The sequence below is a fragment of the Cyprinodon tularosa genome, unplaced genomic scaffold (assembly GCF_016077235.1).
Source record: "Cyprinodon tularosa strain WSP-4 unplaced genomic scaffold, ASM1607723v1 ctg7, whole genome shotgun sequence".
In the NCBI taxonomy this organism is placed as follows: Eukaryota; Metazoa; Chordata; class Actinopteri; order Cyprinodontiformes; family Cyprinodontidae; genus Cyprinodon; species Cyprinodon tularosa.
In genome coordinates this window covers 3,710,446-3,854,624 of record NW_024039451.1, presented here as the reverse complement: position 1 = coordinate 3,854,624, position 144,179 = coordinate 3,710,446, and the positions used below count along the sequence as shown (strand labels likewise).

Sequence of the window (144,179 nt, the reverse complement as noted above, 5' to 3'; positions counted from 1 at the left end):
GCTTCCCAGTGGCTGTGTCATAGGTGAGAAAAACCAGTTAGAAATGTGGACGGATTGATGGTGACCAGTGGGCAGAGATCTACGACAACACTTTTTGCATACCATCACTCGGTTGCCTGGATGCTCCGAAACTGTTGGAGGACCACTACATAGCAGAGTCCCTGGTCTTTAAAGCTCTGGGCTGTTAACTAATGGAAACACCCCGAACCTGGGACTCTAACTCTGACACCCTACAAACCTACTATTATGATACATATCATTTTCACTAAAGGAGGCAGAGGATTAACTGAAAATTTGACACAGAGAGCAGTAAAGAGGAAATGGAGATTTAGAAAGGGTAAGGGGAGACAGAGAAATAACCCATAGCAGTGCTAAGGTAATACTAGCCTAGGCTAGCTATCCCTTACTACCAGAAATTAAAACTGTATTAAGTTCCCAGTGGTGCTTCTGGAAAGTTAGGGTAACTTAGAGATATCACATAAAAGAGAACTTAAGTCAAACAGAGAGCCTGAACAGCACCACAGATGGTAAATGAGCAGTCAAAAGAGGAGGTGAATTCAACATCTGTCAAATCCTCAGTCTCCATGATTGATTATGTAATTTATATAACATGTACACATAAAAAGGGGGGAAAAAAAATGTCATATAATTAAAATTTCTAAGGCACTACATATTGGGTTTTCATTATTTGTTAAGGTATAAGGGGGGATGGTGACCTAGTGGTTAGGGCATTGCACTTGGGATCCAGACGTCCTGGGTTCAAGCACCACCCCCACAGACTGCTACTTTGGGTCCTGAGCAAGACCCTTAATCACACTCTACTCCCTGGGCACAGCACAATGGCAGCCCACTGCTCCCCAAGGGGATGGGTTAAATGCAAAAAACAAATTTATTTCACTTTTTTAAAAGCACTGGTATGCTTAAAAAGTCAGCAACTATAAATGTAGATTAAAAAAAAGAAAAGTAATCACTGACTTTCTCATACCGCATCCAAAATAGTTGCCCTGGGCTGTGTTCTACATTTCTGCGGCTATATGATTACGCTGCTGGAGGACATAGGGACCATTTTTCATCATTCTGGTTTACTCCATATCTTATTTTCCTATTCTGTAGTATTTGTTAGTACCACACATAACTATTTTCTCTTTTTTCTTTTCATAGTACCCTCATGTGGTCTGCTCCTGTTTGACTGTGACCCCATTCTGGATTGTTTACAGAACGTGGGCTTTTATTTTCAGTATATTCCTGTTTCTACAGCTGTGATTAACTGTATGTGTTCTTATCCTTTGACATGGGAAACTGGCTCGGAGTTCATCTGTGTCTTTCCTGGACGGGGGCTACCTGAGGAGCTAGTTAACTCCTTGAAGCCTATCTGACCCTGGTTCTGCTCGAGGTTTCTTCCTATTAAATATTTTTTCCCCTCCAGTGATGCTGCATGCATGCCCTATGTGAAGGGTTGTTGAAGAGTCGATGACAAAAGACAAAGATGACCAAGATAGGAAGGTCAAAATTTAATTATTGATATCCAACATCTTAATGACACCAAGAACCATGAATTTACTTTAAAGGTAAAAGTCTTACTCAGAAAAGTTAAAATATTCCATACTTTTGTTCCTTTTTCAGGCAGTTCTTTCCTTTCAAAACTGCTAAATATGTTGTCTTTTACCACCTACCAGTACTCATATTTACATTTAAGTATTATTCAACAGTAGGTGCATTTGCACATTCCACACTTTAAACGTGCTTACAAAGATAAACAGCTGAGAATCATTTTAGGGTGTTGACATGTGGGCTTTGTTCCCAACAGGTCTAAATCTGGCTGTAAAGAGGGGGGTAGGTCTCTGTTAAGAAGTTTGACTTAACCATGATTAACAAATGGTTGCAGTGTTTATTGCATATAAGACATGGGATGTACAAGTGTATACAGAGAAAACTGTCAACCGCTTGCCATATTAGTACCAATTAAACTAATTGCAAGGGGGATAATAAATTTTAAATTTACCACATAATGAGAAACATTGCTTTGTCACTAATTTACTTCTGTTCTTTCCATTCAAATATTTTACATTGGACCAATATGTTTGCTCTCTTATCAGTATTTGCCAACTTTAAATTCTGTGGCGGTTCTGTGAAATGGACACCGGTTTTAAAAGAGGCAAGATAAAGCATGATTGAAGCGTGAACCACAAATGACCAGCCGAATCATGCGACTTCCAGCCTGGCAATGTCCCAATGAACTCATTTCAAATGGGGTCAAATGATTCTCTGAGACCTTATTTGACTAAGAGGTGCACACTATTGAACCAGCAGCAGCTCAGTCCTAAGAAGGGAAGCTCATTTTGGGCTTGGGAGACTTCCAAGTGTGAAATTATTAAAATTGATCTGATTTGAGACTGAAAATATGACAAGTCCTCTGAAATGCTGTTTTTGAACTATTTAGTTGCAAAGCCTTTTGTTTTAAATTATTGTGCATGATTTCATAATTAGACTTCATTAGCAGAACAAAACTAAATTGGGTTGCCAAACTTGAGCAAATTTACACAGCAGTCATTTGTACACATTTAAACATACCTAGCTCCAAAACTTTAAGCCCTACAAACTTCTCTTTGGTGAACTGTAGTATTCAACTCAAAAAAAAAAAAAAAAAAAGCACTTTCCACATCCCAAACATGGCCTATGGCTTGCAGCAGTTGAGGTGAAAGCTGGCATGAAAAAGCTTGTTATTGCCTCTCCTCTTCATAAGCCTACTCAGAGCCAGCTGGACTCAAAATCAGGACAGCCACACCACTTTGTTTGTGCAATATTAGATTCTTTGTGCATCCCCTCTGAATGTTTGGTCTTACACAAGTCCATTTAAACATTGCTTAACCATGTTCTAAAATGCCAACTCAAGTAAGCACTTGTGCATACTACTGGAGATTTGAGGGGAAAAGTAAACCAATCATTACCAAACAATATATTAAAACCACAGAATAGTTTTAATAGGAAAGAAGCTAAATCAGTGCCAATTTCATTGAAATTGGCCATTGATAAATCACTGATAAATATTGAAAATTAAGACATTCAAAAATCCTCCTTGGAAGAATAGAAGTCAAAAGTAAAGAATTTTAGGTGCAGCATTTTTTTCCCCCCCTAAGTGATAGGATTTTGGTGTTACTGCAGTTCCTTCAGCTACAATGTTACTACAAACTGGCATGGTTTTCACATGGAGGGGGGGGGGTAAAGTAATTGACTCTTCAGTCTTTTACTGATTTAGCTCCATTAGCTTACAAACAGGTAAATGAAGAAAGGTAACAGGAAAATGGAAGGACGATAAAGGAGCCTTCAGTTTTGCCCTGTCGATGCAAAAACAGTGCCATCTTGTAGTGACATAGTAACTGAAGGAACTCTGCGACAAAAATAATCCCCGATTAGAAAAATGCTGCAGCTAAAAATGACAGCAAGTTATACATTTTGACTTTTTAGAAGGAATTTTAAAATTTTAGCGTTGGATTTTCAATGCCAAATCTCATTTTCTATGTCATTACAAGCCATCACATGGGGTAAACAATACATTTGCATCACAAATATAACATGAAACAAAAACTTTGAAAAGATTAGTTTATTTAATATCACATATATATATATATATATATATATATATTTTAAGACAAGGTCAAATGTAACAAAAACCTTTAAGTTGTAATGACTCCTTCCTTTATACAACTTTTAAAAGGCACACCTATAGAACATTGGGATCGCTATGCATGCACATGATCCCATCACATAAAAGCAGTTGCAACTCTACAGTTCAGTGGATAACATACCTGATATAACACCTGTAACAGCAAAACAAGTATTGCTTTAATTATTGCTGTAGTGAAAGTGAACTATGTGCATAATTTTATAGAAAGTATTCAAGCAGCATGTAGAAAGCATACTGAAGCTAGACACTTGCAAGATATGTTAAAGTACAGTTTGCATAATTGTAGATATTGTCAGATCCAAAAATACTTTTAAATACCTTTTGTTTCAGACAAAAACTGTTATTGTACATGATTTTAAAACAAGTCATTTGAGACGGGTGTTTAGAGAAGTTTGTCTTAACACCTATGGGCTAAATATGGTCGATCTGTGTATAAGAAACAGTGTTGCGCTAGAAAAAAAATTACTTAAGTGTCAAACAATGTTAACTTGGTCACATCTATAATTTTCCCAATAGTGGAACTAATGTGGTTTCATAAAATTCTAATTATTCGAAAACCTCCAAACTTGTGTGCATAAATGACATGGCCCTAGAAATCCACCTAGTTAACCTGAAATAATTCTTACAAGCAATCTAGGGATAATGTTTCAACCAGATCTGGCCCAATGAATTAAAAGACAGTGGATGAAATTAATTTACCTGTTCTAATCCAGAAGTTTCTTCTAGTCTGTTTATTCCTTTAGTCATTGCCTGAATGCTTTACTTGAAACCCCAGAATTTTTGAACAAGCAGGTTCTCTCTGTTGCCTGTATCCAAGAGCCGATTACCACACTCCTCCCAGCGACACACTTCTCCCCTGTCCACTACTATAAACTTCCACTCCACATGACTCTCTGCAGGCAAGCTGACCACAGTGGCCCAAAGCCCATCTTTGGCCTTTTCCAGGGGAATAAAATCCTTCCAGTTACCTAGCTCTTGATTGTTTCCTGTCACAGCCACCTTCTGGAATGGAGTGCACGTGACATAATGGGTCTGGAAGGTCACGTTGACATTTTGGGGCATGGGGTGGACCGTCAGGACCCTTTTGCCAGATTCTACGAGTTTGTCAGTTGGGGAAAATGTGTTGGATTCTTTTGCCTCACTGACAAGGGGTACAGTAGTATTTGTACCAGCAGCATCTGAAGAAAAGCTTAGGATGTTTTCTACAGACTCGGGATCTGTTTGGGGAACAGAAGGCTTCATCCAGGGTAGGACTTGATCAGTACCATCTGTAATCCACTCATTGTTGTCCATAGTGGCCTCCATAATATTAATTTCAGTAGTTTTTTCCTCTTCCTCTCCATCCTGTTTACCTTCTATAACAATCTTTGCTTTCATCTTTTCCAGATCTTCACTTACACAGACAGTGGGTATATCTATGGAGAGTTTGTTTACTTCACTTTTGAGACTTTCCATCTCATGACACTCATTGATTGTACAAGGGTCATCATTGGCTTCTGTGCAATAGATGCCTGTCTGTAAATCATTCGAACAGTCAGGTACCACATGTGCTGCCTGGCCTTCGGACTGTGAACGATCACCTATATCCAGCTGCAAGCTCTCAGAGGTCAAGGGACACTCGTTATCAGGCAAGTCAGGGCTGATTGTCATGCTTGAAACCCCACTCTCATCTCCATCATCAGGAGAGGACAAACTTAACTTCATTTGCTCTTCGTCCAACAGCTGATTTTTACCAGTTTGGGGTTCTATGCTCTCAGCCATGACTGTGGTGGGAGTAGTGGGAACCTCAAGATCTTCGTTTCTCAGTTGTTCAGTTTCTTCTTTAAAGGATGAATCAGGACAAGACATTTCTGTAGAGACAGATTCAGCAGTACTGACCTCAACTGCATCAGGCTGTCCATTGGCCAAAGACTGAGCTTCAGCATTTTCTTTAATAATCAGAATTTCATTCACCATTTCACATTCCCTTTGAGGACTCATGCTAGCAAGAGTAAGGTTGGAATTGTTTGTAGCAGCCAACTCGGGATTAACTTCATCTTTAGTTTTATCTACTGGTTGTTGATCATCTAGGGGCAGGGTCTGATCTCCATCCTGAGGAATTTCAGGCTCAACTGACAAATATGGTAGATTAGTACCGAGCACCAGAGATGAGGTTTCCTTTGTTTCACTACAAGAAAACTGCTTGACATCTGTAATGTTCTCCTTACTGCAGTTGGACAAGTCCTGTTCAAGCCGTTTTTCGCTAATCAGCAAAGTATCATTACCTGATAACTCTCCAAGCTGGGGAAGATTGTTTTCAGCCACTTCTATTATAGGAACCTGTTCAGCATCTGCATCAGTAGGGAGGGGCATTGTTAGACTTTTATGCTGTTCCATGTTCTCAGACAAGTTGTTTGCAGGCTGTGAATTAATAAGGATGTCAGTAACTGGTATATTATCATTGTTGGTAGGCAGAGGAGACTCATGCATGTCAATCGTTTGTTCCTTAAGGTAATCATCTGTGCTGATGGATTCTGAGATGGCTTTGTTTCCTTTTTCATCCCCTTCATTCAGATTCCTAGCATTTTCTTCACAGCATACTGGGTTGTTCTCAGCATATTGATTTTCTTCTCCCTGACAAGGCATCTCCTTTAACTTATCCTCTGTAGCGGACTCCATATTACAGTCCTTTACTTTACAGGTGTCATCTTGCAAACTCTTAGTGGCTTCATTTTCTAGAGGAACAGTGGGTTTCTCCTCCACACGTGAAGCACTGGACAGTTTATCTGGTTTCACTTCTCTTTCAGGTAAACCAGACTGAAGATTGTTCTCTGCTGCAACACGACGATTCCTCAGATTAGCCATATTTAGATTTACATCTGGGTCCTTGGTGATCAAGTCCTCTTCACAGAAATCTAAAAAGACAACAAATTTCACATTCAATAGAACTACAAAAATTTAGAATACATTCCTCACACAGTGCAACGCAAAATATTTTGATAATTTCAAACCATGTTTAACTAGCTTCAAATTACGAATTTGTCAGTTTTTGATTTCAGTTGTCAATTACACAGAGACTTAATTAAAACTTAGAAAATTAGATCGAATTTAAAGCTTCAATCAAAATTCTTAATTTGCTACAAAAAAAGGCAACCAAACCATTGTAGTCAAAAAAGCTGATTTTGCAGATGTGGTATAATTTGGATACCTTTAATTGAATATAAGGATAATCAGTCATTTTCTAAACACTTTGAAGCAGGATAATGCTAAATGTTATATAAAATGAGTTATTAAAAAACCTGGATAGCCTATTGAGCTATAGCTAAAGCCTCTGCCAATATGCTCAGTTTGGAATGGTTGTCCTGGGCTTTAATTGTTTTCATATGTATACATATACAAATATGCATTGGTTTCAATACATTACGAACATTCTACATACTCTAGCTGTTATCAGTAGATTGCAAAAAGTTCAGGTAAAAGTTGACATTTTAAATACAAATAGTAGCACATTTTTATAGTAGTGTAAAAATACAGCAGCTGGTGGAAATAAATAACTTTTTCCAATTTGACATTAAAGAGGGAAAAAAAGGGGGGGGGGTTTATAATAACTGAACTTTATTGATCTAACATTGGAGAAATTTACCTTTGAATTTAACCCATCCCTTTGGGGAGCAGGGGGGCTGCCATGGTAAGGCACCCAGGGAGCATTTAGGGGTTAAGGGTCTTGCTCAGAGACCAAGAGTGGCAGTCTGTGGGAGTGGGTTTCGAAATCACAATCTCAGGATTCCAAGCTCTATGCTCTAACCACTAGGCCGCCAACTAAAAAGTTCTCAAAACATGGCAAATAGCCACACAATGAGAATGTGTCAATTTGCCATACTTAAATCTAGGTTGCCGCAAGGTCATAAAAATTATGTGCAATTTCCTGGAAAAAAATTAAGTTAAAACTAAGATCACTGGAGGTGGCTAAAGTCATTGGCTTAAAACGCTATTCAATCACAAAATTAGCAATTTAACAAAATTTTTATTGTATTAAAAAAAAATTTGAACAGCGTCTGGACTGTTAGGGAAAAATAAGATGTTTCATTCAAATAGTTGTAAAATAAGCTTCCTGTGAAATAGTTTTAAACAGTAACTTAAAGAGGGCTTGGAATGTGCAAACTTTGACTGGTATCAACTCAACAGAACAACACTTTCTGTAGTTTTAAGACTTGTAATAGAATGTTTTACTAGTCAATTAAATTTAGCTTTAAGGAGTAAATTAATACTTTATTCACAACTTCTAAATTACATCCAAGTTAGAAGATTTGAAACCAGCATTCTAACTTTAATATGCATCATAAGTTTAAAAGCAAATCTTCAGACTTCATAGATCATTACGCATGTGCGTAATGACTTAAACCGTTTTAAAACCTCCAAGAAGCAACAGTTTTCCCTTGACATGGAGCCTTACCTGTTGATTCCACCAGCTCATGCGCCTCATCCCCGGTACTCGGCTCTTTCTCTGGCTGCAGCAGCGACGTGTCCCTCACCGCTCCGGGGCTGCAGCTGCCAGGGTCTCCCGGTCCAGCCTCGGCCTTCCTCCGTTTCCCCTTTACGGTCCGATAAATGATCAAACCTGCCACCACGGATACCATGGCAATCACCGCTACAGCCACGGCGGGACCGTGATGTCCGATCATGCAGAAGAGCGAGGCCAGATCCGTGCGTTTCTCCATCGCTACTGGGTTGTTGTTTTTCAGCTGCATCACAGGATTTAACCAACCAAAGCTGAACCACAATTAAACGTGTCAGTGCTGATGAATTCCCTCTGCTGCACACTACCGCGGACCGTGACTCCTGTCTACCCCAGCCGTCAGTAACTGGAGACTCCTAATTGCTCCTAAAGAGCTGTGAGTGGCTGCAGGTGCGAGCTGCTGATTGGCTGAAATTAGTCACGGGGCACTGATTTCATTGATGAAATGAGGAGAGAACGTGTGCTTAGAAATTCACCACTGTTTGATGTGATCAATGCATATTGTCTTTCATTGATTATATTGAGTTTTATCGAAAACAATAGTTTTAGAGTTGGATAAACATGTTATTCAGATGTTTCCAGTTCGCAATTAATTAAACTACTTTAGTCTACTTGAGCTTTTATTGGATTTATTAGACAAAAAACAAACAAACAAAAAAAACATTCTTAAAGTGAGTCAGTGCAGGTAAAAATAGCAGGTTGTATTAACTTTGAAGGCAGCACACACTTTATTTATTATTAGAATCTTTGAAATATACCTTTGACAAAATTATGAACGGATTATTCTGAAATTTCGTTTCTCCCTTGAATATAAACTGTGTGGGAGATTAACATAATACTGCCTGTTAAATAGCTCCACCCAGTGTAAATGTGTGGTAATTACCAGAAATATCCTGAAGACTGGGGGCTCTTTTAGAGGACACAAGAAACACAAAGGAAAAAAATCACCTAAAGAAAGTTTATCTAAACAAGAAAGATGCTGTTATCATGCATTCCAACCCTCAATCTATTCACTTCTACAGGTCTGTGTGCAGTCTGTGGCCAAAGGTCAGTCCTTTTTTCCACCTGCAGGATATAGACAGGTTGATCAGGTTTGATTATTTTTATTTATTAATATGTACATTCAAATTTAAAAATCTATTTTGAAAAAAATACATTTTTACAGGTAAAACAGGATTAAAAGTAAAGGGAAGAGAAATTTAAATAGGTGTGTTAAATGAAATACTAAGTCTGTTTTTGTGTGTGTATGTGTGTGTGTTAAAGAGGCACTATATATTCTTCAAATGATACTGCAATCTATGGCCAAATCACAGATATTCAATATTCTTCTGCTATCTGATAGGTTGTGTCATACTTAAGAATTTTTATTATTATTTTTTTTTGGGTGCTGGTTGCTTCTTTGTATACACAAAATCCATCTTGAAATTAATGCTTCGATTCTTTGCCAGGTTTGATCCATTTAACGATGAACTACTAAGGTGTCAATCTGCGCATCAAACAATGTTTTAGTCATAAAAATCTAGTGTTAAAAATTACAAAATGTATCTTTATTGCTATGCAAGATTAAAATGAATTAGTTGGAATTATGGTAATAATATTCAAGTGCATGACACCAGATCAATAGCATAAATAATAACAATACCTATATGAGTCCAAGAGTATTAGCAATTAGATAAACATTTTATGCAAGGACGATAGTGTAAGAGCTTATTTTAAAGACCAAGATTACACAAACAAGAAAAGATAAAAAAAAAAAAAAAAAAAAAACAACCATCCACAAAGTGTACTAACAAAAAAAAAAAAAAAATGTACAAAGAATGTGAGAAAGCATATGTGCACAGCAGAAACATGCATAATCAATGCATAAGTACTATTCCCTGACCTTGTAGTTGCAGAGCAAGAGTGTTCACATTGTAGCTCCGGCAAAAATAGTTGGATTGAAAATACAAAACACAAGTCTATTTGTATAAGAGTCCTGTATAAATGCATTTTTGCAGTTTTTTCAAAAGATGTAAAAGGTTTGCAAAATGACATGGTTCAGCTAAATTGTTGGCTTGTGCAGCCATACTCAATACACTTAAATATGATTGATTTTCAAAAATGTCCTAATTCACTAAGTGAAACATAATATATAAAATAAAATACATCTCTCTTTTACGTTCTTATGTCTGCTTAACATGTTCTTTTCTGCTTAAAGCTATAGAAAAAAATAGTATTTAAATAATACAACACATCATTAAAATATGATGTTTTTCTAATATAAGTTTGTGATGTTAGAAAATGTATATTCAGTATATACTCCAACTTTTGTATTTTCAAAAGGTTCCCTTGAACTGACAAATAATGCATTATCATATTTTTCAGGATTAAAAACAAGGGGCCCTAAACATAATGTTAGCTGGATTAAGTTCTGGTGTTCAGCCACAAGATGGCAGCAACAAACAGTCAGTGTTGGAAGAGAAAGACCCCATCCACATTGACCATAGGGCACCAAGGGTTTGTCTAATTAAGACAGAACTTGGGACAGGGGAATAAAAGAACATGACTAAATCCCAATAGAAGGGACAGTTGCTAAGCTTTTGATTGTCAGCCATTACAGAAAGTCAAACTGAGAAGGTAAAAATATAACTGACCACGATAGATGTGTTTGTTACGAGTTGTGTTAAGGCTATAATTTACAAATCTGATAATTATGGTATATCTGCGGAAAAAAAACAAAAAGATACAATTAATAAAAAGCCAAGAAGAGAAAAAGTACAACTGAACCCAGAGTTTGTCAGATCCATCCTAAATTTAATTAAAAATAGACAAAAAAAAATTAATAACAACCCAAAAAATAAAATGAATCTGCTAGCTTAGATGCAAACCCCAGGCTTCTGTTTGTGTGCCGAAGGCATTCTGCGGCTACAATATAGATCACCAAAACACTAGTATGTGATGCTAAGATATGTCACAGCACACATGCCTCTTCAGTGTCCAAAAGTACGGAGTCCAAGGCCCTTAACTAGGGGCCCTCCTTTCAACGTACAAGCGAAACAAGTGTTTGGATCCATATTGCCAGCAATAAATTGGAGCTATCCCCAGTGCATGTTGGACCAAGCAGGGTCCAACTATGTCACCGGTCTTGTTCATAACTTTCTTCGACAGGATTCCTAGACATAGTCAAGGGCCAGAAGGGGTCCAATTTAGGAACCATAGGATTTTGTCCCAGCTTTTTGCGAATTACGTTACTCTTCTGGCCTCTTTCTGCCAAGACCTACAGCATGCACTGGAGCAGTTAAGAGCTGAGTGTAAAGTGGTCGGGATGAGGATGCGGCCATGGTTGTCAACCAGCAAAAGGTGGCTTTCCCCTAACAGGTTGGAGGGGAGTTGGAGGAGACAATGGAGCGGGAGATAAATAGACAGATCACTATGGCTGCTGAGAGTTGCCTTCGACTGTGCTGTTAAACCATTATTACCTCTGCCAAAGGATAAACTGTGCATGAAGCAGCTGATGTTACCAACTGTTGTGGGAGTACTAGAAAACCTCATTGTTGGTTTTCCAGATTTGAAATATTATTTAAAAAAGAACAAAACACAAAAAAATCTACTGATTAGAATCATAGAGGATAGATTCCAGGCTTTTACTTGCCAGTTTATTTAAACAGTGTTTAGTACAGGGTGAAAAATAAACTTAAGCCTATTTAATTTCCAGAGCTAGAGTCATGGTACATTTTTAAAAACCTCGAGATCTTCACCTCAAAATAAGACAAAATTATGTGTGATTTTACAAACAAAAAAGTAAACCTGTTATTTTAAATTCTGGATGTAGCACACATATCATGAATGCCCTTGGCTAAATGCAAATTAGTGATCTTAATCTAGATTAATCTAGAACAAGATTACAGTGAGATTAAGCTAAATTAAAAAAAAAATCTATGCCCACCACTGTTTTTTATATAATCTTTCTGAATACTCTCAGTCTTGTGTGAAAGCTATTTATTCTTTGAAGCTTATTTGTATGACATGTGGCTTTGAGCATCAAACTGGACTTGAATATCAATTGTTTGAATAAATGCTGCCTTGTTTTACAAGTAATATGCCACCTGTGACACCTGTGAAATAGTGCCCATGCTCCATAAAAACATAAATATGAATTAAAAGGGAAACTAATGGGAAAGCAAAATTCTGGGGTTATTAAGCATGCTCCCATTTCACCATCTGGTAGGTATTCTGATAAAAGGGCCTCAGCTGTTATCTCTACTTCTCTGGGGGAAATGTTAATTCTCCAACCCTTCCCAGTCAAGATTCCAAAACTGCAGAGTCTTGCTATTGCAAATCTAACACATACATTTCTCCATTGAACATTTTCTTTTTTGGTAAGAATCATATTTAAGAAAAATGTTGAATCTTTTTTTCTTTTAAAGGTTGAATAATTGATTTAATTGCATTGTTAACAAGAGAGAGGGAGAAGTTGAGGTTCCCTTTGATAAACTGGAAGTTGCAAAATTCTGTTGCGAAGCTTTTGGCTTCATGCAACTCCTTGCATTACTCACTGAATTCTCTTGTAGTAATTTTCTGTTTATTACAGAATATTGTTTATATATTATAGAACCACTGGACTGCAAATCGGGCAATACTGGCAGTTGCCCAATAAGCCGACAGTGATTACTTTATATATATATACATATAGGGATACAATGACTTTTGTGATGGAAATAAATAATATACCCATGTTGTAATCTCAGCGTGTTTCCACAACGTGTTTCCATTCAAGGTAACTGACTTAATTTGTCAAACTATGGTATACACAATTAATTATTCAATAAAAGCTATTAGGGATGTCCCGATACAACTTTTTGAATTCCATTACGATACCAATTTTACAGCTTTGAGAATTGACCAATACAGATATTGACCTTAAACGATATTAGACTGAATCATACCTGCTTTTATTACTTATTTTTTACTGTAGAGTGTTATAAAAGGCTTGATCTAGTAATATCACTAAAACAGAAAACAAAAGCCAACAAAAAATCATATGAAAATAACTGACACATGTAAAATTGACCAGTAAGTTATATAAAGTTTTAACAGAATCAGAGTGGATTTTTTTTTTTTTTATGAGTATGATAGTATCAGAGATTTTAGATGCTGGGCAATATAATCTGATATCCGTTTTTTGGCTAAACTTGGACAGATATCCGATATTAATGTGGGATCTGGACATCCCTAAAAAGTATTTTTAATGTTGGTAGTAACTCTTGACAACGGTAATTTCAGTCTTTCATAAACGCTATATTTCTTATAGTTAAAAATAGTCTGAAGTTTTTACTTTTTATGGATATGTCTGGGCTATAGACTATTCTGTACATTACTTTTTAAATGTGGCAGCGGGTATATTTCATTAAAGGTAAAACCAAATGGGAAAATAAATGTTAGCACTGATTTTCTGACATTTAGAATGATTTGTTCCTTTCAATGGTTGTTCTGACAAGCTAAGATATGTTGTAAATATTTCATTTTGACTCAAGGAGATATTTAGTTATTACTGCACTCATTCAGCTTGGACTTCCAGGTCCTCAACTTTGATTTGACTTGAGAATTAAATAAAAAATACTTTAGGCTTAGAAAACATTGATATGTTCCCACTTCTGGTCTCTACCAGCCGTCTGAATATGTACTAAGAAATGTGTTTAACTTGCAACATTTTTCATAGTTGAAAAATGATCTGGTGTATTGATACTTTTTTTCAAGACACGGCATCCATGGCCACAACAATTCTCCAGGGGTCTTGGCCATAAAACAGCTTTTGTCATCAGCAACCTAAGCAGCAGTATTTTAGACTGACATTTGTTTACTAAAGAGGAATCACTCCCAATTACATCACATCATAATGTTTTTTCATAATTTCTTTCTTTCTTTCTTTCTTTCTTTCTTTCTTTCTTTCTTTCTTTCTTTCTTTCTTTCTTTCTTTCTTTCTTTCTTTCTTTCTTTCTTTCTTTCTTTCTTTCTTTCTTTCTTTCTTTCTTTCTTTCTTTCTTTCTTTCTTTCTTTCTTTCTTTCGTTTTATTTCATATCCCTAAGCAAAACAGGAAAATGAAAAGAGATGAGCATAGGATAAAGCAGACATTGCGGCATTGGTAAGATTGGGTACTGAGTGGAAAAAAAAAATACATTAAGCTAATGGATGATGTCAATGGACTACTCTTCAGCCCCCACAGTCTCCAAACTCTATTTCCAACCTCTGCACACTAATGCATCAACCTTCCAAGGCATGCTGGACAATTGCTAACCTTCCTTTGAGATTACAGTATACAGGATGCTTTTATGGATGCAATTTGGAAGAGTATCCTCTCCTGCACAAGTATGAGATCTGAGAGGTTTATGCTATGCAATGGATACTTTTTCAAATGTTAGTACAACTAAGTTTATTACAACTATTTTTAGATACGTATGCTAAACAGAAACCACTTTGTTGTATCTCTTTCATTGACGTTTTCTTCTTAATGTTCAAGTTACCGCAGCCCATCTAATGTCAGTTTTATATTTTCTGCACCTGACAACAAATACGTTTTAAAATAAAATTCTGATCCTGACAGTTAAATAGTAAAGCTTTATTTTCGGTGCCTATTTAAATATGAACTTTCTGAAGGCTCAAATGTATCTATATGTCTGAAAAGTAGTGCAGCTGTGAACAGGACAGCAATCATATTCATACATTACATCATCGTTTTTTACTAACAGATTTGATCTTTAGCAAAAAATTGAAGATATGCTGTGGTGGAGAAGTCTTTACCCTTGGTCCTGTCCACAATGTTTAAGATGTGGGTCTATTTCAGTGAACCTGAATCAAATAATTTTATTTCCTTCTTAGCACCCTCAAAGGGCCGAATAGGTTAATCACCCATTTGTTTAAGTCAGTAATGTGCAGGTAGAGGAACACCTAAAACATGCTTGTCATTGGGTCATGATGGACAGGGTTTAAGACATCTGCTGTAGTGGATCCTCATCTGATCTTTGTTATAATTGCATAAAACATTAAGCTTAATATACTTACAACTTCATAAAACGATTTCCAGTTATCTTCATTTACCAGCATAATAGGTAAATATTTACCAACATAATAGGAAAACCCACTCACTGCCAATTTTGTGTTGGCATTTCACACTTTCTTAGCTAAAAAATTGAATTTCAGACACATATTTGATTTGCATTAGTCATCTTCAGTCAAGTAAATAGTGGTAAAAGGCTATGGATACATTTATGACGTCCAGATTAAAATCTGGAATCAGTGTCAGTGTGAAATGCAAAGAAGGTTCTACTGTGTGGCAGGCATGGCCTCAGTAAATTGTTCTTCAAATGGTTTTTACTGAAACTGAAATCTCGATTACAATGCAAATTGTAGTCGTAAATAAAGAATTTGATTGATTGATTGATTTATTATAATTTATAATTTTTCTGCAAAATTCATTTTATGAAAATTGGTCAAAAATAGTTTACTGTCCTGCATTGTTGTCGTTCTGTTTTTCACAGTTTCCTAAATTTAACCAGGAGTCAGAGAGCAAGAAAAAAAAAGTATTCATCCGCAACAAACTGTTTCTCTGGGGGGAAAACAGCTTTTAATTTAGCTACATAAAACCTTTTCTCTGAGACAAGACAAGGACAAAAGCTGTATCCTGAGATTTTACTCTGCCACTAAACTGACAGCAGATGTCTGATGGGACTCTGACTGTCAGCCAACTAATTGATCTGTGGTTAGGTCATTTAAGCTATATAGTTTCACATTGGGTACCAGTGGTATCACACAAAATGTAAAAACAAGTCTGTAATTTGCAGGGGGGTTTGGGGTGTTATGACCTTCACAAAAAAACTGATCCATTCCATGTAACCCCCATAGGAGACTGCAGACACACTGAATGTCACTGCATGTGTTTTGGCTAACTCAAAGGCACAGTTGTATAGATCTGTCGCTGCCCACTCCACCAGACATAACAATGTGTCAAAATACTGGAAAAAAGAAAATGGTTATTTTTTTTGACAGCTGTTCAGTCCAAAAGTGTTAGCGTGCTGATGAAGGTTCTCAGTCATCCAGGTCATAGTCATTCCGTAAAAATTCAAAAAATATCCACTGGACCTCTCCAGGAAGCTTTCTCAATTCAAATGTGAATTGAATGCTTTGAATTGCTTTGAGTGCTTTGAATTGAGAAAGCTTCCTGGAGAGGTGGCGTCTTCAAATCTTGAAAACCAAGTCCAGTGGATATTTTTTGAATTTTTACGGAACAAAAGTGTTAGCCTTTCATTATTCACAAAGTCACAATGCGTACCTAGAACAGGGGAGACTGTTCATAAAAACAGCTGCAGAGTCAGTGGGGACTCAACAACTACACAGATATAACTAGAGTTAAAACATACAAACCATATATTTTTTTAGTTATTAATAACTGTTATACTTACTGTATAACAGGGTATAGAAAAATGAGAGAAAAAGAAATGTTCAGAAACATTTATTAAAAAAACAACTTTTCTGCTGAATAAAAAAATTAAAATAATAGCAGTAAAGATATAGTTTTGCTCGGAGAAGAATCAGGTGTTCTAATATATTTTATTCCTTTACTTGGTCTGAAATCGACAATTTCAGATCTTCTCATTTCAGGATAATTGCTGAAAAATGGTTTTAGTCCACTCTTGTTTAATACCTGATGGCTATAATTGTTGAAATATGTGTTTTTTAATGTTTCCGACCAAATAAAAGTGCACAATTCTAACACGTACACCTGGGAAATTGGGCATTTCAGGATGTTGGGTTATATGTGGGCTTATATGTGAGTGTTGCACTGATTTGAAACATAAAAGTGTCCAAGTAAAAACGGGAAAGTATATTACAATACAAGCATTACCTCTATTTTGAATACAGGACTGTTGAAATTAGTGTCTGTAAGACTGTAAGTTTTGTATGTTTTATTTAATTTCTAACATCTATTTTGCCTGAGTAGTAACTGTTGCAGGAATCACAACAGTAGAGAATGTTTGACTACTTTTTCAGTTTTAAAAAGTTGAAAGTTCCAAATTAATATTTGGTCACAAGCACAGGGAAGTTAGAAAACAATGCTTTCACTACTTTCCATATCCATATCAGGTCCAGTAGTAAATTAGTCTTTATCCAGAACTGATTTTGACAACATTATCAACAAATAAACTTCAAAGAATCTTTCACCAACTAAGTTATTCATCCTGCTGTCTCCATGTTTTACCCACAGCTTTCCCAAAGACACTTCCGCCTGTCACAAAATCTGGTTTAACCCAAATAATGAATATTTCCCCCTTTTCATGTCTTTTCAGAGAGCAGCTTGGATAAGCTGCTATAAAGAACTACAGGCCATTCTCCCACCTCTCCTTCAGACTATTTGGTTTAGGATTATTGAAAAAAATGTGTTTTAGCAGCTAATCATCTTTTTAACAATGACCAGCAGCTTTAATGTATCCCAGTCAGCATTCCACACTACAGAAGTGAGACAGACTGCAATGACATCCCTATTAAAGTAGACTATAGAAGAATAGTGTTGAGTTCAAGGCTATATACAGAATACCCAACAAGTTCTTGTTTTTGTTTAGAAAACATGCAAATTGAAACGGTCGAAGGGGTCCACCCCTTAGAATGTGGGTTGTTTGGCTTCTTTTGTTAGCCTGCAAAGCCTCATACCTGCCTATGTCTCTGAAAGGGGTGTTGTTAAAGGGAATTGTTGGCCTGGCTGAATAGGTGAGGTCTTTTTTTACCTATTAAAGGGATTGGGGTTGCGATTATAGCAGAAAGGGATCACTTCAATTGCTTCATTGTAGATTTTTGAAACGTTGAAGTCTAAGTCCACCCCTCTGCTTAAGAAAAACCTAGCTCAGAGATGCAAAATTAATCTTCTGTGGTACACTGCAAAAACGATCGAGAAATAAGTAAATATTTCTTAAATTAAGTGTATTTCTCCTTATTTTAAGTAGGTAAATGAGATAGTTTGCCAATGGAATTAGTATTTTTACTCTTAAAATAAGATAATTAGATAAAATGCACTTGAAATAAGATAATGCAATTGTGTTTACTTATTTTAAATGTATATTGTCTTGTTCCATTGGCAAAATGTCTCCTTTACCTCCTCAATTCAAGAACAAATGCACTTATTTAAAGAAAAAATTACTTATCTAGATTTCGATTTGCTCCAGTGTATGTAATGATATTCTGACTTATTTCTTGTACTTGTTGTAGTGCAGATTTTTCCAATGTGTTTGTTTTTTGGCTTTTTTTTTTTTTTGTACAAGAGAAATACATGGTGATTATGTCAGTGCTTTGTTAAACGAATTGAAAGTAACATACCAGTGCAGTTCTGGATGTATGTTTATGGTTATTTTTTATTATGGAAGGTGAACAGCCCCTCTGAAAAGAAATTAATTTCAACAGTATTTTGCCGATACCACCATGTCTTCCAAGAAGGAACAATATGCAGTGTTCATCACACAGCAAAAATGAAAACCTTCTTCTATCCTTAATATCTACCACTCTTTGAAGTTGCTATGGACTCGATAGAGGCCTCTCCGCCTCTTAAGACTCTTCAAATCAAATCAAACTTAATTTATAAAGCGCCTTTCATAAAGTTAATTTAATATAAAGTGCTTTCCTGTGTTAAAAAACATGACCCAATTACCATGCGACATCGAATATTACAAGTATACACACTCCCACTCTATCATAACACAAAAACACACACACACAGCACACAAAATGGCTAACATGAGGATATTAACAGACCAAAGAAAAGCTCACAATAAAAGCCTGAGTGCAGATGAGCCGAGTGAAGAAACCCCATCCAATTGAACTGTTTGCACGGGGGCAGCAGATCAACCACAGCCACCATAGTGGCAAACCAAAAGCCTAGGGGACGCAGAGATCTCCACGTCACCCAGGGCCCAGAGATCAGCACCCAGACAGCTGCAGCCAACCAGTGCCCTGGATACAGAGAGCTCCTTCAGAAGAAACACTGAGTAACAACAAAGGTTTCATTAAATAAAAGAAAATGAAAGAACAGTAATAAAGAATCTCAATGAGATCAGCAAATCAAACTAAGAAATACTGTAAGACCCCCATAAATAGTGATAGCATTGTATAAACAGGTACAGATAAAATACTCATATGGACAGACAGACAGACAGACAGACAGACAGACAGACAGACAGACAGACAGACAGACAGACAGACAGACAGACAGACAGACAGACAGATGTATTGACTGAGAACCTTTAGGTGAAAATTAAAAAGAGGAATATCCGCCATGGTCCTTCAACCATAAAAACACAACATTTCAAAAATACATTTACAATCACTTTTGTTCAGTTATATACTTTACTGTTTCCTAACGGAAATTAACTGTTGTCAAAACATTTTCTAGGTAAAAAAGTTGTATCTCTAGGTAAACATTCTCTGTCTGTTTGAGTTATAGCCTAATTCAGAACTTGGATGTTGTGGTAAAAATATTAATGTTTTGAAGCTTGTACATGGTAATGTATTGTAAAATTTTCTAAATGTACTGAAATCAATATGGCATTTATCTGTAGGACTTCCTCTGAGTCATCTGCAATGTGGAGCTCTACCCAACCTCAAAAGTAAAATGAACACATATTTTTAGCCCAGCTGAACACTAAAAGGCTTCTTGGATGCCTCTGAAAATGTACCATGGCTTTCCCGAGGGAGTCACAAGAATTGCTTGAATAGGTCACACATTTTTAGTGGCTTAGTTACAAATTAGACCAAATATTTCTACATTTTATGGAATACGGCAATAATACATTTCAGGTTGAATGCTTGTATGAATATTGTGAATAAAGCAGATGGCAGGCTATTTTTAAATTTTTTTAATCACAACCTTTATATGTAATGCTGGTCTTATAATTAAAAGAACACATCTAATTGACTTCTGCAGTTGTGTCAATTCCAGCAAGTTAAAGCTACAGTGTGTAATTTTCAGCGACATCTAACGTCCAGAATGCAGACCGCAGCAACATGAACATCGCCCCCCCACCGCTTCTCCCCCCCAACAGTACGGCGAGCGTTACGGGACAAAATGTCTTCCACGACGTCCGCATCACCTACCTTCTCAAGTGATGAGGTTTGTTTACATAGATAATTTTACAGATAGTATTTCATTAGTCGGTGTAGGGTATAGATTTCATGTAGACTTAAGATAATAAATATACCCGTTATTTTTTCTACATCGTTGTGACGTTTTGGTGAGCTGCTTTGCATGGTGATATAAAAAGACGATGTAATTGTAGTCATTAGTTTAACAGCGAGATTGTGTTCGCTGGAAGAATATATATTCCCCGATTACAGAGTCCAAGTCTTGTTTGTGGAACGGGGGTTACAAGGCGAGGAAGAGGGCGAGGAAGAGGGCGAGGAAGAGGGCAGAGAGGCCGGGGTGGGCGTGCAGCCAGGGCCAGGCGAGGGAGAGGTGCCAGCGGGGTGACTAGAGCAGAGGAGGAAAGGCTTGAAGATCTCCAAAGGAGCCGGAGAGAAGTCACCGAGGTATATATCCAGAATATTATTTTACAGAAAATTACTGAATCATTACCTGTGAAACGTCAGGGACGTTGCTGAATAAATATACTGGAGAGTAACAGCATCATCACGCAGCATGTTATTGTAATGGGCGATCTAGCAATCGTTAGTTTGTTGGCTCTGCACTGCCGTAGCGCAAAGATGTCTGCCTCCATTGCTGCGAGACACGCTCCTATGTAATTATAAATAACGAATTCTAAGGCAACGCCAATATTAAGGTTAAGAGGTTGAGCTCGTAGATGATGATAAATAACATAGTTATGTATAATATATTACATTTCTGACTATATATCCCTGTAATTATTACACACTGTAGCTTTAATACAAACCTGTAGCTTTGACTATAAGTGGAATCTAATGTTCATAATCAGCTAAAAAGATAATCCTTCAAGAAGATATAAACTCAGTAGAAGTGTGGCTATAGTCTTGAAGGAAATCCAAGGATGAAAAATTGTGTATTTTTCATCCTTGTATAGATTGGATGTAGAAACCCCATGGAGACTGCAAAAATTGACGGTTATTTTAGACATGAATTACAGAAAAAAAAAGTTTTATGATTATGTCAAAAATAAGATATAGTATATACCAAAAATAAGGTATAGATTGGATGTAGAAACCCCATGGAGACTGCAAAAATTGACGGTTATTTTAGACATGAATTACAGAAAAAAAAAGTTTTATGATTATGTCAAAAATACAGGGGTAACATATGTTAATCTTAAGGCAAGTATAGAACTTATAAAAGGTGCATCTTTTGTTCATACTAAGATAAGAGGTGCCCTAAAGTAACCCCCTGTTTAGTATTTGATAGTGGATTAGAAAAAGTTTGGAGAATTATTGCTAAAAAGTTTTCAAATAAAGTTAGTAAACCCCTAATATGAAAAAAGAAAAGCCAAATATTTGCAGGACGTATTTTTTTTCTAAACTGTTTTTCGGCAAAGCCATACATTAGAGTTAAATGTTAAAGTCCTTCAGGAACTTCAATCTAAGTACTCTAATCTAAGGAACGGTCAATACGTGATTTTTATTCCTATTTTAATGAAATGAAATATTTCCATTAATGTCTACAACAACTTGATTTAGATGCAAAATACTACAAGTTGGATCTTTGAAATGTCAAAATCTTTGAAAGCAGGCACAAACTTAACAGAGCAAGCAGCTAATGTTTAATGAATAATGTAATTATTGTAAAGATATGCAGAATATACGCCAAGGATCAGAACATGCTATATACTACACAAATTATTCCAAATGTCATTGCTCACTGTCTGGTCTGGGGTTTATAAACCCTGAAATCAATTGCGATGCAGTCTTTGTCAACCGTACATATATTTAGCATGTTTGAAATGGATTGGCACAATGACAGATGACTGTAATAAAATCAATATGTTAGGATTGTCAGAAATTAAAACAGTGAAGGCGCTTTTATGGGGCAATAAATCCCATAATAATTAACTTTTTCCTTTAAAACTCACAGCAGAGTTTTATATCTAGGTTTTTGCCTCTTATACTAAAAACAAAAGGTAATTTAAATAGAAAATGCGTAGCTTGTGTTAAATATGTATAACCATATATATATATATATATATATATATACAGTGGGGCAAAAAAGTATTTAGTCAGCCACCAGTAGTGCAAGTTCTCCCACTTACAAAGATGAGAGAGGCCGGTAATTTTCATCATAGATATACCTCAACTATGAGAGACATAATGAGGAAAAAAAATCCAGAAAATCACATTGTCTGATTTTTTAAGAATTTATTTGCAAAATATGGTGGAAAATAAGTATTTGGTCAATAACAAAAGTTCATCTCAATACTTTGTTATATACCCTTTGTTGGCAATGACAGAGATCAAACGTTTTCTGTAAGTCTTCACAAGGTTTTCACACACTGTTGCTGGTATTTTGGCCCATTCCTCCATGCAGATCTCCTCTAGAGCAGTGATGTTCTGGGGCTGTCGCTGGGCAACACGGACTTTCAACTCCCTCCAAAGATTTTCTATGGGGTTGAGATCTGGAGACTGGCTAGGCCACTCCAGGACCTTGAAATGCTTCTTACGAAGCCACTCCTTCGTTACCCGGGCGGTGTGTCTGGGATCATTGTCATGCTGAAAGACCCAGCCACGTTTCATCTTCAATGCCCTTGCTGATGGAAGGAGGTTTTCACTCAAAATTTGACGATACATGGCCCCATTCATTCTTTCCTTCACACGGATCAGTCGTCCTGGTCCCTTAGCAGAAAAACAGCCCCAAAGCATGATGTTTCCACCCCCATGCTTCACTGTAGGTATGGTTTTCTTCGGATGCAACTCAGCATTCTCTCTCCTCCAAACACGACGAGTAGAGTTTTTACCAAAAAGTTCTATTTTGGTTTCACCTGACCACATGATATTCTCCCAGTCATCGTCTGGATCATCCAAATGCTCTCTAGCAAACTTGAGACGGGTGTTGACATGTACTGGCTTAAGCAGGGGGACACGTCTGGCACTGCAGGATTTGAGTCCCTGGCGGCGTAGTGTGTTACTGATGGTAGCCTTGGTTACTTTGGTCCCAGCTCTCTGCAGGTCATTCACTAGGTCCCCAAGTGTGGTTCTGGGATTTTTACTCACCGTTCTTGTGATCATTTTGACCCCACAGGGTGAGATCTTGCGTGGAGCACCAGATCGAGGAAGATTATCAGTGGTCTTGTATGTTTTCTATTTTCTAATAATTGATCCCACAGTTGATTTCTTCACACCAAGCTGTTTACCTATTGCAGATTCAGACTTCCCAGCCTGGTGCAGGTCTATAATTTTGTTTCGGGTGTCCTTTGACAGCTCTCTAGTTTTGGCCATGGTGGAGTTTAGGGTGTGACTGTTTGAGGTTGTGGACAGGTGTCTTTTATACTGATAACGGGTTCAAACAGGTGCCATTAATGAAGGTAAGAAGTGGAGGACAGAGGAGCCTCTTACAGAAGAAGTTACAGGTCTGTGAGAGCCAGAAATCTTGCTTGTTTGTAACTGACCAAATACTTATTTTCCACCATATTTTGCAAATAAATTCTTTAAAAATCAGACAATGTGATTTTCTGGATTTTTTTTTCTCATTTTGTCTCTCATAGTTGAGGTATATCTATGATGATAATTACCGGCCTCTCTCATCTTTTTAAGTGGGAGAACTTGCACTATTGGTGGCTGACTAAATACTTTTTTGCCCCACTGTATATATATTCTCACATAAAATTCTTATTTTTGGTTCCACAGAGATTACATTCACAGAAATTTTTATTTACCAAATGGAAACATTTATTCAAAACTAACAGTACTGACTGGTTTATTTTCTAGAATTAAACTTTTCATCAAATAATTTAACTTTAATTTGTAAAGCCACATTTAGAAATATACTTGAGCATTTCATTATAAACAGCTAGAGAAACAAAACATCTTTCAGAGTATTACTGTAGTAAGTGGGAGTCCCTTTCCTTTTTCATCTCAATATGGTCTTGGTCAAAAGAAAACCTTTGATCTGCCTCCTCACTTTGAACAAAGGCATAACCATCTTTTATCTAACCTAGTGACTGGATCAATTATGCATACAGGCTAAGTATATCTTTCTTATTCAAGAATATCCAAGTACCACACACTGTTACCACGTTATGGGTCCAAGGTACCATGGTTTAATGCCAAGACGTAATCTTAATGTCCTGGTGTTGGGATTTTTGTCACAAAATTTGTAATGGCAGTTTGGTTTTAATCAGTAATGCTATAAATATCAAATGCTTTGGTGTGGATAACTTTCATACAGCTTAAGTTGTTAGGCCCTTATCAGCAAACCCATAAAAAAATGGGTGAACATCAATTTTATTAAAATTCTATGAGCTATTTCTTTTTTTATCATACATGTTTTAAAGCTGGCTATAGTTTTGACTCTTTAACATATTTGGGTTTCCTTCTGATACCTCATTATACCTTCTGATACCAACATTAATATCTCCTGCAGCATACTTACTTGCTTTGAATGGTCAGCTATTGATCTGGCTTTACAACTCAAAGTAATTATTTTCCCAGTCTTGTTGTTATATTTAAATCATCAACACCAACATTTTTGAACCTAGAGTGTTCTTGTTTGTTTTATACCTCTTCGTGTTTTCAGCATTTAGCAATAACGGCTCTTGCTGTGGTTTACAAAAATGCTGATTTGTTTTCTTTTTATAACTATTTAAGTCATTTTTGTAAAACTGTCACATTACTATTTAGGCTATTTTGTCTAATAAAAGTAAAATGCATGATATAAAAAAAAAAAAAAAAAAAAAAAAAACATAAGCAAAATGCAAAAGACACCATAAAATGAATAAAAATAGAATTAAATAGCATATAATGTCATATTGTAATAAATCATAATATAGTATTAAATAATGCAATACAATTATAATGATACAATGTAATATCTAAATGGAATGTACAACAGCAGTCACTCCATTAAAAAAGGGACTTCTCCTTTTAACATAGTAAAATTTGAGACAGTTACCATACTTGCCAACATATTAGGTGATTTGGGGAAGCAGCAGTACTGTAATTGTGGAGGATGTGCGTATGAAAATAATCAGATCATTGTGACATTGCGTTTTGCCTGCAGCTGTCTGGTTTTCATTACTTTCCTCTAAATGGACGTGGCAGGCTCCAGTTTGTTCATCTGCACAAAGGTTCAGTTACATATTTATTTGTGACTGATAACGAACTGAGCACTGGAGGATTGCCCTTTATTATGTATAGGATGTGACTTCAAATGTTGACCGTAGAAATAACTTTTAACCTGGGGCATAAAGAAATAACAAATTTGAAGGTAAGGATTCTACACAATTTGTGGCTCAAGTGCAGCAAATAAGAAAAATATAAAGCTACTTCCTTCATATGGCTGGACTTCTTATTTCAGTATACTTCATAAAATGTAGAGAAGTAAGCAAGGGCCTGGAAGGCCCAGTTGGGATCTTTGCACAGCAGTTGCATCTCAAAATGTGATGTTTCCATTACAAAAGGAGTCTTATCAAATATTAAATCATGCTAAAATGCTCTATTGGGCAGCTGCCATGGAAATATGGACTGCAAACATTATCTCTCTCTGATTCCAGAATGATTATCTGCTCATGAAATAAACAGGGAGGTGGTTCTTATGCACACGGCTAATGGCTTTTCCTTCCATTGCTGTCTTCTTTGTTGTACCTAGAAACTGGCCTTAGTGTAATGTTTCTTTATAAGCAAAGATAGAAAATAGATGAAAACTTCCCAAAGTCCATTCCTCATTCTTAAATAATAAAAGGAGTCTGCATCTAAATTTCCCAATGCTTCCACTGTCTACAGATGTTCTGTTTCTTTCATTTCATGTTTTATGAATTAACCCTGCCTGGTATTATACAGTCCTCAGTTCCAAGATCTGGCTGGAACTGCAAATATCAAAGTACTATAGCCTATGCAAATAAAAATCCACATGGAAATATATTACTATTTCATTCTGAATCTTATTTTCTTCTTTTTCACGAACATTGTCCAATACTGTGGTTTATTTCACAACATGTTCAATCTATCTGCCTGTCTATCTATGTATACTGTACTGTATATATTCTGTTTATGTTTATGTTGAACACCAAACCCAAAGAAACACAACTGGTATCCATAGACCAAGAAAAACCACCAGACAACAAGAAAACAGAAACAAGTACTTTTTCCTTTGCCTTTCAGCAGCCTGGTTTATCGAAGTGTGGAGTAACGTCTCAATAAAGCTTTACCCAGATCATTTCGCTTTCCTGAAACTTTACTTTTCCCATGCTTGGGTCCTACAGAAACAGTAATTTTCAAATTTACCTGGGCTTATTAAAAGAGTAGGGTTGTGTACAGCATAATGCTTGATAGAAAAATTAGCCCAAATAAAGACCAGAAAAAGGTATTTAAGAATCTGCAAGAAGACTTGAAAAGCATTTAATCATGGCATGGAAGATCTTTTTTTTTATTCTGCAGACAAACAGAGCTACTAATAACATACTTCAAATAGTAAAGAACTCGGAGAGTGCAGACCTCTTGCAAGCAACAAATTTTACCCCATTTGTTAGTTAAATCTATGGATAAAACTTGCATATGATCGGGATCATTAAAAAATTGAACTTAAAACTGAATTGATCCTTGGCATTAGGCGCACCTCTGGTAGAAAATTCTGTAAAATCCTTTAATAAGTTCATATGTATCCACAGATCAAAACATTGAGTGATGCATGGCTCACCTTTCCTGTGTTTTTGTAGTCTTTGCCTTCACTATAATACGTCCGGTCTTTTTTCGTCTGATGCAGAAGCTTTCAACAGTAACTGCTGCCACTCTCTGGTTTAATGCTTGTTCTTCTATAATAATTTTAAAGAATCCTTTCAAATATTCTTGCATCCGGATCATGATCCAGATCATCACCAAAGTTTAATGGGTTGTTCCTTGGACTGGGCTGCACCTTTGGTAAAAAAAATATTAATATCAATCCATAACTTTTCAAGTTATCCTGTACGCAGACTGAAAGACTGATGGAAAGACAGACAGATATCACACACACAGACTCTATTAAAAGCATAGCATAGCAAGCCGTAGCCTGAACTAAACAATGTTTTACAAAGAATGGGCTTACTAGAGCACTCCTAGAATAGTGACCGTTCTCAAAATATTGGTATTTAATCATAATTTTTTTTTTTGCATGTTGCATATTTTCATATTTCTAAAGAAAAATGTCTTCATTGTGTTGCGATTTCATTTTTTGATCTGATAACTGTTGTGCAACTTTTTTCATAATGATGATGGCACAGGCGCAAGCCGAAGTATCAAGCCCAAGCAAGTCAGACATTGCAGCAGTAAGCTTTGAAGGCATAGTGGATAATCTTTCGGCTTTGCATTCTGAGTGGATCATCTGACTATATGCGTTTGATTTCCACATGCAAATCTCCGTTATATGTAACTACAGTTAACGAGCAAAATAATATTTAAAAAAAATTTTGCAGTTCTGGTAAAAAATGTTTTGTTTACTCCAGTAGCAATAGCCATTTATTGTAAATTTTCATCATTCATATTTGTCCAATGGATGCTCTATTAATATTCAAAAAGATGTTCGCTTCAATGTTTGCATGTATACTGTACCTGTTACAATAATATGTTACTGTTAAAGTGAATATTTATTTGAGAACTTTGTGTGTTTCATTGTATAGTGTGATTAGTTTTGTTTGTGGCCATTTGTTTATGAATGTTATTTATTTATTTTCTTTAAACGGACCCAATTAAAGTGAGATGGTCTCATCTAAGGGGGGTTTATGTTTCCAATATAAAAAAATAAAAAAATAATCAGTTATGAAACACAGAACTTATTCATTTCAGCTTATAATCCAAACATTAAGCAAGATGTGGTGATTTGCATTAGCTGTCTTTATTTTTTAATCTGAGTGATAAAAGATAATTTAGTATCCATTCTCTCTTATGTCATCTTATTCCTTACATCATTTTTTCAGTTTTGTATTTAAAGCTTTTTTGGATGGCAGTCAGTTGGCAATATAGTGGAAACTAAATGAAGTGCTGGCAGGAGTTTCCAGCTGTCCTCTGCTTCACCCTGGCCGTAAAAAGGCTGACACCTGTGACACATTTAATTAAATTCAAATCCCAAGCTGTCAAATGTGTTTTGCTTCCCCTGTTGCAATGTTAATGGATACTTGTGATCCATAATGGTTGATGTCAAACACGGTGTGTGGGCTGAAAAACAATGATGAAAAATACAGTAGGGGGCATTGCCAAAACTTATAATAAATCTACACCTCTTAACCATGCTGGCAAACTGAGAAACAGGAATCTTTAGTTCAAATCTGAAAAAATGATCATGAGCCTGCTTATTTTCCTTATAATTTAGAACAAGCTGAGAGTGTGTATTTTTTTCTTTTTAACAGAAAAGTAGGACAAAATCCTCTGATTAAGCCTGATAAACAAAGAAAGAAAAGAGAAAGTTCAGGTGCAATCACTGATTTAATGATAAAGATAATGGAAGATTTTTTTTCACCACAGCATCTGGAACAAATCACACCAACTGTGCTTAGTAGGTGCGGAAGTCACATGTCAGTGAATTACCACAGCAGTGAGACAAAGAGCAGTCATGCTCAAGAAGCAGGCCTTCAGCTCGATGAGGTCTTCATGATTAGTTTTACTGCATAGGGGCTGATAGATAACAGATTAGCATTTGGCAGCAGTCTATCAGATTTTAACACGTGTTGGAATCCATTTGCTACTTTATTCTAACATGAAACCAGTATAGTTCAGAGATAAACATGTTGGAAGTCCTGCAAACAACAAGTTATGAATATACAACTTTCTTTTTCATATTAGAATTGTAGACCAACCCCAACAGGACCTTATCGGAATACACCATTTCAGGAGCAGGTAATGATTTGTTTTAACTTAAATTGCCTTTGGAGACTAGAGATTCATGACTATTTGATCTTTTTTTTATTGTATTTTTTTAACAAACAGATGTACACTGACAGTGCACATTAAAGGAAATAAGCGACGCATTTAGAGACGGATTAAATTTGTACAAAATTATTAATTGCTATGCTTTGCAATAACATCTGGATCATTGTATAGAGAGTTAGCTGTAAAACATGAAGAATCAAGTATTTGGCTTTTCCTTGCTTAGACTTCAGCTTTAATTGAGTTTGCAAATTTTCTCAGCTTTAAAACTAAGTTATTATTTCGGAAATCTAATTTCTTTTAAATGCTGTGGGGAGTCTCTCTTATGTTTAAAATATGAACTGCCTGACCTTGCATGCACAGAGAAGCTGCTGAAGCTGGAAGTCAACCACAAAAAAATCAGAAAAGACGAAAAAGGAAGCAAAAAATATGTAGAATTTATACTGATTTTACCAAACATATAAAAATAAAGAAATAAGCAAAACAAAGAAATAAAAACCTTAAATTCATTTTAAACCTTAGCTCTGTGACTCATCAGTAAACAGTATTGTGGAAAACCTCATTTTAATAATGTTTTAAAAATTATCTGAAACAGTAGCGGAGTTATAGGAGACTTTTCTACATACATGAAAAAACTGCCTTATATATGACTTTATAAAATGAGTGACAAGGAGCCAAGTCAAAGCGCCAAACTCTTATTTATATATCATAATTTTGGGTTTTTGGATGTTTGGATTTGGTTAACTTTAGATTGACAAGTATAAATGGATGAGAACAATTTTTCCTGCACCATTGTCAGCAGTAGCAGGGTGTATCAGACAAGCAGTCAAAAGTGATGAGGCTAGCGGTGGTAAAAGACAGCTTTAAACAACTAAGAAAAGCATATGTAGCAAAACAGGTTAACGCTTACATTAATTTATTCATTGACAGTATTACAAAATTAGCCTTAAAAACCTAAGCCAGAAAACACCTGCAGTGAGCCTGATTTGGTAAGACGAAAAGCAGTAGAAGATATCAGTATAATACCATTTTTCTTTTCAATAGTTAAATGTTTTTCTGCCTCAGTTCAATCTGAAAAACTCACACAGAGAGAAAAGACAATTAGAAGAAATGTATTGATACAATTACGTGCTCTTTGGCACTCAGACCTCGGCAAGAAACATAGCGCTGAATTTTGATAGATATGCATGAACAAGAGTCAAGAATAGGGCTGTTTCCCCGCCAGGCCTGAAACTGGTGGTGGAGTGGAGATAGATGAAGTTGGTCAGTCTGTAGACTGCTGGTTAGCGAGACGGTATGCTGAGCTTTATGGGGAGATCCAGAGGATTGCATGCGCTGATATTAGAGCTTCGCTCAGGGACCTGGAAGATGATGGAAGTTCGGTTTGGATTACACAGGTTGAGAGAACCTGTCCATACTGAGCAAGCATGAGGCGACAGTGGAGAGGAAAAACTCCCCATTGGGAGGAAACCTCTGGCAGAACCAGGCTCAACATGGCGCTCTTCTGCCGGACCGCTTGAAATGAGATGCGGAATGCAGTAAGAGTCCAGGAGTAATGAAACTGATGAACTTTTAGCTATGATGGTGAAGGAGGGGCAATAGGTAGGTTGAAACGGGGTCATCTGAATGAAGTCACATGGCGCAACCACCGCCTGCGCACTAGGTAGCAAACAAGTTACTGATCGGAGGCCTTTTAAGATAAACTTTAGATGCTGATTGGCTTTCGCAGAGGCGTGGTTCAAAGCTGATGGGCTGTGTCGTGGGCGAACGAAGGCAAATAATCAGTTTATTCAGTCAAACTTCCGCCTAAGCTCCATATAAATACTAATATATGTTTACAACAGAAGTTGGTGACTTCCACCCCAGTTTTAGTTTTCAGAGCTGTTTTGTTTTAAGCCCTTGGTACACAAGAGGCTATTTATGCTGGTATAATACCCAGTAAACCCAAACAAGTATCAAGTACAGTAACAAAGTACAAATACTTTGTTACCTTATTTAAGTAAAAATTTCATCTACTTATACTTGACTGGAGTAATTATTCTTAAGACAACTTTTCACTTCTACTCCTTACATGTTTTTTGCACTATTTTTTTTTTCTACTTCTTACATTTTAAAAATAGTCCTGTTAGCTTTTTTTTTTTTTTATTTAGGCTTGTTTTCTTTATGGACTGTTGGTAATAAAAAAAATATATATATATAAACCATCAAAATAATTTGCTTTACCATACGATTTCTTTGTCAAAATGATGCAAAGCGAAATTTCACATTCTTGCCTTTAGTTTTGAAACTAAAAAGATTAAGTATAATTTTAATAGGGTAGTGCAGTGAAAAGTATAAGGTTTATAGCATCTTTCATTAGACTTCTTTAGTTTAAGTAGCTTTAAAAATATTACGTTTACACCTTTACTGAGTAAAAAGCTTAAGTAGATACTCTAACTTCAACAAAAGTATTTTGAAACAGAAGGATTTATACTTCCACTTGAGTAATAAAGATTAATACTTTTGATACCTCTGAGTAAACATCAACCATTTAAATGTTTTTATTATCTTTTTGAAGCTCAGGTGAACCTATAGATTTTGTAACAGGTTTAGGTATTGAAATAGTATAGCATTTGTTTTATAACCTGGTACATGTCCCATGAATAGGGCAGGTGCCTGGATAGACACTGAAAGGCACATTTCATCTTACTCTGGTTGCACAGTGAGATTCCATCAGGTTATCTCTCCTTTAAAGTGAAGTAATTCAGCTCTGAAAAGGCTTTGATTGAGCTATCCAATAACCCACCTCCATTTGAATGCTTTTAAGCTCTAGCTACACTTTGAATGGACTGCTAACACTGACAGGCTACTCTACTGAGACTGTGATAGTAATCTGCCAGAGAAACTGGGAGCATTATGGTTTATTTTCCTGGCTGGCCATTGAGCCAAAAAGGTTAAAAGCTTGATTCCACAAGTGATATGTATCTCCATTAGAGGACTATTTACAAAAAAAGTAAGGGTTTTGTTCAGAGCTCAAACGGCATTTCAAAGGACTATGTGTCTTTTGCACCACTAATTTTTCAAGCTTTGTGTTTCCAATCAAAACTCTATCAATAATTATTTGATGCAAAAGACAAACTACAACAGCACGAGGCCACAAAGCAAAACTATTTGTAAAACACAAAAAAACATAAGAAAAATATTAGCAAGCTAAGTTAAAACTACACAAAAAAAGCGTATTTTGTTGTGCCTATATGTGTGCCTGTTATGCCTTATGATTTGGTGTACAGAAGAGCCTTAATGTGCTTTATTTAGATTTTTTTTTTTGGGTAACCAACATAAGGGGAATGATAAAAGCAAACAAGCGCAAAACCAACAAATCAATCATCTGCTGTCTGTCTATCATAGCAGCCTCCCTACCTACACACACCTATATGTAAAATATTTGTTGCATTAAAAAAAGAGCAGTTTTATCAAAGGTACATGCATATTTGTGGGCATTATATATTTATTAATGTATTTTAACTTCTCATAAACCTTGTACTAGATTCAATTCAATTTAGTAATACTGTATTAATCCCCAAAGGAAAATTCACTCTGTTATACTTTCACAGGTTCCATAAATGATTTCAATGAGGCTTTAACTAATAACTTTCAAAGGAACTGTGAGGATATTTTCAGCCTTGATACCTTTAGTGTTCATCTGTTCAGTTTTCATTACTATTTATAACATCAATGCTTCCTTTTTTGCTACTACATTACCTCAGAACATGAAGAACCAGGCAATTCACACAAGAAATAAACATAATGTAGTGAGGACCATGTTGATTTTCTGTCATTTTTGACCGCTTCTATGCCCTAAAGTCTGGGAGGTTTTTATATTCACACTTTTATATTCACACTTGTGATGGTCAGATAAACACAGAGTTGGGACCACCTCTACTTCCTGCAGAGGATGAGGAGAGCCCACCATCCTCACAACCTTCTACAGAAGCACCATAGAGAGCGTTCTGACCAGCTGTCTCACTGTGTGCTGTGGAGGCTGCAGCACTGCAGATTGGAAGAAAGTGAGAAGAGTGGTGAGAACAGAAGAGAAGATCATCGGGGCTCCTCCTCCCTCTATAAAAGACATTTCATCCCAGCGCTGCTTTCCCAAGTCCGTAACATTATCAGTGACCCCTCACACCCCCACCATTAACAGTTCTCCCTGCTGCCCTATGGGAAGAGGCTTCGGAGCATTCCATGCAGGTCCAGCAGATTCTGCAACAGTTTCTTCCCCACTACCATCAGACTACTGAACTGTTGAAAAAACTCTAAATCATGTCACAGACTCTGCATCACACTGATTATACCAAAACCAAAACACTGTATATTTGCACCATATATAGTAATGCTCTGAACTTCCATATCAATGCATTTTTGCACCATGTTTTTCTCTCATAATGTTAACATTTGATCACTGCTACACTTTATGAAATGAAAATGTTCTGAAAGCTGTGCAAAACGAAATTTTGAACAGCAGAGGGTATACACTGTGCATACACTCTGTGTATACAAAATGATAATAAAAGTATAGGTACTTTTTATCTAGCCTGTTACTCTGCTGAATCAGGTCTTCTACAGTTGAAATGTAAACCTTATTATCATGATTGTAAAATTTCTCATTCAGGAATTATTATTATTACTTATTCCAAGCAGGGTCACAAGGACTGATAGTGCCGATCTCCAGCTATCTACGGGCAAGAGGCAGGGTATAACCTGGACAGTTCGCAGGGCAAAACAGAGACAACCAACCATTCATGCACACACCCTCACCTAAGGGGAAATTAGAGAAGCCAATTAACCTAACGGTTGTGTTTTTGGACTTTTGGAGGAGGTCGGAGTACCTGGAGAGAACCCACGCAAGCACAGGGTGAACATGCAAACTCCATTCCGAAAGACCCAGGGCCAGGAATTAAACCCAGAATCATCTTGTTGCAAGGCAGCAATGCTACCCACTGCACCTCTGAGAAGCCTGCTTGATCTGGAATATTTCATTTGTTTTTCCAAAGTTATCCTGCTCAGCAAGCCTCTGTTTCTTCAGTCGTGCGTGATGGCTATGAAACTGTCTCTCATTACTGCTTTGCTCTCTTCTCACACTGTGAAAGTAATATTGTTTCTACACATTTTATTTTAAAGTATTCCTTTAGGGCTTTTTGGAGGGTTTGTTCTATATTCTATTATTCAACAATGATACCTTAAGCCACTAGTATTTGAACTGACTCTCTGATTCTATTTTTTTTTTTTTGTCTTAACAAGACAGGTTCATTGTCTGATAGAGTTATTGGTTCTATACTCATACATCAACTACACACATTCAGTCTAGCACCTGTGATGTACCCTCTGGGAACTGAATATGTCAAAGATCAATTAGGCTTAATTTGTCAATCATTGCATTAAGAGTTATGTTTTTTTGGTTTGCTTTAAATTCATATATATATATATATATATATATATTTTAGAATAGAAAACATTATTGTTTTAAATTTTGTCCCTCTGTTCTTGTCCTTTTTCTTGTTGTTTTCCTCTCGATGTTTTGTACTCAGGTGACTTTGCATGCTGTCTCAAAAGGAATGAAAGATTTTTTCCAATCACTAAGCTAATTTAGCTGATTGCTCCTTCCTGTGTTTCCAAAAAGCTAACAGCAAAAGTACATAACGTAGTCCTTCTTTTCACTGTAGACAAGCCATGATCTGCCTATCTGTTCTCCATTTTTCATTTATATGAAGTAATGGCTGCATGAATAATGAGAGCAGACAAGATAGAGGAGAGCTGGAGGCAGGGTTCCCAATCTACTGGTTCTGGAGAGCAGAGTTTAGTGCTTTTATATGTTTTTGACAAAATTTCCAGTAGCAGAAAAAACTCGCTGGAATTGGTACAAGGTGCTTTTTTTGAAAAGAAAGTACTAGAGAAGTCTGACTGTCTGGCTGAGACACACTTAATATTATTAGCAATATGATGGCATTTTAGCAAAACTATTTTTATCAAAGATATAATTAAAGTGCACAAATAAGGGATAGTTGCATTCAACATACATGTAAACAGAGTTTTTTGGGGCCCTTAGGAACTTGGGCCCCTATTCAACTGCCTAGAGTTGCCTAACGGTAAATCCACCCCTGTATTATTGTCAACATTGATCATATATTCTTTAAAAATCTTCATTTGGACGGTAAAGTTTGAGAAAGGTAATTTTTGGACCCTTAATTTAACTGGTCACCAACATCTGTTCTCCCTATCTAAATAGAAATTGTTTCTTTTAAAATAAAAAAGAATCAAAAATCAACTTTTTTTTGTGCTCAGGTTCTGGTAAGTGTCTCTTGAATAATTGCATCGGAACATTGCATAGGTTTTTTTTTCCTATTTATTGCTTCTTACTCCTTTACTATTGTAATTAAAGCAGCATAGATTACTTGTTTGGTTTAAATATTCTGCGTATGTGTTTTAACCACTTTTTACATAGAACCACAAAAAACAGCAATAGGTTGTATTAAAAATAAGGTAACAAAAGATAAGATCCATTCTCGGTCAAAACAAAAAACATAAAATGAAACATACCAAAGCAAGTTAACTTCCCTGTAGCAAGGTTAGGCTAATGCAGCTTTTCAAAATAACACTCTTGTAGTGTTCACCAAAGGGATCGTGACAGGTCCGCCATTTTTATTACAGTCTGTGCATGCCTGCAGACATCCATCTTATTGAGTGGCTGCTGCAGCTCCAGTGTCCACCATTTACAAACATCCATTTATTCTCCTGACATTATTCAAAGCAAACCATTACTTTTTAGGCGGCCCAGTTCATGTTCTATCCTCTCTCTATCGACTACCCAGATATGGGCTCCCAGTTTCCGCAGTGTCGGGGCCTCTTCAAAGAGGCATGAGTAAGACGTATCTCCATTCAAAGTGAATAATTTTCGGTGCGGTGGGCAAACATTTGGGGGTCTGATGTTTATCTGCTTTAATTGTTTAATTACATCCCACACATGGACTTGGAGTAGGGTTACAATGTAAAGAGCCCATCTTTGTTCCCAGGCTTGTGTCAGGATCATATCTTTAACTGCATAATACAGGAGTTTAGGAATTGTGGCTTTCCTCTTAGGTTTTATTCCCCCTATTGCTAAGTAGGATCATTCACTTTGCATGTTAACTTTGGGGTACAGCAGCATTGTTGTTCCAAAATTCCTCAACACTGGCTATCATATCCAAATATGTCTGGGTTGTCTCTGTTTGATCAGTTCTATAGGTTGTCGTATCTGGCCTAAAGTCCATCTTTCTGTACATCAAGTATCAGATGATCCTCTCGTGCTTCTGTATTATGCCCTTGTTGGTGTTAAGGAGATCTTCAGCCTCCATAGTTCATTGTTCCAGTTAATTTACTAATATCGGTGTTTGACGATGCCCCACACTGTTTTCTTTTCTTAGGTTTTCCAGTTCAGCTAGTACAGGTGCTGGTCATAAAATTAGAATATCATGAAAAAGTAGATTGATTTCAGTAATTCCATTTAAAAAGTGAAACTTGTATATTATATTCATACATTACATACAAACTCATATATTTCAGATGTTTATTTTGTTTAATTTTGATGATTACAAATGACAACAAATGAAAATCTCAAATTCATCATATCAGAAAATTAGAATATTGTGAAAAGGTTCAAAATTGATGGCCCCTGGTGCCACACTCTAATCAGCTAATTAACTCAAACCACCTGCAAAAGCCTTTAAATGGTCTTTCAGTCTAGTTCTATAGGCTACACAATCATGGGGAAGACTGCTGACTTGACAGTTGTCCAAAAGACGACCATCGACACCTTGCACAAGGAGGGCAAGACACAAAAGGTCATCGCTAAAGAGGCTGGCTGTTCACAGAGCTCAGTGTCCAAGCACATTAATAGAGAGGCGAAGGGAAGGAAAAGATGTGGTCGAAAAAAGTGTACAAGCAAGAGAGATAACCGCACCCTGGAGAGGATTGTGAAACAAAACCCCTTCAAAAATGTGGGGGAGATTCACAAAGAGTGGACTGCAGCTGGAGTGAGTGCTTCAAGAACCACCACACACAGACGTATGAAAGACATGGGTTTCTGCTGTCGCATTCCTTGTGTCAAGCCACTCTTGAACCACAGACAGCGTCAGAAGCGTCTAAAGAGAAACAGGACTGGACTGCTGGTGAGTGGTCCAAAGTCATGTTCTCTGATGAAAGTAAATTTTGCATTTCCTTTGGAAATCAAGGTCCCAGAGTCTGGAGGAAAAGAAGAGAGGCACTTCATCCACGTTGCTTGAAGTCCAGTGTAAAGTTTCCACAGTCAGTGATGGTTTGGGGTGCCATGTCATCTGCTGGTGTTGGTCCATTGTGTTTTCTGAGGTCCAGGGTCAACGCAGCCACATACCAGGAAGTTTTAGAGCACTTCATGCTTCCTGCAGCTGACCAACTTTTTGGAGATGCAGATTTCATTTTCCAACAGGACTTGGCACCTGCACACAGTGCCAAAGCTACCAGTACCTGGTTGAAGGACCATGGTATCCCTGTTCTTAATTGGCCAGCAAACTCTCCTGACCTTAACCCCATAGAAAATCTATGGGGTATTGTGAAGAAGAAGATGCAATACACCAGACCCAACAATTCAGAAGAGCTAAAAGCCACTATTAGAGCAACCTGGGCTATCATAACACCTGAGCAGTGCCACAGACTGATCGACTCCATGCCACGCCGCATTGCTGCAGTAATACAGGCCAAAGGAGGCCCAACTAAATACTGAGTGCTGTACATGCTCATACTTTTCATGTTCATACCTTTCAGTTGGCCAACATTTCTATAAATCCTTTGTTTTTATTGGTCTTCAGTAATATTCTAATTTTCTGATATGATGAATTTGAGATTTTCATTTGTTGTCATTTGTAATCATCAAAATTAAACAAAATAAACATCTGAAATATATGAGTTTGTATGTAATGTATGAATATAATATACAAGTTTCACTTTTTAAATGGAATTACTGAAATCAATCTACTTTTTCATGATATTCTAATTTTATGACCAGCACCTGTATTCTAAAACCAGAATTACACATGTCGCAAGCCATATTAGTTTCAGCAGCACTAGTTATCCTCTCCTTCAGTTATACCTGCTTTAGGTTATCACTTTTAACCATCTCCTTTTCTTGAATGTTTGCTTCTTTTACCAATAAACAATGTTTTTTGTCAGGGTATTAAGATGTAAGGAGGGTATTAAGATTAAGAAAACGGAGCATTCTGTACAGTGTGTAGTCTCTGTTAGCATGACAACAGAACCTAATCCTAATTTATTTCATTTCTTAAGACTCTTTGGTATTATGCTGTTAAGGGTTCCATAAATGATTTAAAAAATCTTTTGAACAGTAACACTCAAAGGCATTGTGATGATCTTTCAAGCTTTGCTATCATTTTATACCATCTGTCTCGTCTTTGGTTCTGTTTATGACAGCAATGTACGCTTTTAAACATAAGAAAATGTTAATTTAGAAGAAAAAATGGAACAGTAAAAGAATGGAATAGAAAAATGCTGGCACTGCACAATCCTTCTTGCAGTTGAACATACAGGTGCTGGTCATAAAATTAGAATATCATGAAAAAGTAGATTGATTTCAGTAATTCCATTTAAAAAGTGAAACTTGTATATTATATTCATACATTACATACAAACTCATATATTTCAGATGTTTATTTTGTTTAATTTTGATGATTACAAATGACAACAAATGAAAATCTCAAATTCATCATATCAGAAAATTAGAATATTGTGAAAAGGTTCAAAATTGATGGCCCCTGGTGCCACACTCTAATCAGCTAATTAACTCAAACCACCTGCAAAAGCCTTTAAATGGTCTTTCAGTCTAGTTCTATAGGCTACACAATCATGGGGAAGACTGCTGACTTGACAGTTGTCCAAAAGACGACCATCGACACCTTGCACAAGGAGGGCAAGACACAAAAGGTCGTCGCTAAAGAGGCTGGCTGTTCACAGAGCTCAGTGTCCAAGCACATTAATAGAGAGGCGAAGGGAAGGAAAAGATGTGGTCGAAAAAAGTGTACAAGCAAGAGAGATAACCGCACCCTGGAGAGTATTGTGAAACAAAACCCATTCAAAAATGTGGGGGAGATTCACAAAGAGTGGACTGCAGCTGGAGTGAGTGCTTCAAGAACCACCACACACAGACGTATGAAAGACATGGGTTTCTGCTGTCGCATTCCTTGTGTCAAGCCACTCTTGAACCACAGACAGCGTCAGAAGCGTCTTGCCTGGGCTAAAGAGAAACAGGACTGGACTGCTGGTGAGTGGTCCAAAGTCATGTTCTCTGATGAAAGTAAATTTTGCATTTCCTTTGGAAATCAAGGTCCCAGAGTCTGGAGGAAAAGAAGAGAGGCACTTCATCCACGTTGCTTGAAGTCCAGTGTAAAGTTTCCACAGTCAGTGATGGTTTGGGGTGCCATGTCATCTGCTGGTGTTGGTCCATTGTGTTTTCTGAGGTCCAGGGTCAACGCAGCCACATACCAGGAAGTTTTAGAGCACTTCATGCTTCCTGCAGCTGACCAACTTTTTGGAGATGCAGATTTCATTTTCCAACAGGACTTGGCACCTGCACACAGTGCCAAAGCTACCAGTACCTGGTTGAAGGACCATGGTATCCCTGTTCTTAATTGGCCAGCAAACTCTCTTGACCTTAACCCCATAGAAAATCTATGGGGTATTGTGAAGAAGAAGATGCAATACACCAGACCCAACAATTCAGAAGAGCTAAAAGCCACTATTAGAGCAACCTGGGCTATCATAACACCTGAGCAGTGCCACAGACTGATCGACTCCATGCCACGCCGCATTGCTGCAGTAATACAGGCCAAAGGAGGCCCAACTAAATACTGAGTGCTGTACATGCTCATACTTTTCATGTTCATACTTTTCAGTTGGCCAACATTTCTATAAATCCTTTGTTTTTATTGGTCTTCAGTAATATTCTAATTTTCTGGTATGATGAATTTGAGATTTTCATTTGTTGTCATTTGTAATCATCAAAATTAAACAAAATAAACATCTGAAATATATGAGTTTGTATGTAATGTATGAATATAATATACAAGTTTCACTTTTTAAATGGAATTACTGAAATCAATCAACTTTTTCATGATATTCTAATTTTATGACCAGCACCTGTATATTTTCTTTCTCTGTTTCCTTCTAATGAGAAAAGTAAGCAATTACACTCAAAATCATAGCTCAATCTGCACTCAGGGTTTTATCAATAATGCATGGCTCTCAATTGAAAGCAGAGGCCTATGGAACAACAAAGTGCCACACAGAGTATAAGCTATTTATTGTTATGTGAAAAGGAAAAGGAAGACACACCTTTTAAATGGTTCTAATGACATTGACTAAACTTTCACTTTAAGAGGTGTCCACAATATATTGTATGATATTTTTTTTACTGGGTATGCATTCTAATGGTCTGCATGATGTACAGTAGGTGTATGTTTACAATTTCTGAACATGTTACATCACATGGAAATGTAGTTAGAGTTGCACCAATACTGATACCAGTATCGGGCGGGGCCCTGGTACTGCACTAAAATGGTGGAATTGGTATCGGCGAGTACTGACAATTATGGCACCAATACCATTTTGAGAGCCAAACGTTTATTCAACTACTGTCACCCATCCCAGGTAGGTAATAAAAAGTTCTACTGGATTCACTTTGTATTAGTCTTTTTCCTGCTTCACAAAGGTAGGCAGCAGCTTGGAAAAGCCATGATGGCAATTATTTTACATCCAAGTAGTTTGCACTTCTTTATATAAACACACTCATCAATTTCAAACAGATGGAATCGGTATGGTATCAGTATTGGACAATACAGCACAATACTGCATCAGCGCAACATTAAATGTAGTACAAGGGCTCCAATAAACACTTATAACTGTTTTGCACTTCTTTGTATTTATTTATTTGTAATTTAGCATTTAATCAAATTATTTTTGTACTATCATGTGTTTTCCTGTGAACATGTTTCAAGGTGGCTGTGTGACACAGGATCACTGATAAAAGTGTGATTAAGACTGCACACATATGGAATAAATTCAAACACTTCCGTTCAAAACAAAAGAGAATAATTTGACTCCAGGTCAAACATATGTCAGTTAGAAACTCACAACTAAGGTAATGAAACTCAACTAAGCTACTATTTGCACATAGGAGATAGAAGGCAAATTAAAACCATGAGCAATAGGATGATGCAATGATATCACTGTTTAGCATGCATTTTATGTTTAAGAACCAAAGTTTATTTTGAAGCAATTGGACTGAGGTTAAATTAGGTCTTAAACTAATTTGGAACAATTGAAACGTGTATAAATTGATTCCCACAACAAAATCAGATTTAGATAAAACATTATTTTGATAAAAAAATAAATAAAAAGATCAATTTAGCCTAATCAGGAATTGTAACTATTTAAATAATTGAGTCTTAATATGGGATTTCTCCTGAGGGAATAACAGGTTAGCTATTTGTACAAAGAGCTAAGGGTTAGCACGCCTCCTCTGAATCCACAGGAGAGAGAGAGACTTGTGGGCATACAAGGATTTTATAGAGGCTTGACAGAAGACCTCAGCATGTTCCCTGAAGCACTTATTTTAGCATTGTCCTCATGGACACCAGCTTACAGTCTGTTTTCCATCCCAAATTCTTGTCCAACTAATGTTCACTATTCCATCCATGTTCATATTTATTTCCAAGCTCTGATATAACAGGACATAAAATATACTATTTAGATGAGTATGTCTTTTGTGGAAAAAAAAAGAATTCTGACTAGCTGTGAATTTATAGAGAGCTGTTACTTCTTCTAGGTTAAATTCAAGGCCAGCCTTTTACCTTGGAAACAAACAGCTGATGCCATTTTATCTTCGCGATACTTAAATCATGAATGCAAAACTATTTTTCCTTAGTGGAATTGGATTTGTGCTCTTGAGGGTTTTGTAGATTTGGCACTTCTGGTAGTGTTCACAATTATTTATTTATTTCTTTTTTTGTGGCTAGAGACTTGCTGTGGATTAAAAGAGTCCAATACCCACTTAAACCTATGGGCAAAAGGCAGGGTAAATCCTGGACAGGTGCAAGTCTATCACATGGTAATACAGCGACCATGCAATGGACTCGCACACACTCACACCACAGCACAACTTAGAGAGGCAAATTTACTTAACAGTCATGTTTTTGGATTGTGGGAGGAAGCCTGGGTAAACATTGTGTGACATTTGTGAATTCAAAAATCCCACAATTCATCATGCTTTGAAAGGCAAATCTTGAGCTTCCACTTTTGAGCTCTGTTTGAGTCATATCCATCTTTAAATAAAATATGTTTTGGGTTATTTTTACACCGGATCTGGGCTCTTCTTTCTTTGCTTGGTGTTAAAGCGGCTTAGCTGTAGTATAGGCTACTAGTATGTTTAAAACCTCGACACATGCAGTGTATGGTACCTCTGTTATTATTGTAAATATAGGCCTACACAAACAGTTGTATTACTAAAGAAACTGAGCAAAAAACAAAGTGTAACAAACAAAAATAACAAATAATATCCCAGCAATAGATGGTAATCTTTTTAGAAAAAACAAACAAAAAAAACTTTGTATGAAACCAGAGTGATACTGGCATATACATAAAAAAAAAGTCAAATAACGTCATTATGCACCTTTAAATTGTGACTAAAACGAGAATCAAATATTTATCTGCATGCCTAATGTCAAACTAACTCTGTACAAAGGTTTCCATTGATGGCTGAGATAATTGGCTGGTCCGGAAGCATCTCCCCAAACATGAAGGTTTCGGCCAATCATGTAGCTCCGGTCCCACAAGTTATTAACCTGAATGATCACCACTAATTCACTACGGAACTCTCTGTTAAGATGAGAGGAAGTGTGAATATAAAGGTCATAAATCTGGCATTTAACTTGAGTGGCGGACAGTGAGTCTGCACAAAGCAGTCTTCCTGTCTGACCTGAACAGCAGCTGCTGTGCGTCTTAGATGTTGAGGGAGTTGCTCATGAAGGAGGGCGGGGAGGAGAGGAGGTGGGGGTAGAGGATTTCAGCACCGGAGCTGTCCACGGCTTCCTTGGACGAAACTGTTCTTTCTGCTTCCGAGCGTCTCTGCTTTCTCTGCGCGACTCAGGATAACAAACCGCTGCCCTCCTTCATTTCCCCCTGCAGGGCGTTCAGCGGCCGACAGAGAGACGCAGATACTTCATCCGATTCAAGTCTTGTCATGCTGCACAGCCGGGATTGAGACGGGGAAGGATAAAGTGTCCAATAAGTCGCGGTGAAGATCAAAATATCCCGTTTACGGTGAGTTACCAGACAAACCCAGACTCGGTAGAGATTTTGTGTTATTTCTGTTTTTTTTACATAGAACAAAACGACATCTGCCATGGGTAAAATGTTTGCTACGCTCAGTTTATGGCGCCTACAATTGGAAAGGTGGGTTTGCAGGAAAACCTCATTAAATATGCGTGCAGGCAAAAAATATTTAGGTCAGCATCATCTTGGGTGTGGATGGATGCGATTGCAATAAAACTATCCCCATTGCAGCTGATTTTCTTTATAGGGGTACAGCTAAGACACACAATTAAAAAGGAAGAATGTAATGGACATTAACAATATTAAATGAAACATCTAAGGCTTTCCAATAAATAGATGTCATAAATATAAGTTTAATCCATGAAGAAATTCTCCATCTACAGATATCCCCCTTTGCAATGCAGATGCCAGTTAAGACTGATTTTCCCACTTTTCCCATGACTGCTGCACGGGAGAGTACTGCTTCCCATTAAGCTCTCCATCACTCGAGTCTGCTGGCCCCTCAAAGGTCCACAAACAACTAGAATGCGTTGTTAACCTTGGAGCGAGTCCTGCTTCTCAGGCTGTGACAGATCCCTGCAGCCTGAGCTGCCTCACTGCTCTGTGCCTTTTGTAAAAACTCTCTTAGAGCCTTTGGCTGGCACAGACTCTTTGCCTAGCAGAGCCTGAATGCCAACATGGTGTCTCCTCCCTAAAGACGTATTGAGATTTAAATTCTTTCTCCATTCATGCATTTCTCTCACTCCCTCTCTCCCTTTGCTCTGTTTAGGAGCTGAGTTTAAAGCCCACATATACATTTAATGAGTCATGAGCATTTCTTTAACGTGGACGGGTTGTTTAAGATGCTGTAAGATGCATTAAAGGAAGAGTTGGTGAGGTTCTCAAGCAAATTGGTATCTCTCCCCCTGATGCAATTAGGAATCAGCTTATCATATTCCGACCCCCACCACCAGAAAACCTCTACAAAAGTCTTTTGATGATAATGTTGGATACTTCTTTGTATATAAGGATACTTTACAATAGTTTGATAAAGATTTTTTTTCTCACAAACACCGATGTACCTCATGCGAAAAAGAAACAGAAAAAAATATATATATTTGGTGAAAGCCCATTTTTCACTGATACAAATCTGAAAAGTGTGGCAGGGATTTGTACTGATGCATTTCTATGTTACAGTAGACTTAGCCAAGGTCTAATTGAAAAATAACAATCAATATTTGACAGGGATGTTGTAGATACTCTTTCATCCAAACGGACTCATTTAACATACTTTGCAAAGATCAAGAGCAAATATTTACATCTTTAGATGTGCAAGACTGGTACACAATATTAGCTCTAACTTTAGTGCAATGCTTCTGCATATTCTTGACTAAAGGTGGGTGGGAGAACAAATGCACACCAGCAATGAGACAAAATAGGAAAAAGATGAAGGGATATAAATACTTGAGAATGGCTTTGTATTTGTGTTGGATGAGAGTAGCTGGCTCAGATCTGGGTGAACTCGTTAGTGTAATTAATTCCAGTTCTCTGCTTGCCTGGTTTCCGGGTGAAATCCTCTGCTAAAGGCGGACTCATTCCCACGAAGAAGCATGCACTGTGGTCTGTTCATTTAAAAAACCTTCCTTCCTTACCCAGAACAAAGAAAGAAAAGAAGGACTGGTTGGGATTCAAATCAACGCATGCCAGTGACAAACCAGCGTTATGAAAGGAATTAACAGTCAGAGAAATGCATATAGCTCCCTCCCCCACAGTATAAGAGAATGCCAGGTACATCATTCCCATACTGTAATATTCATGAAAAGGGAACGAGCAAGTCAGATCATATCAGCTAAAAGTAGTTTAAATATGAAGTTGCTTTTTCTGGAGTTTAACTTCAAGACAGACAATTGTGCTTATATTTAACATGCCACAGTATATAAAAAAAGAAAGAAACACAGAAGCCAAATGGAAAAGGATAAAATTTATTCTCATTTTTGATATATTCACACTGCAGTTGAAATGTGTAAACACTAAAACAACTGTTATTATACAACTGTGATTACAACTGACAAAATGTGCCTTAAAAGCAATATTTTTATTCTGTTTCTGCAGAGATTATGATTTTAAAGATGCAGTTATTTTTAAACTATATTTTCTTGATTCAATCTTTAGGTTGAAGTTTTTTTTAAATAAAAAGATATGTATTAATGTTTAGATTTGTTTGATTTATGAAACACTCAATTGTGACCTATATGTTAAACATTTTTAAGAAACCTCATATACGAATATAGAACTCTCATATTTTTCAGCTTCAAATGTTCTACATGGTGCCACAACTTTGCTTTATCACACTATTAGCAGTACCTTTCAAGGGCGTTTCTTCACAAACCTGGTACAAAGTGAGCTGAGCTTTAGATAAACATGTTGCATCTTTCAAACAGAAGGGAAGCTACAAAAACCTATATAGGTTTTCTTTTATTGCTCTTCTTTTTGTGTCAGAGAAAAGTCCACACACTTACATTATTGAAGCCGCTTCAGCTTATTTTAAAATTCTAAACTTTTCTACACATAAACTTAATTTCCAGTTTCCATAACATGGAAAATATAGAACCCTAAAGAATAGGGTCTGTTTTCCAGTGAGTTCCATTTAGTAACCTTACCTTAAGTTTATGTAGTGGGAGCAACTTTTTTTAGATTAAAAAATAATATGAATATCTCTTAATTATAAAAAAGCCAGAAGAAGATGCATTAAAGTGATAGATATATTTTGGTCTTTTGTTTTTTGAACAATGATGTTTAAAGCCGTAGGGAAGCCATATTTAAATGTTAAATCATTCTGGCTTAAAAATGTATATAAATGTACTCTTTATCACACTATATTGTCCCAAAAGGTTGAACATTTCTAAAATCCTGTCTTAAAATCTGTTTTTTTTTTTTTTTTATCTCATGCAGGCGAGTAATTTATACATCAGCTTGTACACCTAAATACGGCCAATCATATATCTGTCAATTCTACATTTTTGTCAATGTTCGGTCATGGCATCTTTATTTATATGTCGCAGCACAACCATTGAAATAAGAAACAAGAATAATTTACTTCAACATTGAGTTTCGTCCCAGTGTTCACGGGGATGGATGTCTGTGTCTTCGGCAGACGTAGAGCTAACAGGACTGGCAGCGTTGTGAGGCAAGGGCTCAAACATGTACGGCTGTAAGCCTTCTACACCAAACCAAGCTTCTGCCGCCCTGGCGTCCTCTTTTACAACACCTTCGTTACTTCTTTCCTCCTTTTAAATAAAAAATTTATTATGGAGGAGACTCATCCACGACCTCTGACACAAAACTCTCCTCCTCTTGCACCACTCGGGAGAATTCAGAAATGCAACTGTTGGAACAGCCACTTCCCACAGAACTGCACTAAAGAGTGGTATATTGAGGGCACTTTGTATAATTCTAGTTTGTAGATTATGTCTCTATGTCAAAAAAATAATCCCTCATAATGTTCTGCCACATTATTTCATTATGATATGTCCAAGGTGAGTGGTGGAGAACAACTAATGAGAAAATATTGCTCTTATTTTATCTTTTATTATATAGAATAATTTGTTAAAATAATTTCTATTTCAATACTGTATAAAGAAAAACATTTTTTGAGTAAAAAAGAAGAAATAGGTTACAAAAATTATTATTTTTTTTATGCAAACATTTACTATAAAGTCACATTTTAACTTTTTCTTTTTATCAAAAAAAATAAATATATAGATATCCAAAAATGGTCTGAGAGAGTTGCTTGTCCATGTGATGTATCTACGGATCAAGGTCATATAAAAGTCTAAAAATAACATCCAACATTTTTTAAAGTGGGCCAAATCTGTTTGGTTGTTTGTTTGAATTCATGACATTGCTAAAAAAAAACCCCAGCTCTAATGAATATTTCTGCGGAACTGCTGTAAACAGTTCTATATATATATATATATATATATATATATATATATATATAAATATATATATATATATATATATATATATATATATATATATATATATATATATATATATATATATGATTCTGAATGACAGCAGTGTCTCTGTTAAAAAGGGTTATATATGACACCATTAACAAAAGTTTTGATAAAGTTTGATTGTTCTAAAATACAGTGTTGCACTGGAATCTGCCAAAATGATCTGTTTCATCACCTTTCAAAGCATGAATTTGGAGCCTGCAGAACTGCAGGTTCTTTGGCCAGAGGTGGTTAGCTTAGCATTATGTCACAATAAGCAATATTAAATAATCTGTTCAGCTGCTTCTTGTGAAAGTGAGTAAGTGATGGTATATGAGGGATAATGCCCTTCCAGGTGTCCATTATCATAAATGAATGGACTTCGCGGAACACCTTCGCATTGTGCAATTATTTCTGATATTGGACACCTTGTCGGGCATTACACCGTACTTATATCATGGTCACTTAGGATTTCTGCGCTGACCTGTGTAAAGTTATATTCTTGTTTCCAGCTTTTTTTGTCCATACAAAAAACACAACAAACCAAAAAAAAAAAAAACACTCATGCAGGATTGTTCCACTAATACATTTCCCTATTGGGAGAATATAGCATTAGTTATAAAAAAACAGCAAATGAAGGAGTAGTAATGCTCACTTTAGGATAACATTTAGGATAACATTTTTGTCGTCTGTTTACAGAAAAATGGAAATAAATTCTGAAAATAATTTTTATCTCAAGCACCAACAAAAAAATGGAATTAGACATTGTGTAATGTGGAATTTGATGCAGTGAACTGTTATACCAGAAAACAAGCACGCCTGTTTGAAATAGCTCTTATGCTTCATTGAAATATTAAGTCAACAGCATATAAAAGAAAAGCAGTTGGGCGTAAACTCAAGAACAAGGCTATGGAAATAACTTCTTCAACTGTCATGATTTATATCACCACTCTTCTAAAAAAAATCAGCTTTCAAGCTTCGGCATATGTGATAAGTGTCTGAAGACATTAGTCGAGAGCAATAAATATGCTAAACATTATCCTCCAGTCACTTAAATAAAGAAGCACTTATTTTCAGTAAAAAAACAACAAAAAGAAAACAGTCAATGAATGAATATATATATATATATATATATATATATATACATATATATATATATATATATACATATATATATATATATATATATATATATATATATATATATATATATATATATATATATATATATATATATATATATATATATATATATATATATATATATATAAAACAGAATTTGTTAAAAAACAATGTTGCAATGGTATAAAAATGACATTTTGAAGGAAATGTTGACTTCCCTCAAAATCTCCAAAACATTAACCTGCATTGCTCTTTCACTGTAAAAGCCATATATGTCAGGCTGTGCCCCAAGCAGTGGCCCAGTTTTCTTTCTCGTTATCCATATCTTTCTTTTTCTTTTTTTTTATCCTGGGGCATTTAAATCATTCAGAGGGGTCTTGGACGGAAAGCAAAGATGGCAGAGGCAGCTGTTTTTGCAGGAGCCTGGTGATCATTGTGCCTCAGGGGTCTTTATCCAATCCTTCTCTGCTGGCATCACCCATTGGATGTAATGTTAAGGCTTAAACTGCAACTGATGAACCCTGGTGGAATAATTACTGAACCAGAATGTATATTAAGTAAATGACAAAAAGAAAAATTTGCAGAATATTGCAGTTTTGGGTTTAAACCATTGTTTAAACCATTGTTTTAGGTTTACATTATGTAAAAGAACAGACGTAATTCCAAACCCCTAGAGAGAATCATAGATTCTGTTGAAAGTTTCTGATGAAATTTGGTTCACCTCTTTGATCGACATCGGCACACCTGAACCATGCGAGCATCACTAATTCTCACTCTCCTCTGGTTTGATATTGCTCTTTTCTCCTCATGCTCTGTTTCACATTTTCAAGTCTAGTAAGGCATCAAATCCATTTCTTTCTTCAGCACAAATCTTACACAGGATAAGGTTAAATAAGGACCTGATGTTCATAATTTCATTATTTAAGTATCACTCTCTTCAAAAGGGGCTGTTATCAGTTATACAATGTGACAAAGGATACAGACCACCATTGAAATTGCTTGATTAGAAAATGGTTTCCACGAGGATACAGCATGTTATTTTCTAAGGGGTATTTGGTCTCCCATTTGGCTGTATAAATAATAACTCATGGCTTTGCACATGATCTAGTTTCCGTCTAATCCTCATTTAACAATCAGCTACAGATAGAGTTGATAGATAAGCAACAATTGGACTCTTTCTCACAGTGCTGTATACTGTAAAATGTATGCTATATGTTCTATATTTTGTAATACTAAAACAACAAAATCATAGTTATTCAGATTATATGTGATAAATAATCAAAATTGAAGGGAAAACTATCCAGGAACTGTTCCCTGCTCATTGGTTCAACCCTGTTTGCACTGACAAAATCCAGCTTCTTTTAGGGATGGACAATAATTCAATATTAATATATATCGCAATATAATTGTATTCGATAAAGATTATAGGACATTGCTGAGATTTCAATATATATCATGATCTGTTATTACAGATTTTGTCACTGACTGAAATGTGTAGTCTTATGTATTAAATTTGCAAGGCAATTACTTCTTAAATTTCATACTGGAGAAGTTTTATAAAAACAGTTAATAACATTATTAGGAATCTGTTGAGGGCATTCTTTCTAAGTTTCCATAGGCTCTTATTTTGTTTATACAGATATCTTCACTTAAATAATATTTCATTGAACAGAGTTTAGAAATCCATTGTAATATGAGTTTTGGCCATATTGTTCAGCCCTAGTATAATTTTAAACACAGTCCACCTGTATGTATTTGACATTTTAATATAAATACAGATGTTTTCAATATGCATACTGACAAATCTGTAAAGGCCTGTTTTTTTTTTTTTTTTTTAAGGAGTATTACTTGATTAAACAGCACCATGAAGCCCAAGGAATATAGTTCGCATTAAGTGATTGGTGTCGTCTATAGACTGAAAAAAAACATGCAATCGTTTTTGGCAATTACTTAATCACATTTAGTTACTGTAACACAATTGTTAAATGTCCTACCCTGCTAACCTGAAACAATAGTGTTACAGTAACTATATATGATTAGGTGAAAGCCAAATGCGGTAGCATTATTTTTTTCAGTATAATGCAAGAGCAGGCTTTGGAAATAAACACTATTTTGAATATAGAAATGCAATATACCCTGACAGAGACAGAACCTTAAAATGTACATTTCATGACACTGTGACATTACCAGTTATGCATTACACCAAACTTTCACAGATACACCATAAGCCTAGACAATTTCCCCGAATCATTTTTATCCCCCAGAGGTAGAAGAATTTTTAAGCAGAAAAGCACAGAGAGATACAGAATTGTTATATCTGCATCAGCACAATGCTTTCAATGGACATGAGGGGATTTGAGGGTATAAGGAAGGCATGCAAGCAGCAGTGCAGTGATCAGCATGTTCATTGCGGCCTCTTGTTCTCTTTGTCTGACTTGAAATGTCAGGCACATGTACACTTTTCCCCAGGGAAGTTGATGTACTGAGAAATGTTCTTCCATACAAAAAAATGACAGGAAAATGCCAGTTTCTAAAACTCCAGCTCTCTGAAAGCTGATCCATAATCTACAATGCTTACATTCCTAATCACTTTGAAGCAGACGTTCAGACAGAATCCCTTTAGATGCTGTAAACCACATTTTATCCTTCCTCTATGTGCACAATCTAAATATTTTCCCAGTAAAACCGGGATTTACTGTTATACAACCAGATTGTTTTGTGTCTAAATTGTTTTTGTCTAAACTTGTTTAAATTTGGATGATACATTTAGGTTGGTTCTGGTCGTTGTCAAAATACATAGAACATCAGAATTGGTTGCATATTGGATTACATGGCCTGGTTCCCTTTTTTGACTCCTGTTCACTATTAAGAAATATAATGGTGATTGTACTGGATCTTACTTTGGGGAATCACAATAAGTTTGATTAATACAAATCCACCACATGAAGCTTCCTGTTGTAATGTAAAAAATATATATAGATATTGCTTCATTTAATTGTGTCCCCCTGGAATACGTGGAATTTTGTGCTAATGTTAAGACTGCTTTCTATAGCATTCAAACTACATTACGGTACAAGAAAAAAGGTCATATCTTTTTCCTCAACCAAACAAATTAAAGCAACAGCCCGCTGTTGCTGCACAGACTTTTTGAAGGGCAGGAGCAGAAGAAAAAAGGGTGCATATAGCACATCCTTATCAGTGTAGAGGACACTTTTTGGCTCCAATGAGGACCCTTTAGAACATGTTTGGCTTACAACATTGTAATCTGATTCAATTATAACCACCATTCTTCCTTTAATTGCTTACGCTGTGACTCTGTATGGTTCATATATGTCATAGTTCCAGGGTGCAAAGAGCTGAGGTGGTAAAAGGAGATCGGTAGGTGCATAATTTTAAATTTATATTTCAATGAAGAGCACAACTCACTGACACAGTTTGAACCAAGGGCAACCGAATGTAAACATAGGACCTGACAGTGACGGAAACGTAAACACTTCTTAAATACTAAAGGGATTAAGAGTTAAGCGGTGGGTTTAATTAAGAGAACAATAACAGGTGCGGATTGTGATATTCCCCTTTCTCTAAGGGCAGATACCAAGCACCCTGTAGAGGGATGGCAGAGAGAGCCTTGAAAGTATTTTATTCAAAAACCAAACCCAAAGTTCAGGTGAAGCACCAGGAGACTGTTACTGTACCAGCAGGTCCAATGTCCATTCAAACAAGCTGGAGGCTCTGAAAGAACCCATAGAGAACCTTGTCTTGAGGTTGGGCTTAAAACTAGAGACTATAAAGAAGCTTTAGAGCAGCCTGAAGGCCACAAAGGAGCTCTGAGAAATGCTTGAGACCCCAATGTAGTGTTGGAGAGTTCAGAAGCTTTCAAAAGGCGTTATGGGACCTAATAATAATAATTGAACTTAATTGATATCAGATTGAAGAAATATACCTCTCTCTTTAACCCATTCCCTTGGGGAGCAGTGGGCTGCCATTTTTGTGGGGTTAAGGGTCTTTGCTCAGAGACCCAGAGTGGCAGGCTGTGGGAGAGGGGCTCAAACTTAGAACCTCAAGAATCCAAGCTCTATGCCCTAACCACTAAGCCGCCACTCCTCTTGGCTATGTTCACACTGCAAGTCTTCATTCTCACTTCCAATTTTTTGTCAGATTCGATTCTTCTTTGGGGGCTATTCACATGGCGGTCCCAATTGTGTGCCTGAAGTTACCCGCATACGCAGAAAAAACTTACAAGAAGTGTCAGAAACTGGATGGATTTAAAGCTGTTAAGCAGTGGAAGTAGCCAGATGATGCAGCAGACGATGCAGAAACAGAGAGTGAGAAGAAAGAGAGCTAAACTTAATTATGGCTTTTCGAGCAGCAGTGGCAGCAGTATCTCCAAGGAGAAATTTGTGGCTGCAGCATCTTAGTCAACTGACCTTTTATAGAAAGACCCTTCAAGTTTCTTTTTGATCATTGTATCCGCCCAAATACTTATTTACTCCAGAATGTCATTGTCCCTCTGGTGTACACCTCCTCCTATGATGTCCTCTATGTTTGTTCTAGCCTAATTGTTTTTGTTCCCGCGCTGTCAGTTTAGAGTAACATCATCGTCATACTAATTCCAGTATGGGTCACTTGTCTGTTCAGACAGCAGGCACATTCCAAAAGATCTAACCTGTATCAAATTTAAACCTAATACAAATGTTTCACAGATCGGATTTGAAAAAGTCTCTCCTGAGTCATTTTATGGAGAAAAAAACAGATTTCGGCCACATTTTTCTACAATGTGAACGTTTCTATAGAGAAGCTCTGATGAAGGCTGGGACCACAGAGGACTTCTGGATAACACTGTCCATGCCAGGATCTTCTCCACTGGCATGCTGTTTTTGGAATGGGGAGAAAAACAGTGAAGTCAGCACCTGTTCCTAGAGTAAAGATGGTCATCCTGGAGTCCAGAATAGTAATTGCCCTTTGACCCTATCCCTTAGGTCTACTTGAGCTCTTATCTGCTTACTGACAGAACACAAATTAGGGAATTTCACCATAAAATTATAATGATTAAAAGAAAAAAGGGGATTGCAAATTAGCAATAGTCTAGCCCTATGTGTTCATCATAAGCTATCCAGGTACCATACTTGCTTCATTTAAACCTAAGCAGACATTCTAAATGTGCGCTGACATTAATCAAGGGCACATTATTCCTAGAATGAAGCATAGAGGTTGACGCATCATGGTTTAAGGTTGCTTTTTGTCAGCAGGGACAAAGAATCTACAAAAATTTAAAGAGATATATGTTAAAGAGTTGTGACTTGGGCAGATATTCCTCTTCCTGTAGGACAATAACTCACAATCAGACATGTTTTTATATGAAAGCATAGACATGCATCAAGCTTTCTACAAGACTTTAATGCTCAGACAAACTCTTAACCCACCCTTATTTAGCTTGAACCATATTACAAAGAGGAACAATTAAAGGTACTCTGTGTAGATCATTTATATAAATAGACCCCCCACCTATGCACACACACCTCAATACACAGCCCCACCCTATTGTTTGTTAGCACTATTGACTTTGCTGGCTATTAGGGAACAATTTCTTGTTTTTTTATTATCTCATTTAAAATGGAACAGCCCATTAGCTGCACTGAACACTAACAGAGGATCAAGCTGAGGATCCAGCTGTGGCAGCAGCTTTCAAGTAATATATCAGCCTTGGCTCGCTCGTTTTAGGCTTTCCTTACCCCCAAGCATTTCGTAGCTTTTAAGCTTGTTGTTTTGGTACATGGCGATAAAAGCAGCAATTCAACCCCTGCCTTTTTCATCTCTGGGATCTAATGACTGTCTCTGTCCAATGCCTGGTTGAACACAGGTCTGAGCAATGGAGGGGGAAGGTCAGGGGATAATTAAATTCCTGTAACAGTCTCTCTACTATTATATGCTGTGAAACACACATAGTTTTCTTTTTCCAGTAAAAAGAAATTAATGTTTGATACACAAATCTTAAAATATGATGCATTCATTTCTTTCTTTGCCCATTGTTTATTCTTTCGAGGATTTTTTTGTTGAAACCTGAGGGCAGACACAGCTTAAAAAAGTAAATATCAAACAGGATTAAAAAAACAAAAATTCTATCAACATATCTCCACTAAGTCATTGTTGTTTATCCTGATCAAGATAAGACTCACACATAGCTGAGAGCCTTTTGTTCAAATCAATGTGGATTGGTTCCAAATATACTGTAATTCTTTTCAGGAATCATATATAATTAATTACTTTTCATACATTTTCATGTATGTATTGATAACTGCTGAACTTTTCATTACACTAGTATCGCAAACCATACTGCTCCCACCATCATAACAATTATTTGCCTCCTTCAGCTTCTGCTGGATCCATTGGTTTAGTTAAGTAGGATTATTTTAGTTCTGGCTTGACCCTTTTGTTATGAACCGTTGGAATAAAAGCATTGAATATGCATAGCGACATCAGTTAATTACAAGAAAACTTACAAATGTTTCAAAATGTTTGGTAGGGAGTATTATCTAAAACAGAACTCAAATACTGAGGGAAGTCTAGAAAAAGACCTTGGAATGAAATATATGAGGAGGAGCATCCGAGATAGAAGGTGAGGAGAGAGGCTTGGAAGAGAACAGTAATTAAGCCCAGTGATGCTGAACAATGATACAAAGAAATAGGCCACCCAAACCTACAGGAAAATCTCACAAAGCTCTAACAGAAAACTGAAATACATCATGAAAAGAGGACAAGAAAAACCTGATGGAACAGACTAATGAAGAAACCTCAGATCATTTAAACAACAAAAAGAAATGATAAAAGTGAAACACAAAAGTAACCCAACCCTAACAGCCATGGCTCATTAGAGATAATTGAAATTATATTATTAGTGTTGCGTCGATGCCATTTTTTTTGTCCCAATACCTGGCTGTGCAGTATTGGCCAATACCATTACCATAACGATACCATCTGTTTGAAATTGTGTGTATATATGAAGAACTGCATACTACTTTTATGTAAAATAATTGCCATCATGGCTTTGTCAAGCTGCTGCTACCTTTTTGAAGAAGGAAAAAGACTAATGCAAAGTGAATCCAGTAGACCTTTTTTTTGCCTACCTGGAATGGGTGATAGTTGAATACACTTTTGGCTCTCAAAATGGTATCGGTGCCCTATTTGTTGGTACTTGCCAATATCGATACGACAATTTTAGTGCTGGATCGGGGCCCCACCCGATACTGGTATCGGTCCAACACTATTATATAAAAGAAAATCTAAAAATCTAATCACAGAAAATTTGCTTTTATAGTTTCTTTCGATAGAATAGTATTATAAAAACCATAAGGCCAAATAAAAAATTGTAGGTCTTTTTGGAATAAAAACCTATTTTGAAAAATTTAATATGTAGAAATTGTGCTGCTATGATAAAAATAGTTTTGTTTTACGGCCTTTGGAGCAACATTTCTAGAGGTTTCAAAAAGACTGGGTTGGCACTTAGGTTACAAGCCATTTAATTTTTTATTTGAACTTTTTGGATCTCATTTGATTTTAATTGCTTGTGTGCTCGGTATAGTTAATGAAGACATATAAGGGCCTCAGGGCATATGGCTTATTAGGCTTTTAGAGTTCTTCACTTGGAAGGAAGAGAAAAGGGAATGACTCCCATTACACTTCAGAGAAATCTGATTAAGTTTCAAACAAGCACTCATGTGGACCATGGATGGATTGTATTGTATTTCACAGCAAAGATGCATATCCCATGAGGAACATAATCTGACTGAATACATGCAATTGCATCTCACTTAGGTGGAAACAGGAACATGTTCAGTTCCTCCTCTTCTTACCATATCTGGAATAAGGAAGCTGTTTAATGTTGACTTTAGGACAAGCAAAACTAACTAGAAAACAACTTATGCTATAAGCTGCCATAAGGCTGGGGGTTTGGGCACAGGTTTCACTTTCCAGCAGTACAAAGACCCTGACTATACAACCAAAGATTTGAAGGGATTATATGGTTTAAAGAAATTGCATTTATTATAATTTTTCTTTATTAAAGATGTAAATCAAGATTCTATTGTAAGACTCAAAAATTTTTCCCACACATGCTCCATGCAATCTGGCTGGACAAGAGCAATTTTGAGGAATAATGGGCAACTATTGATATCATTAGATGTGCAAAGATTGTTAGGCCCAAAATACTCCCAGCCATAATATCAGCAAAATATAGTTCCCCAAAGTAAGTACAGTAGTAACCAAATCTGAAAAAAAGAATAAAATGGCAATAGACATGGAAGTCAACTTAGAAAGTTCCGCTTCAGATCCACAAAAAAAAGACATGTAAGGCTAAATGTAGCTAGGGTGTATGTCTCATGTAAATGTTATCTGAAACCTGCTGATGCAAATATCCTCTGTAAATGGAAAATAAAAAATGCACTGTAATTAATTATATTAACAAAGGAGATCGCTTTAAATAATAAAATAATGAAAATAATCGCCTTGGCACTTTAATTTTTGCAGGAATAGAGGACAGACAGAGAATACAATTAAGTATGTTTGTTGCTCTGCCTGTTCTGCTCTAGACAGTGGTTTGGCTAATATATTTAGGCCTTTCATAGCAGACAATTTCATAAAAAAGCATACAGGAGACAAAGAGATAAACCAGTACTTGAGGATTGGATATCTGAAGGGGCCAGCATGACGTGAAGCCCTGGGGAGGCGGGAGGTCAGTAAAGCAGATCTCTACATTTTTTCCTCATTTCATTTTATAGAGGTCAAGTTTTAGATTTGATATATCAAATACAATTATTAAACACTCTCCTTTGCTAAATTCCTGGGGGAAAAAAAAGCTCATAGTTTGAATGAGGTCAATACACTAGTTTAAGGGTAACCCTATAGGGGTTTCGCTGGAGGAAAAAAACACATCTAAAAAAAAATTCTGAACTTTGGCCGCATGTAATGAGATAAAAGAAAAATAGCTTTGATTGAAAGGTCACATACGCGTATGTTCTAGAACATTTATTAAAATATCCTGAGGATATTGGATCTTCAAGACCTTTACTTGATTAAAATCTACAGCATAATGGGCATTTTTCCCAAAGTTTAATGCAGAATTTCTTACACCAAATTAATGAATATGTATTTTTACATCTATCTATCACAACAACTTTTAACCTATTCATCTATTTGAATTATAGCATCTTACTAAGCGTTTGCTTTCAGCATATAAGTCCAATTTCACCAATGTTCTTCAAGTCAACTGGAATACAATTGTAATTTGCTCCCCTTTGAACTATGTCAAATTATTTTCTTTTTCTATCATAATTTTTGAGGATGAAATGCAACTTCCATCCATCCATCCATCCATCCATCCATCCATCCATCCATCCATCCATCCATCCATCCATCCATCCATCAATTTTCTTGTTTGATGATGTGTGTTAACAGTTACAATAGATAATCATAAATCATGACTCTAACCAAAATGATCCAAAACAAATATATATTTTTGGTACACTATATAACAGTTATGATTAAGAACTGGGGTTAATACGTTCTTAATTACAGCTTTGGGGCTATTTAGAAAGTGGCAAGCAGGGATAAGACATGCATGCAATAATGATAGCGGTAAGTCAGTGTTTGACCAAAAGCAGTCACCCCTGGAGAGGAGAAGCCAAACTTCAGTGCCAGTAACATGGATCACAACTTCTAGCCTATCACTCTATCACCCTAATGGATAATTTAAGCCATTCAGACAGTGAGCAATAAATTGCAAAGGTCATAGCATGGGATGGCTAGCTAACTCCTAGCCCTAAATGCTAAACTTACCTGTTCTGACAAAAAAATTAAAACTGAAAAAGATCACAGCAGGAAAAGAACAGAGAAATAACTCCAAATTTCAAGTAGCAGGTCTGAGGTCCTGTGCAAGTTAAAGTATCTGAGCTAACTTTAAAGAGACCAAACTTTATTGAAAACAGAATAAGTCCCTTTATAAAATCATAGAACCATTATAACCTCTAAGATATGTTCCTAGCCCAGACATTGTAGATATACTGAAAAGTATTGAATAAAAGAAAAATAATACATTTTATTTGGTGACATCTTCTGCAGGTTAGAAAAAAATTTGATTTCACTCCTATTGCATCTGTGAGAAATTCAAGAAATTCTACTGACTCACTTTTGTCCCAGGACCGCACACTATGACTTGTGTATATAGGTAGGTTCGATGACAACATGTAGGAATGTCACATTCTTGAAAAATTCTTTCAAAAGGAATTTTAAGGTTGGCTATCTGCAGGACGTATAATTGCATGCAAGGTTGTAACTTAATTTTTTATTCATTTGTGTATTTAAATACAATGCGCTTTGCAAAGCAGGGATGCTTTCACAAATGGCTTAAGGTGGAGAAGAGCTTTGGGTAAAGTTCACATGAGTGTTATGTTGTGTCGTAAGAGCTGCTTGGATCCTTTGGATCCCATCCGGTAGTCTTTGCGCGGGGAGTTTGCAACCTAAAGGACTGTTCGGTTTATTGTTGTGTGTCAATCCTCCTTTTAGTGTGTGCATGGTTGTTGGATCTTTGCTCCCCTGTGATGGAACTCGTCTCTGTCCAAACGGTACTACACCAGCTCCCTACAGCCCTAGACAAAAAAGGGGTATAGAAAATGAATAAATAGTTTAATCACACTTTACTGTAAATATATTTGATTAAAAATTGCATTACTCCAGATATCTTTCCTGCATTTTTAAATGTAATGTGCTGATATAAACTTTAAAAAAAACTCATGTTACCTTATACCTTATGTTTTAATCCCATTTATAAGCACACAGTAAAGAATGCTCCAGCATCACCTTCCCACTTATGTAACACTTTTATTACTTATCATGCTCCTCTTCTGTGGATCAACTCCCAGTTGAATTTGGTGAGGCAGACACACCTTGTCTATTTTAAAGACCAGACATAAAGTGTTTACCTTGCAAGGAAGATGAATTTGAAGCGATATTTGATGATGTTTGCATGGTGGCACAATGGTTAACCCGTTTCCTTGAAGCAATATACATGTAGATTCCTATCTTTGCCTGAGCGCTTTCTAGACAAGGTTTCTCCTTGTGCAGGTGTGGGCATTTTTTCCAACATGACTATAAGGTTAATTTCTTTAATCCAAATGGTTTTATCGTGTGTTTCATTGTTTGTTCTGTTTCTGTGCTGCCTTATGATGGACTTTAACTGACTGCACCCTGCTTCTTGCCAAATTACCAGTGCAGACAGATATCAGCCCTTCTGTGACGCAACAAGGTTAATGGGATAAAGACAGTGGATGTTTTCTTTTGCAAATGACTCTTCTCTTTAGAATCAGATCCATCTTCCCTCAGGCTATAAATCAAAATAATATACGACATGTTGATTTTTACTCTGTGCGGATGCTCCATGACTCTAGTAGGGACAAAACAAGCAGCTGGGTTAACAGCTCCCACTGTGTCTAAAATCATGTGAATCCTTTAATTATTCAATCTCTCAAGCTTCCCCATCTTCCTATTAACTTTAACTGGCTTCCTCATTCCTGTTAAGAAGGAAATTTTCATACTATAATTCTCCTAAAACCATGGCTCAAGATGAAGAGGATGTGCTCAGAGAAATATGGAGTTGGTTTTTACCAATCATCGCATTTTGCATGTTAGCCAAAAAGCTGTTTTGGTTTCATCTAGGGTCTTTTTATAAGGTAAGACAACTGTCAATGATAATTAATGTGTAGGGAATCTACTTTTCTAAATTTAAGTAAACTAACATACTGGTAAAATTGTGATTAAAAAGTTGTATTTTCACAGATAAAGCTTCTGATATGACATTTAGTATAAGTTGACAAGGAACCAACACATATCCTAAATGTATTCACATAGTTTGACTTACATTTACAAATTCAGACACCTACACATACATTTTTTTTACTAACTTACCTCGTATCATTTGTAGTGGAGTGTAAATACTGTAATTATCCTGTCAAGAGATTCACTCACCTGAACTGTTGATCTCAACAATTCCTCTAAAATTACCACAGACCTCTTATCTGCTTCATGGGTTGAGGACTTGGCTGACTCTTGAAAGCAGTTGGTTTCACTTTTTTAATTTACAATAATTAGACAAAATAATAACAATAATAATAATGAAACAGTTTATTCAGCTTTTTGTTTTAAAAGAAAATTGGGGCCTTGTATACGTTTCTTTGTACTTTACAATTTTGGTGTGAGCAGAGTGAATTAAAGGTTTTGGATTTAATATGGCAATTAAAAAAAAAAAGAGGTTGAAAAAGACAGTGTAGCTATTGAAACACTGTGTTGTGTAGTGCTTCCATACACAACTTGATCACTGCTTTTGCAGAGACACATGACCCAAATTTTCTCCATCTGTGCACTTACAGGTGCTGGTCATAAAATTAGAATATCATGAAAAAGTTGATTGATTTCAGTAATTCCATTTAAAAAGTGAAACTTGTATATTATATTCATACATTACATACAAACTCATATATTTCAGATGTTTATTTTGTTTAATTTTGATGATTACAAATGACAACAAATGAAAATCTCAAATTCATCATATCAGAAAATTAGAATATTGTGAAAAGGTTCAAAATTGATGGCCCCTGGTGCCACACTCTAATCAGCTAATTAACTCAAACCACCTGCAAAAGCCTTTAAATGGTCTTTCAGTCTAGTTCTATAGGCTACACAATCATGGGGAAGACTGCTGACTTGACAGTTGTCCAAAAGACGACCATCGACACCTTGCACAAGGAGGGCAAGACACAAAAGGTCATCGCTAAAGAGGCTGGCTGTTCACATAGCTCAGTGTCCAAGCACATTAATAGAGAGGCGAAGGGAAGGAAAAGATGTGGTCGAAAAAAGTGTACAAGCAAGAGAGATAACCGCACCCTGGAGAGGATTGTGAAACAAAACCCATTCAAAAATGTGGGGGAGATTCACAAAGAGTGGACTGCAGCTGGAGTGAGTGCTTCAAGAACCACCACACACAGACGTATGAAAGACATGGGTTTCTGCTGTCGCATTCCTTGTGTCAAGCCACTCTTGAACCACAGACAGCGTCAGAAGCGTCTTGCCTGGGCTAAAGAGAAACAGGACTGGACTGCTGGTGAGTGTTCCAAAGTCATGTTCTCTGATGAAAGTAAATTTTGCATTTCCTTTGGAAATCAAGGTCCCAGAGTCTGGAGGAAAAGAAGAGAGGCACTTCATCCACGTTGCTTGAAGTCCAGTGTAAAGTTTCCACAGTCAGTGATGGTTTGGGGTGCCATGTCATCTGCTGGTGTTGGTCCATTGTGTTTTCTGAGGTCCAGGGTCAACGCAGCCACATACCAGGAAGTTTTAGAGCACTTCATGCTTCCTGCAGCTGACCAACTTTTTGGAGATGCAGATTTCATTTTCCAACAGGACTTGGCACCTGCACACAGTGCCAAAGCTACCAGTACCTGGTTGAAGGACCATGGTATCCCTGTTCTTAATTGGCCAGCAAACTCTCCTGACCTTAACCCCATAGAAAATCTATGGGGTATTGTGAAGAAGAAGATGCAATACACCAGACCCAACAATTCAGAAGAGCTAAAAGCCACTATTAGAGCAACCTGGGCTATCATAACACCTGAGCAGTGCCACAGACTGATCGACTCCATGCCACGCCGCATTGCTGCAGTAATACAGGCCAAAGGAGGCCCAACTAAATACTGAGTGCTGTACATGCTCATACTTTTCATGTTCATACTTTTCAGTTGGCCAACATTTCTATAAATCCTTTGTTTTTATTGGTCTTCAGTAATATTCTAATTTTCTGATATGATGAATTTGAGATTTTCATTTGTTGTCATTTGTAATCATCAAAATTAAACAAAATAAACATCTGAAATATATGAGTTTGTATGTAATGTATGAATATAATATACAAGTTTCACTTTTTAAATGGAATTACTAAAATCAATCTACTTTTTCATGATATTCTAATTTTATGACCAGCACCTGTAGAATAACAAAAAGAATCTGACTCATCTCCATTTAATTGACTTTAGAGAAGACATCATTTGAAAGAAAAAAAAAAAAACTGTTCATTGTCAGAAGCAAGCAGAGTGAGTGAATTTTGGTGAACTCATTTCAGTTCTTATAATAAGCTAGCAGCTTCACAAAATTAACAAGCATTTATGTTCATGTGATTGGAATTGAAAATAAATTTCAGCTCTTCAGTTTGTATGAATCCGAACTTGGGATGATGCATTAACTGCAGAAGCAACATAAATCTTTAGTGTGAAAAGTCTAACTGTTAATCATTCATGATAAACATTTGTTCGTAGCTGTTCAGGCATAATCTGGGGAAATGATAAGATATGTGTGCCGAAAATTCAACAACACAGGGCTGAGATGCTTCCATTGCTCATGTTGAAAGGAGGAAAAACATTTCTACTTTAATTTATAAATTTACTTAAAAGAAAATGTGTGGAATATAATTCTATTCAAATTAAATCTAATTGACCTAACAAAATAAAAGTAGGTAGATTGCAAACTCACATTGCGAGTCACTTCTTAGTTACAGTACTGTAGCAAAGAATGACTCCAGTACTGTGGGAGTAAAGAAATTTCCTGTTCTTACGTTGCCCCAGCAGAGAAGCAACCCTCATTTAATCATTAGAGTTATTCTTCTGTTTCCTGTTCTCCTGCTGCTGACATAACAGCTGTGAAAAAGTTCCCTTGTGAAAAAATGAAACGTCTGCTGATTGCATCTTCCAATCTCTTTAAAGATCTGAAACTAACATTCAGCACATTTCTACTCTTGAATGTTGTAAACAGATGTTGTTTTAGGTTAATGTTAATAATATCTTCTTTACTGTGGTAAAATGAAATTTTCTATGGATAATTGGACACATCATGGATGCCTTAACTGTCTCATCCCTTGCTTTCCATTCCATTCCATCCTAACTTGATATTTGCCAACATTACAACCAAAGCTTTACTCTACTTATTTAGGATAATAAGTAATAGACCAGGGGTTTGCAACCTGTGTCTGGATTCACAACAGGCTATTTGGACCTTCCAAGGTGGCTCTCAATAATATTGGCTGAAAATAATACAGACACAGACACTGCTTTTAACATAGATATAATAAATGCTGCAGGTTTATTCACTGAATTACTGCTCTGAATTTCTGTATGAAAAAGATACTAAAGGTATCAACAATGTACGTAGTTATAGTAGTGTTAGTAGGAGTGCACCTACTCCAGTTGTCTACCAATCACCGGTCTTTAAAGCTATAGTGTGTACTAATTAGAAAATAATTAGATAATACATAAGCATTTTGTTTATTATTATCTACAAACTGGAAATCTCTATCTTTATGCTGGCATTGCCCTAGAAATTTCTAATAAATACAGAGGAGCAGGTCTCACATTTTACAGAGGCTGACATCTTTATGCTATAGTAGCAAAGAGCTGAAAAACTAGTGACTGGCCTTTAAGCTCGAATGTCACTACCGCAATTATAGAGTATCATCAACAGTCACTTTACTACATGTAACGCTCAGAGCTGTAAATAAAACATGAATTAGTATTATTTGTAACACACACATGACGTAGATATATGGCAAAAACATCTCTGGATACTTGGTAACTCGTCCTTGGCTCGTGTGGAGGGCATCGGATCTTGCCTCCTTGGCTCCAGTCATGTTGCTAGCACCGCTCCCTCGCCTAACCCTGGCTGCATGCCCACCGTTGCCTCTTTACACCCTTCCTCACCCTCTTCCTTTCCCTCTTCCTTATATATTAACCCCCCTGTCACAGTCAAAACTTGGACTAAACAGGGAATATATATGCTTCCAACCAACACAATCTCACTATATAACTGAATGAATACAATAACTTGGTCTGTTCTATCACTATGCTAGGCAGCTCACTAAAACATGAAGACAATGTGGTATATAACTGGTAAATTTGCTATCTTAGGCCTTAATAAAATCTATATCCTGCACAGACTAATGAAATACGATTTCTGAAGTTATTTATGTAAACATCTGTATTGTTAGAGGGTGAAGCGGTGGGGGGAGGGGTTCATGTCGCTGCAGTCTGCTAGACGATCATTAGTTGTCTGTGAAAATTACTGTAGCTTTAAAAAAGCCTGACATGCTTTCCCGATTTTGACCGAGTTGATGTAAGGTCACAATACACCTTCAATTCTTCAAGCTGATATATTTTGCAATATCTATAGTATAATAAAACGTGTTTAAACTGCACAAAGCAAAACTCTCAAATAGCAACATTGCATACATCCAGATTAAAACATGCAGAGCTTAAAAAATTCTCTGTTTTTAGGTAACTTAAATAGCGTATTAACCTTTAGTCTCTGTTAGTTATCAAGATGTAAGTGCAGAATCACTCAGGCAGATAAACTCCAGTTAAGTTATACGTAGACCTGAATCCATTAAATTTGTCTTTAGAAGCTTTACAAATGTGGAAGTTAGACCTATCAAAGAGGTAGTCAACTCTGTGACATTTTTACATTGCTTCTATTGAGCCAAAAGAGTGGTGGATCAACTCTAGCTCTTAATTTGCCCTGGCCAATTCACACATCATGCACCAGTGGAGGAGATGAAATCTCACACCTGGTTTGAAAGTGTTGCGTTACAGAATTGCTTCCAGATCCGGAGGGAAGAGATGTAAAGCCTTACTGAAAAGGGGGAGGAAATGCATATATCATAAAGCGTGTGTGGCAAGGGCATGAAAAGGCTTTTCATCATGTAAAGCTGTTTGTAAACCTTTCAGTGGTGTATCAACCCTGAGGTGTTTTTTCTGCCGTTTATGTCGGGACCAAGAGAGCATTTAAAAAGTATAATTTCCAATTCAGATTTAGGTACCCAGGACTTTTTTGCCTTTTTGAACATTCTAAAGAGGCTTGGCAAGCCTTACCTTTAACTGTTTCCTAAGGAATAATCACAAGAGGTTAAAGGAATAGTACACCCAAAACATGATTAGCCTTCATTTTCTACTTACCCCCATGCTGAACAACACTCTGGAGTACTTTTTTGATATCTCAAATGCATCTGGAGATCTGGGAGGCTTCTTGCTGTCTGCTGACATTCAAATAATGGAGGTCTATGGTGACCGAGACAGAAAGGTCCATAAAAGTCCACAAAAAACGTGTCAATATTCCTCCATACTGGTCGTCCAATGTATTCCAAGTGTCCTGAGTGGGTAGCATCCAGAATTTACTCGAAACGAAGTCATTTAGAATGTTTTTAGAGCATAAACAGTAGTGTATAGGATTTCCTGAAAGCGCGCACATGCGCGATCACGACGCTACGGGAAGCCGGCAGACCAAACCAGCGCATTCAGCTCGGCAAAGAACTCATGCTCTTCCTCAACACTGAAGTCCTCAGATATTTTTCTTTCGTTGTTTCTTTCTTTGCACAGGTAAACAGCACATTTCTTCTTCTACGCTTGCAGACGCTGAATGCGCACTTTCATCTGGTTTGATCTGCCGGCTTCCGTAGCGTCGTGAGCGCGCGTGTGCGCGCTTTCAGGAAATCCTATACACTACTGTTTATGCTCTAAAAACATTCTAAATGACTTCGTTTCGAGTAAATTCTGGATGCTACCCACTCAGGACACTTGGAATACATTGGACGAGCAGTATGGAGGAATATTGACACGTTTTTTGTGGACTTTTATGGACCTTTCTGTCTCGGCCACCATAGACCTCCATTATTTGAATGTCAGCAGACAGCAAGAAGCCTCCCAGATCTCCAGATGCATTTGAGATATCAAAAAAGTACTCCAGAGTGTTGTTCAGCATGGGGGTGAGTAGAAAATGAAGGCTAATGATGTTTTGGGTGTACTATTCCTTTAAGAGCCAATTCACTAAAAGTTTAATGATTTCTGATAAAGCTTGCAAGCGTTTTATTTATCTCCTTCGATTTGCAATATAAAATTGTTTAAACACATTCCTATTGCCCTACATTAGTTTAAAAGCTAATTTAACCTAATTGTAAGCTTGTCAAGGTACACTTTGTTTCTCAAACATAACATCCATGGCAAGCTGTGATATCATTACATCATTTAATTCAGAATTAATTGAATTTGGTAGATTAAAGAAGACTTCTTTAATAGATTTTAAATTAAATATGTTAGACTTGAATTTGAATCTTTTTTTTTTAGAAATTGTTATATTTTGAAGGGAGTTTGTTGTGGATTTATTCCATATGTGTGCAGAGTTAATGGTTTGATGATGATTTGAGCTCGATTCATACTTTTGTTTGTCCTAACACAAACAGTTCGGTGTGTATTCACAGGACAATATATGACAGTCTGAAGGTTACATGATTTAATAACATACAGTATTTTCCACCCCTACTGGGATGGACAATGAATATAAAGTTATTGCATTGCATACTATTATGATGTCCTTGTACTGACATTGCATATAACGATAGTTACTAGAGTGGTGCGTAGACATACCAGCAAATCGAGAGCCTTGCCTTTTTCGCTTAGCTCTTAAATGAAAAGTGCTTATTTTTTTCCTAAACTTTTATAATTTAGAATTTAGTCTTCAATTTACAGTATCTCCAAACAAACTCTAGCTGTATTTAACTTTCAAACAAAGGCAGATCTTTTCAAGCAACATTGCCAGTACCGAGCCTAAATTTCCAGTAAAAACAAATATGTGATGATCAATGAAATCCTGTGTGTTATAAAAATAAATTTTTCTCTCTTTGTATGTCTATAGCCATGGGCGTGCTTATGTCAAAGAAGCAGCAAGTGGAGAAGGTACAAAAGTGCAGTGCTGTTGTCTCAGCCTTCCAGGCGGGCCTCAAGGATCGTGCAGCAAAGCAGGCAGAGACAGAAGTGGGGGAAGGCGGAGAAGATGCCAAAACTTCAACCACTCCTCAAGAGAAAAACACAGAGGATGAGAAGCCAGAGGAGACAGACAGTAATCCAGATCCATCGACCTCCCAACAGGCCTCAGCTCAAGTGAGAGATGAATGTAAAGTTAACCAGGAGGCTTGGTCAAGGTTACGGGATGGGAAAGGGGTGGAGCCTGAAGACCTTGACAAGAGCCATCAACTCACACCCCCTGCTTTTGTGCGACCAAAAAGGGAAGCTGATGATGACCAGCCTATTGAAGTGGACCTTGAGAACAAAGAGCAGGTACTGTATTCTTTAATATGATTTAAAGGGATTTTTAACATTTGATTTGATAAAAAACGTGTTTAAGTTTTTTTATTACTCAATAATTCACTAAAGGTACTAAACTCAGTTTCTTAATACTGCAAATTTCTTGCAATATATGTTCTTAAGTTTTTTAATTAGGTAATCTTTTGTCAGAATGCTCCCATGGGAGCTGAAGAGTCTTAACCAGTTCTGAAAATTGGTTTATCTGCATAATTGCTGATGTTGGCCTGACAAATTTATATAATAGCTGTAGATCAAGCTCTTTTCAGTGACCATCAGTAAGATGTTTCTACACGCTAAATGAATTCCACCTGTGGACCTTCTTAATCATTTGCATTCAGTTGACACACATGATTAGGAAAGGCCCACACCGTCTGAATAAGATTCTACAGTTTCAAATCTGGGGAAGGATACACACACACATTAAATGCAGCTTTGAAGGTCTCAGTAAGCAAAGGCCTAAATCATTTATAAACTGATGAAGTTTGGAACCAAGTTTCTTTATTGGGATGTTGTTTTATTTAAGGTCTTTTTTTAGCTCTGAATTAAATCGGTTCTTCAATCAAATCATCTGCTTGGCTGCTGGGATGAGCGTTTTCTAGGAAGCTAGCCTGTCCCGGAGCAGCTTTGCCATTCAGAGTACATTACCATGGTGACTGGCCTTGCTAAGAATGAGTCAAGCTTTGTGGTACTGGAAAGTCAGTGTTAAAGCTGAAGTTGTATCGCTAACCCAGTAATCCTGCTTCGTGTTACAGGCATATGGTCTCAGTCTTATCCTTTTCTATGCTTTTTCTTCTTTAAATTAATCAATTATGTTCTATTTAAAATTATTTTGTCACTTTGGTCTGAATTTGTCACACAGCTCTTTTTTTGCCTCTCTTAATACCTGTAACTTGTCTTACTGCAGTGTCTTTAAATTCAAAGCGATGCACTTAACATCCAACCCCACTACAGGTCACCAAATATTCTACTTCATCTAGTGGAGCCATATTTGTAGTTTAATAGCAGAGGTTAAATCTCTGTAGTATTACACCAATCAGATCTGTGTGATATAGCGGCAATGTAAAATCCCAAAGTTTATTAAGAGCATGTGGCAGCCTCTCTGAGGTTCGCAAAAGGCAGCTGAAGGTCTTCATGAGAATACAACTGATCAGATCTGATTGGAAACAAATATTACTCATTAGTAAGAATGCCAGACATTGTGCTTGGAAGAAAACAGACTGCAAAATTCACCAGCAGGCCAATACAATCTCTATAGTGAAGCATGGTAGCAGCATCATGCTATGGGGATGTTTTTAATGTTGTACTAGTTAGGAGGAAAGGATTAATGCAAAAACTCGGGTGACAGTTAAATTTTTTAGCAGCACCACGACCCAAAAATACAACAAAGATCTCAAAAGAACAGCTTTAGAACCACTCTGTAAATTCCCTGGAGTATCTGAGCCAGGGTGCAGACGTGAGACAGACAGACAGTTGGGGATCCAACCCTGGAATGCCAAGGTATCTGTCAAGGTCATGGGAGTCCATTTGCCACCTTCTCCCACTAATCTATGACTAATTCCTACTGAAAGAAAAGTTTCGATTTTATGGTTGCAGTAGCTTCTTACATGGGTTAATATAAGAGAGGAAAACAGGTAAGCACATAAGCTCTGAGCCAGTTTTCAAGTCTGTATGATAAAGAGTAGGTTCTTTTTCCACATTTCCATTCTCCTCAAAATGTGTACTGCAACAATCTACACTCGGTGCATTAAAGAAACCATCCATACATCCCCTCTCATTATGGAATGCACCAGATCTGCTTTTTCTCTTCCCTTGCCTGACATTCTGTCTGGCTGATCTGCTTTGCTATGTCATCCCTCAGTATTTGACTGTTCTGATTTCTACTACAGCTGTAGAGCCAACTCTCTCCTGGAAGGTGTCACTGCTAAACTGAACGTAAGGACAGATGTAGCTACTATGATGAGAGAAAAAAAAAGAGAGAGGAAAAATATAAATATTAGGGTAAGGAGAAGTGGTCATGATATCCTCCAGCACCCTTAGCCCATAGCTGCATAGCTACTGAAATACTTCAACACCTATGCTCTTTATTAAGTAGAACAGATTCAAGCCCAGTCTAATAGCAGGAGTTAAAACTTGAACCCTGTTTCACAGAAAATGAACCTTAAAACTAGAATATATGCTTCTTATTCGTATCCCAGATGGAGGGGAATGAGCTGCCCTTAGGCAAGATGCTAAATGCCTGCTTTGAGGCTCTAACCTACTGGTGCTCTTAACTCCTACACTGCTCCCAGCGGGAGTAATGAAAACTAAGACAAAAAAATAAAGTAAACATGCAGTCTAGGAGTAAAGAACTGTTACAAATCTATGCAAAAAGCCTGATTCTGATGTTATGCTGCTTGATTTTTTAGAGCTTTATACAGTACATAAAAGGTTCATTTTAGATTATATTATTAATTTAACAAGAAACCAAAGATCCTAAAATGCTGAAATGAAAGAAACTAAACAAATTCATCTTTTTTATTTTCATTAGAACTCTTGATGTGGCATTTTAGATATTCTGAAGGCTCTTGTCAGTTATAGAATATATCCAAATCTTTTCCCTACCAATAGAATAGAATAGAAAATCCCTTTATTGTCCCACAATGGGGAAATTCTGGTGTTTATAGCAGCAAATATAGAAAAAAAAAAACATGATTGAGGACTTCTGATTTTGGACTTTATAAAGATTTGCAAAATAATTTTTTTTAATCTTTACATCTTAAAAGCCCTACAAGAGTGAGAAGGTAATAAAGGATAAGCTTGATTTTTTTTTTTTTTTTTTTCTGAAAGCCCATTTCTGTGTCGCAATAGCTGGTATATGTTGTTGATATGTATGAGTGCTCTTCACATTGAGCATGTTGTGGGCGGTTGCTTTGGCTGGCTCTGAGAGGTGACTATTTTCAGGGTTATGCTGACTAACAGGGGAGGGAGTTCACACAGGCAACAACACCTGCGGTTTTTCTGTATAAAAAAAGAGTAAACACCTTGACTTGAGGACTCTGACAGGTGACATCAAAATCGTTACCAAAATGATTCCTATCTTGTAATCCTATGTTGTGATTCCTGTATTTTCTTTTTGATATACTTCACTAGAAGTATATCAAAAAGAAATTAATATGTTAACATTAATATGTTATGAATCATTTTTACTAAAGACTAAGGTTAAATATAATGATCATTTATTTGTAATTTTTATTTGTAATTTTTAAAATTGTTTGAACCTACAGTATATGTTGAAAAGTGACATCAGTATATAAATACTATAGATAATGTTTTTTTTTTTTAGTTTTTATACTAGGTCATTCTACAGAAGGTGTGAACACAATTATTAACAACTGAAAAATATTATAAATTATATGAAAATATTATATATTATATAAATTATATGGTCAAAAAAAACTGAGGAAAAAACTAAGAAAAACAAAGAAAACTGAGGAGCATATGGGTAACTGTAAGCTGATAGAAGCAACACAGTGCAACTTATGACAATTAGGCAGTTAACATAGAAGATTAGACTGAAAATAAATATGCAGAGAAAATTTGAAAATGAAACAGGAGAGTTTTAAAAGATATATCAAACTAGTTTGCCAGTTACAACCCCAGCTCTGTTCGTCTCAGCTGTTGTGTCCTTAGGCAAGACTTCTCCCACAGGCTGATGGTTTAGAGTTCCTAACGCCTGTCTACTGCAGCCTTGCCTCTGTTAGTGTGCCCCAGGGCAGTAGTGGTTACAATGGTGCATGCCACTGTGAATGTATGAGCACATGACTAATTGTAGTGCAAAGCTCTTTTGTGTACCCCTTACTTTAAAACCCCTTACAGTACAGTACGGGCAATTTGTCCTTTAAACTATATGAAAAGAAATATAAAAGTTAATAAAAAAGTAAAAAAATCAAAGCTGATAATAGCAATTATATCTTACAAAGTACTGTAGCATACTGTTTCTTAGTAAAAAGGGCGATGAACTGAGTCGGAGCTTCAGGGGGCAGAGAGGGGGGGAACTACCAGTGTATAATTTTACTCAAATAAAAATTTTAAAATCTCAATCAAATTTTAACTTTAGGTAAAAGTTACTTAGTTACCATTTTTAAGTAGAAAAAAAACTCATTCAGTTAGTGTATGTAAGAGATAAAATTTAAATCTTAAAAAAAAAAAAAAACATTTAACTGATTTAGCAAAAACATTTGTTTAACAGTTTAAATGGCAAATGGTCTTTTCTTGTACAGCATTTTTTTGCTTCACCTTTTTTTTAAGATATTCACTCACCCGTTCATGAACACATTTACGCACTGACAAATTCAAACTTGTGTTTTAGAGTTTAAATATTTTATTCAAAAGGTAAATTAAATACAAAAATTATTCAATACACAATTATCCCCTTTTTTTCCTGACATACTTACAATATGTGCCTTGTTAAGAAACTCAATTCCAAATGATTGATAAACAAACTGATCTGCATGTCTGTAGACCCCTGATTTAGGCTTGCCATCCTCTAGCCCACCCAACAGAAAAAGTGTAGGTCTGCCACCTGCATAGCAAGAAGCGGATTAACCAAAGAAGTAGCAGATTGGCCAATCTGAAGCCACAAAGATCAGCTGCTCATGTGGCAAAATGCGTTGATTAAAAAGCAAGAAAAAAAAAAGCCAGGACTCTATTACTCCAACAAGTCTTTGGCCCACAAAGACTAAAATCGCATATCACTTTGTAAACTACACCCCTGTGGTGAAATACCATAAAGTATGTGTATGCATGCTTTATTTTAAGTACAACAGGGACACTAGTTAGAGTTGAGAGACTGCCTTGCAACAAAGCATAAAGCTAAAACTATAATGGCTATAATGGATTTTGATTAAAGAATATCCATGTGCTCTGCACCCAAGTGCCACTGTTCTGCAACTTTTGCTTGCATACCTGCTTCAACACACCTAAAGCAAATGAGCAGTTGTAATTTTTAACGACCTAGCTTTTGCAAGAGTTGCTAACTCTTGCAAACAAAATCCTAAGAATAAGATTTTTTTTTTTTTTGCATTTTAGAAAATGTATTAACAATTTACTAGTTTTCCCAGATAAGATTCAGAATTGATGTATTTTTTTTTTATCTCCTAAGTGGTTCTTACTTACCTATTTATGTAGTAGGCTGAAGCACACTAGATAAAAAAAGGAATAAAAACCCATAGAAATATGAAGGCATCTTCATCTGGCATCTGTTTTTATGTGTGGAATCCAATATTCATAGTTCCCCCTAGGACAATATGTCTAATAGTACATTTTTCCCCCTGACATCTCTAAAGTGTATCCCATCTCTGCCCTTTTTGTGACCCTCAGCTTTTTAAGTCCCATTTGAGTAAGGCCATTTGGGAGCCTTCTAAAGACTCTTTCCTGCTAGCTATTCAGAACACATCATGCATATAGCAGCTAGTCAAAGAGAATAAAAAAAGCTGCTGATACACCTAAAACACATTCTAGTATTGTTAAACAGAATGGACCTTACAAGTCAGTGGAATATTGATTGAAGTTTTGTTAGTCACATAACTGCTTTGCTTAATGCTGTACAAGCACAGAGAAATAGAATGGGATGGAAACAAAAATCTGATTCAGGATTTCTACTTTCTCTTCTAGCCACCGAGTGACGAGATGTGTGATGTTTGTGAGGTGTGGACGGCGGATGACCTCTACCCCTGCAGGATCTGCACACGGGTGTTCCATGACGGCTGTCTCAGGGAGCTGGGTTATCTTCGTGCAGAGGCCTTGCAGGAGATGAGAGATACAGCCCACACTGTTACTGGCTGGAGCTGCTACTATTGTGTGAGTCAACAAAGCTGTTTACTGCTTTTATACTGGACATCCAGCATTAACCTTCTTTATGGTTATGTGTATTGTAAGTTTTTACTGGTGTTTGAAGTTTCATTTATACGTTTTAATTTAATATAAAGCTTACATATGAGCTTAACATGCAAAATAAAATGCAAGAATACGAGATCACTTGAGCATTTTACTTATTAAACCCACTTGAGAAGTATGTGAAACAAGTTTTGCACTTAGGAAGCACTTGATGTAAGAAAAGAGAACATTGAAGCCTATGTGTTACTTATATGAAATCCATAAAATATGAAATATGAAATCCTTGTCAACAAGATGGATGTGGTTGTGGACCCAAACGCAGAGTAGATAGATGCAGAGATGAGTTTTTGCTGATTTAATCAAAAACAGACAACAGAAACAAAATCCAAGAACCAAATACAAGAAACCAAAAACCAGGAGATGCCAGGGGAAAACACACATAAGGAGCCAAGTGACGACGAGACACCAGCAATGAGAAACTGCACAAGATAAGTATAAACAGGAGACAGAACAAAGACTGGGCTAATCAATAGACGAGGAGCAGATTTGGATGGAAGCAACTAGATGACAGGTGAAAGGAGACTGACACAAGGGGGAAAACAGAGAGCAACACAAAAAACACAACACTGCTTAAATGTAGCTAGAAAATAATAACAATGACACAAAATGGAAAAGAAACCCATGAGCAAGAAATCAGAATGACACAGATAACTAAAAATTCAAAAATATACTCTTAAAGACACTGCATGAAAAGTGGGATTTTCGTCAATATGCGGCACTGTAGATTGTCGTGGAACTTCAGGTTAGCGGCAGTTTACGACAATTTGCAGGCTTCGCCGAAAACTCCCGTAAATTGTCAGAAATGGACGTGGACTCTCTTAGGCAGTGTTCCCCCCATGCCTCCCCCCCATGGAATTCTAGGGGAGGCTTTAACATGTAAATGAACATGCTGTGAGCTATACAAATGCAAACCAGGGTTGCAGGGGGGGTTTTACCCCAAGTGACATCTTTCTGGGTAAGAAAATCTCTGATACAAAGAGATCAGGCTTAGTATAGCCTCTTACATTTTAGCTTGAATTGATTTATTTAATTAAAGTATAGAGACCAAAACAGATCTTTAGCTGACAGAGCAATACATTTAGAGCAGTAATTATAAAAAAAAAATTGCATTTAAGATAAAAAATAAAATGTTGTCTGTCAATATGCTCAATTCACAATTACTTAAGTGGAAAAGTTTCAAGAAATGAGTCTGAGATGATTCACTTTATAACATGGCGCATTATCCTGTTGGAAGTAGCCATCAGAAGATTGGTACACTGTGGTCATCAGTGATGGGACTAACGGCGTTGAAACTAACGGCGTTACTAACGCCGTTACCTTTTTTTAGTAACGAGTAATCTAACTAATTACTTTGACTGTAACTATAACGCAGTTACCATTGCAGGCACCCCGTTACTGCGCGTTACTCAGGTCGCACAATGAGCCTTTTTTCATGATAGGACTCGTGCGCAGCTGCGTGAAGCTGACACCCCACCCACGTCAAAAAACTCTGCAAATACACTGAATGGTTAGTGCAACGTTAGTGCAGATTTGTGCAGAAAAAAAATATTGTTTGTGCTACTTTTGTTTAAGAGATATTAAAGATTATTTTTTAGGTCATCCAGAGGTGCGCGCCTTGTCATGAGAGAGGGGAGGATGAGATTCCGTCTGTCAGTTGAATAGGTGGGTGTTTCTGCTGGTGGGTGTTAACGTACAGCACACACAGAGAGATGGAGAGTTATTATGACTCCAGCAGCAAAACAGCGTTTTCCACATGGAAATACCGGTGTTACGTCGAGCTGCGTTTCCCCATCACATAACGGTTTCCTCTGCATCTCCACACAGCGCAGGCGGCAAGAGTCACCGCGCAAGCGGCAGGAAACGCGCATGCTCGCTAAAGGCGTGCAACAGTCGCCCTGTGCTCGCGCCACAGGAGAACTATGGAGAGCGTGAACGATCAAATGAACCTGACAACAGCCAGAAATGATGCATATATGGAGAAAGGGAGAAATCTGGATGGATGGATGGATGGATGGATGGATGGATGGATGGATGGATGGATGGATGGATGGATGGATGGATGGATGGATGGATGGATGGATGGATGGATGGATGGATGGATGGATGGATGGATGGATGCTCTGCCTTCTCAACCTACTGTATTTTTTTATTTTAAACATTATTTGATGGCCTTTGTGGCAGGGATGGAGATCCATATTTTATGTCACAAACAGAGTATACATCTAGATAGATAGATGATAGATAGATAGATAGATAGATAGATAGATAGATAGATAGATAGATAGATAGATAGATAGATAGATAGATAGATAGATAGATAGATAGATAGATAGATAGATAGATAGATAGATAGATAGATAGATAGATAGATAGATAGATAGATAGATAGATAGATAGATGTTGCAGTCTCTATAACAACCCAAACACACAGGATTTCAGAATTAGACATCCCCAGTTATTAATTTCATATACTCACCGGATCTGAATGTCCTGTTATAAAACTTCACATCGCGTTCCCCCCTGATGTCATTTACGTTGAGTTGCAATAAATGCTAAACTGTCTGCAGGTTCTTGTCTTGTCGTCCGCTCTATTCAGCTGGCTTTGGAAACACACGGCGAGAAGGTGGGGGCCGGCTGGTGAGGGTTACGGGGGGCGAGAAACGCAAAAGTAACGCAATAGTTACTTTTACTAGTAACTAGTTACTTTTATTGTGGAGTAACTCAGTTAGTAACTCAGTTACTTTTTGGGAGAAGTAACTAGTAACTATAACTAATTACTTTTTCAAAGTAACGTGCCCAACACTGGTGGTCATAAGGTCCGGCCAGGTCAAGATCCGCAATTGCAATCGCACCAAACAGGAAAAAGAACATCGATAAATTCCGGTTCGTCAAATTAAAATATAGCAGCAACAGATCGGTGACTAGAAATTATAGCACAATTCTTATATATATATATATATATATATATATATATATATATATATATAAAAAAAAAACTAACACCGTTTATTTAAATGATTGGATCCAAACTATTGGTTATTCACCAACGAGGAAGCAGATTTCTCATCTCCATCAAAATATTTATTTTATACCGAGGGACTTAAACTTTAATCAAATCCATTCAAAAGAAACTTCTTATTACAGGAATGAAAAGAGATGCTGAGTTTGGAAGTAGTGAACAAGTTCATTAAAAAAAAAAGCAGTTTTGAATTATCCTTATCTCCGTTACAAAAATCTACAAAAATATATATATATATATATTTGGGCAGAAACTGAACATATGCTGGATGATGGTGGGATTTTTTAATATGTCATATTAAATTAAGCGCTCACAGGGTTCATACAGGAATGAGTGACTCTAATTTAATGCTATTTTAATGCTATTTGAAATTATTTTAATGCCATCAACAAGAACCATGTACACAAGTTATTAGTGTACATGAAATATGAAGGAGCTGTAAGCAGAGTTCCATGACTCCTGTATGTATGTAAACACACACACACACATATATACGTATATATATATCCTCTAGCTTTTTCTCCGCCTGGAGCGATATAATATATCTGACGAAATTGTTTTTATAAGCCTTTTTTATTAAAGAATTATAGATACTTCGATAAACATATTTAAATAATTTTAGTGCCAATTAAGGTCTTGATAAAAAAAAAAAAAAAAGAATGATTTTTTAATTATTTTTATTGATCCGCGGACACCCTGGTTCATCTCGCGCATGCTCTGTATGATCTCCAAGAAACTCAGAGCGGCGGGGTCTGGATCCACAGTGGAGGATGTATGCTTTGCTTTGTGCAGGCGGTCTGGAGCGGAGTATGTGGGATTTCGGGGTAAAACTCCTCTTGGACGCGATGGCGACTCTGCATCGAACAAGACGAACTCAAAGAAGAGATGCAAGCGGTAAATATATGTTTGATTACTGCCTGCTAAGCTAAAAGCGGCCTAGCCTGAGCTACGGCTAATAGCGGCCTAGCCTGAAGCTACGGCTAATAACGGCTAATAGTAGCCTTGCAAGAACAAGCTTTATTAAAGTGTATTTTTTGTGATTCACAGGAAGCAGTACGCCGTCTTAACAACTCGGAGACTAATTGCAGGCGCTATGAACCGGAGCAAGGGTAAGATTTAAAGAATATGCTTTCATTCTGCGGTAAAAGGCAATGGATACCGATAGATACCGATCATAGCTCTACATTTTGTTTTCACAGACCTCCTATTTGCTCGATGTTAATAAAGACGACATTGTGTGTAAGTGACTTGTTTTAATTTTTTCTCCTTCCTTGTTACTGTGACTTGCGTTTGATTTTTTATTTATACCACTCTCATTTAATTGTTTTCCAGCTGCCTGTAAGACGTATTTTCAGACGGTACGCAGGAGCTTCAGATATATGCAGCCAGCCAACACGCTGCGTGCGGAGGCAATCTGCTCGGAGTCGGGCCAGAAGAAAGAGGGTAAGACTTTATTTGGTGACTATTTTTCAGGTGCATTAATAGATGTGTTGTGTCCATACGCAGTGCGCTGATTCATTGTTTTTTTTTTTCAGCTGCTGAAAGCGAGGCAGGGTGTGCTAGCAGATGAGGAAGTGGAACTCTGGAAGTCCGCCTTCCTCGGCGGTGTCTCTGGATGGATTTTACGGTCGCCGCCATTTCGTAGGCCGGATCTCACTGAACTCTGTGTTAAGCTGCAGTCCCGGTTAGAAGCGATGCTGAAGTACAGGGCCACGCACAGTAGGCGTCTGCACATCGGACCTGCCTCGGAGGGAATGCTGCCAGTTACCTCCAACCCCGAGGAAGCAAACGGACCGTTCACGGACTTTTAATTTTTAGAAACGCATGTGTTTGGATACGCGTTGTATATAGTTGTGTGTGTTTTAATAAAGCTCTTTCTTTGCATAAACAGCTTCCTGCAAATGTTCATTTCCTGTATAAATTCATTCATGTCCGTGATGGTAGCATAATAATTGTGTAGTAGTGTAGGATAACATAAATCCACACGATATGAATGAATAAATATATGAATGAATAAATATATGAATGAATAAATAAATACATATATATGAATAAATATATATATATGTAAATATATATATATATGCCAACCAATCACGAGCGACTTTACTTGTTTAAAAAGAAGTGGTTCCGTCCAATACTCAGTAAGAAAATTAAAGCCTGGCGTGGCCACGTGTGGTTTTGCTGCCAATCACGAGCGATTTCATTTGTTTGAGAATAGTGGTTTCAGCCAATACTGAGAAGGTTATTCAAGCCAGACTTGGCCAGCCGCGCGGGTTTACTGCATTCATATGCTAAGTAGGGCCATTAGTACAGCTGATCGCTCTCCACATACGTCATGGTACGTTTCCGACAATTTGTGGCACGACAAACGCGGACAAGCACGGGTTGCAAATTGTCGGAAACTGACGAAAATCAGGCAGATCTGCGGGAGTTTACGGGGGTTTACGGGGACGAAAATCTCACTTTTCATGCAGTGAGAACTCAAAAGGGGAGAACTATAACAACCCTGGGAATCCAGGTGAAACCATTGGAATTGAAAGTTGAAAGGTAAATCATAGGGCTCATTAGTTATGTAGACCAGAGCTTTTTAAATACAGCACATATACAGCAAATAAGCAATCTAGAGTTAATTGCATTAAGCTGGAATCAACTCACAACCTCCACTCACCTACCTTTCCCTCTTATACATCACAAATACTTTCGTGATTCTTGTCTTGTGAATTTGCACAATTTATGTGCTTGTTTGAATCATGTGCATGTGTGGATTGTGCTGTGCATGTGTGGATCTTATACCGTGTGGATCTTATCACATATTTGAATTTGTAAATATTTGAGACTCTTTTAACTCCATTAAAGACCGTTCTCTTTCTAGTCACAAGTGTAATGTAGTGATATTAAATCAGCTATGTGGTCTTCATTATTTGTGTGTTCCACACTTGCTAATATTTAATCACCTCTAACACAGAGTTTGATCAAAAGTAGCTTTCCAGTGGCTCTAGTGGAGTTTGTACCAAAATCTGCTTGCATTGCTCTCCAAATTTATTCATTCATGAATTGTGTCTGTGTGGTAATGTTAGGTGGCATGCACAGTTCTCTTCGTTGTAGCTTTTAGCTGTCTAATGTTAAGGTTAATGGTGAGGCTGCGAGGTAAATATTTGTTTCAGTTACAAAAACAAACCAAACAACACTGAAGGCTATAACAGGATTCATCCAGTACCAATTCCCTGTATTTTGCTCCTTCTATCCTCCATAAATTCTGAAATGCTTCCTTGCTTCTGTGTTATAATAGAATATAAATATCCTTTATTGTTCATTAGTGGCAAAATTAAAATGTCCTAGATGTTGTATGAGGTGAATGGAGATATGCAGGTTCACACAGACAAAAAAATATAATGTAAAAAAAAAAAAAAAGAATAGGATGATGTGCAGTATAGTTATATTTTGAAACTATGTGGAAATACTGTGAAAATTGTATAAAAAAGTAAGGAGTATGCAACTAAGCAGGATGACCTAATAAAATGTATTTAAGTATAAAAACACAAAGAATTTTTTTTATAAAAACACAGCTGAGGTATAAACACATTATCTGAAAAGACAAAAAAAAAAAAAATGCTTCCAGAGGGGTACTGCACAGAAATTTTGGGTTTTGTTCAGTGTTTGTTTTTTTGCATAAATTATATTTTACACAGAGACCAGAAAAATTCAAATTTTCTCTCATCATAACAAAGCACCATCTTGGACATGTTTGACAGTTTTTTTGTTGCTTCTTTTTTAATCACAAACTACAAACCAGACCTTCTACCAATAATGGCTTCATACTTGCCTTGCTTTTATAAGTCCAGATTTGTTTGTTAATTATTAAAGGTTATAATATTAATTAATACATCAAATGAGGTGTGGGTATTTGGATATTCTCTTGAGTTTTCATTGGAATGTGAGTATTCTGCAAGGTTAATGAGATTCATTGTAAAGTTCTTGTTCATGTTGTTTATGAAAAAAAAGGTACAACTGAGTTTTAACATAACAGCTTCTCATCCTGAATTTATAGCAAATGTATGAATTACTCTCCAGCAAACAAATGATGCAATCAGTGGTTGTGAAAAGCAAACAGCTGCACTGCTTCTGTTAAGACCCTTCAAACCGAGGCAGGCACTTCACTGTCTTCTCCTATCCCTGAGAATGAAATGCTCTTTGCCAAGCATTTGCACTGAGGGAATATTTTCCCCCCAGTTGGGAAGGCGGTTACTCAGTGACTAAATTCCTTCACTGTGTTTAGAAGGAGAAACATTTAAACGAGGGGGAGAAAGAAAACAATTCATCCTGATTTTAAATAGTTTGCTTTGTCTGCAGAGACAATACATAGAAATCCTCTTTTTTTGACACCACACTGATAGAGTTGAAAAAAAAAAGCTTAAATGTGTAAAGAATAAGTAAAACCATGGTAGAAATGTGGAAATGTAGAAAAGTCTTAAACATGCTGTTCATTTCTACTGAGACATTTTAAGTTATAATCGAAAATTTTGTTTTTTGGAAACATTGTATTGGAGCATTTTCAACAGAAAAATTACCTGCTAATAAAGCATTGAAGTAAAAATATGACTGCAAATTTGTGTAATGATGAGGAAAAGAAACTGACAGTTAAACCTCTTAGGAATTAATGCTGGTTATAAATATGTGTTTATCAACACATCACTGACATTATCCAGGCAGGCTCAAAGATCTATTTATACAGTTTGTAAGCATAAAATTAGACCAGGATATTATTTATATCCTCAATTCCTACTGGAGTCTTTTGTCTGCCAGAAAATATTTTTTAAAAAGATGCTCTCATATAGGTTCTGCTATAAATAGAACAAACTGAAATGGCATCATGCACATGCAGCAATATGATGAAAGGACATATTTGAAGTATAGGGTTGTTGAATGTTTTTCAGTCCTTTGATGTTGCTATGGGTTACGAGTGTAAGTAGAATTTTATTTTAGGAGCACAGAAACTCACCAGAAGGTGCTGGTTCTTCACAACAGTATTTTTCATTTGTTGTGATTCATAATGGTAGAAAAACCACCAAAAGAAAATATTTGAGGAACTCTTACAGAAGAACTTAGGTCCAATGCTCTAAAGCATAAGGGAAAGGTAGATAGGGACAGCAAACAAGATCAGATTTCATTTCAGGGTCAGAATTTGTCTAACTAACAATGAAAATTAATGCAAATACTGAGATTTATAAAATTATGGTTTGTAATATACGAGTTCAAGTGAAGCCAACAAAGTTAAACTGACTTTCTGTTTGGCTGAAGCTTGATAAATAATGCATGCACCTTCAGATGTGTGGAATAACAAAACACTGTATATTTAGCTTTGTGCTACAGTTTAAATGCATAGGAATTTAGGTTTTTGTCTTCTTGCTTCCTCCTGAAATGTGTCTATGTTTAGTTTTTGAGTGAATTCTATGATGAAATAGCATGGTCAGCCAGACTGACAACATGTACAGTAACAGCCATTCAAAATGGCCCTTCTCAGTCAAACGCCAGCCGAATGGCAGCCAACTTTCAGCCACTGGAGTGATCCCCTCTTACTCCTGGGCATGCATATTGTTTTATTCTCACTGAATTACAGCTAAATAGGAGAAGGCACTTCTCTTTAGATCTTAATGTCCACATATCATGACAGAAAGAATTTTTTAGTACAAAGATTGATGTTTAAAAAATGAATCTTAGGGGGGCAGCCAAGGACCAGTCAAGGGCCCATTAAGGGAAGTGGGGAAATTTTGATTGGCTACTACTGTATGTATGTGGTATATGAGTCTCGTAAAGAGCTAGAGTTAGCATCATCATGTTAGAACCAATCACAAAAACTCCAAGCAAGGTATAGTCTGTAACATATGTCAAATATAAGAATAGCCAGTGGAAAAATTGCAGATACATCATTTTTAATAAGAAATGGCACTAAAGCTGTCCTTTGCTGAGGTTTTAAAGTTAGATTGATTTCATTTATGACATCAGAAAAGGCATTGTTACAGTAAAATATTGCTCTACTGTGGTCATATTCATGCTAGCAGAAAGGCGCTGAGCGTAAGGCATTAAAGTCTCTCCTCCCACACTGTGATAGGTCCAGCCAGATTATGCAAATTATCCTCCTTGTAGTTCAGTCTGGCAGTGCCAGGCTAATGATGAAAAGCAAGCAGCAAGTAGTCTTTGGAGGACAAGCACAAAACAATGTTTCCTAATGTTCCTTTCAAATATAAGGTCTTGGTCTGTTTTTAGAATCCTACTAGTTAAGTATGTATGATCTATGACTGTAGATCCTCTACAGTACAGTCACAGAAAAGAGTACCGGTATTAGACCAATCACATTGTTTTTCTCTTATTTTTTTTAATCCTCACGCATGCTTCCTGAAAAATACACTGAGCCAAAAAAAAAAGTTGAAAACAAAGGTGGTCTGATATTTTGTATCCAATGAAAGTAATATTACTAAGAAATAGCCATAGACCTCTTTCACATCCCTGTGAACAGTACAAAGTACATTAACTTGGAGCTAGTTTGTTAAAGGGTGGGGACTGTTTTTATTACAAATTGTGCCAGTTTACAACAGATGCAGTTAGTGTGATTTAGTGTTTAATTTTGAATTTTCATTGACTTTTAAACTGCATCAAGGTCTGAATGTATGTTATTTTAGTCAATATGAAAATAAATACTTAAGGACATTAAACGGGGCAGATGCTTCCTTTTGAGAATTAAATGTCCTTTTTTTTTTTTTTTACAAAATGTACAAAATAGAAAATACCAATGTTTAGCTCTGAGACAGACAGGTGAATGCTTATTACATCAGCTTTTATAAATGCTGGAATTAGTATGATAACCGGGTGTTTGGCAGTTACTGTGCTCTACATGACAGTTAAAAAAAGAAGGAAATTATCAAGCAATCTGTTGCTCAGCTCCTGCTGGCCGATGTAATGAGATCATGACTTTCTTTTTGGTGATCTACTTAATGTGTAAGTAGTGGAAAATTCAGGCATATTTCTTATTCATTAAATGGCTTAGTGAGGGTTTAAATTGTTTCTTATCTTTTTCAGATATTTTTTGCTATTACAGATAAAACATGGCTGTTATATAAATGACTTTGCCTTTTGGAGCTCTTGCAGAAAAAAAATGAAAAATGAAAAGTAGCTATTTTTGCTTTATTTTGCTATATTAAAGAAGCCAGGACCAATTTTATAACATACCACATCTGTTACAGTATAAAAACCCCTTAAGCGTTCTGTTGCATTAGAACCAATTTCATGTGTTTGCCTGCAATTTTAGATGTAGAGACTGGCATAAAATAATGGCCTCTTACAGCCTCGCTGGTTAATGCTCTCCTTGCGTGGCCCTTTAGTTAAGTTATTGGTTTTCCGTTTGAAATAATGATTTGAATAGTGCTTTGTCCTATGGTCGGAGCTTTAGATATTGTTTTAAAGCACAACCTTCTTTACTTGTTTAGCATACTGTGTCCACTAATGTTCCCCTAACAAACCTCTATCTTTATTTTTTATATTTATTTTTAGAATATTCCCTTTTTTGAGTCCTAATTATGCGTTACTGTTCTTCTGTCTAAAACATAAAATCTTAAGGAATTACATTATGGTTAAGGAAATGTTATATTAAAAGTCAACGTTCATCATAGTCAAAAATTCAATTGGAATGAATATTTTTTTAAGGCTGTATGTCAGAGATTGCTTGTTTTTATGGTTTGTGTGAGTGCCTATGGCTAGTGGCAGAATGACTGTTGATGAATTGTATATTGTATATTTTCCTAAGATACCATGAAAACCATGAAATTTGAATTAACTTCATGAAGTTTTGTTGATGTAAGACTGGGCTATTTTAACTGTTGTCAAACTTGCTTTTATCACCCTTTATCCTGCAGGACAATGTGAATCTTCTTCTAACAGAGGAAGAGTTGTACAGTCTGATGGAGACATTCAAACAGTGCAAGATCATCCCAGGTGAGTCAGCAAATATAATGTATTTCAATTTGTTTATTTGACAGGGATTTGTACATTAAAAAGCATTCCTACAAATGCACCAGAATTAGCCAAAATGCTATTTTTCATCTGTTGTCCCTGGATAGATCTTAAAATTGTCTACCTAAAAAAACACAATAGTACGCATTTTACAATGAAAAATACAAATATAAAAAGAAATAAAAACAGCTATAACTTAGGGCTGGGCAGAATTTTTTCACACACTCCGGGGTTTCCATAGACGGGTCACATCGGTTCTTCAGTTAATTTTATTAGATGTGCACATATTACTGATAGACTAGCTTACTGTTTAATACTACTAGCTGCAAACATTTAGCGTGTTTTATTTTCAGTTTTTTTCGATGAGACATGTTTTTTTTACAAGCATGTTTCACAGATTGAACTTGGTTGCACTTTAAATTCAGGTCACCTCCCAGACGGGAGGTGACCTGAATTTTAAATCAAAGCTTATTTTTGACAGTATTGTTAAATGATATTTATAGGGGGAAAAAAATCTTTGATTTATTGGATTTCGTAGGACAAAAATCAAGAGATTATATTTTTAGGTCAAATCGCCTAGGCCTAGAATCCTGGGGTCCTTGCTTAACAAGTTAAGCTAGTGAATAAATTTATATTCAAGATATAGCAATATTTATTCAATTTTAGTTCTCAACATTTGGAACAGTTTCCTTACACTAGCTCCTTGTAGCTCAGAGAATAAAATGTATTTTTCTGATTTTAAATGAATAGATTAAGTCCAAAATATATGACAGATCTGTTATCAGAAGTATCAACCTTCTAAATCACTGAGGTCTTCTAGTTCCAGCCTACTCTGTACCCCCAGAACTAGAACCAAACATGGAGAAGCAGCATTTAGGTCCTATCCTCTGCTTATCTGGAACAAACTCCAAGAAATTTGTTAAAATGCTGAAAGCCTGAGTTATTTTACGTCAAACTTAAAAACCCATTTGTTTAGACCTACCTTTGACTATTGAACTTAAACTAACTGAGGTATCATTAGTTTAATGTTGTGGTCCAACTGCTTTGTTTGTTTTACTAACTGATTTTATTATGTTTTAAGCTTTTTTTGCTTTTCTTCAGCTTTTATTTTATTATTTTTTTTCAGTTTTATTGTTTAATTAATGTAAAGCACTTTAAATTGTAATTGTACTGAACAGTTCTATACAAATAAACTTGCCTTTCCTGTTAGTGGTTGTTTTCATGCTACGATAAACCCAAAAAATGTTTTATATATATTTTTTATATTCCCATTGCCTCTACTAAATCTCATTAGCTGTTAAACAAAACAACTTAAAATAAAACATTTCTAAATGTTATTATCTAGCACTTAACTACTAATCATGTATTCTCTTAGTGCAGATTACCAAATGAAAATTTGAACCTGTTTTCTTCAAAGTACAAACTTTTCTTAGACCTAGATTTTTTTCAGTCTCTGCAGGATGACAGGGATAGGTGGTCCCATATTCTCTGTAGATGAGTCATCCTAAACTAATTATATCTAGAAGATCAGTGGGTGACTAATTTACTCTGATGTGATGAATTGCTCCTTGCCGTTGTAGAGTCATGCCTGGTGTCAGATGAGCTGCTGCAGTACCGCCACTTTGTATCCAAGCAGCAGTTTGATAAGGACCTGAGTGATGAACAAGAGGAGGAGGTTTTGGCCCAGTTTGCCTCTCTGGATCCAGAGAAGCAGGGTCAGATCGAATGGTCAGACTTTCTCTACTTTGAGTCTCTGGCTGTTTTGAGGAAGTTCCGGACAGAGGTATAGTATTTGGATGGTAGAAAAAAGTTGTTTGGTATTTAAAGAGTGAAAGGGTCAAAAACCTTTGTGTGTAACAGTCCAGATGTGTGTCTTTCACAAAAGCACACTCTAAAAAGTGTTATGGAAAAAAGAAAGTTTGCAGCATTTATTCGGTTGCTGACTTTATTCCAGCGCCTAATTTGTCTTGACTTTATCATCACTGATAACAACAGACTGGATTTGACTTTCGGGCAATGATTAATTTTGTATTTCATAATTTGTTTTTCTCTGCAGTAGCATGGGGTAAAGCAGTGCTTGCAGATTATGTTGGTCAATGTTAATATGACTGAAATGTTTGGGACTTCCAACAATATTAAAATAACTTGAATCATTTCTGTTTATGGACTTTATATGATCAATATAAGCAAGAACATATAGTGTTATAGTTCACTGACTTCTAACAAATAATGACAGAGATTTTCTAATATTTATTTCAGAACTCACTTGTGCGTCTGTTGACTGCAAAGGAAAGAGACAAGGCAAGATCGGTTTTCCAAGGACTGGTCACAGATAAAGATGGTATGATCACAAGAGCAGAATGCCGCCAGGCCCAGCAGTCCTGGTTCCACAAACTTAAAGATCCTCAGTCTTGCAATGTCAGGTGAGGACACAAATGCGTCACTAAAAAAAGGCAGCAGTTTGGGGAGTCCGGATCTCATTTGCATGCAGACAGCAGATGGTGGGGCTATTAAAAAAGGATGGACTGCTTAAGGAATAGAGACAAACATGGAGAGAAGGAAACAGTTGTTATATATGCTTCATGAAGTGAATCTAAGTCATGAACATTGTCCATTTTTCCTTTTGTGCTCTTAACACACCGAAACAACTACTTTGCTCATCAATAAACAGAGGACTTTATAAAACACATATTAAGTTTAGCTTATTGATTTAAGAATCATTTATTTCATTCATCCAAATAAAATATTAATTCTGCATGTTTAGTCAATAACATTTGGCATTAACATATTTCCCACTAAGTTTCATTACCTCTTTTTTTTCACACTTTAAATCAGTAAACCAATTGACTTAACTAGCCTGCATTTTGGTTTCATTTAGGTGTTTGTGTGTGTCTCTCATCTAACGGCCCTTAAGGACATCTGAATAATAAGTAAGCTGACAATTCTGGTTGCCTTGAAGTGCAGAATGAGATCATTCTCACAACACTGCAGTTCAATAATTGAAAAAAGGGGAAAAAAAGTAATTGCTAAGGCTTTTTCCAAATGCAACCAACTTAATTTATTTAAACAAACAAGCTGAGCATTATTTAAAAGTTGGATGGCTTTTCAATTTAGAAATTAAAAGTACTGTGTATGCAGCTGATGAGTAATTAGGCTTTGAAATTATGTAGATATGAACAAATAACCTGAAAATATCTTATTAGAAGGAATGACAGACAAATATTTTAATAAAAAATCCCTTTAAAGTCTCAGTGTTGTAAGGTAATCTTTGAGGAGAAACTGGATTACCGTAGCAGCCATTCAAAATGGCCCTTCCCAGTCAAACGGCAGCCGAATGGTAGCAAAATCCCCTCCAACTTCCAACCACTGGCCTTCTCCTGGGCGTGCTTTTTTTTTTTTACTCTGACTCCACCCTTTTACTGAATTACAGGGTCTGACCAGGAGATAACATTTCTCTTTAGATCTTAATTTCCAGAAATCATGACAGAAAGCATATTTTAGTACAAAGGACCAACTAAGGGCCCATCAAGGAAAGTGGGGAAATTTTTAATGGCTACTAGAGTATATGAGATTCTAAATTTGTAATTCTTTTCACAGTGTAAAAACAGTCGAGTCACAGAATCCAAAGGTGTCCAAATCCACTAATCCTCCTGACCCCTTCAAATATGGCTGGGAGGATGGGTGTTTTTTTTGGTCCATAATTTCACATGATTTAGTGTGGGTCGAAGTAAATTGGGTAACAATGGCAGATGATGCTGAAAAAAATTGTGAATAAATAACAAAACAAAAAAATATACTTTCTATGACCTAAAATAAACTTTTAAGGAATTGTCTTTTATTCTTATTGTTTTATTCTTAAATATCTGCTTGTTTTTTGAGTCCATCTACTTTAAGGTTCAGCATTTAATGGTGTCAGCTCACTTCTGCAGGTGTTCACAGTCCTCCGCCCCCATCCTAGAAAAGGCGCTTGATTCTCAGCTCCCCTTGCTGATCCTACATTACAACTGGGCTTAACTTATAGATGGAAGTTAAACACAGAACTTTTTTAAATAATATGGAATCATAATTTTTTTTTTGCTTCATAAACTCTCTTAATACTCAGTAAATATTGGCTGATATTAAGTTTAAGCTTCAAAACTAGATAATATTATTTAACTCTATTGGCGGTTTATGAGGAGATGAGTAATTAGCTCATCTTCACATGCCTGCAGCCATGGTATTAATGCTGCTTTTCTTAGATCAAGTAAAAAAAAATCTGAGCAAACAGCCAGGATCGAGTCAAAAATATTTAATTTATTCTCAGTATTTTGAATTGAAAAAAAACCTTTATGTTAATCTTATTGTTTTTGCCCGACACCTTCTACACATCATTTAATCATATTCCTTTCTAAATTCTAAAATAGTATATATAAAGCTTCCAAAAAAAAAAACCTTTTATATTTTTTAAGGCAATTGGATGGAAATTGCCTTAAAAAATGGAAAATGGACCTGTTGGTCGGATTTGGATCATTTCTAAACTTATACACCTAAAAAAAATCATTAACTTAAATGCTGAAAACTGATGAACAGATGAGCAACATTTGTTCTTCCATTATTAATATCAGATTCTGAAGAGGCAAAGCAGCCCCACACTGTCTGAACATTATTCTTGAGGCACAATGCTATTTTTCCACTTCGTATTTTCAGAGGTCTGAAGGATTGTTCAGATAATTTATAGGCTTTGTGTTCTTTTTGATCTTGAAACTCCCTTGTTAATACTAGTGTTATTATACCCTGTTCAAGGAGTTAAATCCCAAACAGTTACTGTAGCTAAGGTAAATCCTGTGTTTTAGTTCTGGTTCATGATTCTTCTGTGACCTCTGTTGAAGTAATTCTAGGAGACTGAGTACTCCTGAAAAGGATAATCACTACTTCATGTTTTCTCTGTATGTAAAACACAGCTCTCTCTGCAGTTTATCAGCATAAAAGGAAAAACAGATCAATTCTGTAAGACATTTAATATTTTTTCACATTTGATGATTTACTTGCTACAGTATTTTGTAACACCTTAAAAATCCAAATGCACTAGATGTTCTAAAACATATTAATTTCATATGAAGGCCAGGTAATTGATAAATATACCCCAATCATTGAAATTTGACGTCCATAGTGTGATATGTGTCCATTCATCATCAGCAACATCTAATAGAGTGTGCATGGGCATTGTTTTCTAACTCTTTACCTTTTGTGATGGTGCTGTCACATCTCTTGTGCTCTACCATTCCACATTCCTCTCACCTATTCCTAACAGACTCATGGGATTCTGCTCTCCTATCACTTGTGGGTGAGTGTGACTCAGCACTGCATGGCTTGTGTTGTTTTCCTCACTTTTCCAGCCCTCATCACTTTCAAGTAGAAGAGATCCCTCTTAGATCCAACTGATACTCTTTTTAGTGATAAATCAATCAGAGGCATACATCATGGGCAATTAAGTGTAATGAGCAGAATGCAAGCTCTATAAATCCTTGGCTGATGCTACACAAGGTAAGGATCAGATTTAAGAAGGCTTCTAAGCTTGGGGATTAAAAAAAATGGTTTTGTGTTTCATTTTACGTAAGCGTTTTTTTAGGCTGTTCTGAGAAGACAACAGATGGAAATCAGTATCTCATCTGAAATAAATGTAACATATAACGCAGTCTTAGTCTTGCTCAGAGTATTTCAATGATTTCTTTTTATTTTCATTACAAAAAGTGCCATTCAAAGAGATGAGCAAATAAAGCCTCTTTTCCAATGAAAATAGTGTGCTAACGCAAGTTTTTCAAACATGGGTTGACCCGCTAACAGTCAGCATTTGGGTCGCTTCCCACTGGAAAAAAAGCTGGGCCTAACCCCTCACTTGCGAGATGCTTTGCCTCTGTTCCCGCACAGTTACGTGTTAGGTGACACCATCACCCTCGGTTAGTGTTGGTGATGTCACTAGTGGAACATGAATCAGGAAAGTAAACAATGGAGAGCAATGTGTAAGGAAGCAAGAGCATAGTAAAGGCCAATTTATACTTCTGACGCATAGCCTCTGCAACTGTCACATCTGTCTCTCTGTGCGACCACGCATCCTGCGCAGAGGTTCTGCAACTGTTGCTGTGCACCTCAAAAAAATCCTGACTACGCGTCAGACGGTCGCAAACCCATGCAGAGTGCGCAGACAAAAAGCAGCTGTGAATGGTCCTTGGTATGCCTTTCTGGCTGTCTGTGTGATCGTCCTTCTCGATTTGGTGCTGGGGCTTGCCATTTTTAAAAACCGAGGAGTAATAACAACAATGGATAACCACAACAAAAGGTTGATTGAGGAGGTTTGGAAGTACAACCACTTGTACAATGCCTCACACATGTTGTTTTGGAAAATTAACACTCCTGCCAGCGTCGTCGAAGAAGTTCTCGTGAGTTCTCGAATAGGCTCCCCCTAACGCATTGGCTGGAAACTGCTGTCTATCCCTTGAAAATTCAGACCGACGTTGCAGAAGCATACCAGCAAAACTGGGTCACGACCAGACGCAAGCGACATTTGATTATGTGCCGTTGCAGAAGTATAATCCGCCCTTAAGTGTGTTTTATTGTTTTGCTCTTTCATCTGTCTCAAACACTCTTACCAGTGCTGCGCCATTTTTATTGAATGTAAGATTGTTTCAGCTTGTTAGATCAGAAACAACTGGCATGGTGTGTTGACAACAGTACGTTGTGCTCAATGGTATCACATAATTTAGTGGGTCAACCCGGTTCTGGTCTTCCCACATCATAGCGGAGACAATTTTAATGCGGTTCGCTGGTCGAGTCGTTTCACCCAGGTAGAAACATGTCAGTGAGCCGTGCCCACTAAAAGCTGGTTGTCCCCGGGTTTAAACTGTTTTTTTCACCAGTGGGAAAGGGGTATAATATAACCCATGACTTGCAGCACGTCCAAAGTAACAACACTTTATAAAAAGTGGATTTCCAAATAATCACTGTTTTATATTCTATAAAAAATATAAATCACTTTTTGAGAAGAAGTGATAAGTGATAAAACTTTGATCTGTGCCATTTTATTTAACTCTGGCTCAATATTTAGTTGATTTACATGCTGGGAGCTGAACTTTCACCCTAAACTGATTCCTTTCAACTCTGAGTACAGTAGCTTCTTGAGCCTTTGAAAAAAAAGTCCATGCCATGATGCCACACAAAACTTTTTTATGACAAATAGATGGTCTGTTATATAACATGATGTTTGGTGTGGCTTTCATTCAACAACTTTTTATCCCATTAAAGAATATATTTTCAGCAGTCAATCTCTGCAGCTCATCCAAAGTTGCCAAAGGTCTTATGGCTTCTTCTCTGGTTTTGAGGTCCTTTCCAACAATCAGCTACTTTAGGTTCCTTCATTACTTACTTCAACGCATCCATCACTTCTCTTTCTGGGTCACAGGAAGCTTGGATCTATATCCAGCAGGTTTCAGAAACAGGGAAAGTTCACCATGGACAAGTTGCCTGTTAATTAAAGGGCAACACAGAGAAACACAATGAGGAACATCTAATGGCAATTTAGAGGCACCAATCAACCTCATAGTTATGTTTTTGGACTGTGGGAGGAAGCCAGAGTAACTCAGAACCATCTTGCTGCAAGGCAGCAGTGGTACAAACTTTGCCACAATTCAGCCTTGCTTTTCTTTCATGATTTACTCAGATAACAAAATATACTTGAGTTTATGGCTGTGATAAAGAAAAAAATTAAAAAGATTAATAAATTTTCCTCTCTGTCTTAGCATAAGTCACGTTGGCCCAATATGTGAGAGCAGTCCAGCCAGCTCTGGGAGCGAAAGAAGCAAGACAGACGAAAACAGGTTTGTACTTTTTTTCTGAACAAAACATTGACGGGAAACAATAGACTTCGAAAAATTCTTAAACACTCTGCTTAATTGGGTGATGCACCCCTGTGGAAGATGGAATTTTTTATTCAAAATGGTAAAAAGCTGCCTGCAGAAGGATAGAGTCGACCAACTGCAGCAGTGAGTTATCCTGTGCAAACGTGGCAACAGTGGAAAGAAACAACTCTGTTTTAACAATAAGAAAACCTATGATACAACTAGACTCATGACGAACATGCATACATTTTCACAACTGAAGATTTCCAAATAACATCGTACAGTGATCTATGACTCACATTACTGTTTGATCTCTGCAGCTGACTGAGAGGCAGGGGAGCTTTGCAGCTTTCTCACTGAACCGAAATAAACTTACATCTTACTCCGATAACATAGCTCTCTTGTGTTTTTAAAGGTTTTGTTGACATAAAAGAAAAAAAATCCCTAGTTTTACACAATTTATTTAAACCAATGAAATAGCAGCTTTCTACTCTATATTTTGTGCTAAAGAAACAAGTTAAATCTACATTTATAACTTTTAATGTGTGAGTAGAATGAATAGTTCATTAGATATTAAACATTTTGCTTTCTTGTCTTCAATAGGCTATTGAGCTGGGCAGACTTTTTGAGGGAAAGTGCCATCTACATTTTGGCAGCCCGTCCTAACAGCTCTGCCATGCACATCCGGATGCCTTTATAGTCCAAGATCCTCCACTGCAGCCTGCAGAGAGAGGAAGACAGATGTCCATGGATGAACAGCAGGAAAAGATTAACATGCTGACATGTTGTCATGAAGAATGAAACTGAGGAACCAGGTTAAAGCATCAAGAAGTAGAGAATGAAGCAATCAACTCTCCTCTCCAGTGTCACTTCAGCACAAGAAGACAGACAACTCAAGCTTGTGTGATACACAGACACCTCAAGTGGTAACAGCTGTCATAACTCCAAACCTCAACAGTTTTCAAAATGTGTAAGAGATTCTATGGGAGGGACAGTCGCCCTCTTCGTGATTAGCCGTTTTGTGATATTTCTGATACTTTGGGTATCGTCACAATGAAACAAGAAGCCAGGATGCTAAAAGTGGCATAAAGCCATAGGCGTTACATAACACACATTTCTGAGTGGGTTCATTGGTGTGATAAGCTGTAACTCTTCATTACTTTGAGCTTTATCATGTGTTAATGATAAACACATGACATTGTTGGATTTTCAGTTAAGCATCAGAACACCTGGTGAATTAATGCTATTCACATACAATAAAAGCCAATTGCTACACGCACTGATATAAATTATTATTCATTAAACGCCGTATTTATTCCTATATCATTAGATGAATCTTCTGTTTATCCCAGTTTCATCCAAGAATATGTGTTCTTCTCAAATACTAACTGTGAAAAAGATGTGAACATTAATGAAATCTAACCTTGTAAGTGATATGTATGTAAATGTATATACTGCCATATAGTCCAATTGCTTCTGTTGTGCTCTCAGAGCTGCACTATGACAAGTAAAAAACATTGCTTATTTTGTTCTAATCACAATATTTGCACCGTGAGAATGACATAAAATGTAATCATTATCTGACATAATCACCATAATGAGAGACTGACAGAAAGTCAGAGCTGAGAAGGAAAAGGTTTTGTTTTCCTAAGAGGCACAGCTATTGTGAATAAGATGTCTGGAAGAAAAAAAAAACATAAAGGACTTATGAGGAAGAGTGTAAATGAGACGTCCCTTTAAAGCACTGAAATATTTGACATTATGTAGTGTCTATTAAGGTTGTATGTCATGCTCTTTTAACGAATAAAGTATAGAAATAAAATAAAGTTCTTGGTTAAAGAGATATGTCACAGTGTGACAATAAACACTTGGCATTTAAACTTTGCTCTGTGTCCAGTATTCTTTTCATACATAATATTAACTATTCAGCCATTGTGAGGAGTTTTGCAGGGTGTCTGGAGCCTAATACATTTCCAGCCAATCACTGGGCAGAAGGAGATAATATCAAATCACAGTAAAGTATCATATTATATAGAATGTCATATAAAATATTATACAGGATAATATAATAATACAACATCTAAATATTTTGTGACATGACAATGTACATTACCTTTTATATATGTCTTTAATGTCTTATTTTCCTTTCTTTAAAACAGTAACAGTCCTCAGTAAATGGTTACCCTTTTGCAAATGACAGCTGACTGCATTTAAGTGTATCAAAGTAATTGGGCGAACATATAATTTGATGTCTTTAGAAAAAACGGAAAATCTTGAGTGTTTTTTCCTTAGACATTGAAGTAAATTTTAAAATCCAATCATCCTAATTATAAAGTTTGTGGTTAAAAAATAAAGTGCGGTTACCTTTGGAGACCCTGTTTGAATTGGATTTACTCTCCACTTTGACCACCATATTAAATTGTTAATCCCATTAAATTAAATCCTTTCAGACTGAAAATAATTATATAATTTTGATTTTGATTTTATGCAACTTAGGGTAGTCAGAATTAGAAAAATCTTTCTAAATAGTATTTTAAAGTACAAGGAATTTGTTTTGATGTTGATTTAGGTTCTACACAAGGACATTTCTATCTATTTTATCTAAAAAGTTTAAGATGTTTACACTAAGTTATGCGATTTGTTTCTGTTTTAACAGTCTGTTAACAAGCATGGTTACTTGAGAACAGGCAGATAGTCCCAACAACATTCTTTGAGGATTGTAAACCCTGCATTTACAGTTACAACATGTAAGTTTCAGGCTGACAGAAAATGTTGATTTTCATTAACTTTACCGATTTGGTTTTGTTCAGAACTTTCTCAGAGTGTCAGATGAATCCCTTGTTTCTCATGAAATGCAGTTCTATCATACTAGAAGCTGTTTTTGGTTCTTTGTGAAACATCTTTTGAATAGCTGGGCCGAGTTGCTGTTGGAGTGTGATCTAACTCTAAATTTTGCAATATTTAGGGCCAATTTTGTGAGTAAACCATATACTTTAAACGATATGGAAGCTTAACTGTCAACATGATAGAGGCAAGTTTTTCTTCTCTAGACAGTCTTATGGGGTCATCAATGGAAAGAGGAAACAAAAATCTGCTGTTCAGTCCATTCTGTGTTGTTTATTTAAATAAATTCCTGAACAATCTTTATTTCAATCCAAACTAAATCTTTTCACTGAATCCCACCTAACAGTGAGTGCTGGCACTTGTAGGAGCCCCTAAGGATGCTTAACAGCAGTTGAACATTTATCCTTTGCAGTGTTTTTCACCTCTGCTCCTCAAGACACTCTGTCTTGCATGTTTAAGTTGTTTTCCTTATTCAACACACCTGATTCAGATGGCTGCAGTTTGGAAAAGTACTCCGCTAACAATTGATAACAGGTGTGTAAAAAACTGAGAAACATCTAAAAAACAAGCATGCAGAGCAATGTGCCTTGAGGACCAGGGTTGAAAAACATTGTGTTATTTCATAGATTGTTGTTTAGTCTTAACCAAGTGGTTATATCCTGGCTGTAGAAGGACTTTTGATACTAGTGATGAAGACAGTAGGTAACCATAACTGATATAAGAAAACCATTAAAAACCATTCCCTTTTATAGCAACTACTCTACTCTAATTGAATCAGGCTGACAGATGATCTGTTCTTGTAAACACTGCCCTTACCCAACCTTAGGTTCATAGACATGATGAAAGCTGTCAGTTTATGATTGAGTTATGTTTTCATGATTAAAGTTTCATTAACTTCCATGACCCCTATAATTAAATTCTAGCACATTGTTTTTTATACTGTAGCAACGTTTATTCTAATTGCCACAATAAAAAAGTAACAGCAAAGTTTGAAAAGAAAAAAAAAAAAAAAGAAATTGCCACCGTAAACATATTCCTTATGGGACCAACAATGTTTAATTTTCACCAGGTGTCGACAATAACCCAAGTAACCCATAGATTGAAAAATAATAACAGAAAAGTATTTCACAAACCTACTGATATTTATTTAGAACATTGTATAAAAGACTTGTTTGTTAACTACAGCTTCAAGATGACTTTTGTATGGGAAAAATAGTCATATGCATCTCTCAGGTGGGATTTTGATCCATTCTTACTCACAAAGAAAAATTCAAATCTTGAAGGTTCTGTTGGCCTCTTTTATTTAATTGGATTGATATCAGGGGATTGACAGAGCTGAAGACGGGTGAGAGTTTCCTTGGTTCTGTTTGGGGTCGTCCTGCTGAAATTTCATCATTTCAGATTTCATCATTATAATTCTAGATGGACTATATAATAAGGGTGTTCCCAATTCCTCATACCGAGAACAGTAGACTTTACCCATCGAAAGCAATTCTTGGTCAAAACACTTCCTGTCACAAGTCTGCTGAAGAAACATCTAAAAAGTTTTAGCATCAAATGAAGAAAGAACACGAAACTGAGAAATAGACCCAATTGAGCATCAGATGATGACTGTGCCTATTGAAGATAAAGAAATGTGCTTTTCACGTGAGCCAATTTGATACCATGTTTCGAATAGGAATATACACCATCATCTCTAACGTTAACAATATAACTCCATGTTTTTACCTTTACAGATTGACCATGTTTTTACTTAAATCACTCATGTGTTTCCTAATATTACTTACTTGTCTTTGAAAATTATTTAGGTATTCAAAACTACTGTACAGCAGTTAGATAACTTTGGAAAAGTTAATAAATCCAGCAGAAAGTGAACTACCTCACCTAAATATTTCTCAAACAGAAAAATAGATTAATAGTCTGAGGGTGAAAGTTTCATAGCTCTATACCTTTAATAGGTCTAAAGCATATTCATGGGTAAAAAGCTGTATGCCACGAGGCTAACTTAGACTTGGTCAAAGTAGGCTAAGGCACACCAGGAAGAAAAAAATAAATCCTTGTTCTTGTAGTGGAACGCTCTTCTGATAAAAAAAAAAGGGACAAAGGAAGCTACATGGTTTGAGTATAATCTCAAAGTTAAGGTCACAATGTAGAGAATGAGCCTAGACATGCAGACTGTGTGGGAGTAAAAAACTTTGAATGGGCATATTATGTAATCGTTTCATAACAAATTCAATTTCTGTCCTCTTGACCATTCTAATTGCTGCACAAAATATTTGGTCAAATGTTAAGGAGGCTGGTTATTCAACCAAACTAGAAACTGAAAAATACCATCAAAAAAGAAAAACAACTTCCTGAAATCCCAGTTATGTGGTTTGGCATTTTTCATCTTATGATTCGACTGTAAGGCATTTTTTCAAAGAAAGCTTTTCAAAGAAAGCTTTTGGCAGTGAAAATAATCACTCCGTTTCTTCTTGCTTCTTCTTTTTGGATTCACAAAAAGAAAACTGCTTTTTTTATAGGGTACAAAATACTGTATATGGATCAAATCAAGGATCTTAGTGGCTGGCAGATATCTTGCCGTTTTTATGCCATTACAGCTTTTTGACCCCCGTTCACAACTCATAAGCGAACTTTGCTTTGGCTTTGGAGAAAAATGTTCAGCCATCTGCACTGTGTAAATTAAATGCATGATCATCTTTCTCGTTTTTCTTTAACATTTCAGTTAAACAACTTTGTGGCTCCACCATGGTAAAAAAAAAAAAATCTCAAATGGTGTGAACGCTGATTAAAGAAAGTGACATTTTTCAGCATGGTTCTTGTGTCACCATTACTAACTGCTTTTATGCAAATTAAAATAGGAACTTATACTGTCGTCCCTCTGCACCCCCATCACCAGATTTTAAGCAGCCCCCCGCAATGCGCAAACACAGAAGTGTGTCTAAACCTTCTCTGTTTATCTCTTACTTACAAACCCCATGGTTTCTGCAGCTGAGGCGAGCCAATTACAGCAACACTTTTCCACAGAATTCATCTTTGGTATCTTCAGACAAAGTTCATTTAATGACATTCAACAAAAAGTACTGTAAAGGTGTGCATAAAAAAGACAAATGCAAATAGATTTAAATATATATATATATATATATATATATATATATATATATATATATATATATATATATATATATATACATATATATATATATATATATATATATATATATATATATATATATATATATATATATATATATATATATATATATATATATATATATATATATATGTATAAATGCAAGAAATAAAGTTGTATTTGAAAAAAAGGCATAAAGGCAGTGAAGAAAAAAAAAAGTCTCTGAATTTGAACACCCGCTGTGGATAGAAATCTGTGTACAGCAATCAACTGTGTCCATGCCAATAATTGGGTCTCGGTCCACTGTTAAGTGTTAGGATCAGACCCTGAGGAAGACTTCGCTTCTCCAGACTTTTCAAAAGATAAAATTCCTATAAAAAATATATTATTTTTTAAAGAAAGAAAGAAAAAAAAATCAGCTCCTAATTATCAACTTTTTACACAAGCTTGTGTCCAGAATCTTGCTGCTTTTAGGAGTAAACAGTTGGTAGAAAATGAATGTGGTGGAGTTGTAAAATTTTGTAGGAGATAGAAAACAAAGAATTTTTTTTTTTTCTAGTTATCACTGTGAGCATGAATTTGCTGATAAAGAATTCTATTGATTTTGTAAGACCAAAAGATTCAACCTAAGCATTAGCTGCTTTGCAATCAGATTTCAAATGCATAATCTGGTAGAGGAAGGCATAAACTACAAGCTTTTAAACTTAAATGGGCTGAATTCAAGAAAAAAAAAATCTTTCCACGTTTTCATTTTTCAAATAAAAAATTATCTTTTTTGTTGTCTTCTGCTTTACAATTAAGCACAACTTATTGTTGGCATATCACACAAATGCCATATAAAATAATTTGTCTAACTTTAAAGGTGATGTTAATGAAAGGATGCTCTTCTCAGGCATGAATTACTACTAATTCTTTACACGCTTTAATCAGTAAATGAATATCCTTCTATAAATAAAAATGAAAATATTAAAATGTACAGCGCTTGAACTATGCTGCCATCTAGTGTTAGTTGAGCATAATTGCGTCTAGTACCTGAACGCCTTCATATTCATGACACACTACCCTACTGCAAATAAACAGCTTTTATTAGAGTTGGGGAAATTTTTTATATCAATACTTTTGCACAGATGTGACGTATTGATAAAGGATGTTTATGTTCGCTCAGAAGCTGTTAGAATTTCCGTTAGATCGTGTGCGCATGCGCAGATGGGGGGCGTATTTGTTTAGCTTGACCCCTTTTTTTTTTTTTTTACTGTTATGCTTTTAGTAATCATCGAAATGGAGCCAGTGAAACGCCAGCAGGTGCGACGGTTCTGAGGTAAAACCTTAAACGCTTCAGTTGCATATTTAATGGCTGTTTCTGTCCGTGTTGTTTTGGTTGTAGCCGTTTGTTCAGAAGCTGCAGTGTTTAAAGCAGCCTCTGATGGAGGCAGACCCCTTCAGTCCAACACCTAACGTTAGCTTTCACCTCCTGTGGCCTGCTGTCTTCCAGGAAGCGCTTTACGTTTGATAGAATTAAGAGATAAAAATCAGCTGTAACTCCACTTTAGCTGTAAACACTGCTTGAAACAATTCAAATGGAGTTCTTTTGCTGAAACATAATCCTGGCTGAGAAATTAGCTATTTTAGACCTGAGTTGATTGAACAGAACAATATTGGGTTATATTTTTATAAATATCACTAATTATAAGGTAAATAAAAGACAGCAGCCTCCTGTTGTGTAATAAAACGTTTATTAATGCGCTATGCAACAACCATTACCATTTGCATACATAAATATTATATATATATATATATATATATATATATATATATATATATATATATATATATATATATATATATATATATATATATTAAAAAAAAACTGTTTTCTCACCCCTCGTGGGGTGGTATGTGTCATCCTCAAGCTCGGGTCCTCTACCAGAGGCCTGGGAGTTTGCGGGTTCTGCGCAGTATCTTAGCTGTTCCTAGGACTGCGCTCTTCTGGACAGAGACCTCTGATGTTTTACCTGGAATCTGCTGTAGCCACTCTCCCAGTTTGGGGGTCACAGCCCCTAGTGCTCCAATTACCACTGGCACCACTGCTGCTCTTACTTTCCACATCTTTTCTAGCTCCTCCTTCAGTCCTTGGTATTTCTCAAGCTTCTCGTGTTCTTTCTTCTTGATGTTGCTGTCGCTTGGGATTGCCACATCTATCACTACTGCCTTCTTCTGCTGTTTGTTGATCAACACGATGTCTGGTTGGTTAGCCATCACCTGTTTGTCAGTCTGGATCTTGAAGTCCCATAGGATCTTAGCTCGGTCATTCTCAACTACCTTAGGAGGTGTCTTCCATTTTGACCTTGGGACTTTCAGCCCATACTCATGGCAGATGTTCCTGTACACTATGACAGCTACCTGGTTGTGGCGTTCCATGTATGCACTTCCTGCCTGCATTTTACACCCCGCTGTTATGTGCTGTATTGTTTCAGGGGCATCTTTGCACAGTCTGCATCGGGGGTCCTGCCTGGAGTGGTAGACCCTGGCCTCTATTGATCTTGTACTGAGTGCCTGTTCTTGTGCTGCCATGATTAGTGCCTCTGTGCTGTCCTTCAGTCCAGCCTTTTCCAGCCACTGGTAGGATTTTTTGATGTCAGCCACTTCTTCTATTTGTCTGTGGTATACGCCGTGCAGCGGCTTGTCCCTCCATGATGGTTCTCCTTCCTCTTTCTTGTCCTCACTTTCGGTTTTCTCCTGCCTGAGGTACTCACCAAGCCATTTGTCTTTGGGGGCCATCTTTCTGATGTACTCCTGGATCTTAGTTGTTTCATCCTGGACAGTGGTCTTGACACTCACTGGCCCTCTGCCTCCCTCGTTACGCTTGGTGTACAGTCTCAGAGTGCTGGATTTGGGGTGGAACCCTCCATGCATTGTGAGGATCTTATATATATATATATATATATATATATATATATATATATATATATATATATATATATATATATATATATATATATATATATATATATATATATACACATTTCCTTCTGAGGTGGTTTTAAATCTAAAGCTACCACAAAATTAAAAAAAAGTATATTTAGAGAACATAATTTCTGATGCAATACATTGCAAAGTTCATAACGCTTGTTTCTTGTCCTTCTGTGGTGAAATGTTACACAGTTAAATCACATAAAGCTTAATAAAGCTGTTATAATACCTATCTGCAAAATACCCCAACTCTCTTTATTTTGACTTAATGATTGATTCTTTGGTCAGATATGAAGTAAGAATTAATCTATCAGCAAATAGGTCAAATTAAGAAAACAGCCATGTAACATTAACGTTATTATAGAGCCACATTTCATGATCTTATTGTTTTCTACCAGGCTGAAGTGATTCAGGTAACTGGGAAGCAGGAAATGGAGGTCCCTTTTCAGTAATTCATCAAATTGGGTTATTTTTTGTTTGTTTTTCCAAATTAATATATTCCCTATTTTTTCCCTAATGTTTCAGTCACCACCATTAAGACTATTTGAGTTAAAAACAAGCAATTCAGGATTAAGAGGAAAAGCAGCCCCCTTCTACTGCTTATGAAATGAACTTGATTAATAGAAGTTAAGTGGAAGAGGCCACCACCTTAACACTAGCAATTTGGGTTGTTTGTTGAGGATTTTAAGATGGATTAACTGATTCTGTTTATCAGTCTGGGAAAGGTTATAAGGTTATGGTCAAATTTGAAGTCTTGTATTCCTTAGAGAAAAATGTTGTTCTCAAGTGGGAAATGTTCAAAGAAGCAGAAATTTCCTTTGAGGAGCTGATGTGCCAAAAACTTCTCCCAAAAGCTAGATTGTAAAATGCCAAACCCCCAGGAGCTCCTCATCAAGTTCTATCGGCCTAATTCCACATGGTAAATTATAAAGTTCCTGGCAGAACGATTAAAAAAAGACTTAACTAGTATGGCTTGTTTGGAAAGGAGAAAGACTTCTCTCATTATAGCATGACTCTGCTTTGCAGAGTGGTTACTCAATAAACCACCTACACTTAGGATAAATACCCTCTTAGAAAGATGAGAACAAAGATGAAATTTGTATTCAGAACCGACGGCCGCCTGTTCGTGAGAAATCAAATGCATCATATGAGCAAAAAAAAAAGTTGGGAGCTGAAGATTTGGGTTTTAATTTTGCAGCCCTAGGACCTGTGCACGGTTTAGTCATTAAGTTGATTAAAGCATCATCTGCTTACCAAACTTTTTTATAGTTGAAGGTGTGTCCATCTGTCTGACATCTAAAGCTTTTCCCCGAACAGGGTCATAAACAGGACAAATATACTAAACATTGCATCACATTTACAACCTAAATGGCTGAAAATGAAAAATAAAATAACAGCTTAGTCAAATCGTAGAGTTTGACCTGAAACTTTAGTAGAGTATGCAGAATATGATAAAATAAAACGACACATATGGGAGTGACTCAGCTGCTCCACACTGATAGCGCTCAATTTAATCGACCTTTGGCAGCTTTATTTTATACCCTATTTAAGTGATAACAAATGCTTCCAAGAGTTCAGACATTGTGTTATACTGCACAGGTGGTGATCTGCAATGAAATCGGCGGGATATTCAGTGTAAAGGCAAACTCACAAAAATAAAGTCATGCTGGGAGAAATGTTAGGCGAGGATCATGTTAAATCTAAAACAACACGCTGGTTACACTGTTCATATACCAGCATGTCTGCTCAAACACTACACCTATGTACTTTCCTTATCCAGAGACTCTGTTTTTATAATCCATGTCAGTAAATAAATCCATATTTGTGTGAAAGTACAATTTTCCATTAAACATGTTGTAAAAATAATCATATTTAGTATTTTATCAACCTTTCCAGCAGCAGTTAATCATCAATTATATTTTTTTTAAAGGGAGGGTTATCTGATTTTCCGAGAGCTTTATAAAACTTCTTGCCTTCACTTGCAGTGACCTTTTGACGGCCTACAAGAAGACAAAGCCATGGGGAATACAAGCAGTGAGAGGGCTGCTCTGGGCCATGGGGAGAAGGCCCAACGGAGAGACAGCCGGGGAATCAAAGACGGGGAGAGGCCCAAAATCCTCATGGACAGCCCAGAGGATGCAGATATCTTTCATGGAGAAGACATGAAGGTATACGCTGATCTTCCTATTTGACACTTTGAATTCCTGCTCCTATTATATTCAAAGTAAAAAAGTGGGGAATCTACCATAAGCATCCGTAATGTATTTCAGGCTCCTCTTGAGAAAGAGGAGTTCCTTGCATGGCAGCAGGACATTGAAGCAGAAGATAAAGACCCAGCTGTAGACAGACCAACAGTTTTTCGCTGGACAGGGGATGGAAAAGAGGTCTTCATATCGGGATCTTTTAACAACTGGGCAAATAAAATCCCCCTCATCAGAAGGTGGGGCCGTGTCCTAAACTCAGATGTTTCATCTTTTGCTCATTTTCTAATATTTTACTGCAGAGATGGATTTTGCACAATGGAAAACTATCATTAACATGTTTCAATTTTCTTTCGTCTCTCTAAGTCAGAATACATTTGTGGCAATTGTGGATCTACCTGAGGGAGAACATCAGTACAAGTTCTATGTAGATGGCCAGTGGACCCATGACCCAACAGAAGTAAGCAAGTACATCTATTGTAACTTTTCCCTTTGTGAGTTTTAACTACTTTTACAAGCCTTTTGCTATTTCAACCATTCAAATAACACATTCATCTATTTCAGGATATGATGGTTATGACCTCTGCTATATATAATTTGTAGGGCTGCAACTAACGATTATTTTGCAAATCGATTCATCTGTCGATTATTTTTAGATAAATCGATAAAGAATCAATAGCAAAAATAATTCTTACAATTAAATTAAATCAGGTGAAACTAAAACATTTCCACTTGTGAGTTCTGGATAGAGCATGTTTACATATGTAAACGTGTTTTTTTAAATCTTAAATGCTGTCAGGGTTTGGTTGAGGTTTTGAGGATTAAAATGCAAAGGCAGGGAGGCAGAGTTGAGTTCTTGTAGTTTTAATGGAGCGTTCACAAGAAACTGAGGCAGGAAGCCAGAAATCCAACGTGAAAATGTAAAACAAACAGGAACCATGGAGACATCAGGGAAAACAAGCACAAGGAACTGCACAGGTTTATATGAGAGACTGAACAAAGACAGGACTAATAAGCTGATTGGGAGCAGGTGTGAAAGCCCTTTGGGAAACTCCTCCAACTCCCATTGTCATTGTGACACAGCACACACAAGTGAACACTGCACACCATGAAATTGCATTTATGCCTCACCCGTGCAAGGGGGCAGCCCTCAATGGCGCCCCAAGGGAGCAGTGTGGCGGGACGGTACCATGCTCAGGGTACCTCAGTCATGGAGGAGGATGGGGGAGAGCGCTGGTTAATTACTCCCCCCACCAACCTGGCGGGTCAGGAGTCGAACCGGTAACCTTTGGGATCCAAGTCTGACACCCTAACCGCTCACCCACGAAGAAGAGAGGCTTCTAGAAGGAGCTAGTGAAAAAGAGACCAACACCAGAGGGCAAGCAAAGAAAAACCTAAGAACTCATATACATCCAGAAAACACCAATAAATCTAGAAAACAAAGAAAAACATGGTTTAATGTAAAATATAAATTCACAGAAAACCAAGACCATGACAAATGCAAAATATTTATATATATATTTTTTTGGTTTTGGTATAGTTATTGCTCTAAGTGCGTCATTCCTTCAGCTAAATCCATGTTTTAGAGTCTCTATACTCCAGTTAATGATTTATCAGTTACTAAATTAGTTAATGATTATTTCAATAATCAATTATCTGATTAATTGCTTCAGCCCTAATAATTTGTGGATTTTTAAAAACATTTAAATGATTTTTCAAGTAGGAGTAAATCATTTCAGTCCATCTAAAATACTGACAGAACATTTTGAATCTTCTTGAATCAACATTTTAGTTTGTTTAGCTCTTAAATTCCAAGTATTTTAATATTTTTTGCATTTGAACTATTTTAGTAATACTGCTGTAATTCTAATTTACTTCTAAGCTCAGAGCTGATCCCATCAGCTTATATATAGTGTTAACAATAGCTTTTATCAGGAAGTGCAGCTTCTCTAGTTATTTCTGCCAGTTTCCTATAGTTTTAAAGTATTTCAGAAAAAAATGCCAGTAGTTTTTTTTTTTTTTTTGTATCGTTTGTGCATTTGATTTTTTTTATTACTTTAAACAGCCTATTGTGACCAGCCAGCTTGGCACCGTTAACAACATCATCCAGGTGAAGAAAACAGACTTTGAGGTGTTCGATGCTCTGATGGTGGATTCACAGAAATCTTCTGATGTTTCAGGTGAGCGCAAACAACGGATAACAAACATTCACTATAGTAGATTAAAGTCTGAAAGCACGACTCCAACACTACGCAAACAAGTCTTGTTTTTGGCCTATTTCTTCATTAATTATTTGCTCCGGCACTTCAATAACAGTCAAGAAGTTAAACTTGGGTAGAATAAAAAGAAGAAAAGAAACAGACTGCTTTACACGAGATATTTTAAGAACTCAAATCAGACTTTTTGTTTTTAAAATCCATAATTAAAACAAGAAAAATCCATCTTCTATTTTGAGAAGACTTATTATGGAGTAACTGTTTAATAATAAATTATTTCATAAAAACTATAAGTGTAGGAAAATGTAACTTTAGTATTCATGTATTCCTTTCTCATGAGGGAGTATTTTTGAGAACAGCCTTTACTGCGTTTACAGCTGAGGTTATTTTGGTGTGTATCACTACCAGCTTTGCACGTCTAGATAATTATTTGATTATTCCCATGTGGAATAAAAAAAAAGTGAAGCTCAGTCATAAGGGCCGAGTATTTATTTATACATAAAATTCCAACCTTGGCTGAATTCTTTGAACTTGTGCTTAAAATTTCCTCTGATCACACATTTAAGGCTGCTTTCTCTGCATGCACGCTGGAAGAGTTCTGGTTGTCAGTAGCAACAGAGTACACGGCACTGTCAAGATCTGCAACTGATAGTCTGTTTCCATTTGCATCCAACTCAACAACTCCTCAGAGCTGAGATTGATCTCCGTGTGGCCGTGTCTAACATAAAGCCAAGAATACAGCTGCTTTGTTCAAACAAGCAGGGCCAGCTGTCACATTAAATGGTTGCGAAAGAAAAAAAAAAATTCTGCTTTTGAACAGGGAGGTTTTTTTTCTGTTTTAAGCTCTCAGAAACATAGATCTTTGAAATTAAACATGGGCTGTTTTCTGCTGTGTTTTGTAGCACATGCTGTTATCGTATAAAGAAATAAAAATATGCGTTATTTGTTTTCATTTTAACAGCAAACTGATAGGTCTGTTTGGACAGTTTGCCTCCTGATGCTGCGTCATTTTTTCTTTGGAAAATACCACTTTTGTTTCAAAATAAAATGATACATAGCTGAAGTAAGTTGGGGTTTGGTCGTGGTCAGGAGTGCATGTTAAATTTGGGGTTGTGACTCAAAATTAGTCAACTCTGAAACCAGCAGTTGTTGGTAGGATTTTAACCAAAGATGGACCTGCTTGTGTGATTCATATCATTGGTCTCCTGGATAAACAAGGTGCTCTTGAGCTTAAGGTTACAAACTGACCACTAATTATAGTTGGCTTTTACTCCTGGGTAGGTTCACCCTGTTCCATGTTTTCCCCGTGGCTTTCAGTAGTCCTATGAGCTTTAAAATGTCTGTAGAACCAAAATGACTGTTGCTCATTTGTTCTGGAATTAGTTTAAACTTAAGCATAGTCTTTAAGATTTTTTTAATTCATATCATCAAGATAGTTCTTTTTAAGGGTTTCCGTGGTTCTGTAGGTCAGGCATTGAAGTTTCTTGTTTTATTTAGACACAATTCTTAAAGTTTTAAGGACGATGGACACTTTTTAAAGACACTTTTTTTGCTTTAAAGGTTAATCAAACTTATAAAGAGGAAAAGTTCAGATCTTTCAGGTTTTCTATCTGTCTAATAAACCCTTTCTTCCTTTATTAGACCTGTCCAGCTCTCCCCCTGGTCCATATCATCAGGACTCTTATGTTCCTAAACAGGATGAAAAATTTAAGTCTCCGCCAATACTCCCCCCTCACCTCCTCCAAGTCATCCTCAACAAAGACACCGGAATATCTGTGAGTGGACGAGAATTATTTTGGGCTGCATTTCATTTTTATTCCTATTATAGATTTTACTGTAACAGTGAGATTTCTTTCTTTTATCTTTCTTTTTTTTGGTAAAAGATGCATTTTGCATTATTCATGCTATAAGTGCATCTAAAATAAATCTGCTTCACTGCTTTCAGTTATTTTTTTATTCTTTCTCTTATCTTCAGTGTGACCCTGCATTACTTCCAGAGCCAAATCATGTTATGCTCAATCATCTTTATGCTCTTTCAATTAAGGTAAGGTTTGTACTTGCTTGAACTGCATAAAATAATTCTCTATGTTTGATTTGTATTGTAAAATTCCCCAAGGCAGCTAAGGGAAGCAACAGAAAGAGAGGTGACGTTTTCGTCCTTTAATAAAAAAAAAAAAAAAAAAAAAATGATTTCATGCTGGAGGAATGCATTTATTATATTTATAAATAATTATAAAAAGCGTCTGGCATCCAAAAGGGAAAAACTCTGAAGGGATCCACAAAAATAACAGCTAACCTATTTTCCAGTTCAGTCACAAACTAGACCAGAAATGCCCAAACTAGATTTGCCGTAGCTGAAACAAAACACGTCTATCCAGGAATTAGTCTTGACAAAGCAGTAGGGAGAATAAACGACCAGCTGGTAATGAACCAATTCCACTCCCAGCTTTATTCTCGCTCATTAGAGGCAAAGTGGAATCAGCCTTACACTGTTTGCTGCAGAAATCCCACAGCAGCAGAATGACTCAGGGGGAGGAGAACCCACTCCTACTCCTGACATGTATACTCACCTGATGTGGGAAACCTTTGTGAGAAATGACCAGATTTTATGAGTTTTTTCCAGAAAGTGTAAACTGCTACCATGCATAGCGGCATATGCACACTGTCTGCAGAGCGGATCGTTCTGTATCTGTGGAATGCCAGAAGCGATAAGAAGCTGGCATAAGGAGAGCAGGCTGAAGGACAGATAATTACCCTTGTTGCAACACTCCAAGTGGAAAAACAACCAGAATGTGTTTGCCAATACATACATAGAGACAGCAGTCAGAGACTTAATGCAAAAAAAGAACAAACAAGCAGAAGTCTCATGGTAGATGTTAAACAAGAGAATCCGTTAAAACTAGAGTTTTGTTAATAAGCTTTTGACCGTATAAAAAAATGGCCTGAAATATTTAGAGTTTTGTTTGGTTTAATTTATTTCATAATGGATTAGCTTTTCCTATATTTGTGGCATTAAAGCCACATATCTATATCCATTACGCTGCTTTTGAGTGATGAACAAAGGTAAAAAAAAAAAAAAAAATGGATTGTTATGTAGAAGCAACAGATAGTGAGCTCTGATCATTATTGCTGCCCTAAAATATTTTTTTATGAACTATGGCGAACTTGTACTTGCAGTTTTTACCACAAACCTTAAAAACTCTTTCTATCCACTTTCATCTGCTATGAACAGCAGCACAAAGTCCCCCACAGGCTGCGGGTAGCAGAGAGCTGCTAGCAGGGATTTCCAGAAGAACTGGATATTTTAGTGGGATCATAATCCTGATAAACTGACAGCACAGATGATGTTTGGATTTTCTCCCTTAAAAACTTGTTAAAATTACTTTTCCAACACATAAAGTACATAAAGCTTGGCTGTTCTCTAGCTTGAAGCTACAAAAGAGAGAAGATAAACAACCAGAGCGTTGAAGCATCAAAGCAACTTGATCCAGCATTTTATAAGGCCCCTAACGCCTTCGGTGCGAACACAGTATAAGGTTCCACTGTAAACTTAAAAGGACATGGCTATCTTATGAACAGATAGATTCAGCATTCTTAAGAGAGATCAACAGGTGCATTGTAGCCTTGAAGGACCTGCAGAGATCTCCAGCTCAGGTGTGAAAATCAAAGGACAGGAAGACTCCCAGCTCTTTATGAAATGCCATTAGAGGTGAAAGTCCATATGGGTAGCAGGTGTTTGCAGTGTGGGATATGCACTATAGGCAAGAGAGAAAACAAAAGGAAACTGTGCAGAATTTACATATGCAAGAGAAATGATTTATATGATTTTCATAAATGAAAATTAAAACACCCAGAATGCATTTATATTCATCCTCAATCACTAAGATACGCCTGAATAAAATGCAGAGATACTCACTATTGCAAATTGAAAATATGTTGCAAGACTAGAAATTTGATCTTCACAGCCACTGACTTAAATTTAGATATTTTGTACATTATAGTGGAATGGTAGAACGTTTAGTGTCTAGATTATCAAACCTTATAGAGACGTACGCCGAAGCACTTGAAGTCATACTGAAAGCTAAAGATGGTTCTACAAAGTATTGACAGAGAAAATATTTTCACAATTTTCACAACCTGGCAGAAACAGTCTTCTTGGATGAATAACCATTGGTCAAGAGTTGTAAGCATACGCCCAAGTTGTAAAAGGATCACACCAGGTGTATGCTCTTAAACAGTTTTTTTGGGGGGAGTGGCGGCCTATTGGTTAGGACATAGAGCTTGGAATCCTGAGGTTCCTGGTTCAAGCCCCACTCCCACAGACTGCCACTCTGGTCCATGAGCGAAAAGACCCTTAACCTCACACTGCTCCAGAAGGGGATGGGTTAAATGCAGAGGGTTGATGTTGTTGCTTTGTACTTGTGATAGCGTAATGACAGTAAAAGCTGAAAAAACAAAAAGAAAACATTTCCTTCATTAACAATGCAGTATCACACCAATGTCTCATAACATTTTAGTAAAATTCACTCAAATTCGTCATCATGACATGACATAATTTTAGGAAGTTCAGGGGTAAAAAATCTTTCATACTCCTGAGGAACTGGTTGATTAGAACTGTTTTCATTGCATTGTACTGGAAATGCAATGCTTTAACAGATCTTTCCTATTTGTTGTCTTTATTTTGTCACAGGATGGGGTGATGGTCCTGAGTGCGACACATCGCTATAAGAAGAAGTATGTCACTACTTTATTGTATAAACCCATCTGATGGACTCCTGTTCCCCTCAGCAGTGTGTGTGCTAACTGTACACCAAGTGTGCAAGATATTTCTTCCAAGCTTTTCTTTTTCTTCCATGGAATATGAAATTAGACAAAACTTGTCTTATACCCAGTGCTGTTGTTACCTTTTTACTCTAAGTTGAGTTGAGATGAAGGAAGGACTTAGAAATATTTGATTTTTATAAAATGTAAACATAATCACTCCCACAAATGTTAATGCTTTTCAGTTAGAAAGATAAGATAGTATGGATAATGATATTTTATATAAATATGCTTTGAGAGGTCATATTATTTATGACATCATCTTATGCTTTATCGATTTCTGAGATTAGCAACGCTATATTCTGTTATAGCTGAACTTGTTACAGAGGTGCTTTAAAATGTATATGAAATCAGTTCAACATAAATTATTAAAGCACAACCTCTTTTTTTTTCCTTTCAAAGAGTTTTGAATCCTGAGGCTAGCATTTAATCAAAAGGAGAAATCGATGTGTCAGTGTTTTCAATCTATGGGAAAACAGACAGGTACAGATTGGCATAATGAAGGAACATCAAAGTCTTCACAAGCAGCAAAGTAGATTACTTAGAACCTTAGACTGAGAGTTGTTCAATCTTAGGCTAAAGCCTCTGATCTGTTTTTTTTTGTATCACTTCTATACTCCACTGACTTAAGAATTGTGAGCAATCGGCCATTTCTACTGACTTGGATCCAGCCCCCTCAAAAGTAAGAATCCAATACCTTCGGAAAGAAGCCATGCGTAGGTTGAATGCTCAAAGCAACACAGTGAGCAATACTGCGAAGGTTGCACAAAGTAAACCCACTATTCTCCAAAGAGATTATTGCTTGTTTGTGCTGTTTGTTAAAATTTGCATTGACACATAAAATATAAAACCGTATAGTTTAAAGACAATATTCCCTCTGCTTGAGAATAGAAAGGAAAGAAAAACCAAAACAGATGATTCATCGACAAACTGAGAAAAATGAAGAAACCTGTCTTTCCATTTTGTTTAATATGGCTCATCAAGCTTTATAAAACAATAAATGCTGAAACACCTAAAAGGAATCAACAAACACATTTAGCTTTTATCCAAGCACCTCTTTTTCTTACCAAAAAATATTATTTTTAAATATGGTAAATGAAAACTCAATGTAAAAGGCTAATTACATTATTAAAAAAACAATGGCTCATTTTCTAGCTTCATTGGGTACAAACACTCTTGTAGTGTTTTGAACCTTATATATCTAGTCAAAGCATCTACCTATGATAATAAATGTACCACATATTGAGTTCCTCTTTCTCAAGCCTTTATTTGTACTTTGATTTATGGGAGTATGTTGCTTTCGAGGATAGGAATGCAATAAGAATTTGGTTGAACACTGAATTGTTTTTTTTTTTATCAAAACAAATAACGAAATTAAATCATGCTGATAGAAATATCTATAAATTAGGTTACTGTTTTCTTTCCCATGGTTGAGAAGACAAAAGTTACCAATCAAGAATATTAACCCTTTTTGTTATAGACTGAAAATATGCACTGAGGTACAGTGTGCTCTTCTGCTGTTTATTTTGATTGTGAAATGTAACATAAAGAAGAGAGTTAATATATTTTATAGAGTATTTAGAGCTTATCTTCTATTTAAATCCTAGTTGGTGTCATTAATTTTATTGATCCAGGATATTTATATTATGTTGATTGCCTTGATTGGTAAAAACCATTCCACTTGATTTGATGTTGGATATTTGCACTGATAACATGACAATGTATCACATTTTAACTTCTGCATGATGAAGAGATTAAATGAGATAATATAAAAATTTTGAAATGTCTTTTGTTAAGAATAATAAATATTTCCTATTTAAAGTTTACTATCCAGTATCCAGTTTATTAGCGATCAGATAAATATTTCCTTTTATAGTATATCAGACAACTGATTATTCAGATTAGTAAGTAAGTAATCATGTAAATAGCTAATAATAGCTAAACTATGTGGCTGCAATGTTGAAGAAGTCGTACAATAGGATGTCATAATCAAACCTTTTTATTCTATTGGCTGAAAGATTGAGAAGTTGGGGTTAAGAGCAGAAAAAATATATAAATGGAGTTAGTGCCCTGGAGAATTCATTGTCAGATTGTTCCACCGTAAGAGCTAAATTCAAGAACGCACACATACTGGCTTAAACATGTATATCAATGTACTCTTTATGAGACGATTTTGTCCCAAAAGTTAGAAAATTTCTACTTCGAAAAAAGATCCTGCCTTGATAATCTGTGTATTATTTCCTTATCTTATGCAGGCCAGTTTGTTATATGTCAGCTTGTACACCTAAATTTGGCCAATCATATATCGGTCAATCAAATTTTTTCTGGTCATAGCATCTTGATTCATGTGTTGCAGCTAATATACAGAACAGTTGAAACAAGAATAATTTACCCTTGAGTTACGTCCCAGTGTTCACGGGAATGGGCATCTGTGTCTTCTACAGGCGTAGAGCTAACGGAACTGGCAGCGTTGCAAGGCAAGGGCTCAAACATGTACAGCCTTCTAAACCAAACAAAGTTTCTGCCACCCTGGTGTCCTCTTCCGCAACAACTTTGTCCCCGATTTCCTACTCTAAATAAAAAATGTATGACGGGGGAGACTCATCCACGACCTCTGACACAAAAAATGTCCTCCTCTTGCATGTTTCCGCTGTCCATAGCTTTCCTTGACAGTGTCGTTAAGTACTACTTGGTTCCAATGGAGTTTCCCATTGGGAACCTACTAGCACTAAGTTGCTAACTGGTTAGCAAGATGCTTCCGACAAACCGGCCACAACCAAACATGCTTGCGAGACTTCCGCCAAAACAATCCCGCCCCCTTGATAAACATTCACTTTATGCACTCGTGTAATGTCGGGCATCACTCGGGAGAATTCGGAAATACGTACGTACGACGTCTCCCTCCAAAGCTTCTCCAACTCCAGGCCATTGTGATTAAAAAACTGGCTCCCACAACGTCCACATCACCTTTCTTGCCAAGTGATTACCAAGTTTGTTTATATAGATACAGTAATAAATCTCATTTCATTAGTCTGTGTAGGATATAGATCTTATAAAGGCCTAAGATAGCAAATATACCCGCTATTTGTGCCACATTATTGTCATGTTTTAGTGAGCTACTTAGCATAGCCCTTTAAACAGACTAAGTTATTTTAGTTGCTTAGTATAATTGTGAGATTGCATTGGTTTGAAGCATACTTATACCCCTTTTATGGAGTCTAAATCTTGAGTGTGACATGGGGATGTGGTGGGCGGTGGTGGTGTGCAACCAGGGCAAGACGAGGAAGAGGTACCTGCTTGAAGACGAGCCAATGAGGCAAGATCTGAAGCTGTTCAAAGGAGCCGGAGAGGATTAACAGGAGTATCATTTCAAACTTTTACACTTTTCTCAGTAACATTCAAGGATAATGACAATCTTTCATAGAAGATTGTATCAGATTTACCCCACATTGTTAAAATGTTGATTTTGACTGCAAGTAATAAACAGTTTGGTGTGGTCTAGTCAGAGTTTGAATTTGAATTTAGTGTTTAATCTTTTGAGGGTAATAAGAATTAGGTTGATATCAAGGAGGCCTTCCTGAAGCAAGGGCTTCATTGCAAAAGAGGAGGAGTCAGAAACAGCCTTGGCTATGCCAAAACCTTATATGAACTACAAAATGCAAATAATTGCTGTATCAAATCATCAGCTTTTTATATAGAGAGCCACATCACAACACATATCATCTCAAGGCATTTACAGCATCAATTCAATCAATCATACAAATAGAAACCCTGCAGATTTCATCAAGTCATTGATATAGCTTTCGTTTGACAATGTTAAATTTTTCATGTAAATAAAAAAATTAATGGGTAATAGCACTGCTGCCTTGCAGCAACGCGGTTCCGGGTTCAATTGCTGACCCGGGTTCTTTCTGCATGGAGTTTGCATGTTTTCCCTGCACATGCGTGGGTTCTCTCTGGGTACCCCGGCTTCCTTCCACAGTCCAAAAATAAACAAAACATGACTGTTAGGTAAATTGGCTGCTCTAAATTCTCCTTAGGTGTGACTGTGTGTGAATGGTTGTTTGTCCTGTTTGTCTCTATGTTGTCCTGCAATGGTCTGGCGACCTGTAATTCTGGTTTTAAGGTATTTTTCCTAAATAAGCTTTCCAGTTAACACTGAAACTCTTTTAAATTAGAAGAATTAGGCATGACATGTAATAAAATGTTGGTCCAAACTGAGGGTTAGTGTTAGGGATCCAAGCCCACTCTGTGAGAATCCATTTTAACCATGACACATGCTAGTTTTGTGTTGGGTGTCAGAGTGCGTGTGATCCTTTGGTGTATGGACAGCTGACATCCAAGGACCCACACATACAGGATCTACATAAAAGGCAGTTTAACGTTGAGTGAAAGTCACTCTGGCACCGAACCCTCTCACTCACAGGATGAATGCTTTTCAGACTGTCTTCCTCTTGGTTCTTGGTCTCTCTGTAGGTGAGTAAAACCTTCCACATATTGTGACATTGCTTAAATATATCTAGTCGATTTGTAAATATGCAATATAAAACTTTCTCTGCAATAGCTCTTTAGAGCCTTGTGTGACTCATTGTTGAACCACCTTTTTTTCTTTTCTGTGATCACAGTCACAGCAAGTCCCGAAAATGATTTATTTCTATCTTGTCAGAGTCTATCTCTGCCGGAATGTGAAGTATTTATTTAAGAGTGGGGCACACAGTGGAGTAGTGGATAAGCATGTTGCCTTGCAGCAATAAGGTTCTTGGTTTGATTCCTTGTCTTTCTGCCTGGAGTTTGCATGTTCTCTCCGGGTACTCCGGCTTCCTGCCACTGTTCAAAAACATAACTGTTGGGTTAATTGGCTTCTCTATATTGATATTATGTGTGTGGATGCATGGTTGTTTGTCTTTGTGTGTTTCTGTGTTACCCTGTAATAGACTGCAGAGCTGTCCAAGGTGTACCACACCTCTCGCTTAGAGACTGCCGAAGATCCCTGACGAGGACTAAGCGAGAGAAGATGGATGGATGGATGGTTTAAGAGCTAAATCTGTTTTGCTGCCTTCTACCCCTTTTCTTTTAGGATTGCCCTGTATTTAGCCCAGTTCATATTCATATTAACTGTGAACAGCCTCTGAGTTCATGTGAAGATAAGCATCCCTATAACATAATGCTGATACCCTCATGTTTTGTTTTTTAAACAAAAAGAAATGTTGAATATATATATATATATATATATATATATATATATATATATATATATATATATATATATATATATATATATATATATATATATATATATATATTCTAAAGATAAAAACAACATTAAGTTGTTTGTAGGTCAAGACTACATACTTATAATTTGATTCGTTTGTGATTGGTTGTACTGAATTGTATGGCCCTTCCCAGTCAAAAGGCAGCGGAATGGCAGCAAAATCCCCTCCAACTTCAAGCCACTGGCCTTCTCCTGGCCGTGCATATTTTTTTAACCTGACTCCACCCTTTCACTGAATTACAAGGTCTGACCAGGAGATTATGCTTTTCTTTAGATCTTAATGTCCAAAAATCATGACGGAAAGAATTTTTAGATGGCTACTACTGTATCTTTTAACTCTTCATTAGTATGTTATTCTTATACATTTTTTCTAAGGTCCACATTTATGTGACCATTGTTTTCTATAATCTCTTTGCTGCTGTAAACACCATAATTTCCCCATTGTGGGACAATAAAGGGAATTTCTATTCTATTAGTACAAGAGGATAAAAACTGTTGAACACCATGTTTTCCTACAATTCCTACAAAATGTGTCGTAACATTGTTACTTCCACTAATAGATAAAATACAGATAAATTTGTTGTGGTTTTGTGAATAAATGTAAAAATCTGAAAACGTCATGATAATTGCTCCTACTACACTTATACACATTTAAGTTTAAATCATAACATGATATGTTTCTGCAGCCCAATCTTTGGACTACAGGGCTCTCCAGCAATTCAGAAATATGATCCTGTGCATGATGCCCGATAGCTGGCCTGTTTTTGACTACGCAGACTATGGCTGCTACTGTGGCTACGGGGGATCTGGCACACCTGTAGATGATCTGGATAGGTAATTATTTAAGCCTCTTTTAGTAGCAATTGATAGAGAAAAAAAAAACTGAAGTTTGTATTAAAACATTTCTTCACCTTTTGTATTACCATGAAGGTGTTGCCAGGTTCATGACCAGTGTTACAGTGATGCTATGCAACATCCTGAGTGCTGGCCCATCCTGGACAACCCTTACACGGAGCTCTATGACTACACCTGTGATGAAAGTAATAGAAAGATCACCTGTACAAGTAAGTTGGATTGATGTTTTAATCACTCACACCCTAGTTGAACAGTTCAGTCCATCCTCTCAGAGGAGAGCGGGATCCCTGCCAAACGAGCTGCGGCGCAGAGCCGCCCAGTTTTACTCTGATTCAGCAACCTCAGTAAACAGGCAGGAATGTGATCCAGGTCAGGGAAGACAGATCAGACAGGACAGTTGAGGAATCCAGAAGTCCGCACGCAGCCCAGTCAGGGGTTCTGATCCTCACAGGAACAGAACAGATCCAGCGTTCCAGGAATCCACAGAGCGTGAAGGCAGGTTCAGAGTTCCATGAGTCCAGCAGCAAGCTCAGACAGAAACGCACAGATGCAGACAGGCAGGCTCAGCACTTTAGGGAAAGAGACAAGACATGGTACCAGGATTACTGTGAAACTTAAAACTGGTCTCCACCTAGGAGCCAGAACCGATCAAGAGATGACAAGACAAACACTAAAAGCCTCTCAAACCACTGGCCTCTGGGTACAGGAACATGAACCAAGGAATAAACTAAAACTAACGAAACAAACGTACTACAAACTTCAAACAATGATCTGGCCACGATAGCTGAACTGAGCCAAATATAAAGGAAAAGATGCAGGTGGATAAGATGAGCTTGCAGGTCGTGCAGTGGTTAGTGCGCACGACCCATGTGCGGAGGCCTTACTCCTCGACGTGGCTGACCTGGGTACAAATCCAGCCTGTGGTTCTCTGCCGCATGTCTCTCCTCCTCTCTCATACCCCCTTTCCTGTCAGCCAACTGTCAGAAGTGCCATAAAAACACACACAAAAAAAGTTAGGCAGGTGAATGAAGTGAATAATTAAAGTCAGTTTTCAGGGTAGATTTTAAGCTTCCTCTCAATCGGAACAGGGAAAGCTCTTCAATTTTTGTTCGTTCTGCTTTTTGTTGTTTGTTTGTAATGTAATTACTTTTATTTTTTTATTGTCATTCTGATATTTTCTGACTTTAAAGCACAAACATGTATACAAACAGTCCACTGTAAAAGTGATAATTAAGTAGTTTTCCAGATTCGCTAAAGCCTAGAAAAATTGCCTTTATTGCTTTTTTAAGTGCTGATATATCGTCAATATTTATTTTGTTTTTTTTATTATCCATTGTGTTTACACTATACCAAAAATAAACAACAAAAAGTAATCTGTAAGGACACCTGATATAGCTGCCTTTTATTAGTAAACAGTGCATCCATCTTGAATTTATATACGTATCTAAATTTTAATGACTCCATTCAAAGACAAGTCTCACTTCTAGCTTCAGCTAGAAGTTAGCAGCTCTCCCATTGCATTATTTTATAGTAGTGCCTGCTTATGTTCAAATAATAAAAACTTAAACCTATTTTTTACTTCTTTAGAGAGTAACGATGAATGTGAGATGTTCATCTGTGAGTGTGACCGGAAAGCCGCGGAGTGTTTTAGCAGATCGCAGTGGATCCCCGAACATGAGCACCTGCCAAGTGACCGGTGCCAGTAGAGTCAACAACCAGCTGCATCAAGCAAAGAAGCTGTCCCTCAACATGTCACATCCATTTACAGACTCAGATAACGACAGATTGGGTCTCATTCTGGACTTACACATTTACTAGTGATATAATTTAGGCACAGCCTTGTATCCATCCATCCTTTCTTTATGCTAGATGTTTCTGGCTTGGCTAACAACTATTATATTGTAACTCATCCTAAATGTCAACCAATTGTTTACACTTTTGTGATATTCAGTGTGATTCTTCCACAGTCAACAGAGGGTGCTGTTCTTTATCTTTGACTGTAGCGTTCAGGAAGACAGGTTTGTTCCACGGCAGGTGTTCTCTTCACTTTATGTAACATTAGAAAAAAAATAAAATAAAGGAAAAAGACTGTTGTTTTTTTCTTTTTGCCTAAATCCAATTTATGACATAATGTTGGCAGTGGAGGTCAGTTACAAAACATTTGGAATAATATTAAATAAGTTTCTCTTAATTAAAAAAAACAGCCTGAACTTTATCTTTGTTTAAACTGACAACAAACTGTGGGAGGTTAATTCAAATTTTATTTACTGTCAACATTTGAATCATAAATTTAGAGCAATAAAAGGAGGAATGTCGATTCCAGCTGAAAGAATGATTTTGGTCACTATCCAGTCTATTTGGCAAACAGAAAAATTAACTCACTGTTACGTATTGTCTCTTAAGATTGCTAGTGTTTCACCTGTTTTAACAACCCACCCCTGCTTTCTGTGATTCAGTGCTGGGCCTGCAGCCCACTGATTCACTCTTCAGGCAGTTTCTCAGACAATGCGTAAGCTCAGCAGCTGGTAGCTGCCTTCTGGCAATGGACCAACTGAGGCTCCTGTTTGTTGAAAGATAAAATGAGGATAATAACACACATTGACAAAAAGAGATAATAGGCCAGGGAAAGTTTCACTAGTTACGCCTTATGTGTGTGTTTTGCTGTTATGGCAACCCAAAGTGTCAGTACTAGTAGTACTAGTTTCAATACTACCGATTGCACAGTGCTCCTTGGGATGTTTAAAGCTTGGGAAATCTTTTTGTATACAAATACAGCTTTAAACTTCTCCATGACAGTATCTTGAACCTGCGTGGTGTGTTCCTTGCTCTTCATGATGCTCGCTGCAATGTAAACAGACCTCTGAGACCAGTGCATGAAGGCGTTCAATGAACAGCGTTCACTGAATACGTTCATATTTTTAGTGAACAGTGAACTGAACAGATCAGCTTTGAAGTACTAAAGGTGAATGAGAGAAACCTTCTCTCTGAGAATAATGAGCGACACACACAGCTAATGTTCAGTTGATAACAGCACTTTTCATTCGATAACGTCCGGTTCTATGGCACTTATTACAACAAACAGCATGACAGACCAGCATGTCTACTGCTAGTAGTCTGTGCGATTCGGGCTAATCTAGTGGTACTTCTGAGGCTAGTTTTGCAGAACGCTTTGCAGAGTTTTATGAACTAATGAAGGAAGGCAGACATTTGACATGTGAATGTACAAAACAAGAAACACTTCTTGTGCAAACTCTGCCCATCGGGTCCTTTTACCTCAGCCATTGCCACTACAAACTTTAAGCGACACATCAAGTTAATATATACAACCTATCTTGGGAAATATCTGGTACTGAATGAGGAATGTAAGAAAACACTTGATACAGTTCTTTTCAACAGAATCCTGTTAAAAGGGAGTTTTTTCTCTCCACTGTCACTACAAGCATTCTAAGTGTGAGGGATTGCCTTCAAGTCAGTGAGTCAATGCAATCAACTGGTTTTCCTTAGATAGAAAACTTAATTTGACTGCATCATCAGGTGAACTGTAAAGTGCCTTGAGATGACATGTGTTGTGAATTGGCGCTATATACATAAACTGAATTGAACATTTACCAATTATCATTACAGGATCTTTGTATCGACTTCCATTCCATTCCCATCAATTTCTATGGCCTAACCCAGACCCTTACTCTAACTGTTTCTAACAAATAACATATTTTACACCTAAGTGCTAAACCTAACCCCCAAACCCGAGAAGAAAATCTTTCCACATGTGGAACAGTAAGCCACCAGTTCCCAAAAGTACCTGTAAGTCCCCACAGTCAAAGGGTAGTTAATACTTAGCCCTACATACCCACACATACACACACAGACACACACACTCACCCAGTGTTGGGTAAGTTACTTTAAAAATGTAATCCGTTACAGTTAAGAGTTACTTTGTTTAAAATGTAATTGTAGTGTAACTTTTTTGATTACTTTTAAAAAGTAATGTAACTAATTACTTTGAATTACGTTTTGATTACTTTAAGGTTTTAATGAGTATTGACCCATGTTCAACATTAAATTTTTGAGAACTGAATGTGAACCTTAAAAAAGCACTAAGCTGAGAGGGAACTGCTGACAGGCAATCACAGGATGTCCACAAGAAGAGATGCTTCGTCTATCAGTGAGTTGCACTTACCTCTAAATGTTTCCTCAGGATTGACATAGATTGCTTCGACGTGGACAAGTTCTTGATAGCCGGCAAACACTTCTTTCACTGCACGGTTAAATTTGATCCATTTTCACAGATGTAAATGAAATGCTCCCTAAATTTTTAGGGCTGGAAGGCTGTCATTTTTGATGCGCTCCTTGAGCTGAAATAGAACCGTCCGCTCGCTTGCTGTTCCTCAAGGAGGCTACACCAGCACAAGATGGATCATCAGAGTGGCAAATATGATAGAGACAAGGAGTCGTAGAGGGAAACGGCGATACAGGGCGCGAAGCAATAAAAATATCATTACATATTTCGCAAAGGTTTTTCTTTATATTTAAAAAAAAAATGTAACTAAATTTGTTATTCTTAATATTTTCGGAAGTAACTGCAACTGAATTGCATATTTACTCATTGTAACTGTAACGAATTACAGTTACTCTTTTTTTGTAATTAAATTACGTAACGTCGTTACATGTAATCCGTTACTCCCCAACACTGCACACACCTAAGCACAGATTAGAGACACCAGTTTACCCTATGATCATGTTTTTAGACTGTGGGTGGAAGCCATATTTATTGGAGAGAACCAACACATGCACAGGAAATACATAAAAAAAGCTTCAAAGTGTAAGTCTTTACTCTAGCTTAAAAGTTCCCACAGTACATGAGATGTGTACTTGCTTTCCGTTGGTATAAAAGGACATACTGATCCACATTCCATGTTTGAAGGAAATGGTTTCATCAGACAGTGGTTTTCCTGTCACAACAAGACAGGGAAAAATTCTTCTGTGAGACACTAAAGATTTATTTAGTCATGTTTTCTGACTCCTGCAGATCTCTTTGTGGTAAAGTTGCAGTTGAACTTTTTTCTGCAACATTGATTACTGTTTTATGGGAAATATGCAGATTTTGTCAATTCTTCATTTACTTTAAGCTTGACATCAGACTACATAGTATATATTAATTATATTTATCTACATTTTACATTTCATTTTCTTCTCCTTCATCTATTGTGTCACAATATGTAATGTATATTTTTTCTGTTTTATTGTCTCCGATTTTGTTGTTCTACAAAACTCTAATTGTCTTGTCACTGAAATGCACTATGCAAATTAATTGCCCAGCCTATTGTCCTCACAAACCATGCTATCACCATTTTTGTAGGTCTTTTTGCTTTCAGAGTAAGGATTCTTCATATATATTTTCCCTCATGTACAACATACCCGTGACTTTTATTTTTTTATATTATAAATTTTAATTTCACCTCAATTCAAATTAATGAATGTAAACCTTTAAAATTTTTAAACATACAGTAGTGTGTGCCTCCCTATTTTTTATGACCTTTGAGTTGGGAAATTACAAACATATTTCAAGTCAACAAATCCACATGGCTATAAAAAGTGTTCATTTGGCTCACATTAAATGAAAAGTATTTGCACCCTTTTTTTTTTACCTAAATCAAAACTCATAGTAATTTATGACTTGATGGATCCATGGAACTAAGCTTTATGCCACCTCCTATCTTCTTTCTTTCTGTCAGGTAAATTCAATTCAGTTAAAAAAATTATTTATTGATCCCCAAGAGGGAAATCCAGTTTCGGTACAGAAAGAAAACAAAAAGATAGAGAAGACAAAACACAGACATTTTACATGGGGGAACGCAGTGTCCGAGGCCTTGCTGGCGTCAAAGGCACTGCCCATACAGTTAAGATAAAGGAAGACAAAGGGATCACAATGGGAAAGAGGAGTACAAAAATATCCGATTTCACACTTCATCCTCAGCAGGATGCAGTCTGAGAATGCAAAAAATCTCAGCAAAAAAAATAGCGACATAGATACAACACATCTTGCAAGGAGGTAAGGCGAACTGTGAACTCATTACTATATACACATTTTTGGATATATAGTTGCATGAAGAATAAATAAGAATAACTTATTGTAAAATATATTCAGTAAAAGAAATTTAGTAGGCATAAAAAATCTGCAGTAAGTGGTGGCTGGCTACAAGGACTGTGGTAATTAATCTTCAGTAAATGAATTTGATAGCAACAGCGTAACAACCCCACAGTACTTGTGTTTACAGAGGGATTATATTCTTGACTTGCACTAGTGCCCGAGGTATGCCCCTGTGACATTGTTTTTAATTTGTGTGTAGGAGTGTGATGGCCAGTTCTTGTAGTGTTTAAAGATCTATATACCTAGTTATAACTTATTTCCTGAATAAATTTGTGAAATTCTCATAACTAACAGTATTCCCTTTTATAGCACCCAGTAGCTTAAGTCACACATGCTCTATATTTGGATCTGTTCTGGAAAAAGCTTTTTGAAAAGGTTGAGACTACTGGATTAAAAAAACAATTGCATTCAAATAGCTACATGAATGCAACAATGAATTTACTCAAATTATAGCTTGTTAAAAAAGAGGCCTTCCTGCATCAAACAACTTCAGGTGAGTTTCAAAAATCTATTGAAAAACACAGTGAAGTTCAAAGACCACTGATTGTTCATGAATCAGGATATAATTGTGTAGTCATCACAACCACTTCTGTGAACTTTGTCTTGTGACTGTAGATTTTATGTGTTTTAATTATAATATGCATTTGCGGATCTTGTCCCGTGCATGTGAGGATTATGCTGTGCATGTATGGATTGTCCTGCTAATATTGGGATTAAGTAAATGAGGTTGTTAATATTGAGACTCTTCTGACTCCATACGTACATTTAGTATTGCCTCCTGAAGTTAAGCTAATGCAGTCTGTTCTGTTTCTATAGCCAATCTGCAACCCCTGTCCTGGAGTAAACCTTCTCGATTAAGACATATAAATATATGGAATATATTGCAACAACTACATTAGAACATACAATTTCAGTAGCAACAAAAATTAGCTTCAGATTGCAAAAAACTAAACTTGTAAGAATTTAGGCCTTTGTGTTGCAGCATGCATCACAGTTCTGATGTAATGTTGAGTGTATTTTAACACATTGAGGCCTATTTTGAATACATTTTCTAAAACAAGTTAGTGCACTCTCTAACAAAGTAAATGTGAGCTTAACATATTTTTTAAAGAAATGGAAAATATTTCAGTGTTTTCATGTGGAAAGCCCAATAAAGACATCCCAAAAGCATTAGAGTTGTGATTACAGATAAAGGTGGTGGTACAAAGATGCTGAACAAAAAGGGATGCAATACTTTTCAGAGTTTATTTGCAAAATATTGTGAAAAATATGTTTCTTTTATCTTCAAAGAAATGACAAGGGTTCAAGCTGATGTAAACAAACCATGTACAACATTTCAACTGATTACACAAACCTGTAAAGATTTGCAAAGGTTAAAATGGGACACAGTAGCCTGAAGCTGAAGTAAGTGGAGAAAATGTTGCAATAAGAGCAGGTATGCTCTCTCTGTGGTTGCTAGGGTGTAAAATAAGGACTCCACCCTTTCCTGTAAACACAAGCCCATACATACACTACGGTACGGGCTGGCTTGGGGTTTGTCAAACCAGTTATCTATAGTACAAGATGTAACAATTCAAAGAATGTTCAAAGCCAGAGGAGTGTCTAGAACATTTTCTTCAATCCAAACTGTTTTCCCACAAGATCGTTTTGTTTTGTTTCCTGTCTCCATGTGGTTTGGCAGGTGATGAGAATAGAACACAACATGGTTTTGAGACAACATAAATAGTAAAATAACAAACATTCCTTCGATTATTTACTTTTTACAGATATGTTTTTTTTAAGTTGCATTAACATTTAAAATATTTTACTTTAGTAGAAGTTAAAAAAAGTGGTTCAATAATTTAATAATACAGTATTTACATTATAGCAGGATATTTAGGCTTTCATATCTTTCCAGAGTATGTTGGAGGTTTTATGCCATTCAACATAGTTGCCCGCTGAATGATCTGCTATTTAGCAGATGACTTCGAAGATACTTCAAATCATCACAGTTTTGGAGATAAGAAGCCAACTGTAGGGAAACAGCTGGCTTGTACTTTGAAAGGAATGGGTAAAAGTTCCTTGTGTAGTCATTGCCAGCCCATGATCCAGCATTTTCCTGAAGCACGTTGTATTTTAGCCCAAAGTTGTCATCACAGTGAAGTGTAGAGCCATGTCCAGGGGTGAATGTGAAGAGAAACTCAATTCGTTCATTTTGGTTGATATTCTGGGGTAAGCTTACATCAAAGGTAAACACCTCTACATCAAGGCCATGGCATAGCCTGTGCTCCGAGAATTTACATGTTATGTCTTTGTGGCTCTTCCATGAATCAAAAGTCACTCTAATATTTACAGTCTTCTTTAGGCTGCTATGATAAACGTACACTAGGCCACTCAATATTCTGTCTGAAATTCTGCAGCTCTCCATTTGCACACACTTCTCTTGCAGGCATGCAACAAATGCATCAGAGTTCTCTGTGGGTGGAGGGAAACCCAAGTAAAACTTTGGGAGGTGAAATTTGTTTGAGTGATTTTGTTGGACTTCTAAATTCCGTGTAGAGGGTCTCATTGTTGAAGTAGGTGTTGGAGAGGAGGGCTCAGGGGTAAACAGATGCTCAACAGTTAGCGGCTTTCCTTTTTCATCTGCAAAAACCACTTGTTTCTTGTACATCCTGGAGCCGCCTCTGCGCAAACAGCTTCGTGGCATCGCAGGGACAGAATATGAGGTTGGAGAGGAGGAAAGATGTGCCGAATGAAGGCTGATTCTTCGTGGAAGGTCAGTAAGTAAACAATAACGCTGTTTGGGTTTCAGCGGAGCCTTGGACAATGATCGATAAAGAGGCTGGTTCTGATCGTAGCATCCTGACAGCTTGCCTGGTTTCACCACCGGAGGGGGGAGAAGAACTCTAAATAACAAAAAAGAAGGACCATGAATATATGTAAGATCAATATTAATATTTGTGAGAATGTAATTAAAAAGTACATTGATCAGGCATAACAATATAACACAGATTTAATAATGTGCTGATCCTCTTCAATAAGGAATGACATTACTAGCTACATGAGACAATGATGATGAGGTAAAAAGCAACAAGAGAAGCAGCAGAAGCTTTGAGTTCTCAAAAGTTTGAGGTATAGCCATCATGGGTTGAGCAGGTATTTAAAGGGAGCTTATTGATCTACAATAAAGGTACATATTAAAGTCAAATCCAGGTATGTCTTTTCTAGCATAACCTTCCTCCATTCACCAAACAACCTCCACCAGCTTGACACCTTTCTCATAGAACTAATATTGATTCCTTTACAAAAATGAGCTAAAACAGCTTGTTTGTTTAATCAGATTTAACCGGTCAGCTTTTTCATTCCAAATGCACCAATCTGCATTGGCCATTACCCTGTTGCATTCCCTGCCAAGTGGAAGTTCCTTCGTTGTGCCACCTTAGATTCATACTCAGCTATAGACCAGAAACACCCTACAGCCGTTCACCTAGCAATCATAATTTTTGTATATATATATATATATATATATATATAAAAGTAGCTCTGATCTGTTAATGTGTCCTCTTTAAATTTCAGACAAAATTTTCATTTATAGCTATATATATATGTATATATATATATATATATATATATATATATATATATATATATATATATCACCTAGTATTCGATTCCATACTAACATACATTGATGCATGACCAGATATGTAATTGTAACCAGCAACTCACCTTGGGCAACTCATTTTCCTGCTGCAGATTTTCACTCTTCCTTTCAACAGAGACGATTTTCAGCTAAATCAGTTTGAGCTGCAATTTGAAACAAAAACAGAAAGTCAGGATATAGATCTTCAGTGCAGTTAAAAAAAGAACAAAAAAAGAAAACTAATTAATAGTATTTTCAGTGTATGATGATATACTCACATTTTGTAAAGTAACATGTGGTTCCTCTGGTCTATGAGATAATAAAGATAAAGATGTGCAGGCAGGCTCTTTCAACTGTTTCTGAGGTCTTCGTTGTGAGCTCGGTAATAATAAAGGAGCACGTTCTGTGACATCATATCTGCCTGAGGCTGTAGTTCAACCAATCAAATGAGGTTTCTTTGTTTTTGTGTCTCACCTTCACAGGGCAGTCGTCTGAGGTGTGCATACTCAGAACAATCCATATATGGACTAATTCTGAGGTTACCTCATGGTTAAAATCCTTTCAACAGTAAAAAAAAAAAAAAAAATAGAACAAAGATCTTAGCATTAGCATGTGTTGGGTTTGAAATTCTTTATATGTAAAGGTAAACACTGACAGAGTCAAAGAAAACCGCAATGTGTTCTTGAAGTCACTTGTTATGATTCTGCTGCTATTTTTGTTCTTCAGTTTGCTCTGTCTGCTTTGTGTTTTGGATTTCCACCTGGACTTGTAGACCTTTAATTATGTCTACTACCTTTAGCAGGTTTCTGCCTTGACCCTTTGTTAATTTCAGTTGATTTATTTATGTTATATTTCTTTTTTACACTACAGGGGAAATGGAATTGATTAATCTTGTTTACTCTCTGTCTTTGTATTCACTGTAACTGACACAGCATTATTAAATACTGTGTCAGCTACAGTGAGTGCAATAAATATTTTTTAGACGTTTTAAGCTATTATTTTCTTATTGAACTTTCCTTTTATTTTAATTTGCACTTAATATAGATAAAATGTTTTATTTGGAAGATTTGGAGGTAGCAAGTTGTTTTGCGATTCAAATTAATGTCAAAAGGGTAAAACAAGTGCCCAAATTTTCTCTGTATTGTGCCTAAATTTTGTCTCATGCATGCATACACTTATGCTTTTTGTTTTTAGATTTTATTTTACATACAGTTATAGTCAAAAGCTATCACATGAGAATCCCAAAAGAAAAAAAAAAAAAAAAACGGTCAGGTCCCAAAAAAAACTTGAGACTTGTGCAGCAGTTTACCTTTTAGCAGGACGTCATCACACAAAGCTAAAGTTACAACTGATGGTGTTAGACTTTTAAGTGCAGAGTGTAATGCACTTGAGAACTGCTGGGATCACTTTTGCAATGGAAAGTAAAAGTAGAAATTTTTTTGTCATAACAACAACAGTGCGTTCCTTGATCAGAATTAAATTAGGATGTTTTTTGTTTTTTTTATCACAAAATCTGAAATTCAAAATGTTCTGTAAAAATTTTTCAGATTAATATTTATTTTCCAAACATTGTTAGTTATTAGAAACAAAACACATACTTCACAATGTTACCTAAAGTTAGTTTATATAGACCAACAACAACAAACTTGTTCTGAACTGGTTCTCATCAAAGGAAGCCGGTTTTGACTTTGTACTCCTCCTAGAGTTATCTTGCACGTCTCAAGCTGTACCATGGTTAGTATGAAACTGAATGAAAAAGGCTACTGAAATTCAGTTTCTATGACAGCATATGTCCCCAGAGAAGTTTTTATGATTTCTCTCTATAAGACTAACTCATGACCCAACCTTACTCTGGACATAGCCCAGAACATTTTAATTGCAAATCATAATAGTATGCTCCTCCTGATCTGGTTCTGTTAATTTGAAATTATGCAGTGACGAACAGTTACCTCTGCATGTGAGCCAAGAACAGGGTGGATATCGAATAATGATGTGCCAAACCTTTAGTTCAAAGAACTAGATCGTGTGAAAATGCATCTTATCAACCTGTCCAATCCTTTATTTTTTTCTGTCACTAGTTCACCCATTAAGTATAACTTACATAAGATTAGTTTGCAGAATAATCTAAGTTGTTTTGGATCCTTGGCTCTCACTCGTCTTTGTCATATCCTCTATTCTGTTCAGACAGACTGCCAAGCTGATGTAAGGGGGTTTCGCTGCAACATGTTTTTTGTACCAGGAACTCCTCTCACTTCTATTACACTGACCTAAGGCTGGCTTATATAACCAAACTTACTTAAGATGTGTTAATGACGATTGTAAAACTTGCAAAAATTTCACCAATTTCATCTGCTTTTGCTCACCTTGATATTTAAGCATTTAGCACTGCAGAGGAATGCGAAACTCTCCTACTTCATTGAGTCTACCAAACATTGGTTTCACCTCATCGTGGCAGACATGGATTTACAAAGTGGCTGACATTGTTCTTCCACTTTGGAAATCTGAACAAAGCTGTTGGTGTTCCTAGCTTATGGGGACTACTATCTCCTCCAGAGGCTACATATGGATGACAGTCACTTTTATAAGTACTTCCACCTATCTGTGATCCAATTGAGGCCTCTGCTTTCCTGCAATGGGGGACAGATAACCTCGATATCAGAGGGTTAGGTTAGACAGCATTCTGGAGCTCGACAGGAGCTGCTGGAAATCAGTGCAAGAAAACCGGCATAGAAAAAAAAAACAGAACCAAGACCAGGCTGCCAGCCTCTGAAACTATGGAACCGCAGTGGCAAATCAGAGGATCCCCCCTGGGAATCAGCACACTAGAGTGCTATAGGCAAGCTATACGTAGATGTGGTGATCCAAACCTATAGAGCAGCACAGCAGTAGATTGGTTAAGTCAGGCATCCAGAGGGGTCACTGTCTTGCAGGTTAATCTTTAGCATAGTTTATTGTGATGATTGCAGTTCAGGAAAAGCATGTTAATCAGCTATGTATGAAAATCAGCTCTGCTGGAGGAGGGAAACCTCTAAAACCTGCAGGACAGTGACCCTCAAGGACCAACTTTGGGCATGCCTGCGATAAGTCTACCGGGAAGAGAGAACACTGAAGGCGGGAAAGAGATTATGCTTTCCTGGGAATAGGAAAGTGGTACATCGGAGCAAGATGAATGAAAAAATTACTGAGGAGATCAGCAAAGCTTGCCAGGGACACCATCAGAGCTGTGGAGGAAAGGAATCTTTCGCCGTCGTACTGTAGGTTTATTAAACAAAAGGTCCTCCAACGACCAAATTGAAACGGCTAATTTAAAAACTCCCTGAAATCCTATTAAGAGCATTCCTATCTCCTCCTTTGTCAATATTATTTTTTCCATTGGAAAATAGGGGGAAATTATTTTAAAAAGCTGGTCTACGCTGCTCTTCTTCACTGTAGTTCGTAACCACATCTATTCCCTGTCTAGATTTTGACGCAAATGTAAACTCAGCAAATTTTTCAGCTTCATTCGCAGGTGAGGAGGCGATTACATGTCTACTTCAACAAAATCGTGCTGTTCGCCTCCCTATATTCGCCACCGTCGCCTATCTCAGCTTTACTCTGCTTTGCTTCGCTCCAGATCCCCTCTACATAGAAATAAGATGGGAATCTTTGGCTCCAGCGGCGGAATACCTGTTCGGTGCGAACGTACCTTTACAGCTAAAAGATGAGGCCACATCTAAATAAGACAAATATACCTTGCCTCTAAATAAAGCAAACATACCTTGCACAACAATAAAAACATATATATTATACTAAAACATATTTATATAAGAGCACTAAGAGTTCATCTGATTGTTGCCAAGGACCTGTCCTTTTATCAACCTTTTTCCAGCATATATCTACTACAGTGAATGTGACCAGAAACACAGAGTTGTTATCCATTTTTCAACAACATAATCCTTACTTTTTGCACCCTTCTCGTTAAAGCTAGATTTTTGGATCACACATGTCTGTACTTCCAAATATTTTAGATTTTTTTTCGTAATTCATTTACAGTGTATTCCTTGGACTGCTTGTGGGATTAAATAGTCTTCTAGGTTTTCAGTTAGCTTTACAATCATGTCAGTATGCAGTTGTGCTATGACCTGCTCATTTTCAGAAGGTTCTTTGATCAGTAGTCCATGAGATGTTCAAAGCTAGGGATATTGATTTATAACTAAATGCTTAACGCTTCTGCACAATGCTGTCCCTAGCCTATCTGATGTCTTTGGGGTGCTGTATATTCACTATTTTGCTCCAGAATACCCATGAGACCTTATAAAACAGCTACATAAATAGAGATCGTATTACACCCAAATGATTGAGGCAAAATGGAAATTGTGGTCATAACCATGGAAACTCTGAAATCTAAAGAGGTTTGGGTCAAATGAAAAAAGAAAAACCTTACCCACAGTTAGTATGGAGAAATAATAAAGGTTCTTTAAAAAAAATGACAAAAAATGCTTTGTTATCTTTGTAACATCTCATATTTCAAACTGTCTTGTAACCATGGGTAAACCTGGGATAATTATCCAAACACCATTGCAGTAGTCATTTGTTGTTTTTCTGTCAAAGCTAAGGAAATTTACTGCCATCAAATAGTTATGAATTCTGCCAAAAGGCTTTTGAGTTGAGCTCATGTGCCTCCATTTGATGCTTGTCCTGGAATATATTTTCAAATCGTAATACTGACTTTTAGAGCCTTGCACAATCAAGCCCCTGAATCTTTGATCTGTTTCAGCGTTACATCCAAACTTACCCTAAGGGCAGGGAACTACAATACGTACATTACTAAGATTTCAAAGTCCACCTAGTTTCACCTTGGGCCTAGTTCTCTGATAATATATATAAGCTAGTGTCAGGTAATACTTGTCTTACTTCTAACAGCCTACTTCCAATGTTTCACAGACTGCTTTAGAAAACAAAATAGTCACTAAGTATCCTAAATCCTTGAGAGACTATAAGACTATAGGAATAATAGGTCTCAAGAATATTAACATTTAAGCTTGATTTGTGGGTGCCATTAACCACAATACTGAATTTACACAGGCAATTTTAATTTCATTGATAAAGGTTATTAAAAAATAACAAAATATCGACAAATTCTCTTGAATTTTGTATGCTTCTTTCATTAATAATAATTAGCAGTTTTTTGTAATGACATCAGTAAAATAATAAACAAATCATAAATATTATTTGATTATCCAGTGGACCAAGTAGATGATTGTGGCACTCATAGTCCACAGAGTTTGGTAATATACAACTCCATATTGAGCTTTTTTATCTAATTGGGGAAAACAAAAATGACCGGAGAAGCTAAGACTGGATAAAGGACTTCTATTCTGTAACCCTGTTTGAAAGTACATATGTATAGACATGCTTTTCTTACATAGCATTAGCAAAAGGGTAATAAATTAGAAAAAATATGGAATTATTTCCTTGCCATATTATCAGCAATATACTGGTAAAGTAATTTACAAAAAAACAGGTCATAAATGTTATAATTTTATGCACCTTGTGTGAATTTTTAATCATCTATAACTAAATGAACTCCCACCAAGAGACGTGACGTAACGACCAACTGACTGGTGTCTGCTGAATGTTGAATCAGTTCAGACCGACATACCTCATCTCTACTGCAGTTTTTATAGCATTTTCACATTACTCTTTTGTCTGTCAAGAATTCTTCTGTGTTGATGTAATTCTCTTTACTACTAATCTTTGTGTCACACCGTGTAGGTCTCCCCAGCTGGTGGAGATCCTGAACAGAAAGACACAGAGCGTGGGATGGATTTTATGTTGCCTTTGACCTTTAACTGCCTTGTCAATCTTCAACTTGCATTTCACTGAGCAAATGGTCAACCATTTGGCTGACCAGACAGTTAAAAGGTTACTGAATGTCTTTTGGAATAGTCCTGTTCGGTTTTCCGTTCTTATCCATTTGCCCTTGTGAGTCAGGAAAACAGTGAAAGAACATTTGTTTTCATCTGCAATACAAATGTTACCCCTGTTCTTATTTGCAATGAATTAATCTATCTTAATTAATCATCTTACAAAAATATAAAAACACAATCCTACAATGAAAGATGGTGGTGGATAATCTGCATGTTGAGATGTTTTTCCTAATCAAGTAGTATAAACTTTTAGAAGGGTTGATGGATTGAAGGAAATTTAAGAACTCTTTCAAGAAGCTTCTATAAAATGTTTATTATTAAACACACACAAAAATAGCTGGAAAAAAGTATAATGTATGAATATAAAGACAACTAAACTAGGTAAAACAAACTAATTTTGTTGAATTGTTATTCAGTTGTTATTCCTGAATCAATACTTTGTAGTTTCTACAGCAATTTTTGTTAGTTGTAATTACCACAAATTCCTCTGTAAATCATGATAAGTCAGTTTTTACTTATTTTCTTAAACTCAGTTCTAGGTTATGATGACATAATGTCAGACTAGTTGACAGCATAGGATAGAAATCGCTAATAAATCTTAAAGCTCTAGTGGAGGATTTATTTATTTTTTTTTCTGCGTGCATAATCAAAATAATTGGTCCTAATTGTCAATCATTCTGTTGATATATTTACGTAAGGACGTCCTACATGCTTTTAACCATTTTTGATTACAGATGGTGAGTCTGACATAGTGGAAAAATTGCAAATCTTCTTTTGGAAAGTAAGCTTGATTCTATTTTATACAATTTTGGAATAAGCTTGTGTGAGCGATGCAAACAGTGACATCTAAACAGAGCGTGCATGAGAAGAAATGGACTTGTGCACGCTCATGTACGCTTCTAATAGACGTTCCCGCTCAGGAGCAGGTGCAGGGTTGCAGGGTTGTACATGTGCATTTTTTGTTTAAAGTGGAAAGGGCTGGTCTTTTCAAAAATCCCAGAAAATCCTCCACTATACCTTTAAGGCTCCATTATTTTCAAGACTTCATATTCTTGTTTGCTTCGTCCTTTCACTTCTAGTGATCTTTGGCAGTACACAATGGTGGTTTTTTTGTTTTTCCCCACACATGTTTTATCTTGCCTGGTGCTAGAGGACTAAAGAACAAGTTCAATACAATATGTCTTTCAAGCTTCGACATGACTCCACAAACATGTTTAAGCACCGGCAGCATTTATAAGATTAGTTTTCTATCACCCACACAGGTATGTAATATCGTGTGAACTCTTAATAAACTGTTAAGTAATGTACGGTAGGCAAGTGTCATTAGCATATATTTATTAAGTTCCTTCTTCCTGATTACAAAATATTTTCAAGTGGGTTTCTTTATTCTTCATCGTCTATATAATTCAGAAGTTATACAATAAACATAAACCAGATTTGTGGTATCAAAATTGCTTTTCTTATACAATCATGTTATCCTCCTTTAGAGCACCAAACATTTTTAGGCATTGGATTTTAGGCTTTCACACTTGTTGATGATCGGTTAAAGTTATCCAACTGTTACTGGCTTTAGGGGATTTTTCACCAACCCAGATTGCTCACCAACTGCTCTTATTATTTTATGTGCCAGAAGCACTGGCTCTGGTACAACATTAAAGTAGAAAGTGAAAAAAAGCAGCAGTAGCTCCAGAAAGCTGGAAATAAGTTTATTTTCATGGAATAGGGTTGGTTTGTGTAGAATTGTGCCAAATAAACTGGAATACTTGTAAAGGTACTTGGGCCATCTGAATCTGAGGCAAAGTACCCATTTAACTGCGTTAATAAACTGAACAAAAAAATGTTTTCTTCAAAGTTGTACTTCCCAAATATGTGTTATTTATATCTATAGTTTAAAAAACTAAAGAAAAAGACCACTAACTATCTCACAATTGTTTTACTTTAGAAGATGTTACTTTTTTATAAAAGTACAGCAGCAATTTTGGATTTTGCGGTGCAGTTTAATAAAGAGCTTTCATCTTAGTAGAGCTTGGCTCTATTTTTTCCAGTTGTAATTATGAAATCTTACCTCATGCAGCATAAACAAATAAACACAATTTTGGTATTCTTTGGGTCACAAAACCTAAAAATGAAGAATATATTGTTTCCTACTTTATTTCAGCATTAAATAATAAAAAAAAAAATGGAACAAAAAAACTTAAAAAGAACTTAAAAGAAAAAATAGAATAAGGGTCTTAATTCTCCTGTTCAGGTGAAAGAACCGACCTATATTACTTTTAATACATTATTTTGAATAGAGAGACACAAGGCTAGTATTTTCATGTTTCATCAAGATTTAAAATGTCAAAAATCAATCCATTTATCAAAGCTGAAATTATTAAAATGCTGCAGACAACTGGAGTAGAGTTGAAACATTTTCATGTTTAAATCTGAGTTAATTTAGTTTTATTCCCCTTGATATAAGAGAAAAAGAAACTATGCTTCAGTAATAATGAGAAGGTATCTTTTGTGTGCATTTGTCTTTTTTCTTCTTTCTTCTTTCTTCTTTTTTTTTATATTAATGGAGCCTAGCTATATCTTAATTTTGGAAGAGTCTACCTGAAATCACCTATGTCCCTGTCACCTCCGTTTGACTCTATGATTTTGGCAAGACTCTCCAAAATCATAAATCTGCCCATCCCTATCATCTGCAATAGTCCTAAATCTTTATGTTCATTCACCTCAATAAACTCTTTCTATAATGCTTATGAAAATCGACTGCCCAATGCTTTAAAAACAGGACTGCATTAAGATTTAAAAATGTTTTACAGTACATTGGCCAGATCCCTAATGTCTGGTATCCAATGCATTTGTCCTACTCATATTTAGCTCTAATGGAATATATAGCGAAATCAATCAGCTAAAACCCAGTCATACAGACATGGAAATTACACACAGTTCAACTTATTGTTCTCATAAAAAGAAGCAAGCAGAAATATAAGAGAACACACTAAAATCAGATTAAAAGTTCAGTGTCCATTTTTGTAAATACAAAGGACCATATAATAAGTTGTCAGTTAGGTCTATAAAGAAGCCTAACTTGGCAAATGTGTATACTAAATACCTAACTGTGTTGTATTTGATGTGTAATACAACAATGCAATCTCTTCTTTGTTAGAATCTGACTGACAGCAAGAAAATTCTCATAAATGGTTAAATAAGAAGGCTGAACTTTATAAACATAAGAAAGTTTAGACTATAAACTATATTAAGCAAAGTTTTTGCATTGCATTTAAATATAAATTGTTGTAGTAAATGAGAAAGTCTTTTCTTCTGTTTCTAAGAAAAAAATTATGTATTCAAAAAAACTGTTTCAAATCTTGACTATCTAAAATTGTAGGCCAACTGTTCCAAATCAGCTCAGGAAGCAAGCTTGTTGCAATTCTTTTTGTAAAGTTTTATTCCAACAATGAAACAACTTGACATTTCAGAATAAATACTGCGAACAAACAAACAACATTTAATTTGGGGGAAAAATAAACAGAAAATAAACTATGAGTATGTTTTTTCAGTTGCACAATGAGAATTGGAATAAGGAGAGTGGCTTTTGTAAGTTTTTAAAAGTAGAGGTGCAAACTGTAACACACCCCCACCACAGGCTAAGAGACAATAACAGTCTGCAGGCCAATTATCAGCAGAGAAAGAATGAGTGAGGCGAGGAGCACCCCCTACAGGTGGAGCAATAGAGGGAAGCCTGTTGTGTTAATTCTGTCAAAGAATATTTTAAAAGATGCCTGTGAAAAGCTGGTAAATTTTGTTTGATTTCTCTAAAAATACATCACTCTAAAAATCTCCAAAAGACATGAGCAGTGTTTGAAGTTCATTAGATTTGTAGTACTTTACATTGAAGAGAGGGAACTTGATTTCATTCTTATTAATGTAATATACAAGCATCAAGACCTACTGAGAGTCTGTCCAGCTAGATATTTATTTACATTCAAAGCAGTACCGCATGATTTTAGTTCTGATTCAGGAATACTAAGAGTTATACATTAAGTAGTAAAACTGATAAAAAAGTGACATATAATCCTACCTATATAACTGTAACATTGCAAACATTGCTTCTGCATTGAGTATTACAATTGTAAGTGAATATCACATCTTTCTATCAGAAGACAGCCCTATTTTAAGTGTCAACACTGACTTAATTTACCTAAGAAACACCCCTGTCATATTTTACAAAGATTGAAGATGTGGAAAAATGACTTAAACTGTTTTTTTTTGACTTGGACAAAATGAGAGATAAACACAAAAGTGAATTTAGCCATTATCAGTTTACTACCTGTCACAAGGCTTAGAAATGAAGGACTCAAATGCAAGACCTGACACAGTGGATTAAAACTCAAAGTTCTTTTAATTCAGTCCAGGGTTGAACAACAAAAAATCCAGCAGAAACAGAAGTATCAAAAAGCAGAGGCAAGGCAGGTCCAAATCCAAGCAGGGGTCAAAAACACAAGAAAGCTAAATCTAACAGGCAAAAAGGCTGGAACGCTAAGCTCAAAAGACTAAGACGAACTGGCAAAGGGAAGCTGCAAGGGTGGGAACTAAATACTCTAACAAACAAAAGAGGAGCACATACACCAGGTGAATTGCATTAGGCAGTGGCAGATCCTGATTGCAGGAAGGAACTCAGGAAGTGAAGCTGCCTAAAACGAGAGAGGAAATGAGTACCAAAATAAAACAGGAAGTGAAAAGACAAGGTAAAAAAGTGACATCAATCTAATCAGGACTGCCCCTGACATTACCCCTCCCACTAAGTCCGGCTCCAGACGGACCTGGAGTGTCTGGATGCTGATCATAAAAGTCTTGAATGAGGGATTTGTCCAGAATGTTACCGGCTGGCTCCCATGATCTCTCTTCAGGGCCAAAACCCTCCCAGTCAACCAGGAACTGACGTCCACGACCCCGATGCCTCACAGCCAGCAGCTTCTTAACTGTGTAGACTGGTTCACCATCAATAATCCGAGGAGCAGGGGGAACTTTGGTGACAGGTACCAACTTGCTTTCTCTGGCTGGTTTGATATGGCTGACATGAAACGTGGGATGACATCTCATGGTCCTGGGGAGTTTAAGTCTTACAGCCACAGGATTAATAACCTTAGAGACAGGAAATGGTCCGACAAATCTTGGAGATAGCTTACGTGAGTCCGTGCGAAGGGCTAGATTCCGAGTGGACAACCAGACTTTTTGGCCCGCCCTGTAGACAGGTGCTGGAGCTCTGCGTCGATCTGCAGCCCTCTTGTAGGTCAAAATCTGTTTCAGGAGAGTACGACGCGCCAAGGCCCAAGTTCTACGACAGCGGCGGATAAGAGCAAGGGCAGAAGGCACACTGACCTCTTTCTCTAGGGCAGGAAACAGAGGAGGTTGGTAGCCATGCACGCAGTGAAACGGAGACAGACCAGTGGAGGAACAGGGTAGGGTGTTGTGGGCAAACTCTACCCACATAAGCTGTTTACTCCAGGAAGAAGGACACCTTGAAGCCAGGATGCGCAGACCAGTCTCTAATTCCTGATTTAGCCGTTCAGACTGGCCGTTGGTTTGAGGATGGTAACCTGATGAGAGACTGGTAGATGCTCCTAACAGGGAACAAAATGCCTTCCAAAATTGGGAAATAAACTGCGGACCCCTATCAGACACAATGTCAGATGGAAAACCATGAATCCTGAACACTTCAGACATCAAAACCTCAGCAGTCTCCTTAGCTGTAGGCAACTTAGCAAGAGGGATGAAGTGAGCCATCTTAGAAAACCTGTCGACCACAGTGAGAATGGTGGTATTACCTTCAGAATCTGGTAGTCCAGTAACGAAATCGAGAGAGATGTGAGACCAAGGTCGAGTGGGGATTCGTAGTGGCTGCAATAACCCAGCAGAGCGGGTGTTGTAAGGCTTGTGCTGGGCGCAGACCGGACAGGCCGCGACATACTCAGCGACATCTCTCCTCATTGTTGACCACCAGAACTGCTGCCGTATGACAAACAGTGTACGTTCGACCCCTGGGTGACAGGAAAAACTGGAAGCATGTGCCCAATGGATGACCTGGGACCTAAGCTCTGGAGAAACAAAAAGTCTGTTTGGAGGACATCCATCTGGAGGCTGAACCCCAGCTGCTGCCTGCTTGACCCTCTCCTCCACGCTCCAAATCAGTGCTCCCACAACACATGAAGATGGAATTATATGAGAAGGGGCCTCAGGAGGGGAGGAGGTGAGGCCATGCAGGCGAGACAGAGCATCTGGTTTGGCATTATTGGAACCTGGTCGATATGACACAGTGAAATTAAAACGATTAAAAAACAAGGCCCACCTGGCTTGACGGGGGTTCAGTCTCTTGGCCCTCCGAAGGTATTCCAGGTTCTTGTGATCTGTCCAAACGATGAATGGGAGTTCAGCCCCCTCCAGCCAGTGACGCCACTCCTCTAGTGCCACCTTAATGGCCAACAATTCCCGATCCCCAATATCATAGTTTTCGAGAGAGGAAGGCACATGGGTGAATCCGGTTATCCCCTACTGAGCGCTGAGAGAGAACTGCCCCCACTCCAGAGTCTGAGGCATCCACCTCGACCAAAAACTGAAGTTGAGGATCAGGTATGGTGAGAACCGGGGCAGAGGTGAACCTGTTCTTCAGTTTCTGGAAGGCATAATCCGCCTGAGGAGACCACTGAAACTTAGAGGTAGGAGAGGTCAAGGCATGCAGGGGTGCTGCGATGGTGCTAAAGTCTCTTATGAACTTCCTATAGAAATTTGCAAACCCCAAAAACCTCTGTACCTCCTTTCTAGAAGTTGGGACGGGCCAGTCCCTAACGGCCTCCACCTTGGCTGGATCCATCTGCATCTCCCCCTGACCCACGATGAAACCAAGGAAGGACACCCTGGGAACATGGAAGTCACACTTCTCTGCTTTTACGTAGAGCTTGTGTAGAAGAAGACGCTGGAGAACCTTTCGAACATATGCGGTGTGGGACTGCTCATCAGGCGAGAAGATCAGAATATCATCCAAGTAAACGAAAACAAATTTGTTGAGCATGTCCCGAAGCACGTCATTAATTAGGGCCTGAAAAACAGCTGGGGCATTAGTGAGTCCAAAAGGCATCACAAGGTACTCATAATGTCCACTAGGGGTATTAAAAGCAGTCTTCCACTCATCCCCCTCTCTAATCCTCACCAGGTGATAAGCATTCCTTAAGTCCAACTTAGTAAAAATTTTTGCACCTTGCAAAATTTCAAAAGCTGAAGAGATGAGAGGAAGAGGGTACCTGTTCTTTATGGTGATGTCATTGAGTCCTCGATAGTCGATACATGGCCGCAGGGACTTATCCTTTTTGGCGACGAAGAAGAAACCAGCACCCGCAGGGGAAGAGGATGGTCGAATGATTCCAGATTTGAGGGCTGAGTCCGCATAATCTTTCATAGCCTGCTGTTCTGGTAGGGACAACGAATAAAGACGTCCCTTGGGTGGTGCAGTTCCAGGAAGTAAATCAATAGCGCAGTCATAGGGCCGATGAGGGGGCAACGAAGTGGCCAGAGACTTGCTGAACACTTCCTTGAGGTCGTGGTAGCAGGTGGGAACCTTGGATAACTCAGAAATATCAGGGTCTAAGTCCTTAGAAGTAGATTGGGTTAATACAGGGGAAAAATTTTTTTCAGAACTAAGTTGGTTCAGGACACAATTGCAGTTCCACGACAGAATAGAACCTGTGGACCAATCAATGTTAGGGTTATGCTGAACTAGCCAGGGATGGCCTAGTATTACAGGATGCTCCGGGAAGTCTGCTAGAAGAAACGAAATCATCTCAGAATGGTGGTCAGGGAAAGTAATCTTGACAAGTTGGGTGTGGTGGGACACTGAGCACAAATGACGTCCATCCAGAGCCGTGGCCTTCAGAGGTTCCTCAAGGGGAACAACCCTTAGGTTTAACTGTTCTGCAAAGCGAGAATCCATTAGGTTAGCATCAGCACCAGAGTCAATAAGAACTTTTAGTTCAATATTCTGCTCAGAAGTGGTGAGCAAAATAGTAGGACAGACACGTTTGGGACTGACTGAAGAGGATGAACAGCTCACCAGGGTTGGTTTCTTCTTAGGATTTCTCCTATTATTTGGGCAGGAGGAGACTCGATGGCCTGACTGACCACAATACAGGCACAATCCCTCCTGAAAACGGCGTTGGCGCTCCTCAGGAGGAAGACAGGTCCGGCAAAGTTCCATGGGAACTTCAGACGAAACTGGTGGATCAAAAGACAAAGAGGGAGCAGGCTCTGGAGCGAGGGGTCGCCAGGAAGTAGCCCCTGTAGCAGCATTATTTCTCAGTGAAAAGTTGTTGGAAGAGGCTCGTTCCCTCCGACGTTCATACAGTCTTTTATCAATCTTTATCGCCAAAGCGATAAGAGAATCCAAATCCTCAGGTAAATCCAGTGGGGCCAACTGATCCTTGAGTTCACCAGAAAGGCCATCTAAAAAAGCATCAAAAAGAGCTGCAGGATTCCAATCACTGCCAGCTGCCAAGGTGCGGAACTCAATAGCATAGTCTGAGACACGTCTCTTGTTCTGCTGCAGCTGGTTCAAAGCCCTGGCTGCTTCCCGTCCGGGTCTAGTGTGCTGAAAAATCTGGGTGAAACTCTTGGTGAAAAGATCTAGTGACCCACAAATGGCTGAATCTCTCTCCCACTCACTGGTAGCCCAAGCCTCTGCTCTGCCAGAAAGGTGGCTGATAATAAAGGCAATCTTGGATCTGTCCGTTGGGTAGGAGTGGGGGAGCAACTCAAAATGTAGGCCACATTGTGTTAAAAATGCACGACACTCACCAGAGTCACCAGAAAACCTCTCCGGACGGGCAAGATGAGCAGAAGGTACTAAAGGTGAAAAGGGCTGGGCAAAAACCCCTTCCTGAACCTGAGATGGTGCTGGATCCTTTATGGTGGGGGGCTGGTCAGAACGCTGAGACCTCTGAACCTTATCCACCAGGAAACTGAGCTGATCAGCAACTGAGGTCATGAACCGGTCTTGTTGCTCACTTAGCTTCTGAATCCCTTGCTGTAAGTGAGCCAGTTGCTCTTCCTGTAGGTTGATGCGTCTCCCCTGGGCACCCAGGGCTTTTAGCACTGAATCAGAGTCTGCTTAGTCCATTTCTTGGCCAGTTCGTACTGTCACAAGGCTTAGAAATGAAGGACTCAAATGCAAGACCTGACACAGTGGATTAAAACTCAAAGTTCTTTTAATTCAGTCCAGGGTTGAACAACAAAAAATCCAGCAGAAACAGAAGTATCAAAAAGCAGAGGCAAGGCAGGTCAAATCCAAGCAGGGGTCAAAAACACAAGAAAGCTAAATCTAACAGGCAAAAAGGCTGGAACGCTAAGCTCAAAAGACTAAGACGAACTGGCAAAGGGAAGCTGCAAGGGTGGGAACTAAATACTCTAACAAACAAAAGAGGAGCACATACACCAGGTGAATTGCATTAGGCAGTGGCAGATCCTGATTGCAGGAAGGAACTCAGGAAGTGAAGCTGCCTAAAACGAGAGAGGAAATGAGTACCAAAATAAAACAGGAAGTGAAAAGACAAGGTAAAAAAGTGACATCAATCTAATCAGGACTGCCCCTGACAGTACCAAACTGCAGGTCTGTATGGATGAGTGACTCAGATATTATAGCAAATGTATTATGCATACAATATGTAGCAAAGAAAGGCCAGGGGGGATTTACATTTCAATTCAGTTTATTTATATAGCGCCAATTCACAACACATGTCATCTCAAGGCACTTTACAGTTCACCAGATCATACATTTAGACCTTCAAACAGTTTTTTCTATCATAAAAATAGAAAAAATAAAAAAAATTGTAATAATGTCATAATGGATGTTTTATCAGTTTTATAGAATATAATACAATTCAACATCATGTCATGTCATTACATTTTCACAAGTACAAAGCAACGAAATTCACTCTCTGCACTTAATCCATCCGTTTGAGGAGTGGTGGGTTGCCATTGTGCGGCACCCGGGGAGCAGTGTGGGCGTTAAGGGTCTTTGCTCAGGGACTCAGAGTGGCAGTCTGTAGGAGTGGGGCTTGAACTCAGAACCTCTAGGATCCAAGGGCAATGCCCTAACCACTCCAGCATAAGGCAACGAATGCAAGATGAGCACTCCATCATGTTTATATTGATGAACAAAGCTCTAATATCAAAATAAAATATGGCTTATTATTCCGCAAATGTGAAAAAAGAAAGCAATGTTCCAAAATTTAGAGTATCATCGATTATTTGAGTTTTTTTCTTTTATAAGCACATGCAGAAATCTTAAGCCAAATCAAGTTACTGTAATAATAACTAGTTCTTGATATTAGAAAAGACAACAGTGGTTAAAAACAACATTCAAAAGTGTTCAGTGGTGTGAACTTAAGTACAGTGAACCTATTTAATTCCTGAAATACACGTGAATTTTTCTGTTTCTATTTCATTAGCATTGTTTAAAGTCTAACCAACATTTTACACGAGGATTCATAAAATCACTGGCAATTCAGTTCAGTTTTTTTGTCTTTTATTTTTTTAACAAAATTTCAAGGTCTGGATTCAGACAGCAAAGTCCTATGTTCAAATATTCGAAGGTTAAGGTAAGGCATATTTTACCCAAGGGGCAATTTATTGTGGAGACAACATTCCCATAAAGGAGTTCGTCAGCATGGCATCCGACACCTTCTTCCTAAGAGTTGAAAGAATCAATTGTTGATAGATTTATTACGTTTTGTCTTTCAGTTACAGAAATAATACAAACAAGTTTTTTTTTGTTTTTTTTTTTGCTTGCCTTCTCTAGGTTCAAGATACCAGTAATTTGGGCTGTAATCTATATCAGATGTACCTGAATAAACAATGTGATAGATCTCAGAAACAACTGCAGGGGATAACTTGGGATAAACCATTTGTGCATCAATTCACGTGAAAATTAGAATGCTTTTCAATTTGTGTGTAATTTTTTTTATTTATTTGTTTCCTTACTTTTGCATAATCAAAACAATCACTATCTTCAAAGAACCAAACAAAGAAAAGCTTAAGTTATCTCAGAACTTTCACCTGAACATTTCATTCAATTTCTTTTACTAGTCTGGACATTATAAAATTGTAGAATTATATTATTTGAAATTATAGTTGTATTCATTATATATTATACCATACAACAAACCATCTATAGAGTTTTAGAAATAAAATTGTGAACCCAATGTTTAGATTTGTATTCTGTCTTCATGAAATGCTAACCTTAACCCTGTTGTTGGCACATTTTCCTATGTTTCATTTCAGTTGGAGGTGTGCTGCGTAGGTAGATGGTTCATAAGCTATCCCCCAATCGCAGTGTGAGTCATCTATTTGTCAGGATATTGTTTGAACCATTTAACATTTGCTAATGTTGGGATTTAATATTTC

The 144,179-nt window shown here is 36.9% G+C and overlaps 5 protein-coding genes across 6 annotated transcripts; 3 read left to right on the top strand and 2 right to left on the bottom strand.

Annotated features, from left to right (window-relative positions):
- Nucleotides 1-3,696: 3,696 nt before the first annotated feature.
- Nucleotides 3,697-8,547, bottom strand: stbd1 (starch binding domain 1). The gene is made up of 2 exons (XM_038268321.1): nucleotides 8,118-8,547; nucleotides 3,697-6,579 (listed from the first exon to the last, which is right to left on the bottom strand). The coding sequence occupies exons 1-2, from the start codon at nucleotides 8,410-8,412 to the stop codon at nucleotides 4,445-4,447; spliced, it is 2,430 nt and encodes an 809-aa protein (XP_038124249.1). The 5' UTR covers nucleotides 8,413-8,547; the 3' UTR covers nucleotides 3,697-4,444.
- A 34,601-nt stretch (nucleotides 8,548-43,148) lies between these two features.
- On the top strand, nucleotides 43,149-94,478 carry phf24 (PHD finger protein 24). 2 transcript variants are annotated; one of them, XM_038268339.1, is made up of 9 exons: nucleotides 43,149-43,584; nucleotides 67,467-67,888; nucleotides 73,568-73,753; nucleotides 84,779-84,857; nucleotides 86,456-86,658; nucleotides 87,135-87,298; nucleotides 90,166-90,198; nucleotides 92,648-92,725; nucleotides 93,350-94,478. In XM_038268339.1, exons 2-9 carry the CDS (start codon nucleotides 67,469-67,471, stop codon nucleotides 93,444-93,446), a joined length of 1,260 nt encoding a protein of 419 aa, XP_038124267.1. In that variant the 5' UTR covers nucleotides 43,149-43,584; nucleotides 67,467-67,468; the 3' UTR covers nucleotides 93,447-94,478. The 2 variants fall into 2 exon arrangements, with proteins under 2 accessions (XP_038124267.1, XP_038124268.1); XM_038268340.1 differs by lacking the exon at nucleotides 90,166-90,198 and having other exon boundaries at nucleotides 43,150-43,584.
- Nucleotides 94,479-99,928: 5,450 nt separating this feature from the next.
- prkab1a (protein kinase, AMP-activated, beta 1 non-catalytic subunit, a) lies at nucleotides 99,929-112,706 on the top strand. Its single transcript, XM_038268358.1, has 8 exons — nucleotides 99,929-100,041; nucleotides 103,679-103,861; nucleotides 103,964-104,133; nucleotides 104,261-104,354; nucleotides 105,960-106,074; nucleotides 107,752-107,885; nucleotides 108,086-108,154; nucleotides 110,801-112,706. The coding sequence occupies exons 2-8, from the start codon at nucleotides 103,712-103,714 to the stop codon at nucleotides 110,876-110,878; spliced, it is 810 nt and encodes a 269-aa protein (XP_038124286.1). The 5' UTR covers nucleotides 99,929-100,041; nucleotides 103,679-103,711; the 3' UTR covers nucleotides 110,879-112,706.
- Nucleotides 112,707-115,249: 2,543 nt separating this feature from the next.
- On the top strand, nucleotides 115,250-119,151 carry LOC119772054 (phospholipase A2-like). The gene is made up of 4 exons (XM_038268323.1): nucleotides 115,250-115,407; nucleotides 116,890-117,037; nucleotides 117,134-117,267; nucleotides 118,646-119,151. Exons 1-4 carry the CDS (start codon nucleotides 115,359-115,361, stop codon nucleotides 118,762-118,764), a joined length of 450 nt encoding a protein of 149 aa, XP_038124251.1. The 5' UTR covers nucleotides 115,250-115,358; the 3' UTR covers nucleotides 118,765-119,151.
- A 5,284-nt stretch (nucleotides 119,152-124,435) lies between these two features.
- si:dkey-242g16.2 (uncharacterized protein LOC336380 homolog) lies at nucleotides 124,436-127,265 on the bottom strand. The gene is made up of 3 exons (XM_038268322.1): nucleotides 127,110-127,265; nucleotides 126,918-126,995; nucleotides 124,436-126,094 (listed from the first exon to the last, which is right to left on the bottom strand). The coding sequence occupies exons 2-3, from the start codon at nucleotides 126,929-126,931 to the stop codon at nucleotides 125,131-125,133; spliced, it is 978 nt and encodes a 325-aa protein (XP_038124250.1). The 5' UTR covers nucleotides 126,932-126,995; nucleotides 127,110-127,265; the 3' UTR covers nucleotides 124,436-125,130.
- Between the last annotated feature and the right edge of the window lie 16,914 nt (nucleotides 127,266-144,179).

What these genes read in the sequence shown, in the direction of transcription:
- stbd1 (XM_038268321.1), bottom strand. Translation starts at nt 8,412, where the DNA reads ATGCAGCTGAAAAACAACAACCCAGTAGCGATGGAGAAACGCACGGAT. An exon ending in TGAGCTGGTGGAATCAACAG is followed by an intron (nt 6,580 to 8,117) that starts GTAAGGCTCCAT and finishes TTGTCTTTTTAG; the next exon opens with ATTTCTGTGAAGAGGACTTG.
- phf24 (XM_038268339.1), top strand. Translation starts at nt 67,469, where the DNA reads ATGGGCGTGCTTATGTCAAAGAAGCAGCAAGTGGAGAAGGTACAAAAG. An exon ending in TGAGGAAGTTCCGGACAGAG is followed by an intron (nt 86,659 to 87,134) that starts GTATAGTATTTG and finishes TATTTATTTCAG; the next exon opens with AACTCACTTGTGCGTCTGTT. An exon ending in TGCTCTCCTATCACTTGTGG is followed by an intron (nt 90,199 to 92,647) that starts GTGAGTGTGACT and finishes TCTCTGTCTTAG; the next exon opens with CATAAGTCACGTTGGCCCAA.
- prkab1a (XM_038268358.1), top strand. Translation starts at nt 103,712, where the DNA reads ATGGGGAATACAAGCAGTGAGAGGGCTGCTCTGGGCCATGGGGAGAAG. An exon ending in GGACCCATGACCCAACAGAA is followed by an intron (nt 104,355 to 105,959) that starts GTAAGCAAGTAC and finishes TACTTTAAACAG; the next exon opens with CCTATTGTGACCAGCCAGCT. An exon ending in GAAATCTTCTGATGTTTCAG is followed by an intron (nt 106,075 to 107,751) that starts GTGAGCGCAAAC and finishes TTCCTTTATTAG; the next exon opens with ACCTGTCCAGCTCTCCCCCT.
- LOC119772054 (XM_038268323.1), top strand. Translation starts at nt 115,359, where the DNA reads ATGAATGCTTTTCAGACTGTCTTCCTCTTGGTTCTTGGTCTCTCTGTA. An exon ending in GGTTCTTGGTCTCTCTGTAG is followed by an intron (nt 115,408 to 116,889) that starts GTGAGTAAAACC and finishes ATGTTTCTGCAG; the next exon opens with CCCAATCTTTGGACTACAGG. An exon ending in TAGAAAGATCACCTGTACAA is followed by an intron (nt 117,268 to 118,645) that starts GTAAGTTGGATT and finishes TTACTTCTTTAG; the next exon opens with AGAGTAACGATGAATGTGAG.